The 137,554-nt window shown below is 39.0% G+C and overlaps 3 protein-coding genes, 1 non-coding gene and 1 pseudogene across 14 annotated transcripts in view; 2 read left to right on the forward strand and 3 right to left on the reverse strand.

The window, feature by feature from the left end:
- WASHC4 (WASH complex subunit 4) overlaps positions 1–33,465 on the reverse strand; it is a 52,456-nt gene extending 18,991 nt beyond the window's left edge. For all 5 annotated transcript variants that reach the window (XR_003001386.1, XM_024732117.1, XM_024732116.1 and 2 more), the window contains exons 1-24: positions 33,321–33,465; positions 29,980–30,119; positions 28,988–29,041; positions 28,826–28,891; positions 28,024–28,069; positions 27,489–27,556; positions 24,181–24,263; positions 22,511–22,553; positions 21,961–22,064; positions 21,242–21,362; positions 19,699–19,822; positions 19,467–19,594; positions 18,493–18,653; positions 13,526–13,652; positions 9,460–9,585; positions 7,305–7,412; positions 6,646–6,792; positions 6,442–6,521; positions 4,981–5,086; positions 4,262–4,378; positions 2,945–3,113; positions 2,513–2,667; positions 800–871; positions 365–472 (exon numbers count right to left, since the gene is read on the reverse strand). Coding sequence is in view for 4 of the 5 variants with exons in the window: in XM_024732117.1 (XP_024587885.1) it covers positions 365–472; positions 800–871; positions 2,513–2,667; positions 2,945–3,113; positions 4,262–4,378; positions 4,981–5,086; positions 6,442–6,521; positions 6,646–6,792; positions 7,305–7,412; positions 9,460–9,585; positions 13,526–13,652; positions 18,493–18,653; positions 19,467–19,594; positions 19,699–19,822; positions 21,242–21,362; positions 21,961–22,064; positions 22,511–22,553; positions 24,181–24,263; positions 27,489–27,556; positions 28,024–28,069; positions 28,826–28,891; positions 28,988–29,041; positions 29,980–30,119; positions 33,321–33,381 (2,514 nt within the window). In the remaining variant the exon portion in view is untranslated. The remainder of the gene's footprint in view (positions 1–364; positions 473–799; positions 872–2,512; positions 2,668–2,944; positions 3,114–4,261; positions 4,379–4,980; positions 5,087–6,441; positions 6,522–6,645; positions 6,793–7,304; positions 7,413–9,459; positions 9,586–13,525; positions 13,653–18,492; positions 18,654–19,466; positions 19,595–19,698; positions 19,823–21,241; positions 21,363–21,960; positions 22,065–22,510; positions 22,554–24,180; positions 24,264–27,488; positions 27,557–28,023; positions 28,070–28,825; positions 28,892–28,987; positions 29,042–29,979; positions 30,120–33,320) is intronic.
- A 15,903-nt stretch (positions 33,466–49,368) lies between these two features.
- On the forward strand, positions 49,369–49,914 carry LOC112391002 (60S ribosomal protein L17 pseudogene; annotated as a pseudogene).
- A 3,647-nt stretch (positions 49,915–53,561) lies between these two features.
- ALDH1L2 (aldehyde dehydrogenase 1 family member L2) lies at positions 53,562–109,478 on the forward strand. 7 transcript variants are annotated; one of them, XM_024732095.1, is made up of 23 exons: positions 53,562–53,705; positions 62,453–62,597; positions 67,208–67,442; positions 69,163–69,328; positions 71,026–71,127; positions 71,339–71,428; positions 73,695–73,829; positions 75,176–75,301; positions 75,845–75,936; positions 77,843–77,990; positions 82,174–82,293; positions 82,881–83,008; positions 84,487–84,637; positions 86,836–86,906; positions 86,983–87,088; positions 92,882–92,969; positions 93,447–93,540; positions 94,696–94,795; positions 95,780–95,878; positions 98,671–98,836; positions 100,291–100,396; positions 102,904–103,103; positions 105,104–109,478. In XM_024732095.1, the coding sequence occupies exons 1-23, from the start codon at positions 53,658–53,660 to the stop codon at positions 105,157–105,159; spliced, it is 2,772 nt and encodes a 923-aa protein (XP_024587863.1). In that variant the 5' UTR covers positions 53,562–53,657; the 3' UTR covers positions 105,160–109,478. The 7 variants fall into 7 exon arrangements, with proteins under 7 accessions (XP_024587863.1, XP_024587864.1, XP_024587866.1 ...); XM_024732096.1 differs by lacking the exons at positions 100,291–100,396; positions 102,904–103,103; positions 105,104–109,478 and adding an exon at positions 98,974–100,282; XM_024732098.1 differs by lacking the exons at positions 53,562–53,705; positions 62,453–62,597; positions 67,208–67,442 and adding an exon at positions 70,471–70,890 and having other exon boundaries at positions 69,188–70,377.
- On the reverse strand, positions 66,063–66,134 carry TRNAW-CCA (transfer RNA tryptophan (anticodon CCA)). Its single transcript has one exon. It is a non-coding gene; the product is annotated as a tRNA-Trp (tRNA).
- A 5,449-nt stretch (positions 109,479–114,927) lies between the features above and the next one.
- Positions 114,928–121,572, reverse strand: NOPCHAP1 (NOP protein chaperone 1). The gene is made up of 4 exons (XM_024732180.1): positions 121,394–121,572; positions 119,567–119,653; positions 117,364–117,500; positions 114,928–115,491 (listed from the first exon to the last, which is right to left on the reverse strand). The coding sequence occupies exons 1-4, from the start codon at positions 121,506–121,508 to the stop codon at positions 115,258–115,260; spliced, it is 573 nt and encodes a 190-aa protein (XP_024587948.1). The 5' UTR covers positions 121,509–121,572; the 3' UTR covers positions 114,928–115,257.
- Positions 121,573–137,554: the final 15,982 nt, after the last annotated feature.

Genomic DNA, 137,554 nt, shown 5'->3' on the forward strand with positions numbered 1-137,554 from the left:
ATTTGTTACAATACTGCTTCTGTTTTATGTTTTGGATTTTTTGGCTGCGAGGCATGTGGCATCTTAGCTCCCCGACCAGGGATCAAACCGACACCGCCTGCATTGGAAGAAGAAGTCTTAGCCACTGGCCCGCCAGGGAAGTCCCTAAGGTGCCTTTTGAATTACAAAGCTTCCATGACATCTAATACAATTTCAGTGACAGACATTTTAATTATACCAAACAGAAAAATGGACATTAAGGTATAATATAAACAAGCAATAATGTATATTTACCAGAATATTTGATGAAAAAAACTACTTTTCAAACTACCAAATTCAACAGGGGTCTATTACCCACACAACCTCCCTCCCAGAAGGTTCTTACTGTTGTATTCATGATTCCTGTGCCATGTGTTCGAATTGAATTAGCAATATGCCGAATGTTAATAGTGTTCAAATGTTTGTTATTGCTTGTTCGTTCAATAAAAATCTGTAATGAAACAAACACAATCAGTAGCAAACACTGGCCAGTTAACCCAAGAATTTTACAATTTTATTTTATTAAAGATAATTGAAAAGTCATTCAAAATGATAATACAGTCAAAGCAAAGGAATAAACAAGATGATCTCTAAACAATTATTTTTTGTCTTCTTTATTTTACTAACTTGCACTATTGAGAATCAATTCTTTGCCCCTCAGCCTTTCTACATTAAAAAAATTTTTCTTGCATGCACATTATGGTCACCTTATCCTTGACAAAGGAGGCAAGAATACACAATGGAGAAAAGACAGCCTCTTCAATAAGTGGTGCAGCTACAAATTGTTGAGATTATAGAGGTATCGAGACACAAATATATGAATGTTTCTCATAATTTCCAAGACATCCAGGCCCTACAAAACAATCCACAAAGAAGTTCTATTATTATTAAAGTAATCAGACATATCAACATAGTGACTTACTGCTTATACAAAGTCTCCCAATATTTTAAAATTATTTTAAAGAACAACTATACAAAAAGTACAACCAAAAGTTAAAAAGAGCCTTCAGACATGTACAGTTAGGACTATCTGCTTGGGGAAATCTGACTGCTTGTTATCTTATTCCTTTTGTGTAGAAAAGAACGGTTAAATTTAAAATTTCAAAGATCCATGACTCACAATCATTTTGCCACCACTCTTGAGAATATCTGTCTTCCCAAGGATCTTTTCTATATTTTTTGCAAAGTAAACTAATGGCCAGATTATAAAAATAGATTTTAGAATCTATTTTAGATTTTAGAATTTTAGAATTCTATTTTAGATTCTAAAAGATTCTAAAATAAAAGCCAGATTCTGGCTATTATTCTATATATAATAGCCAGAATATGTGTATTATGTATAAACAGTATACATTTATAAAATATATACTATTTTTCAGGCATTGTGCAAGGTTCTTTATATGGAATTCGCCAAAATGAGGTATTATTCTTCTTAATTCCACAGCTGAAGAAAATGAAGCTAAGGGAGTTCCGCAAGGAAACTAGGAAGAAGCAGAACCCAGGGATTTAAAAAAATCGAATTCCAAATCCTTATGCTTCTTTTAATCATACTAGACCACTTTTAATATACAAGTTACCTAACAAGAATCCTTCTTTCTTCAGTTATTACTCTAATACCTAATGGTATCATACAAACTGTTCCACAGCTTTTCTAATTGGGGCTCAAAGTAATATCACAATACCCCTTTGATTAAGCTTTTATTATAAATTTTCTCATGTTTTAATCTAAAAATTTATTTACTCATTTTTTTTCTCCCACATGAGCTGAGACTGTTTTTATTTATTTTTGTATCCCTAAATGTAGTTCAGTGTCTAGCATGTTTTCAGTAAATATTAAATTTATAAATAAATGAATGAAAGGATATACAGACTGATCCTGCAATTGGTCCCTATATATGCAGTAAGATGAATGAAAAATTATGATCTTTAACTTTTGGAACTGAATTAAGATTTTTTGGTAAACATTATCTGGATTATCTTAGAAAGAATTACATGCACATTAACTGAAAACAAACCTTTGCACTCATGAAATACTGCCATACTGTAAATCAGCTTATTGAATTAGTAAACCTAAATACTTGTTTGCACTCCTCATTTTAAGACAAATACACTTTCATAAATTTAACCAATTTTCTAAGATATTAAAGCTTATATATTGTATTTAGGTTTAAAATCCTTAACTGTCACCTTGATTAAACTTTTTAAAATTCGGCAGAAGTCACCTCACTATCCCGACACGTTTCTGAAAAGCTGTATATAAATCTATGTATATTTCAAATTTTCAACAAAAGGAGAAGTATAAACATTTGGAAGGCTATGGTAAATTCTTTCATAAAGCAATTTAGCACCATCTAATTTTTTATTCTTCTCAAGTATGAGGTTTTTTCTTGGAATATAAACATGTACTATATAAAGTAAAAAGAAAGAATTTTTCTTAGAGAAATACTGTTATCATGCTACAATCAGACTATACCAAGAACAGTTTATACTATACCTGTTCCAAAGTCTGACTAGGAAGATGTGCCTCGGTCATAACCAATCCATAACGCTGAGTAGCTAAATTTCTCATTTCACTGTAAGTGGCCCAGTCGTGAAGAGCTACCGTCGTTAGATTGTAGAAAGTCTTGTCTAGGTAGTGAGTTACATAAGCTTAAAAAAAAAAAACCAATCAAAACTTTTCTGATTCATGAACAGCAGGAAAGGAAGAGAAATGAAATTAAAAAGGAAACAACCTGCCTTTGAACATTAAATTTCTTCCTTTAAAATAAGGTGCTAGGAAAATAAAAATGAAGAAACAAAAAGGAATTCAAGAATAAATGCACTAATACAAAGAAAGATTTTCTCAAGGTTTTGTTTTTGTTATTTGCTCTTTAACAGGGCAAACAGATATAGAATATGACCCTAAGAAGGAAACCAGAACACTCACCTCGAATGTCAATGAAACGATTGAAAAACCGAATTGGATTCAGAGAGAAAAAAAGGGCCAGGTCTTTCATGCCAACTTTGAAAGGGTTTCTGTCATCCAGCTTTAAATGAGTATGCACAGAAAGTCGCAGGTCCTTCTCTATTTCTTTGCACAACTTGTCCAGCAAATGCTATTCACAAAAGAATTGCTATCTTAATTTTTCAAAATAATATTCTAATTGTATTATTCTTCTAGATGTCTATGTTCTCACTGTTAGAGCTTTAATACTGAAAAAATGTGTCAAACTGGTTTAAGAGTCTAAATACTCTACGGTAAAATATTATTTTATTGGGAGAGTGAAATTATTTGCTGTCTATTGAAATCAATAATTATTTTTGACCAGGGAGCAGTTAGATGAGTTCTAATGAATTCATTAGTATTTTAAGTATAACACCCTTGAAAAAGAAATCAAAAGCTAACGTCGGATGGCTTCATTACAAGGAACATGAATATATAATATAAAGCAAAAAATTTATAGAAACTGGCAACAAAGGAGGAAAGGTCCTGAGAATATGCAAGAGAGAAAAATTTTTTAAAGCTTCCTTGTAATAATCATTAAAAAAAAAAAAATCACAAAACTCACTGAGCTAAAGGCAATGAAATTGATCATTTTTTCTGGTGTACCATGGGGTTCTAAGTACTGGCCAGACATGTATCTTATTTTCTAAATACAAGTATTTAATATGAGAAATTATATTTAAAAATTTCACAATTTTATCAAACCTATATAAGGTTTATATTGTGAAGTTTACTCATTTTTAATTCCTCCCTCCATACAAAAATACTGCTAGTTGGAAATTTAATTTTAAAGATATCAGTGTTTATAATACACACTTCATTAAAACAGGGACGGATGTACTATGTTGCACTCAAATTATCTGTTACACAAGTAATAGGCTTTATACTTTTAAATATAAAATATTTCAGTCATTAGCTTTCCAAATGAAATTCAATAAAACATTAATAGTTAAGTTACCTTAACTATATGACCATCAGCTGCAGACAATAGTCAAACCAACTTTTCCATTTGTATTCTTCTAACAAACAGAACTTTAAATTCAAATATACTACTTACTAAAGTAAAAAAAAGTTTTCCAAATTCCTGGATTTCTATATTAAAAATTAGGAATTAAAGACCAATTTAGTACAATAGTGATAGTTCCTTTGTGATTTACAATAATAATCTTAAATTTGTGAAAACCTGCTTCAATCCAAAAAGTTTTTCTAAACATTGCATTCTAGACATGTTTTAAGCTTTTCAATCTCAAAATATGTTACCTCATTTAAAATTTCCATGATTTCCTTGTCATAGCAATCCAGAAGTACTTCATAGGACTCTAAATGCCTTGCATGCATCATAGCAGGTACACAGTCACGTAAAGCACTGAACATGTACTAAGACGAAAAGTAGAATGTACGTGAATTTAGAAAAATTACATTTCTAAATTATATTACAAAAGTTAATCACCTACCTTAAAAGACAAAACCTCAATCTGAAGGCTTTTTTATACATGACTGTCTTACTTTCCTAAGTAAGAGTTGAATTTTATTCTCAGAAGCATATATCTTACTTTCCTAAGTAAGAGTTGAATTTTATTCTCAGAAGCATATACTTTAAGTATACAAAAAATGCACATTAACTTATCCTTTTCCTACCTTGAACATTCAAATACACTCATTTCCATAAAGAAACGGAAAGATCTGAACAACATATAACTTACTGACAAATAAGTCATATTATTTTGACACAAACTAAAACCCAGTGCAATGAGAATGATTAGGAATATGAGAAGAGTGAAATATATATTAATTCATTAGTAGTAATATAAAATTTATCTAAGACTATATAAATTTTATTGAATATGCATAGCACTGTTAAAAAACAGCATCAGCAGTTTTAAAAGTTTATTAAATGATCTATTTTTAAATTAATTAAAGTGGTTTACACAGTGACTAAAAAAATGATGGGTTTATTCTTTACATTATTCTTTACTTACATGTAATCTGGCTGCATCAACAGCATTTTCATATACATCGTCTAAATAAATTGGGAAGACAGCTCGATGCCAGTATAAAAAACAACAGTCACATTGTGTTTGGACTCTACAATGTAAAGTAATAATTAGTGGTACCAAAATTGAAGTAACCCAAAAAAATAATAAAAGGAATGATATTATGTATCATAAGGGTAAAAGCTCTGTCTTACTCTTTTGTATTCCTTACATCATTTAACCCAAAATTAGTATAGAAAAGCCACAAAATAAATATTTTTCAAATTGAACAACAGTAACAAAACACTCCAATACCCGACACTGTCAAAATTCTGCAAATACACTTCAGTGTTAAAGCATACTTAAGAAACAATATAGGGTGGGATAGGGAGAGTGGGAGGGAGGCTAAAGAGGGAGGGAATATGGGGATATATGTGTACTTACAGCTCTTTCACTTTGTTGTGCAGCAGAAACTAACACAACACTGTAAAGCAATTATACTCCAATAAAGGTATTAAAAAATATATACAGATAACTTTGAGTTTAAAATAAATTTATTTTCAATATTATTTGATATGACTAGACTTACAAGACCTGCATCACATGCACCTGTCTCAAAGCTGAAACGGAGACTTTTCAAAAAACTGTGACCAAAACAATGACAACAACAACAAAAACCAGTCGCACTCAACCTGTCTATAATCTGTGCTAAGTGACTATCTCACACATTATCAGGCAACAAAATGATCATTAAGTATCTTAGAGTAAAGAAGGCTCAGTATTTCTACCAAGGGTGGAAAGTTAAATGCCACTAACTACAAAAATCGAGCTTCTCAGAACAACAAAAACATCATGTTACAAATATGAGCATTAAATACAAATTGTGCTGAAACCTTAATTCGGCTGGGAATCAAAATTCAGAAGACCCACTTTCCCATTAAGAAACTTACTGCTTGCTTAATAAAAAGAAAACAATAAAGCCACAGGAGCTATATAAATAAGCCTTCCAAAACCTAATTCGTATTAGTGATTGGCTACCCAACAATGTAATTCAAATTCATGCCCCAAATAAAATTACAGAAGACTATGTGAGATGGCTCTAAGTCTCTCACAAATAGATGAAGTCTTGTTATAAAGCAGCAATTTTAAGTCCATCACAGATACACATCACAACGATCACAATAATGTTCCAGAGTCTGCCAGATGCTCTAAGGGCTATATCATATTTTCTCATGTGAGTTCTTCCAAAAGCTACATCCTTACTGTAGAAGCAAAGTTAAAGAAATATGATCGCTTGTCACAGTCTACTTTTAGTCTAAAGTAGAAGTTATGAACAGGAACTAATGGTCTACCTAAGTTATATTCCTAAGTTATATTCCTTGTCTTGCTATCCTTAAAAAAAAAAAAAAGAGCCCTGATGTTTCCATTACCCCTATCTTTTGAGTATCATTACATATACCTACTTACCTTTCTCTAAGTTCACTGATAAGATCCAGCTTTTTCATGACTACTTGAAGTGGAAAGAGTTCTTCATCTTTAAATGTTTTCTATCAGGGAGGGGAAAAAGGCAGAGAAATTGCACTTGTAAGACAGGTTTCTTAGGTCAATAATAAGGGAAGTGTGAAACCTCAGATCTCACTTTTATTCCATAAATAATAGCAATACACTTACCATTTGTGTGCCAACACTTAGTGCCAAAGAAACAATAAGTCGTCGTTGCTTTGTGCTTGGTCCATTTAGAGTGTTTTCAGCCAAAACTAGAGCAGAGAGCACATCAAGACGCTGTTCACTATATTTTTTGTCAGAAATTACTCTTTTCTTAAAGATAAAAGAAAACAGGAAATATCAGCTTTAAATCTGAGGCAATAACAAAAGATGCAGAAGAAAAATTTCTGTTATCTTTTCCATGATTCAATTTAAGAGCACTTAGACAAATACTTTCCCCATTCAGCTTCTTGTGATAATGTTCGATGCTTTACTGCCATAACATTATCGCTGAGCACTGTCAGGGACAGCAAATTACTAGGCATACTTCAAAATTACTGTATTGATGTAATAAGAAAATCATTTCTTAAAAGAAGATGCATCATATTTTTAAAATGCATAATATGTCATTTTTTAATAGAACTGTGTTAATGCTACAAGTTCAGAGTAAAGATAACCCTGATCACTCTAAGTAAAATCATAAAATACCATGGAGATTATAACCAAGAATATTGTGTTTGAAGAAATGGAGTACACAGGTTTAACTAGAAAACACAAATAAAACAACAGGAAGGGCAAAATAGAAAGATGATATAATTATGCTGAATACATACAAACTTTCATACCTTGGCCACGGAAATAGAATTAAGAGCCTGATGCTGAAGGTGCTGTGTTATATGTGAGACTGAATCAGCCACAACCAGGCTTCTCCTGTAGAACATATGTTCTATTGCCTAAAAAGAATCACAAGTGATTTTATGAAAATCAACTCAAAACGTTTAGGTAAAATTATAGCATATCTTTATGACCTTGAGCTAGGTAAGACATTTGTAAATGAGATGCAAAAAGCACTACCATAAAGGATAAGACTGGTAAATTCAACTATATTAAATTAATGATTTCTATCAAAAGTCACTATAAAGAAAATTAAAAGACAAGCCAACGTATGAGAAAATATCTGCCACACACAAGGGATTAGTACACAGAGTATGTAAAGACACCAAACAAATTAAACACTGTTTTTTAAAAAAGGCAAAAATTTCAATAGATAACTGAACAAAAGACATGAATATATTTTTCACAAAGAAAACACAGTTAACAGTATTAGACAAGATACCATGATTAACAATCAGGGAAATGAATGTTAAGTATAAAATCATTTATAAACACCAATGTGCACGTGCACACACACAAACACACACAAAAGGCCGATGACACCAATGTTGGTCAGTTAGGGAACAATGGGAAGTCTAATATATTGTGGGAGGTGTGTAAACTGATAGAACTACTTTGGAAAACAATCTGGCATAATCTTGAAAAGCTGATTATGTACATATCACAGAACCCAGCAATCCACTCACAGATATACAATACTTCAGAAAAATTTCTGCACAATTACACCAAGAGACATATACAAAAATGGCAACATTATTTATAATAGCAAAAACTGGAAAAAAACCCAAAAGTCCATTGCCAGGAAAGCTACACAGTAATGAAAATTAATGAACTACAGCTATTCATCCCAACATGGTTAAGTTCAAATAAAAAATTTTGAGTAAAATGAACCAAGCCAAAGAATACATGAAGAATACATTAATACAAATTTCAAAAACATAACTAAACAATGAATGGTTGATAGATTCATTCATATGTGGCAAACTAAAAAGAAACAAGGGAATGATAAAATTCAGGGCTGTGGTTCCTCTGAGGAGGTAGGATAGGATGCGATCAGGGAGGGACAACACAGGGGCTTTGAAAATATTGGTAACATTCTATTTCCTAAGTGGGATGATAGGTTTTTAAGTGTTTATTATTTTTAAAATTATGCTTATATATTAGATATAAGATATATATGCATCTATACATACATATACTTCTGTATTTGTATTTCATAAAAAATAAATATAACTGGTAATACCTTAAAGAAAAAAATGCTAAAAATCTAAAGACACAATCTCCAAACTATCTTTATTTCCTAAGCGAATCTAAAGCCACTATTAGCAGAAATTTACTAGCAAATCTTTATTTCAGTTTTTACAAAAGGTTAAAAGTGGGCTCTCCTGCCTGTAAGGAGTTTCTTTTTTTTTATTTATACAGAGTATGCTAAGAAGCATTTTACCACATTTTCAAAAGTATTCAAATCCCAAAATTATAACACTTTCTCTAAATAACAAAATAAACAGCCTCTGCTGACTAGCCTCATATGCATTAGAATACTATAGAATAATATTAACGTCTCATTTTTTTTTTTTTTCTTTGCGGTATGCAGGCCTCTCACTGTTGTGGCCTCTCCCGCTGCGAAGCACAGGCTCCGGACGCGCAGGCTCAGCGGCCATGGCTCAGGGGCCCACCCGCTCCGCGGCATGTGGGATCTTCCCGGACTGGGGCACAAACCTGCGTCCCCTGCATCAGCAGGCGGACTCTCAACCACTGCGCCACCAGGGAAGCCTGTCTCATGTATTTTTAAAACTCATGCAACATGCTTAAAACTTCCGTGAGTAAAACTTTACCAATACTTAGGCTAATACCTTTTCATTTTCCTTCTTTTCTCTTTCACCACAAGTTAACTTTTAATAAAGTTTATTGGCCATTCATAGAAAACTACTCAGAAATTTCTTTCAGTGGCTAGTTCCGTTATCCAACTGAGAGATGAGTACACTTTTCCATAATTTTTTTATTCTCATAATCAAGAAGTCAAACCTTAACCAAAAGAAAAAATCCTGCTTTAAGCTCGGGTCATTTCTCAATTATAATGGCAAGGTAAAATAATCTAAAACCTACCTTGAGAAGTTCAACAAGCCTGCATAATGCCTTAACTGATGTTTTGGTCATTGGCTTTTGCATGGACATGTAGAGATTCATTGTGGTTTTAATAATGGTACTAATACTATATGCATATAAAAAGCCCTATAAAAAATAATATAAAACATTGATTATAATCACAAGAAAAGGTTTCATTTCTTCAAGATTTCATTCTCTATGTAATAATAATTCTTCAACTTGCCAATAACTAGTGTTTTTAAAGTTCATTTTAAAGTCAGCTCTTAAGATTTTGAAATATTCTTTCTTACACAATGTTATACATGGTGGTTAAGTTTCAAAGCAGCCCTTAAAAGTTATGTAACCTATCACTTACCAGAAATTTAGTAAGGTTGACATTACAGCATATAACCACAGTTAAAGAATCTTTCCATTAAAACAAGACTTTCAGAGGAACGATTTGGATGTCAGGAAGATATCTATTCATCCTTATCTTACCTGCCAGGCAAGAAGATAAAGACTCCTATCTGCTGCAGCTTAAGACAAGAGCTGAGGACTCTAAGGAAGTAGGAATTGAAAAATGAGAAGGAGAAAGAGAGCTGCTCTCTGGCCAGTACAGATATCCAACAGTATTTCTCAGTTCCAAGCGAATCCCCGTTTCTTTTTCACCCAGGACAATCCATACTATCCATCTGTTACCATGTCCCCTGCTATGCTGGTGCTATTCAGTCTTTCTCTCTGTCCAGCCCAATAAGAACAGATTCTCTCCTATCCTTCTATTTATGAAGGAAGCCACAGGTCTTGTAAGGTTTAAAAAAAAAATTTAGTGCTAGTAAACCCAGGGAAACAGTATAGAATACAAAACAGGAAAATGGGTATTACCTCTCAAATATATTTTCATTTAGATCCAAAAAGGACACAGAGAAACATAATGATGGAGATTCTTTAGGTTTATAAAGAAGGACCAAAAAAAGATACATGTACAGTTTAGAAATGAACTACGTTATTGTGAATATATCCAACGAGCCAGGGCAGAAGCTATATGCCAGTGATTCTCAACCTTTTTCTCCTGCCCTACCATCAGTAACAATGGCTCACTAAAGGAGTGATACCCAATGGGGGGAGAGGGGATTTTTGTGAACCAGTAATAGCTCTGTGATGAAGAGATGTGATAAAATTAAGAGAACTAAGAAATGAGAGAGAAGGTAGCAGCCTAAGAGGTGACAATAAGACCAAAGCTTGGGGCATACATGCAGGAAAGAGCCACAAGTCTTACCTTGTCAGCTACAGGACTATTACACCAGACTCTGCCCTAGCGCAGCACTGGGAAAAGTTAAAAAGCAGAGACAAGGAACAGCAAAAGTGTAACTCTAAGGCAGGTAAAAAAAAAAAAGGGAGTTTCTTTTTTGTGGGGGAAAGGGGGCAGAGCACTCATGGGCCAATACCACACCATTCCTTGATGGTCATTAATTTGTAAAGGACATTGACAAAAGATGTATTTTAAACATCTAAATGGGGAGGGGGGAGGTCTGGGGTCTGTTTCCGTTAACTGCAGAATAATTTGGACCAACCTTTCCACAGAAAACAGCTAGGAAATCTGGGCAAAACATTTTTAAAATCTCTTGAAAAGCATCAAAGAGCTATCAAGAAAATAAGAAAATACAAGGCCAAGACCTGGAAGAAGACAGAAACCCAAAGACATGAGCCTGGCATTTGTGGCTGCTTTCCCACAGAGGCATCTGCCCATTCCCAAAGAGGGTAGTAAAGACAGAAGCCAAACCCACAAGGGAAGGAGGGTAAAAATATGAGTCCATGGCCCATCAAGGAGGGGAGGAGGTCCTGGCAAATCACCTAGGCTCTGAGTTGGGTTCTTTTTTTTTTTTGAATTGGGTTCTTAAAAACTACCCCCTAGAAAGTAAGCATGAACTAGAAATGACAGCCATCATAGAATTTAGGTCCCACTTTAAGTCATCTCAATCTATGACTGGGCTGAGGCGATCTGGGTGCTGCTTGTCCTAGACTAGCTGTGTATCAGAAGCAAAAATTAAATCCTCTCTGGAGGAAGAAAAACAATACCCAGATCCTCAATTATATCTACAGTTTTTCCATATACAACATGCGTTATTAAAAATAACAAGGCATACAAAGAGATAAGACATATCCAAAAACAAACAACAACAAAAAATAGATAATAGAAAGACCTAGATAATGAAATTATTAGACATGGGCTTCAAAATAGTTATGTTGAATATGCTGAAGAAATAAAACACAAAATTATTTCAGAAAGCAACTGGAAACTATAAAAAAGAAACAAACTGAAAAGTAAAATAATTAAAATTAACTCAGAAAAAAATAAGAAGTCAGCAGATGGGTTTAATAGCAGGTTAGATGTAACTGAAAAAATAATTAGAACAGAAAGAGAACAGAACAGAAATAGTAAATGACTGAGAATTTTCCGGAAATTCCAGAAGCTCTACAAATCCCAAGCAGCACAAACACAAAGAAAACCACACATAGGTTCATCAAAGTAATAATATCGCTAAAAGCCAAAAAGTAAATCTTATAAACAAAGACACATATTGAAAAAGCAACAAAACTGAAAGCTGACTTCTCAACAAAAACAAAATTAAATGAAATACTAACAGGTATTCTGCAAGTAGAAAGATGAGGAGATGCAGGAAGGATAAAAAACAACAGAATGGGTAAATATATGGGTAAATCTAAGTGAATACTATTAAAAACAACAGCAACAATGCCTTATAAGATTTAAAATATATACAGAATCAAAATACACAGCAGCAGCACAGGTGACAGAGGGATAAATAGAATTCAAGTGGCTTAAGATCCTTATACTGTCTGGAAAATGGTGAAACTACTAATTTATATTGGAGTCGAATGTTCAATAATGCATCTTAATATCTCTACATTAACCACTAAAAAAAGAGTAAAATACTGAATTAACAAACCAATAGAAGGAAGAATGAAATAATAAAAATAATTCAAAAGAGCAAGAAAGGAAAAGAATAGGGACACAGAACAAGTGAGACAAATAGCAAGCAACTAATCAGGTGCTAATTTTAAATCTAAATATCAGTATTGACATATACAGAAAACGGTTTTATTGGGGAGAAATACAGGCTGCTTATAGGAGACACACATTAAAAAAAGAAGTCAAACAGGATGCAAGTAAAAGGATGACAACAGATGGACCATACAGACCTTAATTAAAAGAAAACTGGTACAGCTATGTTACTATCACACACAAAAGACCTATGACAAAAAGCATTACTAGAGATAAAAAGGGACATGTCACAATGATAAAAGGTTTGACTCACCAGTAAACTGTAACAATTCTAAATGTTATGCACTTACTTCATCTCAAAATATATAAAACAAAAGCTGACAAAGCTACGAAGGATAAATAGAAAAATCCACGATAATAGTGGGAGATTCTAACCCAGCTGTCTCAGTAACTGATAGAATATTCAGACAAAATCATTAACAAACATGACACTACTTGATATATATAGAACACCACAACCAACAAAAAGCAAATTACATTCTTTTTAAGTATACATGAAATGTTTGCCAAAGCTGTCCATAGGCTGGGCCACAATGGGCCTCAACAACTTCAAAATACTGGAAGTATCTTAGTACTGCTAGAAATCAATAATAAAAAGATAACTAGGAAACCCTCATGCATTTAGAAACTAAGAATTCTATTTCAAAATTACCAAGAGAGCAAAGTAAAAATCACAATAAATGTTTTTTAATATTCTGAACTAAAGAATAATAAAAATACAACACATCAAAACTTATGGGATAAAAAAAAACAAAAACTTATGGGATACAGCAAAAAAGTCATGCCTTGGAGGGAGTGTAGAGATTTAAATGCATATATCAGAAAATCTAAATTAATTAATTAAAGTCAAACAGATCCAAACATACATAACCAAATCAATTTTCAGTTTTAAAAACAAGAACACGTCCTACCCTTTACAGTTTTTTCAAAGTGCACCTTCTGTACACTGGATTAACAAAGAAATGACCCCCCCCCCAAATATTCTAAGTAAGAAGATGCAACTACCTGTATAAAAACATTACATCTATTGGTGAGGTCTTCAGCAAATTTATCCATTCTCTGCTCTTTAGATAAAATAGATTCCATTTTCATCATCCATGAGCTCACAAAGACGTAGTAAGACTGTACATCTCTAACAAAGGAAAATATTGAGGTTATTCAGCATAGGAAAGAAAATTTACTTCCATTTCTTCATACTGGATGGAGTATTTCTCTGCAGCAGCCACTTCATCTTTCTGGTTTTCAATATATCATATATACAAATATAATTTACTTAAGCAGCAAATATTTACTGAATGCCTATACATGCCAGACACTGTTTCTCAGTACTAAAAACAAAGGGCAGTAAACACAATAAACAAAAATCTCTGCCCCCACGAAGCTTACATTCTAGAAAGGAGACTTGTATAATAAAGAAATCAGAAACTGAAATCTGTAAGATGTCAGATATGTGCTATGGAAAAAATATAGCAGGGAAAAGAGCCACTGGGGTGGTAAGTACAATTTTAAACACAGTGATCAAAGTAGGCCTATTGTAAAAGCTGATTTTGAGCCAAGATTTGAAGTTGAATAAGTAATCCATGCAAATATATAGAGGAGAATTTTAGGAAAGTAAATAACAAATGCAATCATCCCAAAACAGCAGTTTGTCTGGCATGTTCAAGTAATAACAAAGAAGTCAGTATGACAGGAGCACAGAGGGCAGAGATGAGAACAGAAAAGATCAGAGAGGTACAGGGGTCGGGGGGTTGGAGGAATAGGAAAGTGCAGAGTGGAAAGGGGATTTGTGTAATGCCTGGTAGGGCAGTAAGGACTTCAGTGGAAAGCCTCTAGAGGATGTGGGCAGAGTGACCTACTCTAACTCTGAAGAGGATCAATATCACTTTGACTGGTATGTTGAAAATAAACTATAAAGGGGACAATGGTAAAAGCAGGAAAACCACTTAGGAAGCTCCTGTGATAATGCAGGAAAAAGGGGATGACAGCTTGAACCAGAAATGAATGGAAGCTGTCAGAAGCTGAATATAAAAGCTAACATTTACTGAATGCTTACTATATGCCCAGCCACTGTTATAAGCACTTTACACAAATTAACTCATTAAATCCTCACATTAACCTTATGAGGTTAAGTATTACGATCTCCATTTTACAGAAGAGGAAACTGACACACAGAGAAGTAATGTGCCCAACATCATATAACTAGTACACAGCCAAGCCAGGACTTCAGCCCAAATCTAGGAAGCTTTCCCATCGTGGAAAAACTATATCAATAATATAATTCTACTATGCAGGCTGCTTACTAACACTAAATCACTATATCAATGCATTTCAAATTACTCAAGATGAGAACTTTTAGCCCACAAGCTATTTAAGCTATACTTCTTTTATTTTAAAAACAATTAAGTTTGGGCTTCCCTGGCGGCGCAGTGGTTGAGAGTCCGCCTGCCGATGCAGGGGACTCGGGTTCATGCCCCCGTCCGGGAGGATCCCACATGCCGCGGAGCAGCTGGGCCCATGGGCCATGGCCGCTGAGCCTGCGTGTCCGGAGCCCGTGCTCCGTGACAGGAGGGGCCACAGCAGTGAGAAGCCCGCATACCGCAAAAAAAAAAAAAAATTAAGTTTAATTTTAATTAATTCAATCAAATCTGAGAAAAATTATTTCTTCTGAGCCAGGATTCCATTATACAAAAGACACCAATAGCTGCACTTCTGGCTTTGCCTCAAATGGCACTAAAATGTATTATTTGACTTGTGGATGATTTGATTTAGAAGTCTGGAACACAGAGTAAGAGCAGAGTCTTAGGGCAATGCCTCCACTTTAAGGAAGAGGCTGTGATCAGGACCCAAGCAGGGATACAATGTACAGAAGGGAACAGTAAAGTCACAAGCAGGGACAGAAGGAAGAGGCCTACAACAGCAATCAAGTTGATGGCAATCCAATCAGTAACATTAAGAAGAAGGCTAATACACAGTCAAGGGCAGTCAAGAATCACTGAGTTTTAGGTCACACTACATGGGATAAAGCAGAGGTCTGTCACTCCACCCATCATTCCTAGATCCAGACACCAGATAATCTTTATCTCCTGTAAATATATAAAAATGAAACTGCTTCAAGTTTTAAAAAGCCAAGTTAATTGACAAAGTGAGTCCAAAAAGGGTCCTGTCAGATTGTCAGCTTCATTTCCAAGTACAAACAGGAGTAACACTAGGGAGAAAGAACAAATCTCCTGTCCTAATATAAAGCACTCAACAGTGTCAACACTTGTACGTCAACTGGGGGTTTGAAACAAAGGTTCATACCTCTACCCTCCAAGGGCAGTATCCCCAGCATCAAAATGGTTGTGAACAAAAAGCAAAATGCAGCAACCTACAAACCTTGGACCCTAGTCAAAGAGGTGGCTGGGGGCACTTGGCCACGTGGGGTCTAATGTATGGTGCGGAGGCAGGAAAACTGTCCCCCACTGTTTCCTCTTCCTCCATAATGAACTCTGGAGCCTGACTGGGACAGCCCTTAGTCACTTCCTCAACTTCTTCTAAAATGTCAGACAAAGCTCATGTTGATCACACCATCTCCTCTCTCCTGGGTTTCACTTTAGTGTTGTGAATTTTAGGTTTCTTTGGCAGTTAATGAGGAGAATGAAAAAGACATTGCCCTCTTCAGCTCAAAGGAGCTCTATAGTGACTGCAGAGAGGTATGTTTTTGAAATTAAAGAATTTAGAAATATTGAAATGTTATCACACGGGGGGGGGGGTGTCTTTGAAAGTCAACTTATTCAATCTTTTACATAATACGACTCAGTTCCTCCAGCACCCTGGACTGATGGTCATCTCTATTCTGCCTGCGTAGCTCTGGTGAAAGGGTACATTACCTCTCAGGGCAGCCTACACAACTCTGTCGCAAAGGCTCTAGAGTAGGACGGGCGTGGGTTTGCGTGCCTTCTCTGATACGTACCCAGCTGTGTGACCTGGCAAAGTTCATTTCTCTAAGCCTCATTTTCCTTACCTGAAAATGGGATAAAAATATAGAGAAACACTATAGGGTAGTGTTAAGAGCTTGTGCTCTAGAGTTAAGACTTCCCAGCTCTGCACATATTAGTTGTTTCGATTTGGGTAAGTTCAATCCCTCTGTGTCTCAATTTTCTCACCTATAAAATGGACATGACAACAGTACCTACCTCATAGGATTTTCTGATGATTAAAAAAGATGATACACATGAAGTTCCTGGAATAGTTATTGGCTTATAGAAAGCATAGGGTAAATACTAGTTGTGACTTTGTTATTTCCCATATGAGAAGACTGTTACAGGGTTTACAAAAGACAATGTGTTTAAAGCCTTTAGCATAATGCCTACTACATAGTTACAAGCTTGATAATGTTGGCAATTATTATTAATATGTGTCACATTCATCTTTTGGTTCTAATTCAACTTCTTGGAGCCACAGAGATCAAATCTGTTCCCTCTTCAACCTGAATGCCCTTCAAATATTTAAAGAAATCTAATACATCATTCCTCAGATTTCTCTTTTAAAGGCCAAACTATATAGACTTTTCAGTGAGTCTTCAAAGGTCATGGTTCTCAGATCTAACATCCTGATCAGGTTCATCTGAAGATGCTACCGTTTGTGGCCCTCTTAAAATGTGGCACCACCAAACACTCATTATAATCTGACCAATAAGAATTTAATGGAACTACCAATTCCCCTAGCCTAGATATTATAACTACTAGCTTCCATAACTTGGGTATAGTTATTAATGTAATCCAAGTACAAACTGACAGTTTTAGCAACTGCATCATACTGTTAAAGAATATGAAGTCTCTGATAACTAAAACATACACATCTTTTTTTAAATTACTGCTACCAAGCCTGGTCCTGTCTCTCCATCCTACTGAGCTCATCTCTCTAATCTAAATCCAAACTTATGTCTTTATCCCTCCTCAACTCTGTTTCAGAGTGTACTGGAGTGCCCTGAAATCTCTGCCATGAGTAGTCCTGCCTGAATTGACTTGTCACTCTCCACTAACTTTAATTATAGGACTTGGGGGTACTAAGAGATGCTTTAGGGGATCTCGTATATTCCAGATATATTCCTCTTTGCCCCACTGTACAGGAGTGACCCAATTTCCCCTCAATAGTCAAGATTAACAGAAAGTAGGTAAATATCCCTATTACCCTTTAACCATGTTACAGTTAAAAACTGTCCAGTACAGGGCCACTGGCAGAGTCCTGTGTCGCTTCACTTAAAATCTTCATCCCAGTCAACGTGAAATTTTAGCAGTATACTCAAGTGACAATGTACAGTAAATTTAATTGTTAAGGCTATGTGATGAGAACATGGGGGCTCATTATACTATTTTCTCTATTTTGTGTATACTTGAAATTTTACACAGTAAGATAAGCTAAAAGATGTAAGTATCAGAAGAAACTAAGAGTTAAAAGTGTTCTTTTAGGAAGCAGGACGAAGGCACAGGGGGGAATGGGGCAGAGGACAATCATTTTTTTCCTCTGAACCTTTAGTACTTCTTAACTTCTTAAATATGTGCATACATTACTTTCATAAAAATTTAAAAAAGGAGTGCATTAAACTAAAGTCAACTCCTGCAAAAATCAACAATGAGTCATGTACACACAATGTTCTAAATGTCATCAACTGGCATCTACTGCAGACTTCACTTTACACACAAAAATATTTAATGCACCTGACAAAAAGTATATGAATGTATGCACACATATCTATATTTCCATAAAGTATAATTTGCCTACATCTTAAATTGAGTTTAAGCCTACAACATTTAAAACAAAAAACACTCCTAGAAAATAAGTCTCCTAGAGATTGCCCAACGTTTTCTCTGGTAATGAGTAACTATGTCTGATCTTATAATTCAAATGCTTTCTGCATATTTAGAATCAGTATAAAATTTGAAAATATAAACTATCTAAATATTTACATTATGGGTACTTATAAAACCTACTTGGTAAGTGACTGAGCTTTCTGCTGTAGGAAAGTATCTCTGTATATTTTAATGGCTTGAAGACTTTTTCTATCCAGAAGTTTGGCAGCTGCTGGTATTTTCTGGATCAAAAAATTGTCGGGAAACCAAATAATATTAGCAGTCAGAGTGATGGCTGGTACCTGAAACAGGAAATGAAAGAGGAGGAAAATCATTAAATGCAGGTTAAGCAACAAACTGTTTAATAATCCTACAACATGCAATGGAAAACAACTTATTTCAAGAAAAATAATGATAAAAAGATACTCATTAATATGAGATAAATTATGTTAATGTGGCACAGAGTAAAGGCATTCCTATATCTGGTGTGGAGCATGACACTAATTTTATTCTGTCTAAATATTAAACAACACACACTCACAGATTTTCAGATGAACAAAAATATGCAAAAATTAAACAGAAACTTGAGTCTTCATGACCTTTACTTTCACTCTATTTTAGTGAAAAAATACAAAATAAATATCCAAGATGGCTGGGTTCTCATGGTCATAGATCACTTGATTATATAAAACATCTAAATTTTCAATTTTGAAAACAGGTGCCACATCATGGAAACAGCAAAGACAGAGAAAAAAATTGTTTTAAATTTTTTCCTACTTCAATAATGAGAATGGGTGGCAAGAAGAGAAAGCGAAGGAAAAGAAAGAGAAAAAAGTAGTAATAGCAAGTTAATGTACAGGAAAAAATGTGGAAAAGCATCCACTAATATGTATTTATACAATGTGGAATTATGGGGTATTTTCATTTACTATGTTACTTATTTCTGGAATGCTTAGACTTTTTAAAATGAATATTATGATATTATTTTTGTAATTATTATTACAAAAATTATTATTTTTGTAAGCAGGAATAAAATACATTTTAAAATACCCAATTTTATCCCAAATCTTTTCCATCTATTCAAACTGAAAAAAATAGAAGTTCCAAGTTCTTACCTTCTTACAAATGTCCAATAAAGACTTATAAAACTTTTTATCAACCGTTCGAAAAATTTGAAAGTGCAATACAAAGAGTCCACAAATTCCTACATACTTGTCTCTCTGGTCAATTTCAGAAGGTTCTCCTTATAAAACAATAACATGAGAGAAAAACAGAATATACTTAAAATTCTGCTTTAAAGGAAATGAAAACTTTTAAATGAAAACCAAAAAATGCATGTTACATTACCAAGTTTGGCTTCTACATTTGCAAAAATTGAGCGAATACTATGTGCAAATTCTTCAGCAAAAGTGCTATTTTTTGACACAGATACTCCTCCATTGAGAGAATCAAACTGCTGTTCTATACAGGCCTAGACAGGAAACATTTAGAGAAATTTATACTCTCATAAGCTATTATGACTTAATATGCTTTAAACAGATTTAAATATAGTGATAACTCCTACATTCATCATTTTGATTTTACTAACACTGAGGCTCAGGTTTTTAACCTTAACCTAATATCTAAATCCTTCTGAATGGGAAATGTATATGTACTTACATATTTGAGTACCCCTTATGTGAAAGTAATAAAACTGAACCAAAATCTCTAATTCTACATGAAGAGATACACACAAGTGATGCTTGCTGACGTATAGAAGGTATATCTGATGAAGCATGGGAAAGCATGCTTTATTATTTTAATTTGCAATTTTAAGAGACTTTTTCTGTTTACAATTACTTTCCTAACACTTTATTACATTATGTGTAGAAATGGCTCCTGGAAAAAGAATCAACAAAAAAATTCTTCTGAAATTAACAGATTAACAGTTAAGTTGGTATAAACAAGAGTTGTGATCATTCTGTAAAAACTGTGATCATCTAAAATATAAAGGTAACCTTGAATCAGATTTTAAATGGAACACACAGTTGACCCTTGAACAAGTGGGGGTTAATCCCCGTATAATTTAGAGCTAGCCCTCTGCATCCACGGTTTCTCCGCACACTTGCATTCAGCCAACCGTGGACTGTGTAATACTATAGCGTTTACTATTGAAAAATATACATATATAAGTGGACCTGTGCAGTTCAAACCCATGTTGTTCAAGGGTACTGTAATGCAATTTCTGGTGGATACTACCCAAAGCTGCGCCATCCAACAGAACTTTCTGTGATGATGAAAATGTTTTATATCTGTGCTGTCTGATATGATCGTTAGCCACAGCTGGCTTTTCTCCCAGCTTTACTGAGATATCACTGGCATGTAACATATGTAAGTTTAAGGTGCACAGTGTGATAATGAGATTACACGCAGCTATTAAGAATTTGACATGTTGCTAGTGTAGCAGAAGAAATGAATTTTTATTTTTTTTAATTAATTTACATTTAAACAGCCACACGTGGTTAGAAGCTACCTGGATTGTGCAGATGCAAATTATATTCCGAGTAGGAAATTAAAACAGACTTATAAAAGGCTGTCTTACAAACCTAAATCTAGAGGTTAACAACAAACAAAATGCTTGACACAACTACTCAGATACTAACCCTTGAACAGTTTTATCCTTTCACATAATTTAAAAAACCCTTATCACAAATACAACCAGTATACTATTAATTTCATTTCCTACTAGATACTGATATAACTATTTTAGTACATTAACCATGTTCTAAGCCTAAGCACTTTTAAAGAAAAATATAGTCACAACAATATGCTATAAAAGTGACCCACTACAATTCTGAGATGGGTCTACTAATATAAGCCCATTTATTATAGCCTGATACAGCACTCATACCTGAAATATCATTCCATCAAGTAACTGTCCTTCTAGCTTCAGCAAGAACTTTTCAAATGGCTTTAGTTTTTCTTCCTGAATTCCAAATTTTGAAGGGTTGTGATGGACAGATTTCAGTAACCTTGTAGAAAAGTAGGAGAAAGACCTTTGATTTGCCTAATAAATTACTGTATTAAAAATATTCCCAGAAATCAAAGTTTTATATTTGTATCACTTGTTTGGCTCTACACATTTGAAAATTTGAACAAAAACAATCCTAACATATTTAATTTTCTAATCATACCTTTTTATATCATTTTAAATTCAGATATCTGGTGCTCTCTAGGTAACAGACATTTAGTGAATGCTTATAGATTGAATAAAACAAAATGCCTTGACTTTTAAAAGTTCTGGAGTATAAAACAAAATAAAACCAAGCGGAGAATAAACAACTATCATTCGTATAGAACAAGGAAAAAATGAATCTGAGTCCTAAGATAGTCAAATTAACAACTACACTTTAAGAATTAGGATGCTTTGTACAAGTATATCATACTGTCAAAAAGCCTACCTGAAATTAAAAGAATGGTTACTGTCTTCAAAGAAAATCTGACATGAGATTCTTCTAAATACAGATCTTCAGATCTCCTAACGGATCTGTACTATTTATATTTATTTATTTTTTACTAATACATTACCTATACAAAGTAAGAGTATTTTAAACATTGTAATTGGCTCACCTTTTGTACATAGTCCAGTGGTCTTTCAGTGTGATATGATTATCAATAATTTCATCCAGGGTAAGCAGAACTGTTAGCAGCTCTCCCAAGTGCTCATACATAGTCTGTCAAAAAACCTTAAATGATTATCATTTAATCACTAGTTAGAAGTTAAGCTTCATGTGGACTTTTTAAGTTAAACACACTTGGGCGAATTACTAAATTAAAGCAGTGGGTAAATTAAACTACAGATGAAACTGTTAATCCTCAGATGGAACCATCAGCCTTAAATTGGGAAACCCTTCACCCAATATTTCATCCTTGATCATGATACTGTAGATTCTCTGAAGAGACCACTTGGAGAGTCTGCATTGAGCCAATACTAGGAAGAGTTACACTGATAGTGGGTCAGTAATGCCTCATCAACTTCACAGATAAAAGAGAACAAATGCAAAAAAAAAGAACTCCTTTAAGAGCCTTGCAATAATTGTTGTACTCCCCAATCATGCAAACTCCAAAGTAAAATATACTAAAAATTACAGTTTTACAGGTCAAGTTAAATTACTTTTACCTGAAAATGAACTCCAGTTGTCTCTATAATTTTGGGTGCAATCCTGTAATAAAATAACACCCAAGTTAAAAAAAAAAAAATCTCCTTTTTTGTCACAGTTCATGTTTAAGGAAAACACATAACAGCAGAAGCTCTTGGAATTTTAATATGTATTTATTTTTATTTAGGCTTTAGTCACTAAAATTTACATGACCCAAAGAATTATTATCGTATTCCACTTTCCCAAGCAGATAACTTGTACATACAGAGTCTGGGCTCTCCTTGCCTACACCCAACTCCTCAGTGGGTAGGTATATGTCAATAGGCAGCCCATGAATAACCCTTAGCCATTCAAACCTAAAGGATCTAACTTGGGATGGAGCTAAAGAAATAACAAAACTGGTATTTATTTCTTTCTAAACTATCAGAATTTCACAATTTTCAACTAGAATCTTTGTTATCCCACCCAAACTGGCATTTGGGAACTAGACCTTGTTCAGCTGGATTTATTGCTAGCATTCTCATTCCTACTGAAAAAACAATGCATACAATTGGGATTATACCAAAGTCAAAAGCCCCAGGAAAATTCAATTTTACTTCCTAGAGAGTCAATCTACTCAACAGTAAATAAATTAATACTTATCAAAGCATATATAAATATCCCACAAGACAGAATATTTAAAAAATTAAACACAAAATTCAGACAAATTTCCTCTTTCAAGGGCAGCAGTGTGGTAGTGGGGAGTCTCTTTGAATTACACACCAAGTACAGCAGGGGTTGGGGGGAGCTGTGCTCTCATTCGCTTCTGCCATGAGGAGAACTTCAGTGAGAGCACAGAACATAAAATAAATAACTGACTGACTGGAAAAACATGAGAATGAGAAACAGTTAACACAGTCTTTCACTTTATAAAGAGAGTTGAGATGCAGCATGGTATAGTAAGAACAACAATGAATGGACTGGTGACCAAAAAAGCAGTACCTAACTTGCTATGGAATCTTGGCAAATAATTCCTTTGGGCTTCAGTTATCTCTCTTCTCATAATTGAGAATCCCTAGTCATATACCTAAACAAAGTTTTGTAACATTATAATTAAGTAGTAAATGGGAAAAATTTTAAATATACAGTTTTAATCAAATGCAAGATATTACTTTGTGGTGGTTAAGAATACTAAGGGCTCTATGAAAATGTGGTCTTTTTCTTGATTTAGGGCAGTGGTCCCCAAACTTGGAAGAGCATTAGAATTACTCACAAAAATTTTTCAGGGTAGATTACCTAGCCCCACTCCCCAAGATTCTGTAGTTTAAGAAAAGTGTCACATGATTCTAATCCAAGGACCCTTCAATGTAAAGGAAAGAGGAAATAAATAGAGAGAACTTGGTACATATACTAATTCTATATTAGCCTTTTCTATACAATCAGATTTCTTTAAGATTATTGTCAACATTCTCGTTCAGACAGATAATGGGCTCATTCACCATGGCAGAAACTGTCTTACTAACCTATGGATTACACACATCAAGTAGTGCTTAAAACATCATGAGTGTTCAAAGAACGCTGAATAAGTGAATGAAGGAATGAGTGAATAAGTGAGTGAACAAATGAAAAACTTTCATATATTTAGCTAGTTTAAGAAAAACATTTCCTGCATCTCTATTAAAAATGTAAAAACATTTCTAAAATCCATTACTTGTTACTGATATAGAGGGCAGCCAACTGATGGACTACATTCATCACCACTTCATAGCACCTCGTAACAAAACAAGACAGTTCCTGAAATGACAAGTTGAGTATATGTTACAAGTTGAGTAAATGTCACTATTTCTGACTGAATTTTTATGGTAACAATGCTAAACAAAACAGTTTTCTACTAAAAATCTCCAGTTAACCTGTAGAAAGACAACTTCAAGCATCCTTCAAGCAATCAGTTCTTAATTCACCTCCCAACGTTATTTCTACCTCTTTGCCCCTACAGCATTTCACTCATCCTTCTATTTTAAGTCTTGTTTTCATTACTCATATAACTCCTAACTGACAGAGACTGGCTTATTCCTTCTTTGAATGGCCACTGCCCAGTATGGTGGCTAACCCTCAACTGCTTCTCAATAAATGTCTGCCTATTAAATGAATAAATGAGTGAACATCTGAATGAATGAAGAAGCTCAGAAGCTGCCAGTTTAGAAAGTATGACAATGAGGGGAAGGGGTCTTCAGAAGTCATTCTGAAATAACTTCAAATGTTTATTACCTTGAACCTTATCTATGAACAGGCTTGGCACACATCAAGTGAAATATTAATTATCCCAGGAATATGTTTGTCATTAAATAGTTAACTCACATCTATCCTAAAATATTTAGAACCTAATTAAACTTATGGCTGCTCTAAACTGTAAGCTCTATGAGGGCAGAAATTTCTGTTGGTTTTGTGCACTGCTGTATCCCAAGCATCAAGAACAGTTTCTAACATATGCTAGGCTCATAAAACATTTGTTGAATGTTTAAAAATGGAATCATATGCAGCTGTTAGATCCACAATTTAAATTTTTTGAAAGTGAAAATAATACATTTCAATTTTATTTAAACAGCTCTAGTTTTACATTTCTTATTAAACTTCTAAAAGTCTAATAAAAGCAGAGGAAAGAACAGAAAATGCAGGACAAATAGAAAGCACAAAACAAAAAGGCAGAAATAAGTCCAGATACATAATACACTATTTATATAAGACAGAAATAGAAATAGAATTAACCAATTAAAACACAGAAATTTTCAGATTATATAAAAAAGCAAAATCCAGATAGATGCAGTTTTAAAGAAACACAACTAAAACATAATGACACTGAAAGGCTGAAAGAATAAAAAGAATTTTTTAAAAAATGCTAACTAAAACAGAGCTGGGGCAATGATATTAATATCAAACAGATTTTATTAGCATTACTATAGCTAATGACCATATATGTAACTATATATTACATACATAATTATTATCACAGCTTAAGAAGATCACCACACAATAAAAGATTCCATTTACTGGAAATTATGAACAATTATAAACTTGTATGCACCAAATAAAACATCCTCAAAATAAGAAATGCAAAATTTGACAAAACTAGAGAAACTGACACATTCACTTCAACCTTGTAAATTAACATTTCTTAGACTCCTGCCCAGCAGGCTTCCTGTTAGGTTCTGCCAACAGGTGGTATTAAAAGCAGACTAGAAGGCAGGAAATGGACATCCTTCCTATTTCTTGCTGTTTTTATCAACATAATCCAGGCAGGAGCAGTTCACCCCAGCAATGGCAGCTTGCCCCAGGCTCCTCCTTCTTTCAGCACTACGGAACCAATCTTCAATTTTAAACTCTACCAGCAGCAACCAGGCAGCACTGCTTCCTCAGAGGTATGATACTAATTTCCTAGGGCTCCTCCTCCTATAGCTCCCAGACTCTGGCAACTCAAACCTTTTCCCTTTTTTACCCTAGATGTTGAGGTGATATCTGCTTCCTCTGGCTTACCTCACTGTTTTTTCTTTCAGCCCTCCAATTCTTATGGGACCAATTCTCTATATTAAACCTCCTTTTTTTTTTTTTCTCTTTCTTTCTTTAATTGAAGTATAGTTGATTTATAATACTGTTAGTTTCAGATGTACAGCAAAGTGATTCAATTATATATATTTTTTTCAGATTCTCTTCCATTATAGGTTATTACAAAAGATTGAGTATAGTTCCCTGTGCTATACAGTAAATCCTTGTTGTTTACCTATTTTATGTATAGTATTGTGTATCTGTTAATCCCAAGCTCCTAATTTATCGCTCCCCACCACCTTTCCCCTTTGGCAACCATAAGTTTGTTTTCTATGTTTGTGAGTTTGTTTCAGTTTTGTAAACAAATTCATTTGTATTATTTTTTAGGTTCCACATATAAGTGATATCATGTAATATTTGTCTGTCTCTGTCTGACTTACTTCACTTAGTATGAAAATCTCTAGGTCCAGCTCTGTTGCTGCAAATGGCATTATTTCACTCTTTTCTATGGATGAGTAATATTCCATTTTTGTATATATGTACCACATCTTCTTTATCCATTCATCTGTTGATGGACACTTAGGTTGCTTTCATAACTTGGCAATTATAAGTAATGCTGTATCACTGGGGTGCATGTATCTTTTTGAATTAGTTTTCATCTTTCAGAATATATGCCCAGGAGTGGCATTGCTGGATCATATGGTAGCTCTATTAAATCTCCCCTTTTGAAATACCTCATGTGATTTGTTTTCTGGACTGAACCCTGACTGACACATACCATCATAGAGGATACTTTCAACAAAATGCTCTGTTAGGTAAGAAGACCAAAAAAAGTAGTAAAGATATAAAAGATCTGAATATAGTAGCATGTGTGATTCAATGAAATATATCAAATCTTATATCCAACAATCAGAAGGTAAGTGAGATTATGAGTACTGTTCCCTTATCTCCAATTTTTGCCTTTGTCATATTATATAAGCATTGCTTTTATAACAGAGAAACAGAAGTTATTTCATTCTTTTGATAAACCAAAAGACCTAGAATAACTAAAACTTTGCAGCGATGAGAAGCATATCTAAACTGAAACATCTGGTTAGAAGCCTCATGTGCTGCTGCTTTTAAACCTCATCATAGCTCACATAACAGCTTAATGATCTCCATTAACAACTTTTTCGAACATGAAGTATCCTTTCCTACCAGGTACAAAATTTAAATTATTTTAAAAGGCATGGTGATAAACTGTCCATAAATGAAACTATACAAAGAAACTTATTTTGATAGCTTATCTTACTAAAAATGCTATGAAAATCTTCCAGGAATTACAATCTCAACTAACAATTTAATCCATCGCCAACTAAGTATCTTACCCTCACAGTACACATTCTTAGCATTTGAAGGTTTCATAACTCTTTTCTGGTTATGTGTGATTTACTCAAACTTTTCAAAGAAAAGGCTCAATAAAAAGTAAAAACCATTTACCTGTAAGAATGAAATAAATCTCCCCATCTGAATTTGGCAATCGCCTTCCACCATGCTGGAATCTGTAGCTTTAAAAGGCAACATGAAGAATATTTCAATTTTTTATTTTAATCAACACCAAAAGAAAAAGTGTGATTTTTATTCATTAGGACATCTTCTAATCTGCATAGTATTGAAAACAGAATTTTTACACTGAAGAGAAAAATGAAACAATCATTAATCACACAATTAAAAGTAACCATCTGTTTCACTATTTAATGAATTCAAGGAAAATCCTCATCTAGCTACAGTGCATTGTAATTTATAAAAATATCAAAATAAACTTCATACAGAATTTGCTGCTGCTTCATCACTGAGGGTTTTTTTACCTGTTTACCAAACAAAAATATAAACCGACAAAAAATCTGAATGTTAATTTTCTCACACTAATACTTCACATGATCATGACAGTCCTAGAATTGCCAGTTAACTTTTTGTTCATTTCAATCGCAAAAAAAAGCATCACAACATTACAATGTGAAATTTTAAAACTTACCTCCTTCTCCATAAAACAAGAGACCATTATAAAATTTAGTTTCAGCCTGTTTAAAAAAAATTAAAATAATTTTATAAGGTTGCTATTTTGTTTTTAAATTCCTAAGCTCTCTTAGTTATCCCTATTTAATACTAAGCAGATGACTACATCACATACATAAATTCACTTAAATTCAAAAACTGCTTGCCATATAGGTAAATGTAATTTATCTTTAGAGTAACAAAGATATTACTGATACTCAACCTTATTTCTTGATTTCTTTAGCCTTTACTTTGTCTTATCTGACCACTCTGTAATTTCCCACATCCTCCCATTAGTTCAGGAGAGAAAAAGCAACCACACAGTATCAAAAAGGTAGAGAAAAAAAAGATGAAGTTTACCATCTTCTACCAGAGTTTTAATGGCTCATGGGTGAGGAAACACAGAACATATTAAAAATGCAAAGCTTTAAAAAAAAATCAGTTATATCCAGAAAGCCATTATATATGACAAGTAACACAGAAGGAATGCAGACCCAGACTCAAACCATTATTACCAGTAAAATGTTAGGTTGAGTGACACTCTTTCAGCTTCGGTTTCCTCATCTATTCCTCACGTACCTCCTGGGTGGTTATCAGCATTAACGGGGTTAGCATGGTGTTTGGTACACAGTAAACACCCAGTGAATGGTACTCATTATTACTACTATTATAAATATACAGTTCATTCAACATTCACTAAATATTTATGCACACTGTACACATATAAGCACATATTTGCTTTTAAATCATGTTTTTAAGGTCTTAAGAGTACAAATAATTACCTCATATTTTAATTTCTTGATTTCACAACAAAGTGCAGCATAAACAGTGATGACTTTGTTTAAGACCTAGTTTCATGAGTAAAAACATAAAAGGAAAAAAGTAAATTATAGCAGATAACTAAAGCATTTTAAAAACAGATTTTTAGGTTTAGGAATCTGTACCTTGTTTTCAGTCTTTATGAGTTCCAAAAGGGAAGACTGTTCATAAGGCAAAAGCTATAGAAACAAAGGAAAATAAAATTTCTTTTTAATTTGAAAAAAATCATGAAAATTCTAAATACACAAACTGAGAGACTATCTCTCTTCTATGGAAACTTGTGTTCGACCCTGTACTCAGCACTAGCACCACACCAGATGGGCAGTGACTGCTAATGGCTATGGGATTTCTTTTTGGGCTGGTGAAAATGTTCTAAAATTGACTCTGGTGATAGTGGCACAATTCTATGAATACAGTAAAAACCAAAGAATTGTACTATATATGAATTACATCTCAGGAAAGCTGTTATTAAAGTAAGTCAACATGCGACTTAGGACAGTTGTCTAGCACATAGTAAGTACTCAATAAATGTTAGCTATGGCTTAAGCGCCAACAGTTTCAAAGATAAAACAGAACTACCTCAAAATGGAACAGAGCAGGAGTGACTTATTTTATATCTTAAAAAAATCACTCCCATATTAAGGTCCCCTAAATAGCATAAGGGAGCTTTTGGGAAATCATGGAAATATTCAGTATCTTGATTGGGATATGAGATACATGGGAATAGGTGCTTGGTAAAATTCACTGAACAGTATTTTAAATCTATGCTTCTCACTGTATGTAAAATAACCTCAATAAAAAAAACAAGTAAAGCTTCAATATGCTATTCCAATCCTCTTCATTTTCTTGATAATGAAAAACAAGTTAGCTCAAAGAGTTGGAGTTCGTGTCATTCTTTGACACTGAAGACTTTGAGTTTGTGTCATTCTTTAAAAAGGAAAACAAAAACACATGCATGGCTTAGAGAAAAGGAAATTAACCATTTTTCTCCAAGTTTATTTTAGTTCTTTTAGATTCCAAATAATAAAAATACATATCCCAATTTTGAAAACTGTTTTCAAGATACAGTATGTCCTTAAAAAGTACACATAAATTAAAAAATAAAACAAAATCAAACCTTTAATGCTATAGGATCAAGATTGAAATCCCAAACATCTCCAATTGAATCATCCAGTGCGTCCTCAATTCTTCTCAATTGAGAGGTATACTCCTCAAGAAATTTCCCATAATTCTTAAGCTGGACTTCAGCATGAATTTCTAAATTTAAATTTTAAAAGTTTGTAAGAAGTACAAGTAATGAATTACAAGACATTTACTTCAAATAATCTCAAAAGTCACAGCAAAGTAGATACTAAGCATTGTTAATGTATCACTTCGGAATGTCTGGAGGTCTTGAAAATAAAGTTTTAAAGTTAAACAACAACTGAACTTTCAATCTTTTCCAAACAGATACGATAATTGTAAAAAACAGTAGATGTTACCACTTAGAGATACCATCTTAAAACTGCAACTTTAAAATACTATGAAAAAGTTACTATACCATTTACTCCAAAATCTAAAATATGTGAATAATGCCTTAGACAACTCAATGTCCTGATTCTATGTTTCAGTCATAAACAACTTTTTTGAGCAAAAAAAAAAAAAAAATCATGACCTGATTTAGGTACAAAAATCTGTGTTGTCATAGAAGCAAAATTTTAAAATGTAATGCTTAATTACACAGTAAACTACGTCTAAAAATACACCTAAATATTGTTTTTTAAATGGTTTTAGACCTGCTTCATCATATTATTCCTGTAATGCCTCAAATTTACCAAGATATTTTGTTTTAATTATTTAACTATCATAACAGAATTGGAAAAGCCACTAAAGGACAGTGAGTACAGAATACTGTGCTGATATTTACAGAATTTACACATTAATAGATGACTCTAGGAACTCACTGGAATAAACTGGACAATAAAAGTTTGCCTACTCAGCAAAGTTAATGACAGTAAATATTCCACCTTATTAAACATAAGAATTCATTACTCATTCCAAAGGCAGCAAATTCAACTCCAACTCAGTTTCTTTTATTGATGTGAATTACTTTATTCAATCGCTGTCTTCTAAAAAAAAGTAAAAATTTTCTCTCCTCAAATTAGCAATGCCAAGCAACTCTAAGATAAGGTATGTTCTAACTCATTAAGGATAAAGACCTAGCTTCACATTCTCCCCTATTTTGCAACTAATGCTCCAAATCAGGTGGATCAATTAGTTCATGAAGGTTCCCATCTCATTATAGTATTAATCTAGGCAATTCTGGAAAGCAATTAGTCTAGATATGATTCATATTCCAAAAATTAATGAAAACCAGGCACAGAGAAGAGACGTTCTCTCTTCCCTACAGCTTAAATTTTTAAAACTGCATTAAGATTCTCGAAATCCCAAGTACATGTCTAATTTTCAGTTACATGGGAAATGACCAAAGCTGCGTTTAAACAGCAAATGAGTTCTTAATGGCAATGCTAGAAAAACATGCCAATGAATTATTCATTTAGTCTGTTTGGAAATTCATAAAGTAGCAGGCAAGAGAAAACCTGTAATAACATTAACGTTCCTTGCTGATAAATTTTTAAGTTGGTAAAAGTTAAAATAAAAAGATTTGAAATAAGAACTCCATAATGATTCTTCAAGAGTAAAAAATGCAAAAACCTATTTACATGCTTATCTCTTCCAACAGACTTAATTCCTTGTTTTATCTTTGTATCCCTAATACCTACCACAGTTCCTGGCACGTGGAAAAAGTCTTTTGAGTGAATCAGATCATTCTGATTGAACCATTTTTCAAACCCAAAACATATTTTCATTCCAATATTTTGCAGATACTAAAGTAGGGAACCTCTGTCCATAAAACTTCATACATGACAAGGTGCAGTTCACTTTAACAGTAAATACAGTTATCTTCTCTGTAAACAAGTTGAAAGATTCAATACCACCAGGATCATTTTTTCATGCTGCATAGGAGCTTATAACTTATGGAATGTTTTGTGAAAAACTGCTAACCATCCTGAATTAAGCTCATGCTTCTTTGAGAGGCTAATAAAACCTAATTACATCTAATGTGCCTGTCTTTTGTAAAATTATGCAAAATTTACACGTAATTTTTTAAAATAAATTTATTTATTTTATTATTATTTTTGGCTGCAATGGGTCTTTGTTGCTGCACACAGGCTTTCTCTAGTTGCAGCAAGCGGGGGGCTACTCTTCTTCGTTGCGGTGTGTGGGCTTCTCACTGCAGTGGCTTCTCTTGCTAGAGAGCACAGGCTCCAGGCACGCGGGCTTCAATAGTTGTGGCGCGCAGGCTTCAGTAGTTGTGGCTCGCGGGCTCTGGAGCGCAGGCTCAGTAGTTGTGGCGCACGGGCTTAGTTGCTCCGCGGCATGTGGGATCTTCCCGGACCAGGGATGGAACCCATGTCCCCTGCATTGGCAGGCAGATTCTTAACTACTGCACCACCAGGGAAGCCCTACCCCTAATTTTTAAAAATTACATTCACCTTTTGAGAAAACTACATTAAAAAAACAAATTCACAAGCAGAATGTTCCAATCTCTCTTATATCACCTACGCAGATTCATATCACCAAAGGTCAGAAACAGATCACCAATTTGCATTCATCTTAGGTAAAGTTTCACTGAAATAGTTTGGCCTCTAAATTTTGCTGCGTGGAACTGAATTTGCTAGGTTAAAATGAGACAATCCAATTTTATCAAGTAAAATCGGAAGCAGATTTGCTGTAATTTCTGAAACCTTTTTAGGTGCGCTGGAAACTACAGGACATCACTTTTGAAAAATACCACTTAACGTAAATAAAAGGCATGGGAGGAGATAAACTTGACATTCACGTGTTTATTTTTTTTACCGCGAAATGAGTTCTTTTTCGCTATCTTCTAGAGAAGATAAGCATATGAATACAAAGGTAAAAACACTCAAAACTTCCAAAAGTTGGTTTGGGAGGAAAACGAAGAAAGACAGGAAACCGAAACAGGAACTCAGCCTCACCTACCACTGCACGCTCTGAAGATCTGGAGAAAGCCCCGGGCGGCCAGAGACAAGGCAGCCTCCGCTCCCCGGGCTGCGGGCCCTCCCCGGGCGCGCCCCGCCCGAGCCCCCGGCTGCACGAAGTGTACGCCGCGCCCCCCGGGCCACAGCGGGCTCCCCAGGACCACAGCGGGCTCCCCAGGACAGTCACCGCCCCGAAGGCCGAGCCGTGGCCGGGCCTGACCCAGCATCGCCGGGGATCCCAACCCGGAAAGTTAGGTTCGCGAGCGCGTCCCTCTCACACCCCGAGGCGCAGAAAATGTCCCGAAGCGGACGGCTGCGCGCCGACAGCGACGCAGAGCCCTCCCGCAGGAGCGCTGCAGGGGCTGAGGCGGGCGGGGGAGCGTCCACCCGCAACCCTTGCCTGCCGCTCCCTTACTCTGTGAGCCGTCGTCAACGCGGTCGAACTCCCAGTCCGGGGACAGAGTCTCCACCGCCATCACTCCGGTGCCTCCCACAGTCACAGCCCCAAACAGCCTTGGCGACGACAGCGGCCTCACCCAGGCGGCTCTAACGGCACGTGACTTCCGGCTTCAGTCCCGCCCCCACTCGCGAGGGCCGGCCGGGCTCGTTTCCCCGGCGGGTCGCGGGGGCCGCTGGGAAAGCGAGTCCTCCGTGGTGGCTCGAGGAGGCTGCCGCGGCGCCGGCGGTGGTCCTCGCGGTGTCCTCCCGTTCCTGTTTGGGCCTCGCCACCGTTCAGTTCACTTTTCACGCCACATCAATACCTTCAATTTCGCTCTGCTATCTTCGGGCCATTTTTAATACTAGGAGAAGTGCTCCCTCAGTCTAGCCTAAAAAGGGCAAAATTGATGGGGTCGGGGCTCAGCAGACGCGGTTCTCTAGGACGTCGCCGTCCAGGCGCTTCTTCCCAGAAGCCCGTTTATCCTACGTCTTCCCGGTAGTCACCGTCCGACCTCTTGTTCTGCACGCCCTATGCAGATTGTTCTTGAGAAAAAAAGCCGTGTGCAAGAGGAGGAGTTTACTTTACGAACACCTTAAGCGAGGAATTTTACTTCTCTGCTAATATTGCGCTCACCGGCTCTCTACTCACCTCTTCTTAAAAAGGGAGTGGGGAGGAAGAAGCGCTGTTTAAGTGGGTTCTAAAAGGTACCTACCCGCTAACTGGCTTTTCGGTGAACAAGGATCCGTGTTACCCGGTAAGGCTACGTGTCTACAAGTATTTGCACAGCAGTGTTCATTGCTGCATGGTTTTTAATAGATACTAGGAAGAATCCAGGTAAACGTCCATGAATAGGGAGTAATTACATAAAGTTTAATATGGCCATACTACGAAATACTAGATAACTGTTAAAAGAAATGAAGTAGGTTTATAGAGACATGAGAAACTGACAGGAGAAAAATGTGTATTTGTGGTTACATTTGTATACTTATATAAACGTGTACTGGCATATGTGCATGTAGATGCATAGAAAGAGAACTCAGATCACACCAAACAGGACAGTTGTCAACTGGAAAAGAGTATGTGTTGGTGATTAGAAAGTGAATTTTCAAGTTTTATTGTGTCTACTTACATGTTTTTAAATCTTTAACAGAATTTATGAAGGTCTTCTGTAGTCTTAAAAAGGACCAAAAATAACTAACTTAATCAAAGCTAGTAAACGGCCTCTTGAAAGAGCATTCCCTGAGGCCCTTGAATCTGCAGTAGGTCAAATATTTGAGTGCCCACTAGGTACCAGGTACCATGCTAGATGCAGAGATTATTATGAAAAAACAGACAAGAAAGGTGGGTCCTACCCCTGTGGTGCTTGCAGTCTTAGTGGGCATTTTAGAAAGGAAAAAAGAAAGGAAACTTGAAAATGACAGGTAACATCAGTGCCTCACGGTTGGCAGACATTTTTCCTTTTACTTATGTGTGATCATGAGTTTGACTTTGCTGTATCCTTCACATTTGTGTTAATCACTGTAATTAATCTCCCAATAGCTCATTATGCTACATTGAAATTACAGGTCAGAGCAATTTGAATCTGCATATCCACTAATCTATTAAATCAGTGCAAGAGGCAGTGTCATGTAATAATCAAAAACACAAGTTTCTACAGTCAAATTGTGTAGATCCAAATCATAACTCTGCCACTTACTAGCCATGGGGTTTTGGGCCAAGTAATTTAACCTCTGCTTCAATTTCCTCATTTGTAAAGCGGGAATAATAATAGTAAACTCCTCATAGGATTGTTATGAGAACTAATTTAGTTCATACATGTAAGAGGCATAGAGCAATGCCAGCCACATACTATAGAAATGTTTGCTGTTCTGACACATCATAGCCTTAATTTTAAAAGAAATCTCAGGGATTGCCTCTATTTTTTTAACTTTTTATTTTATATTGGAGTATAGTTGATAAACAATGTTGTGATAGTTGCAGGTATACAGCAAAGTGACTCAGTTACACATACACAGGTATCTGTTCTTTTTCTAATTTTTTTCCCATCTAGGCCATTACATATTATTGAGCAGAGTCCCCTGTGCTATACAGTAGGTCCTCAGTTGGTTATCCATTTTAAATATAGCAATGTGGACATGTCAAGGATTGCCTGTCTTGAGCTTACATATCTTTAAATCAAATTCCATGCCTTGAATTTACAACTTTATTAGAGAATTACAAGTTAGATACTAAATCTAAAGCACATTCAGGGACTTCCCTGGTGGTCCAGTGGGTAAGACACCGCGGGGGGCCTGGGTTCAATCCCTGGTTGGGGAACTAGATCCCACATGCATGCTTCAACTAAGAATTCGCATGTTGCAACTATAGATCCCACATGCCGCAACGGAGATCCCATGTGCTGCAGCTAAGACCCAGCACAACCTAAATAAATAAATAATAAAAATAAATATTAAAAACGGTCCACATCCTAAATAAATAAATAAAGCACATTCACTATAAACTGAAATGTGCTCTCTGAAAGTTATTTATTACAACAGATGTTCTATATTTCCCAGGCCTAGGCTATCAAAGGCAAATAATCATTTTGAAAACTTAAATAGCCTTCTTTCTACTTTTCTTCATTCTTAACAGTACTTTCTGAAAGGCAAGCTTAGAACTAGAAGGGGAAGTATTTTGCTATTTTGAGAGCTTCAAAGAACTTTAGAAACGTTGCCTTCAGAATGTGCCTGCCCTCTGGCACCTTGCCTTTAACCCTTATACCCACAACTTAAGTACCAGTTTATTCTGTACCAAAACATAGTGAATGTATGTGTGTGTGTGTGTGTGTGTGTGTGTGTGTGTGTGTGTGTGTATAAAACAGTGCTAAGGTCTTGGTGAACTTGTTTCTTAATATACATTTAAAGTATGTTTCCTACAATAGAAAATCTATGGTAATAATTCACTAAAGGCATTTCTCTTAGTAATTTGTCAGAGTCCTATGTGTATCTGTCAAAAAGATACCTAATATGGTAATTCATATATTTCTTTGCAAAATAATCTCTCACCTGGACAGGAGTCTGAGTCTTCCTAAACCTATCATGACAGATCTTTTCTTTGCGTTGTCCACACCACTGAGTGAAGTTTCTCAAAACCTATCTGATCAGGGAATGCCCCACTTTAAGTCCATCAAAGAATTCCATTGTCCTTGGCATGGAGTTTACACTTCATAGGATGGAATACAAGGCTTTTTCCAATCTGCAGCAGAGAACATATGGCCTGCAAAGCCTAGAATGTTTACTGTCTAGTCCTTTACAGAAAAGATTTGCCAACCCCTTGTCTAGAATCATACGGTTATACAAAGTTTATTATGAAAAACAGCAAAGTCTCACCCACCCCCTCCCCCATTTTCCTGTCCCCAAAGGCAACCACTTCTATCTCTATTAGTTGATTATTTTAATACTTACTTCCATTTCTCTAAATAGCATAATGACAATATTCTTTAATTTTCAACTTTGGGAATTATATATTGTCTTCCCACTATGGGAGATGAGGATGTAACTATCTTTATCCCCTCACCCCACCATCCATATCTCTGCCATCCTACCCTTTTTCCAATATAGTTATATAATAATTTTGGTAGGTCAATATTCAGTGTTATGACTCTATTAACACAACTCATAGTTGAGCCATGTAGTAGACTATGATATTTTTTCCAGGCAAAGCTTTTTATTTTTCCTGGCATAATTATTTTGGGGTTTTTTTAATGTTGTTTGCTTAGTTTTGTTTTTACCAATTCAACCTGAAAGTCTTCACCAATTGTCTAAATTTCCTCTCAGGATGTTCAGATGCCTGAGGTGCTCCATTAATTTCATCATCCTACAGATGACTCCTAGAGCTTTCTAGCTCACTACCATCTGGACATTTTTATTAAGTTCAATATTCATTAAATTTTTTTCTTTGACATAGTAATTATTTTTATTGTGCTTTTGACTGTGTTTTTCAATTTCCAAATGCATGGGGATTTTTGATTTATCATTCAAAATTGATATCTAACCCAATTTCATATGGTCAGAGATGATGGTCTGTGTGATATCGATTCTTTCAAATATTATGAGACTTCCTTTATATCCTAATTTGTAGCCTAATAAGTGGTGAAATGAGAAAATGGATGTGAGCCTGAAAAAAAAGAGGTGTTCTTTAAGTATTGAATGCAGAGTACTATGTTCATCAAATCAAACTTCTCAATTAGAGATACAATGAAGTTTTGTTTCAGCCTCCTGATTATTCCAAAAATCTGCCATTCAGCTGGGTTTTTGGATTCCTATACTCATGGATGACCAATGATTATGGGATCATGTAGGTTACCATCATACCTGATTCTGTGAATATCGGATTGCACTGAGCACTCCAGCCCTGTGCCTCCATAGTATTTATTTTGAAATTGTATGTTTGTATAACTGTATCCCCTTTTAGGCTATATACTATTTTCCTATTATGGCTGTAACAAATTGCCACAAACTCAGTGGCTTAAAACAGCACAGATTTATTATCTTACAGCTGGGGAGATCAGAAGTCCGACATGAATCTCACCGTGCTAAAATCAAGGTCTTGGCCGGGCTGGTCCCTCCTGGAGACACTGAGGGGAGAATCCACTTTCCTGCCTTTTTTGGCTTCCATGCATTATTCCAGTCTCTTCTGCCATCACATCTACTAGTGACACTGATTCTCCTGACTTCCTCTTATAAGGACCCTTGCAATTACACTGGGCCCATCCAGACAATCCACGATAATCTCCCTTTCTCAAGAACCTTAACTTAATCACATCCACAGAGTCCCTTTAAACAGGTAAGGTAACATAAACATAGGTTTGGAAATTAGGACATAGACATATTTGGAAGTCTATTTTTCACGTCTGTACATATAGTACATCTTTTCTGATAATTCCAATATCTGGATTTATCTGTATGTCTCTACTCTGTTGTTTGGTATGTGTGGGGGGGGGGTTTTCCCCCTCTTGGTTTTCCACCATTTGGTCTTGTTTCTTGATAAGGCTGATAAATTTTTTAGTGCATCCTTGTCTTTAAGTATGAAAAATTACAGAGATAAGTTGAGGATCTGGAGGGTGTTATCTTCCTCCAGAGCGGATTACTATCTCTTCTGGAAGGTTATTAGAGTAGGGGCAGACTACTTTAACCCAGTCTAGACTGTTCTGATTCCAAGCTGGGTTTTTGTCTTTGTGAGGGCTGGTCTATTTCTGTATCATCTTAATCCTAGGATGTAGCTCTGCAGGGGTGCTGGGCAAGTGCTGCCAAACCCCTGCTCAGCTTTTCAACCTCACAGCTGCTGCTTTCTGATACTTACAAATCAGCAAATGCCTTGAGGTTCACCTCTCTGGACCTTCTCTCCTGAATCTCGATTTCTCAAATCCTCACCTACGTAGGTCTCCAATGCCTTCAAAAAGATTTTTAGCGACAAAAGCAAAAATGGACAGATGAGACTACACCAAACTTAAAAGCCTATGCACGTTAAAGGAAACGATCAACAGAGTTAAAAGGCAACTTATGGAACGGGAGAAAATAATTGCAAATCATCTATCTGATAAGGGGTTAATATCCAGTATATACAAAGAGCTGCTACAATTCTACCATTAAAAAAAAAAAAGTGGTCTTCCCTGGTGGCACAGTGGTTGAGGGTCCGCCTACCGATGCAGGGGACGCTGGTTCGTGCCCCGGTCCAGGAGGATCCCACATGCCGCGGAGTGGCTGGGCCCGTGAGCCATGGCCGCTGAGCCTGTGAGCCATGGCCGCTGAGCCTGCGCGTCCGGAGCCCGTGCTCCGCAATGGGAGAGGCCACGGCTGTGAGAGGCCCGCGTACCGCAGGAAAAAAAAAAAAATTCTAGAGATCTGTTACACAGCAATGCGAATATAGTTAACACTGCTTAACTGTACACTTAAAAACGTAAATTTTATGTTATGTGCTTTTTACCACAATTAAAAATTCTCCCCACGGAAAGATTTTAAAATATATTTTACCAGCCCTTCTAGTTGTTCTCAGCAAGAGGGTTGTTCTGACGTAAGCTAGGCAGTCATAGCCAGAAGCCATGAAGGCTTTTCTATTTTTGTTTTTAATAAAGTTGTTTACTTCCCTGTTTCCATTCTTTTCCCCCTCTAGCTAATTCTTGACTTAGTAGTCAGAGCTTGATTTTTAAAATATAATCAGAGTATTCTACTCCTTTGTTTAAAAAACTATCAGTGGCTTCCAATTGTGCCTACAATAAAATACAGCATCTGTAGGAAAAACCTGTCTACCTCGCCAGCATCCTCTTCAGGCTCTTTCTTTTTCATTCATTATGATCCAGCCACATTGGTCTTTTAGTTCCTCCAACAAACTGAGCTCTTTTTCACATGAAGGGCTGTACACATACTGTGCCCTCTTTTTGCCTGGAAAGTTCTACCCCCCACTGGCTATCTTCCAGTTATCTTTGATATCTCAGATTAAATATCACTTCCTTAGTGAGGACATCCCTGACTACACAAGCCCAAATAGGTACTTCTATTATATGAAATTCACTGTATACTTCTTTCCTTTGTAGCTCTCATCAAAACTTTGGATCATTTATTTAGGGGTTACTTGCTTAATCATTGCTTATCTCTCCCACTAGATTATAAACTCTATAAACATCCATGTCTCTTTGATACAGTTCAATGCCAAGTATAGTGCTTGGTATACTATATATATTTATATATATTTGTTGAAAGAATAAACCAATAATTATTTTTTCAATTGCTCTATAATATTCATTTGACAGGAAAATTATTTCCTCTTAGTCAGGAGGTGGCATTGTTGGTTAAAGAATGTGTAAGTGGAAAAAAAAATCACTTAATAAAGTGGCTTTTTAAATTAGTCACTTCTTCTGCCACTATTTAATCAGGACCTTCTCTGTTTGGTACACCATAGTGACTAAAATCTTCCAAAGAGCCCAGTTGTCTGATAAGATATATTATTAAGATAATTTTAGTTAGGGAGTGGCAAAGTACAGTCAGCAGATCCACTATCTGCTTTTGTAAATAAAGTTGTTTTTGGAACACAGTCACGCCCATTTATTTGCATTTTTGTCTATGGCTGCTTCACAATACAATGGCAGGGTTGAGTGGTTGCAACAGTGACCATACGGCCCACAAGCCTAAAATATCTATCTGGCCCTTTAAGAAAAAGTTTGCCAACCCTTGTTTTAACTCCAAAAGAGCAAAATGAACAATATACATATACACACATACATATATATGTTTTTCTACATAAGTTTTAGTTTACAGAGTGGGTTGAAATAACCTAATTAAAAAAAATAACTACCTTAGAAAAATCTTACAATCAACATATTAAAGTAATCCACAAAGATACTTCTGTGTCCTTCTCAGGAGGCACTGGTGGCAGCCTAAAGCAGTCACGTGAACCCACGTGCAGCTAATAACAAAGAAAAGTAGGCAAAATATAATAAAGATAACTTTTTAAAGATCTGAAAGACAATGAATTTAGGCAGAAACCACAGAATTTACTCAGCAACTGGTGATAATTATGAATCTGTGGCTTTTTACCTGACAGTGTCCCTCACCCCTTCAAATACAGGAGTGAAACACTGCAGTCTTTTTTTTTATATGTATATATGTTTACTTATTTATTTTTGGCTGTGTTGGGTCTTCATTGCTGCGCGCGGGCTTTCTCTAGTTGCAGTGAGCAGGGGCTACTCTTCCTTGTGGTGCGCGGGCTTCTCATTGCGGTGGCTTCTCTTGTTATGGAGCATTGGCTCTAGGTGCGCAGGCTTCAGTAGTTATGGCATGCGGGCTCAGTACTTGTGGCTCACGGGCTCAGTAGTTGTGGCTCGCAGGCTCTAGAGCGCAGGCTCGGTAGTTGTGGTGCATGGGCTTAGCTGCTCTATGGCATGTGGGATCTTCCTGGACCAGGGATCGAACCCATGTCCCCTGCATTGGCAGGAGAATTCTTAACCACTGTACCACCAGGGAAGTCCCAACACTGAAGTCTTATTGGCTCAAGGTGGTAGCAAACTAAGTTCAAGGTTGTTAGAAGAGAACCTGGAAACTTGGGAGGGAGTCCTGAAACAAAGGACCCACAGAAGGGAAAAGATCCAAAATCCAAGTAAAAACTCTATCAAAATCCTTGGCTGCATTCAACTACATGCGCAGGACCTGCTGAAATATAGCAATAGCAGTCAGGAGTCCTTGGAAAACAATAGCATTGGGTGAGAGGTGTGTTTGCTGCCCTCTGACAACATATATTCCCCAACAGATGTGCACCTCAGGCAGCAAAAGCTGAAGCCCTATGGGTTTAAGATAGCAGAGAACAGAGACAGGGCTAGCAGAGAGAGTAGCTTGACATTTAGAAGGGAAAACTGATCATTAGGGGAACAGCGAAGAGGGTGAACCCCATAATCTGAGCAAAAACATTGGCCAAATCTTTGTTTAAATGGAGAACTAAGCAGAAATATAAGCTACTACACTCTACAGGGTTTGAGTCTAGGCAACTTCACTTCTTTCTAAATTAAAGCCACAATAATTTTCTTAAGAATGTAACAGAATTCAGAATGTCAGTGAACTTACTTTTTTTTTTTACAACAAGTGGTAAATTTTAACTGACTAAAATCTGACAGAATTAGAAAGAAGAAATAGATAAAATAATTATAGTTGCAAATTTTAACATGTCCCTCTCAGTATTTGGTATAACAAGTAGACAGAATATAGAACTGAAAGATACTCTTAACCAGCTTGTCTTGATTGATATTTATAAAACATTTCACCCCAAAACAGCAAAATAGACTTTTTTTTCAAGTATACAAGGAATACCCAGCAAGACAGGCCACATGCTAGGCCATAAAGCAAGTCTCAGTACATTTAAATGGATTGAAATGTTACAGTTATATTCTCTGACCACAATGGAAATTTTCTAAATATTAGCATGAATCTCAAGGGCATTATGCTGAATTAAGAAAACTAGTCTAATAACTTACATACTACATGAGTCCATTTATTTGACATTCTTGAAAAGATAAAACAACAGGGATAGAGAGCATGTCAGTGGTTATCAGCGTTCAGGGGTGGTTGGTAGACATGACTACAAAGGGATAGGGCAAGAATTTGGCGGGGGGGTGTTAGGGGAATGGAACTATTCTGTATCCTGATTGTGGTGTTCCTTATACAAAATCTATACATATGCTAAAACTTATAGAACTGTATACCAAAAAGAAAGTCAATTTTACTGTATGTTAATTTTAAAATGTAGTGGTGGGACTGGCCTTCTTGTGCATCTGGTTCTAGGATTCAAATGATGTCAGGTCTTGACTTTTCACTGTTTCTCTTCCAACTCTTGCAGATTTTGCTACATTCTTCAGGTTGCATATGCTAGCCCTTGGCAACTTCAGGCTCATATCAGCACAATGTCACATCTAGCAAAGGAGAGATGAAGAGCATGCTTAACTGATAGCTCAAAGAGAAGTCCCAGAATTGTCTTGTAGGCCTTGATTAGCCTTACTAGGATACTTTGCACATTTTTAACCAATCGTTGTAATTAAGGGGGTGAGAGGGATGCCCTGATTGTCTTAGTGCACATCTCCACCCCTGGCTCCAAGGGGGTTTAGAGGAAGAGGTAACTTCATAGAAAACACATGGCCTAAGACGGGAGGAGAAACAGATCCTCACATGAAAACCAGAGTACTGTTATCCCAAGATGAGGGCTTAGATGGCAGGAGGCAAAAGCATTACATGGCCATTACATTAAACAGCCATTTGGTCATTTGCAGTCAAGCAGACCACACTGTCACTATTTGCCAGGTACTAGAGCAAATAATTATTTGATTATTACAGTAGGATGATTTTTTTAAAAAAGATCACCATTTCAAAATTCCTTTTAGAACAATTTCATTATTTAGATGCTTCTTATGTTTAGGCTCCAGGATAAAAGAGCTTCTAAGATTTTAATAATTTATTACAGGTTCTCAAAGGAATTATGCAATTAACTGTTTTCTCTAATCAAAATGAAGATTATCAAAAGAGAGAAAAAACTGGGGGGGAAATTTGAAAGGTGATCAGTTTGAAGGGTGATGATTTAAACAAGAAATTCTCTTGGCAGGAATATGGTTTGGAGAACCTCAGGAGTGTGAGGGAAAGTTTTCTCTATCACCAAAGTTTGAGATTCACAGTGGTGTTAGGTGTATCCCTCATGATTTTTCCGTAGTCAGCTAGATATCTCCACAGGGACTTCCCACAGGCATCTTATCCAATTCAATTCGCCTACAAGTGAACTCATGAGCTTCCACTCCAAAACCTGCTTCTCATCCTGTATGCAATCCATGCCTTAGTAAATGGTTTCATTTCCCACAGAAGCCCTCATTCTCCCTCCATCCGTCAGTCACAGGGTTCAGCTGACTTTAACAATGTCTTTCAAATTGATCCCTTCTGTCCTTCCCACTGTAATGGGGATTACTTGTTTGGCCTATTACACTTTCTCCTAAACGGCCTCCGGTGTCACTTACCACCTTGCATACTGTTAAGAAAAGCATTTTCCTAAAATACAATGGAATTTCCTCCCTGTATTGCTTAACTATGCTTCAGTGAGGAAAAACACCCAGATGTTGAGTAGTTATCCTTGAACCGTGGGATTGATGATTTGATGTTTTTGTTCTTATACATTTTGGCATTTTACAATATTTAGTAATGAGCGGAAGAAAAAGATTCAATGCTTTCCATCACCTACTTAGCATGGTATACAGGCCCTATGAGACCCCACACCACCTCTCCATCTTGGCCTACTCCCCCTGACTCCAGTGAATACTCTTTGTAGACCAGTGGCTTACAAAATGAGCTTAACAAAGTCTCTTCCTGGAAGTGCCTTGGAGGTCACAGCAGGGGATTAAGGGCTCTCCTTCACTCAGAGGATCCCCTTGCCCCTGTCTTTTATTTCTTAATGTATTGGGCTTTTTCATGATATTTCCTTTAAAAAATGTATTTTGCTTCTAATTAAAGGTTTAAAAGTGGTTATCCCAGTTACCATCAAGAAAGCATTTTCTGATCTTGCCGTGCTCTTTCTCTCCTTCATAACTTTTACTTGCTGTTTCTTGTACCTCTGATGCTGTTTCCACCTTTATCTTTTGGTAAACTCTTCCCCTTCAAAACTTACCTTTTAGGGCTTCCCTGGTGGCGCAGTGGTTGAGAGTCTGCCTGCTGATGCAGGGGAGGCGGGCTCGTGCCCCAGTCCGGGAAGATCCCACATGCGGCGGAGCGGCTGGGCCCGTGAGCCATGGCCGCTGAGCCTGTGCGTCCGGAGCCTGTGTTCCACAACGGGAGAGGCCACAGCAGTGAGAGGCCCGCATACCGCAAAAACAAAAACAAACAAACAAAAAACTTACCTTTTAGAGTGAGGGGGGTCAGAGTGCGCAGGGTGGTAAATCTTTTGTGAAATCCCCCCTTATGATGTGAAACTGAGCTAGTCACTCCTTTCTCTGTTCCTCAGCCTCTATCCAGTCACTAGATTCATTTATTTCTGTGTTCCATAAACATACATTCCATGTGTCAAGAACTATGCTAAGCTCCCCAATGCTAGGTTTTCCAGCTGTGCTGCTGGGGTCTTCAGGGGAGGGTAGGAAGGAAGCCCTGACTCACCATCTCAGGATCTGTTTTATTTCTTTCATGGATTGAGCCTCTGCCTAAGATTTCCATTCAGAAAGGTTTCTGCCACGAATAATAAGCAAATAAATAGTTTGAAAATCGCAACAACAAAAAAAAAGAACTATGCTGAGGACTGGGGTGCAAGGTTGATCAGCACACGGACTAGCCCTGAGTTAGGTCCTCCTGCTTTGTGTTTCCATAAAACTCTGTTTCATCTTTTATAGCACTGATCACGCTTCGCTTCTTTGCCATTCCCTGCTGGACTATAAAACAGCGTGAGGGAAGCGAATCTTCTGTCTCATCATCTCTCCATGCCCACCAACTACCACAGAGCCTAGAACACGGTAGGTGCTCAAAAATTATTTATTGAACCCTTGTCCTTAAAGTCGACACAAATTGGTGGGGGCAGACATGATGGAACAATATATTATTTATTTATTGCACAGAGATTACTGGTGGGAAGATGAAAGCGGTGCTGGTCATTTCTACCCTAGCAGTTCTCCTATGATACAGTTTATTTCTTTGAGCCATTTTTCTTGCTGTCCCTGAAGGCTTTTGATTGAATGCAGGAAAATAAACAATTACAGAGGTTGTAGATGATCTTATCTTTCTACAGAAGAGATTGACCTTATTTTTTGGCAGGCAATTAAAGTAGGGCAGATCAGTTCATTACAGTGAGGGCTGAGCTCATGTGAGGCTGGGCTGCAGTCTTACAGCAGTTGCTCTACCTCTAGATTACACTCGGGGGATGCCTTCCAAGAGTATCAGTTGAGAGGGATGAGTTGTTTCCTGGATTACCTCATTCTGGCAGATGTTCAGCTCCAACTTCTGGGTACGGGAAACTCTGATTTGCTTTTTAGCCACTTTCTGCTTGGTTCTATAGCCTCTAATCCATGTATCTTAAGAATCAGTACATACCTCAAACTGAAATCAAGTGTCAGGGGACTCCCCTGGGGGCACAGTGGTTAAGAATCCACCTGCCAATGCAGGGGACACAGGTTCGATCCCTGGTCCAGAAAGATCCCACATGCCGCGGAGCAACTAAGCCTGTGTGTGCCACAACTACTGAGCCTGTGCTCTAGAGCCTGGAAACCACAACTACTGCACCCACGTGCCACAATTACTGAAGCCCACGTGCCCTAGAGCCTGCACACTGCAACTACTGATCCCATGTGCTCTAGGGCCTGCGTGCCACAACTACTGAGCCCACGTGCCACAACTACTGAGTCCACACACTGCAACTACTGAAGCCCGTGCGCCTAGAGCCCATGCTATGCAAGAAGGAAAGCCGCCACGATGAGAAGCCCGTGCACCACAACGAAGAGTAGCCCCCGCTCACTGCAACTAGAGAAAGCCCTGCACGCAGCAACGAAGACCCAACGCAGCCAAAAAAAAAAGCATAAATCAAGTGAGTGTCAGGAGCTAAGTTCACCTCTGTATCTCCCTTAGTGCCAAGATCTTGGCTCAAGTCCTGGCTGCTCAAACTCCACTTGTTCTCTGTACCGCCATGAGATTGCTGAAATCTGCTGGTTGCTCTGCCTTTTGGCCCCTACTCCAGTTCTTTCTGTTGTAGAATCCTCGGCCAGTGCTCTCAAGTATTTGTTTTATCATGAAGTTATTTTCACTTAAACAATAATCAAACATTAATAATAATACAGGTTCAAGAGTGTGTTAATTAAAATGAGAATGTATAAAGGAAACACCATTCTAAAAATGAATAACATAGAGTATTCAGTAGAACAAATTCAAAATAAATAAATACACGCAGCTCTGTTTCCAAATAGCAAAAATGGCTGCACATCAGTTTGAGTCAAATAAGCAACCAAACAAGAGTATGAAAACTCCTAGAATTTTATTCTAAAATCCTGAAGTTGACTATGAAAGTAAAATTTTTCTATGTTTAAAAAAGTTTATAAATTAGGGCTTCCCTGGTGGCTCACTGGTTAAGAATCCACCTGCCAATGCAGGGGACACGGGTTTGATCCCTGGTCCAGGAAGATCCATGCCGCGGAGCAACTAAGCCCATGCACCACAACTACTGAGCCTGCACTCTAGAGCCTGTGTGCCACAACTGCTGAAGCCCACGCGCCTAGAGCCTGTGTCTTGCAACAAGAGAAGCCATGACAATGAGAAGCCCGCACACCGCAATGAAGAGTAGCTCCAGCTCGCTGCAACTAGAGAAAGCCCATACACAGCAACAAAGACCCAACTCAGCCAAAAATAGAAACAAATAAATAAATTTATATTTTAAAAAAGTTTATAAATTATATGACTTGCAGTTTCATAAAATTCTGAATGAATGTTCTATCCAGGACAAAATAGATCCCTGAGCAACATATCATATTTGAACAAGGCCCCTGAATGTCACAGATATCAGTCACAAAAGTAAACACTTATCCATGGCAGACTGAGTAAAGATTTCAGTGTGATATTCTAGAAGGTCAAGACTATAAATCACTTTTACTATACACAGCTCTACACACAGAGTTTTTTGTGGGAATTCTTGGGTTTCCACTTTACACATCATCTATCACCTAATGTGTGAAGTCAGTTCAGACATATGCAAAAAGTTGTACAAGTTACTGTATTTACAAAAAATGGCACAAAAGTGAATTCAACAGTCTATGCGTGTACATACTTCATTCACCTCTTCAACAAAAACAAAAAGATATTCTAACACTACAGAAGTGAAAAACACTAGGTACCATGGGCTCGCTTACATAAGCATTAGGGTCACACAAGGTTACACCAGAATAGGCAAATATTGCCCAGGAAAAATTCTATTTTTAAAAATGAAACAAGTTTAAGGCAAATCAAGTTCAGCTACAGGGACACAAGTCTTTCATACCTGCTTGAAATATGTGATGTCTTCTAATCTGTGGTCTTAAACTAATGTTTTACAAAATCCAAAAAGAAAAAGACAGAGGAAAGTAACAATAGAGATTATATGAAATAAGAAAAATATTAAAAGTTTAAAATTAAGTGAAGAAACCCAAAACATTAAAATCATAAAATTTGCTTATTATTTGTTAGAACTAGTTCTACACTAGAAAATAGGAAATATATACAGTTGTTTTCAGAAAATTACTTTATACTGCTCTGATGTGTCTTTTTCACTGGTGCATTGTTTAATCCAAAAATTATACACATTCAAATTTTAAGATTATACCCCTTCAAGAAACAGCACATCTCACTGCTACTTATCAAGCTGTCCCAATGACATAGTGTATGAAAGGAAACAAATAGCTGAGAAGTAATATATTAAGAAGAAACAATAAAAATGAGAAGATTCCCAATTCAGTTATTTTACTCAGCCAGACAGTTCACTAGCCACAGCAATGGTCTCTGTTTGGAAGTTCCCGTCGAGTAGGAGACATGGTCCCTAGACACCTATGTCTCATCTGAGGCTGCAGTAGAAGTTGCTTGAGGGGCAAGATAGAGGCAGGGGATTAAGAGGTACAAACTACTGTGTACAAAATAAATAAACTACAAGCATATATTGTACGACATAGGGAATGTAGCCAGTATTTTATAATAACTATAAATGGAGTATAACCTTTAAAAATTGTGAATCACTTTTTTGTACACCTGAAACATATAATATTGTATATCAACTATACCTTGATAATAATAAAAATAAAAGAAATTGCTTGATCTTAATTTTTTCTTTATCCATGTTGTAATTCTCAGAATTTTTTAAAAGGCTTTTTTGCAACTCTTTCCTCAAGAGCTCTGCCCCCAGACTTTCTTCTCAGATGAAGATAGCTCGCTTTCAACTTTGCATCTTCATTTTTCTCTAGACTAGGCACTTTTTCTCTCATTTCCTTCATCTCAGCAAAGATGTCGTGGGAAGGTCTGCAGATCCAGGGCTCCCTCATACACCTGACACTGGGAAAAGCAAAGAACATGCCATCTCTTCCAGTGACTTCCCCCTATCATTATTTAGAAGTGTATTTCATAATTTCCAAAGAAGTGGCGATTACACTAATTATCTTCTTGTTATTGATTTCTAGCTTCATTCCACTATAGCCAGAGTCAAACTCTATGACTTACATTCTTTAAAGGCTAACATACGGTGAATTTTTGAAAATGCTTTGTATGTATTGAAAAAGATTGTGAGGCATCTCTCTCGAATGGTGAATCCTCTGGTTATCGCTGCCATCCTGGCCTTGGCGGTGCTGATTTCGAGACCCTCCGGAGCAGAGTTCCATGCAGCGGGATGTGTCGGAGTCCCTGGCTTGGCGCCCTGTGCTCTCAGGCCTCTGCGGGCCGCAGAGGGGCTCGATGATTGGGAATGGGGCTGGCAGGGGTACAGGCAGCCTGTGGTCGGTGACGACTCTGGAGGTCCAGTGTGTCGCAGTGACCTCTAAAACATGGTTTGCTATTCACTTGACCCAGAAAACCCCACAAACTCATGCAAGTCAAGAGATTCAAATCTTCGTGTTCACTTTCAGAACACTCGTGAAACTGCCCAGGCCAGTAAGGGTATGCATATCCGTAAAGCCACCAAGTATCTGCAAGATGTCACTTTAAAGAAGCAATGTGTGCCATTCCGTCGTTACAATGGTGGAGCTGGTAGGTGTGCCCACGCCAAACAGTGGAGCTGGACTCAGGTCGGTGGCCCAAAAAAAGTGCTGAATTTTTACTGCACATGCTCAAAAATGCAGAGAGTGATGCTGAACTTAAGGGCTTAGCTATAGATTCTCTGGTCATTGAGCACATCCAGGTGAACAAAGCCCCCAAGATGCGGCACAGGACTTAACAGAGCTCATGGTTGGATCAACCCATGCATGAGCTCTCCCTGCCACATTGAGATGATCTTTACTGAAAAAGAAGAGACTGTTCCTAAACCAGAAGAGGAGGTTGCCCAGAAGAAAAAGACATCCCAGAAGAAACAAAAACTTATGGCCTGGGAATAAATGCCGCAAAAAATAAATGCAAATAAAAGTTTAATAAATAAATAAAAAGAATGCGTATTTGGTAGTTGGGTGCTTCTAGATGTTTTAATTAGGCCAAATGCATTAATCATCTCATTTAAATATTCTGTATCATTGCAAATATTTTGCCTGTTTCTATCAGTTATTAAGAGAAGTATGTTAAAAATCTTCAAGTATGAAGTAAGTCAAAGAGAAAGACATACAATATGATATCACTTATATGTGGAATCTAAAATATGACGCAAATGAACTTTTATGAAACAGAAACAGACTCACAGACATAGAGAACAGACTTGTGGCTGCCATGGGGTGGGGGAAGGTGGGAGAGGGACGGAGTGTGAGTTTGGGGTTAGCAGATGCAAACTATTATATAGAGAATGGATAAACAACAAGGTCCTACTGTACAGCACAGGAAACTATATTCAATATTCTGTGATAAACCATAATAGAAAAGAAAATTAAAAAATATATATATAACTGAATCACTTTGCTATACAGCAGAAATTAACATAACATTGTAAATCAACTATAGTTCAATAAAAAATTATTACAATGTTTAAAAAAATCTTCAAGTATGGTTACAGTTTTGTCTATTTTTCCTTGAAGTTCTATAATTTTTGCTTTATAAAATTTGAGGCTGTGTTATTAAGTGTATACAAACTTAGAATTTTTATCTTCCTGTCAGATTAACATTTTCTTTTGGCTAGTGTTTGAGTGTTTTTTTTAAAAATTGGAATCTTTATATTTTATGAGTGCTTTCGGAATCTTTATATTTTATGAGTCTCTCATCAGAGTTTTGTTTTTTAACCAACCTGATGATCTTTGTCTTTTCATTAAAACATTTAGTCCATTTTTGGGCTCCCCTGGTGGCGCAGTGGTTGAGAGTCCGCCTGCCGATGCAGGGGACACGGGTTCGTGCCCCGGTCCGGGAAGATCCCACATGCCATGGAGCGGCTGGGCCCATGAGCCATGGCCGCTGAGCCTGTACGTCCGGAGCCTGTGTTCCACAACGAGAGGGGCCACAACAGTGAGAGGCCCGCATACCGCAAAAAAACAAAACATTTAGTCCATTTTCATTTACCGCAATTACTGGCTTAAATCTAACATCTTACTAATTTCCTTCTATTTTTTACGCATGTTCCTTTTTCTCTCCTTTCTTGCCTTCGTTTGGATTGATTTTTTTATCATTTTATTGTCTTAATAGTTTTACACTCTTTAACTTGGTAGTTATACATTGTATTACTATCCTTTTAGTGGTTGTACTAGAGATTATAATATGCATCCTTAACTTATTAAGTCTAACATAAATTAGTACTTTTATTATTTCCAAGACAATGCTGCAAGCTTAGAACCTTTAACTTAACCTTTTCTCCCTGAAAATCATATGCTATTGTTGTCATGTATTTTAACTATATATATTTTTGAACTCCATAGAACATTATTAGAAGCATTCTAAACAATATTAATTAAAATTTGTCCTTGTATTTACCCTCTCTAAAGCTCTTTATTCCTTCATTTCTGAGCTTCCATCTAGGATTATTATCCTTCTGCCTAAAGAATATTCCATTCCTCCCAGCCCCCCCAACTTATCCAAAACTTTTAAAAAATATTTATTTATTTGGCTGCGCCAGTATCTTCATTGCAGCGTGTGGGATCTTTACTTGCGGCACGTGAACTCTTAGTTGCGGCATGTGGGATCTAGTTCCCTGACCAGGGATTGAACTTGGGTCCCCTGCATTGGGAGCATGGAGCCTTAGCCACTGGGCCACCAGGGAAGTCCCTATCCGACAATTTTTTATTGTTGTTTGTATATTTTCATGGATATATATATATATCTTGTGGATATATATATATCTACAAGATTTTATTATTATTATTGTTCATATGGTCAATGTTTACTTAAATTCACTCACATATTTGCCTTTTTTGTTGGTCTTTATTCCTTCTTGCATTTCCGGGCTTCCAAGTAGGTAATTTTCCTCCTCCTTGAAGGATACTTTAATATTCCCTTTATTGTATGTCTGCTGATGACAAAGTCTCTCAAGTTTTTGTTTCTGAAGTTTATTTCATCTCCATTTTTGCTAGCAAGAGAAGTCTAGGTTGGCAGGCAATTTTTTGTTTGTCAAACTCTCTAGTTGTATCTGGTCTAACCTCCAATTATCAAGAGGACTACATTTTTGGTTCTTAAAGATGAAAATCTTAGACATCATGCATATTTTCTTATATTTGGGCGAACATAAGCTCATTTTCTAAAGTTGGGAGTTGGAGTATATAACTATGGAATCTTCACTCAGGAAAAACCACAGTCCTTGCCCACCCTCCCTGGTTTAGAACAAATAAAATGAATATCAATATTTGGAAGTTTAAGAGAGGCAAGAATTCACAAAAATGCAGTCAGAGAAATGGGGTGAATTGTCAAGGGGCAGTTCCTAAAGCAAAACCTTGGATGTTTGCTGCAATTCTCCAGGCTTTAAGAATGGTTCTTTTTCTAGAATGAATATGTATATATATGTAACTGAGTATAACTGAGTCACTTTGCTGTACAGAAGAAATTAACACAACATTGTAAATCAACTATACTTCAATTAAAAACATTTTTTTAAAGAGTGGTTCTTTTTCTTTCCTTCTTACCTTCTCAACAAGTATTTTCTAAGCTCTGCTTAGTGTTAAGTACTGTAAATCTTGATAACTAAGGCATGGAGTCAGCCTGCAAAGAGCTTCCAGTAGAGAAGATGACTGCTACATAAGTAGTAGTAACAGACTGAGGCTTCATAAGAGCTGCATAGACAAAAATCCTTCCTAGTTCAGAGGAGTGAAAGGTTACTTTGAGGAAGTTAGGAGCTTAGGGAGGAAAGAATCAGGAAAAATACCTGTAGGAGGCAGCATTTGAGCTATACCTTTAAGAAGAGAAGGAATTTGGTCATGCCTAGATGGTGACAAGTGACAGGTGGCAAGCTTTCCTGGGAAACGTTGTCCAGGAAGGAATAGGCAAGTACTACGGTCACACTGAATTACACGTGCAAAAGAGCAGCGAGAAATAAGAGGAAGTGCCAAACTACAGACGGTCTTGAATGCCAGGCTAAGGAGTTCTGTTTGAGACAAGTGCTCAGCTAAAGCATGTCTTGAGCGTTTCTTCAGAGAGGTGAGGGAAAAGGCTGTCGGGTGTCTATCATCTATCAACCCATCTATTTGTCTATCATCTATCGGGACCAACTCTGTGCCAAGCCCTTTGCCAGGTGCTTTATACACAATCTCTCATTAAATCTTCTTGTCAGACTACGAGATAGGAATCAGGATCCTTACGTCGCGAAGGTGCCCTCACCCGTTTATATTTCGCGGCTCCACGCACTTGCCTGTTGTCTTCTCAGGACTGTGTTAAGGACATGACCTGGGGTGTCAGACTGACTTTTAAGGCAGATCCTTATGTACTTCAGAGTGTGTTAGTAACTGGGAGAAGATCCCACAGATAGTGAGACTGCACCGAGGCAGCCGCCAGAAGCTGTCGCTCAGGCTGGGCACCAGCGGGGCTCCGGGAGGCTGGAGCACGCCCCGCCCAGTCGCTCGGGATTGGCTGCGGGAGCCCTGACAGATGAGGGGGCGGGGCCTCGAGCTGCGTCCCGGGACTCGCCCGGGACTCTGAGGCTGCAGGCCGCGCCTAGGCTGAGCCGACCCCGCGTGCCTCCCGCTTGCCTCCCGCGCCGCCCGCACGAGCGCTTCTTTCCAGCATGTTGTGGCAGGGCAACCAGGCGCTCCGGCGCTTCTCCACCGGCCAGGTGAGTCCGGCCCCGGCGAGCGTCCCGGCTCTCACCCGGGGGCTGCTTTCCAGATCCGGAGAGGGCGGGCCGGGCAGCGGGGCGGAGGGAGGGCAGTGTTTACTTTGAGCAAAGTGTTTACTTTGCTAAAGGCCAGGACGACGTTTATAAAACCGGGAGAGTGAAGAGAAGGGTCCGGGGAGGGTCCTGAATGGGGCTTGTCGAGCGAGCCATTGTCTTCTACCGGGACGGGGCTGAGGATGTCTGGCTGGGATTGACAGGGTGGAAACAGTCGCTCGGCAAGAGGGAGAGAGTCGGTTCCCTTACCGTTTTCATTTCAACTGTGAGATCCCTGCCTGGTTACGAGATGGAGCCGAGGTACAGGACCGAGACCACCTCCTGGAGGAGAGTGGTATCAAGTCAACCGGGTCCTCCTCCGCGGCCTGAGAGGTGTGAGCGCTCCCGACTGGCATGCAGGGCCCATTCAGATAACGGCACTCCGAGCCGGTGACCGCAAGCTCATTATTCCTGAGCTGCAGGCGGCAAGATTTCTAGGATCACCAGGCGCTGCAGAAGCAGCCACCCTGGAACATTAGTAAACTATGGTGCAAAAACCTAGCCCTGGCCCAGCCCCGCGCCTTGGAATTGCATCAGCCTCTCCAGAAACGGAATGAGGGAGGACACGTTGCATGGGGCGCTGCCTTCAGCACTTCAGGGGCCTGAGGAGAGATGCCTCCCTGCATCTAGGCAGACTCCAAGCTGTTTAGGGAAGAAAAAGTCCACCCCATGTACATCCTCTCTTTTATAGGAAGTGCATGTTTGCTGTGTTATAAAAGCATTTGCTTTTTGATTCCTCTTCTCTGCCAAAGTCATATGCGCATGTGTACATATCCAGATGTAAAAAACTTGGAGCAGAGAGAAGTCTTGAGTAGCATCAAGAACTGGCCCAAAGTTGCATAAATGGAAAAGCTTTTGTCCCCCAGACAGCCACAAGTAATGAGAATTCACTTTATCCCATGCAGTCAGTTATAGTTATTTTGGGAGTATTCACCTTTTTTTAAATAAGCAAAAAGAAACTTGCTCTGGCAGATATTTTGCTTGCTCTCCTATGCAGAGCTCTGGACTCCTCCTTAGCTTTCGCCTGCCACGTGGCACACGGGAATCTGGGTTGGATGTCACAGAGAACAAGGGGCTCGTGCATGCCTGTTTTATTGGCCTCCTCTGTCAACACCTTTCATTTGTCTTTTTTTTGGAGAGCAGAAGGGGTTCCTGAAGGATGAAAAAATGCCAATAATGGGGTTATATAAGATTTCAGTAATAAAAGATGAACATCCCAGGTGGCAAATGGCATAAACAAAAACACTCTTGTGGGGAAGTGCCAGGTATGGTCAGGGGTCAGGGGCCTGAGTCTATCTCCAGGAATACATGTGGGAGAGCAGTGCCATATGGCTGGGAAGAAGGCAGGTTCTTCAATGGCCAAAGAAAGACATGGAATAATAAGTGAAGAATTTGGGATATTTTACTCCATAGAAAATGGAGATTCATCCTTTGGACTGTGTTCTATAAGAATTGTTCAAAATCAGACATGGCTGGTGGGAGCGTAAAATGGTACAGCTGCTTTGGAAAACTGACTTTTTTAAAAATAAAATTAAACATAAACCCATCAAATGACCCAGCAGTTGCCCTCATAGGTATTTACCCAAGAGAAATTAAAACTTATGTTCACACAGATACCTATTTATGGATGTTTACAAAGGGATTATTCATAATCACCAATTTAAATGTCTTTCAGCTGGTGGCAGGATAAGCAAACTGTGGTATATCCATCCATATAGTGGAATCTTACTCAGAAAAAAAAAAGGAATGGACTTCTGATATATACAACAACATGGATGAAACTCAAATATGTATGCTAAGTGTAAGAAGACAGACTCAAAGGGCTGCATATGTATATGAGTCCATTTGTCTGACACATTGGAAAGAGTAAACCTAAAGTGATGGAAAAAAAGGCCAGGCTGGAGATAGGGGGAGGGATTGACAGCAAAGGGATGGGAGGGGATTTGGGGGGGGGTGATGGAACTGTTCTTTATCTTGATTGTAACAGTGGTTACATGACTGTGTGTTTGTCCAAACTGAAAGAATTTTACATTGAAAATGGTGTGTTCATTTTATGTAAATTGTACCTTCGTATGAAAAAAATTTTTTTAAATCACACAGCGCTTTTGAGTTTGATATTAAAGCAGAATGAAAGAGGAATGAAAAAAAACCTCTCAGAACTTAACAAAATCCAAGGAAGAGATTAGTTCATAACACTTCCTGATATAATTAATTTTTCCATTCTCTGTGGAAAAATTGGACTTAGAAATATTTAATCATCTCAGCTTAATGATATGACTGGATCTTATTAACTAGTGCAACTATATACAGCAATAAGGCCCTTTGTCAATTAGTTATTATTGTCCACTTCCAGTATCTTGCCTGGCTCACTACTTCTTAATTTCTCCCGATGGTGGGAGCTATTTAGCCTTAATATTTATTTGGCACTCTGTTCTTTAGCTGTTATTTCCTCTGCCAGTGTCTGGGACAAGCCTGGCTGTTGCTCTGGATTCATAGCTTGGTTCCAGGACTTACGGTTACTTTATGATCCAATTCAAGAGGCTGGACCCTTCCCTGCTTCTTGAAACCAAGTACTGGCTTTATACCCTAGTTCTAGCAACCAGGTCCTTAACTTGTTTCCTTGTTGCCTGACCCTCTGCACTGGCATCTAATTTGATTTAGGACCTTCAGATTCAACTTCAAACCATATTAAATTGTGTATTATGTACTGAGCACTTCATCTAAATCCTGAAGAAATAATAATAATAATAATAGGTATCATTGATATAAGACTTTGTATGCACCAGGCACTGTTATAAATGCTTTACATATACTCATTTAGTCTTCATAACGTCTCAATGAAGTGGATACTATTATAATGCCCATTCTACAAATCAGGAAACTGAGACCCAGAGAAGTGATATAATTTTTTTAGAGTCTCACAGCCAAAAAGGATAAAACAATAAACAAGAGATAAATAGTCCCTGCTTTCAAGGAGTCCACAGATTAGTGGGACAAATGATTAAACTTGCCTTTAGGTAAAGGATAATAACGGAAGGGAAATACAAGTGGGCAATAAAATATGAAAAGGCACTCAACCAAACTAGGGCAGGGACTACTCTTGTGCCTTCAGCTTAGGGATCCCAAACCCCCCCCCCGCCCCCCGAGGCCAAACAGATAAGACAAAGGTAGCATTTGGGCTGGAAGGAGTGAAAGGCCACGTTCAGAGTTAAAGGGAGCAGCCCCTGCTCAGCTGCAGCCGACCGTTTCCACATGGGAATGTCAACCATGGTTGACAAACCTCCTGATTTTTAAAGAGAAGTCAGAAATTCAGCCTGCTAATGTGAAACCTCCTAAAAATCTTATCACAGTTCTTCTGCAGATGCTCTGTGGGCCAGATAAAATCCTCTTTGCCAGGCCACTGATTGCAACCCCGCCATGCACTGTGTCCAGAGCTTGGCAAATGCTCTAAACATGCTTGGTGAACAGATCTTGCGCACCATCAGGCACGATTTGGGGAACCATGTGCCAAATGGTCCATTAAGAGTTATGGTCCATCTCAGTGTCTCAGAAAATTTTAGTTTGTTTTATTCTTTTGTGGGAAGGTCCTTTCTCCTTTCCAGTTCTCATTGGGAAAACTGCCAGTTCTCACAATTGCTCATGTTGACAGCTTTGACCTTATTTTACAGCCTGCTCTGTTGGTTCTATTAAGGTAACATCTGCTTCACAAAAGGGCTTCGGATCAGCACAGACTCTTAGCACTGTGCCTTTAAGTTCTCCAGAGAAGACTGTGTGTATTTTTCTTTAAACCGTTGGAACATAATCAGAGTCCATATTAACTTGCTTCCTGAAGAATTTCACCAGGATGTGGATAGCTGGGGAATGCAATAGTTGATAGTTTAAGAAACAAAAGCTCTATTCCCTGCAAAAGCCTCTTCTAATGCAGAATGTTATCTCTAGAGAACCCCAAGATAACAGCACTTATCACCCAGATTTAGAAATGCTGTGGGTCATTTTATGCCCGCTTCTTCTTTCTCACCAATATAACAAGGCACTTATAGTGCCTTAAAGTATGTTCTCTGGTCATCAGCCTAACCCTTTAATGAATGGTGCTGTCTCCCATGTCAGGACCACCATGATATTCCCTTAGAAAGTCTGATGGAACTATTTCCCATAATTGACCTGTCAAACTATCGCCAAATTTTCCTTTTAAAAAAGAAGGAAAAAAAAAAAAAAAAGAAGGGGTGGGGGAACCATCAACATAGGAAAGCCATAGAGGCACATCTGCTGAAGCGAAACAGATCTGAGTTTGAATCCTTCCTCTGCCCCTTATTAGCCCTGTCCGTGGACAGGTTACTTAACTTCCCCGAGCCCTATGTTTTCTCATTTGTAAAATGGATCACAGTAAGGCTTAAAGACATATGATAAGGATTTGATACATTTTTTTTAATCAGTGAAAAAGGCTCAATACAGTGCCTGCCTTATGGTACACTCCCAGTAGGAAAGATCCATTATCATCATTTTTATTTACCTGGACATTACTTGTGGTATAATAATGATACCAGTTGACATTTATTGAGCCTTTGTTATTGCCACACACTGCACTAATGCATTACATGCTTTATCCCACTAAATCCTCCTAACAACCTTATGAGATAGGTACTATTATTATTCAGATTTTAATTGATGAGGCTGAGCTCAAGGTAGCACAGCTGGTGTTATAGAAAAACAATGGCACTGGGGTAATAACTAGATTAGAATCTCAGAGCTACCACTGAGTAGTGATTTGACTCCAGGCTGTATCGTTTTTTTTTTTAATACCATCCATTTTTTCTTTCTTTTTTTTTTTATAAATTTATTTATATTTATTTTTGGCTGCGTTGGGTCTTTGCTGCTGCCCGCGGGCTTCTCATTGCGGTGGCTTCTCTCGTTGCGGAGCATGGGCTCTAGGTGCACGGGCTTCAGTAGTTGTGGCGTGCTGGCTTAGTAGTTGTGGTGCATGGGCTTAGTTGCTCTGCGGCATGTGGGATCCTCCCGGACCAGGGATGGAACCCGTGTCCCCTGCACTGGCAGGCGGACTCCCAACCACTGCGCCACCAGGGAAGCCCCAGGCTGTATCTTAACCTCTCTTTGTTTTAGTTTCTTCATCTGTAAAGCCATCTGTAAAATGGCTTATTAATGTCTGCCTCTTGGGAGTCGTTGGGCAATCAAAATGAGGTAACACATATTAAATACCTGACACATACCAGGGTCTCGTTAAACTGTTTGCTACTACTTCCACCACTTTTTGCTTGACCCAGACTCCCCAGGGCAAAATCTCTTTTGTAGGGGGCAGACACACACTCTGTATAGCAGAGATTCGCAGACTTTAGTGTGCCTGTCAATCAATGGAGAGCTTGTTCAAATGCAGCTTCCTGGGCTAATAAAGTGCAGAGGCAGGATCCAAACTTCTTCATATGCTTTTGAGTTAGTGCCAGCTTCCTGACGGTCTGACTCAGTAGATCAGGGGTGGGGCCCAGGAAACCACATTTTTAACATTTCCTCCCAGCTGATTCTGCCAACACGGGCAGTCAGCCCTCAGATCATACTTGGAGAAATAAGACTAAGGTGAAATATCCCAGTCCAGTTCTTTGGAATTATACTAACTCATTAGAAATACTTAAAATCTTAAACTCTGAAATTTTTCTCACTGCTAGAAACTCACCTTTATAGTTTCAGTTTTACCACTAAGCTCAGAAAGTGTTTCAGTGAATGTAGAATTTCCAGAGATACTGACATGGTTTCTTTAAACACTGTCTTTCTGGGGCAGTGTTCACTCTGGAATTGAATTCCCAATAACCAGATGACAGCTGAGAGCACATTACAATTGAGTCAGCTCATCCTCTTGGCTCTTGTATGTTTTAAGACTAATAATTTTAGAAGTCTTAAAATATTTGGTGTTGGTAATGGTATGAGGTAAAGCCAAATTTTGGAAGATAGCCAACACGTCAGGTCAGTTCTATTTCCAGCAACAGCATTAATTATAGGATTTTAAGATAGAATACTTAGAGAACATTTTGATATTTTTGATGGGAGGAAATGAAACAGTCATGCATTATCTGCAGGCAAATTGTGCTGTTCTTACAGAGTTAATCTGTTTGTTTGCAAGAATCTATTAGATGTTGAAGCTCTAGGCTCTTTTGGGATAGAAACTTTGGCTGGCCATGGAAAAGAATTTTTATACCCAAACCTTAATTGTTTAATTATCAGCTCACAGGGAAGATGTGAACCCATATGCTTTTTTTTTTTTTTTTGGCTGCATTGGGTCTTTGTTGCTGCACGCGGGCTTTTTCTAGTTGTGGCGAGCAGGGGCTACTCTTCATTGCATCGCGCGGGCTTCTCATTGCCGTGGCTTCTCTTGTTGCAGAGCACGGGCTCTAGGTGCGCGGGCTTCAGTAGTTGTGGCTCGTGGGCTCTAGAGTGCAGGCTCAGTAGTTGTGGTGCACGGGCTTTGTTGCTCTGCGGCATGTGGGATCTTCCCAGACCAGGGCTTGAACCCATGTCCCCTGCATTGGCAGGCAGATTCTTAACCACTGCGCCACGAGGGAAGTCCCTGAACCTGTAGGCTTTTAAGTTTATGCCTAAAAAGGGATGCCATCTATGCCCTTAAGAAAGTGGGAAATAAGGGAAAATTGTATTCCTCATAGTCAGATTTTAACAGTGAGGCTTTACTAACTTAGAATGACTTTCTGGAACATTAATGGATCCCATTTAGATTGAAGGAAAAATATTCTAAATCCAAATCCTGTGGAGACGTATTCTAACGTGGAGGAATGAAAGTTGGAAAGAACTCTGGGGAGCTGGGGTTGGTTCTTTGCCAAGACGGGAAACTCATAGGAGGTGGTGACCCTCTGATTACCTCTACATGCAAAATCCTGCAACTAGCCTGCTTCACCTGGTGGCTCTTCATCACCATCTTAACAATCATCATGTCAACATGTTACCTTAGGCTTTGTGAAAAGGTTTCATCTTGGGAGAATTTACAGAAGGCATAATTGCTTAAAGACAGTCCTTAAAAACTTTAACTCCTTTAGTGCCGCTCTTATCTATGTGGTGTTTATATTTATTGACAATCACTGCATTTTTGTGCATTAGTGTTAATGTTCTAAAAAAGGAGATGGAAGAGATGGGCAGTAGTGGCTCATTTTATTTTTAAGTACCATCGTGGGTTTTGGAGTCAGATGGCCCTGGATTCAAATCCTACCTCTCCCTTGTTTTGCTAGTATGACCTTGGAGATATACTTGATATTTCTAAGTCTTGGTTTCTTCATTCATAAAATGGTACAAAATGGGGGATAAGAAAACAGGGTAGTTGTGAGGATTAAAATAAATGAAATTATGTGCAGCCCTCAATTCCTTATCTGAAATCTGTGGGGCCAAATGTGGGGTTCAGAATCATTCACATTTGAGAAGGTCAATGTGGTATATAGGACCTTATGCACAATTTACAGCAGGGTCTGGGATAGTATCTGTAATGAAGCACATTGACTTTTTTTTTTTTTTTTGCGTTACGCGGGGCTCTCACTGTTGTGGCCTCTCCCGTTGCGGAGCACAGGCTCCGGACGCGCAGGCTAGCGGCCATGGCTCACGGGCCCAGCCGCTCCGCGGCATGTGGGATCTTCCCAGACTGGGGCACGAAGCCACGTCCCCTGCATCGGCAGGCGGACTCTCAACCACTGCGCCACCAGGGAAGCCCCACATTGACTTTTCTGCAGCAAATTACAATATACTATAAGCAAAGACTGTAAGTGGCATTATCAGTGCAGGTCAAGTTTGAAGCCAAATGACTGCATTAACTTATAAGAAACCTACAAGGACTATAAAGAACATTTCGTTAGTTCAGTCCACGTCTTAAGACCAAATGAGTTTATGCCACTTACCAAGGACTGTAGAATTCTGGACCGTGTGAAAAAACATAGAATTGTCTGGTATATAGGAAAGCCTTTAAAACATTATTAAAGCTTTTACTTAAACAGTGCTTTGTGTCAGACACTGCATTAAGCCTAATGCATATTGTCATCTACCTCAATCAGAATTGTGTGAGTTGGTGTTATTCCAGTTTTACAGATGAGGGGAATAAAAGGCAAATGGAAGTTAGTTACTTGCTAAAGGTCACACAACTAACAAGGGGTGGGTGACCCTAGGTTTGACCTCAGGTAGTCTAGGATCTGCTCTTGACCCCTATGTTATACTAGATGTTAGCTCTTGGCATCTTTTGGAGGTGGGCATAAAAAATTGCAGGACATAAAAGCATTGTCAATATTGAAGTAGATCTTGCTCAGAATTACACCCCTTTTAACTAAGAAACTTATGCTTATTTGTTAACATCTGGCCTCATTTCATCAAGGAGTTGAAATGCCTTGTAAAAATATATGCAATCCCAATGATTATAATGAATAATCAAGGGAGTTAGAGCAAAGGGAAAATGAGGAATACTTAGGTGTGAAATTATTTTCACTACTACCTATATAGCATGTAGTCTGAGTTCCGTGTATGTCAATAACTATTTTACTGTGTAGATCTTTGAGCCTTTTGTAATGCTCAAGTCATCTTGTATGATTAAAAAAAGAGTGTTTATTATCCATATGTCTTCTATCCATACTAATACCTGTCACTGTTTAATTGCTTTGCAGGTTTATTTAAAAAACAAGCTGAAGGTGGCACTTATTGGTCAGAGCCTCTTTGGACAAGAAGTCTACAGCCACCTCTGCAAAGAGGGCCACCGAGTTGTGGGAGTGTTCACAGTTCCAGATAAGGATGGAAAAGCTGACCCACTGGGTGAGTGTATCTTGAAACAACTGGATCAAGGACTGCACTGGTCTCCACTCTGCCTGTTGAAAGCCTTCTTAGGCCAAGTCTATTTGTGTGGCAGATACAGACTCAGAAACTCTCCCTTCTCTGTGGGCCTCAAGACAAAAATGCCGGCCCCTATTTTACTAAGTTTCTCCACTTACCTCCATGGTAATCACCAGGTCCCTCAGAGGAATTTCCAAGCATGTGTTTTTCCTGAATTACACTTGTGACTTTCCAAAGGTGCTATGGGACATCTAGAGTAATGTCTGTTGCAGAGGTGCCGATAGGAATGCAGGGAAGGCCACACCCAACAATAGCAATTGATGTGGGGTCATAAAGAATACATTTATCTCAGAACAAATTATAGCTATGACTGCTTGGTTATTAAGGTAGGTAAAGAAAATAGCCATCCTCAGAGCAAACCTACAGCGTGATTCTGATTTGCATGCTATAGTTATGTTGAGAAAGAGTGCAAGAAACAGTCTACAGGTAGGGAATAAGAACTAGCATCTAGAAATCGTGACTTATGACTTGAATCTTTATAAATCACTGGTATGATGCAATACATTGGTTGGAAAACAATATCTGTGATAATCCTAAAATTTTACTTTCCTTTCTTGGAGGAATCAGCTCTGGGGTTTATTCTAGTTCTTGTTACTGGGGTAGTTGGATGAAGGCAGTCAAAAGATACAAACTTCCCATTATAAGATAACTAAGGGCTAGGGATGTAGTGCATAGCATTGTAAATATAATTCACACCACTGTGCGTTCTATGTGAAAGTTGTTAAGAAAGTAAATTCCTAGAGTTCTCAGCACAGGGAAAAAATTGTTTCTTTTCCTTTAATTTTATATCTATCTGAGAGGATGGATGTTCACTAAACTTATTGTGATAATCATTTCATGATGTATGTAAGTCAAATCATTATGTTGTACACCTTAAACTTACACAGTGTTGTGTATCAATTATATCTCAGTAAAACTGGAAGAAAAAAAAAAGAGTCAAGCTAAAAAAGAGTTGGGCCAAGAGCACATATGCACATGGATTTAACCACTTGCTTTAGAAATTATCCGTATTTCAGAAAAAGATTATCTCAACCTGGGAAATTCTGAGGGAACCTGCCTCCTGAATTCATACCTGGCTCCAAGGGCAGAAGGGGACAGATTCCCGTCACCGGGACTACCTGTCTCATCATTATCTATTCCCACCAGCTTTGTGTGTGGGATGTTTGGAAGGACTTACATTTGAGATATCAGATTGGCTGTTGAATCAGGAGGACCTCAAATAATATTAGCTTAAATAAGAGAGAAGTCCCTTTCTCAAGTTTGGATTGACCGTCACAGCTGTTGTGGCAGCCAGATATTTATCACAATGAAGGCTCCTTCGGTTTGTTGTCTTGCCATTATCAACACTGGGCTTCCATCTCATGGTCCAAGGTGGTGGCTTCAGCCCCCACTATCAACTCTGCATTCCAGCAAGCAGAAAGGGCAAGATGGGAAGCAGAGGGCAAGCCTTTATTAAGGGCATAATCCAGAAGTTTTACATATTACTCCCACTTGTATCCTGTTGGCTAGAACTTAGTCATAGGCCAAATCTATTTGCAGAACAGGCTGAGAAATACAGATTTTATTTGGGGTGGCCATGTGTTCAGCTAAAGTAGAGGAATCCTTGGTAAAGGAGGAAAGGGGGCAACTAAGAGTCTCTACCATGTACAAGCATGCAAGCATGTGACTCTTACACCTCCTTTCAGACTGTTTTCCCTGGTGCCTGGTCCCAGCATATGGTTAACAGTGTATGTTCTAGAATCATGAAACTAGTTCTGACTCTGCCACTTGATAGCCGTGTGACCCTGGACAAGTCACTTAAACTCATTAAGCTTAGTTCAGTGATACCCATCTCACATGGATTAAATGAGATAATGTATGTAAACTGCTCAGCACGGCACCTGATTCATAAAGAGGATCAATAATGACAGCGGCGATTTTTGTTTTCGGTATAGTCAACTAGAGCAACAAAAAATAGTCCTGGGGCAGCCAAAAATCAATATTGGGGAGCAACACCTGAATGGCTCAAGCTTGTCTCAGTGGAGTGGATTTTTCAAATGAAGACTTCTAAGTCTCTTCCACCCCATTTTTCTTTCCCAGTCTAACCTTTCACAATTTTCTCTCAATTTCACCACTTTTTTTTTTTTGCGGTATGCGGGCCTCTCACTGTTGTGGGATCTCCCGTTGCAGAGCACAGGCACTGGATGCGCAGGCTCAGCGGCCATGGCCCATGGGCCCAGCCGCTCCGCGGCATGTGGAATCTTCCGAGACCGGGGCACGAACCCATGTCCCCTGCATTGGCAGGCGGACTCTCAACCACTGTGCCACCAGGGAAGCCCTCACCACATGTCTTTCACCACCATTTACCCATTTTCCTATCATCTGACATTTTGTTTTGTTCACAGCTTTTTGAACATTTTAGGAACATTTACATTTTGTAAACATTATTATACTGGTCTCTCAGATTCTGCCAGTTGGATTGACTAAGGCATCACCTTGAAGGCCAGGGCCATTTTAGGACTTGTTAGGCTTTGGCCTTTAGGCTTCATGGAGGCATCATCCCCTGCAGAGTCTATGAATGTTGGTGATTAGATGGGAATAAAGGAGAGGAAGCGCGAGCATGCAGGTACAATGCCTTAGTTAAGACTTCTGGATATTGCCGAAAATGTGGTTTCTTTGTGTTATTGATGGAGAATAAATATATATATACTTAATATAGGCAAGGTATATAGTTAATAAAAGTGCTATTTTATTATGGAAAAAATGGGCTTGTGCTGTCTGTACTTTGGAGGACCATTCCATTTCGCACAGAGGTAGGAAGGAGTCATTCCTTTCAGAAGGGACAACATTTCCTGAGCAAAGAGCCTGGGATCTGCTTCAGTAGGGCAAACCCTTACGGGGAGCACGGATTCTCCACTCTTGGCCCCTCTCCTCCACTAACTTATGGGCGAGTTTAGGAGAAGGAACTAGACAGATGCAGCTCAACTCAGCTGCTTTTGAAACCACACCCCTCCTCAGATGGGACTCAAACCCAGCCACACCTCGGACTAGGGCCAGAGCCACAATCCCTGACCTAGGATGGGACTTGAACCCACTGTCTTTTCACTGAAACCGCTTACCTAGCGTCAGGACTTACTGAAGCTCAGGTTCTTTTGTCTCAGCACAGAAAGAGTTCAGGGTGAGGCAGTGGCAGGCAAAGACTGAGTTTATTCGCATAGGAGGCTTGAGGGATACAAGCAGGCCGGCCAGGGAGTGCAGCCCCAAGAACAAGAGGGCTACTTTTTTTTTTTAATGTTTATTTATTTATTTGGCGGCACTGCTCGCGGTGCGGGGGATCTTCGATGCCGAGTACGGGACCTTCGTTGCGGCATGCGGGATCTTTAGTCGTGGCATGCGTGCGGGATCTAGTTCCCCCACCAGGGATCGAACCTGGGCCCCCTGCATTGGGAGCACGAGTCTTAACCACTGGACCACCAGGGAAGTCCTCAGAGGTCTACATTTTTATAGTCAAAGAAAAAATGGGAGGGGAGAAGACCACCTTCTTCCTCATTTTGTGTAGATGTCAAGGCTTACATCATTAGTTCCTCCTTTCACCCTACATGGTCTCACCGGGACTGTCATGGCGCTATTTAAATCATATGCATATCAGCAAAAGGGTGGTAACATATACTAAAATATGGTAATTTGTCTCAGGTTTTGGTATAATGTCCCCTTCCACCTAGTTTCTTTCCCCTTTCACCTGTTTACCTGTCTTGGCTACATGCAAGAATGCGGTTTTTCTCAGGGTCTGTTATCTTATAGACCTCCCAAGGCCGAATGCAGGCTTATATCTGTTTTTCTGTGGTATCAGCCTAAGTAAGTCTGTTTAGTTTCAAAATGTTCTGATTGTTGCTTAGCTGCCCGATGGTCTGGGCATTTTCTGGTTGGTGTCTAGCTTATGGTGATCTCCTGAAGTCTCTCTCTATCTGTCTTCCCCTAGTGGGATTTCTAGCTGTGTAACTATCTTATTCTATCCCTATCACTTTCTCCATTTATCTTTTGGGATCTGCCTGTTTGGCGGGGAGAGTATGTTCCAGTCTACAGTTTTCCCTGTGACAAAAGGGACTTCCCCCCAGGAAACAGGTGTGGGAAGGGAATCAAGGTTTTCCATCTGTACCAGAGGCTACGTCTAATTGGGATGGTGATGTTTTGGCACTTGACTCCAAATCTTAAGAAACAAACAAACAAATGTCCTTTAAATGGCTGTATCAGTAATAAAGGTACAAATTTTGATCTATAAAAGAAGCAGCTTCAGTTAAAATCTCAAAACGTTGTCTAGCCACAAACTTCTGAGTTGAATCATTATGCCTTAACTATATAGATAAAAATCACATTAGAAAAATAGATGCATCTTGATAAAATTGTATCATGTCAAATCCTGGTCAGAATCTAAATTGTTCTTTACCATGTTTTATTTGTAAATGTTTCGTGAAATTACAATGTGTGGATCCATAGTAATACAAAATTATGGCTAAAACTTTTTTGATGAAAATAATCTTCTCTTTCATGCTCAGCTTTGGCTGCAGAGAAAAATGGGACCCCTGTGTTCAAGTTCCCTAGATGGAGAGTCAAGGGCAAGACCATAAAGGAGGTGGCGGAGGCCTACAGATCCGTGGGTGCTGAGCTAAACGTGCTTCCCTTCTGCACGCAGTTCATCCCCATGGATGTAATTGACAGCCCTAAGCATGGTTCCATCATTTATCACCCATCTATCCTTCCCAGACACAGAGGAGCCTCTGCTATCAACTGGTGAGATTTTTTTTAAATAACCAACATGGGCCCATTCCCATTGCTTGTAATCTTTCTGTGTTTTACCTAGGTGATCAGGCAACTAGGTATGCTTGAACAATTGTGAGGTCCCGATTGACTGCTACTGTTGCACAAACTCCCCTGAGATCTAGAGGTACTGCATAAGCCAGAACAGCGTTTCCCAAGAATAATCTATGGAGTATTGGCTCTATCAGATATAACTAGGTATTGAGCAGGCAAAGGTCCTGTGGTTAGACAAGTTTGGTTTATGCTGGATTCTTTATCTCAGGACTCAGAAATTTTAATATGTGCTTTAATGTGGGCATCATAATCTCCAAGAGGGAATCTGAGTACAAAGTGTTCCCACGCTTATTTGGCCGTAGAACATTTTTTTGCATAGAATATCTCAAGTACATTTCAGGAAATGCTGAATTACCTGAAATTATCTTTCTCATGGTGTGACTTCCCCCATTCTACTTTAAGCCTCTTGAGGGGAAATAGGACTCTGGTCTAACATTTTTACCGCCATATGTCCCAGTATCAAGAACACTGCCTGGTATACTGTAGGTGCCCAGTCCTATAGGTATACTATACTGTGGGTCAAGGTGGGCCTTTCCCACCTTCTCTACCTTTTCTCCTTTACCTGCACATCTCCCAGCTGTCTCTTAGTGTCAAGTTATCAGATAGGCAGAAAATCTATACTTAGTTTAAATGTGGTAAGAAAAGCATTTCATTGTATTTTAAGACCAATTATATGAATTGATTTCTTTTTTGCTCCTGGAAATAGTACGATAGTGAATATCTTTGTACTTAAATATGTGTTTTTTTTCTCAGTTCACATTGCTTGCACATGCAGAATCACTGGGTCAAAATACATGAATATTTTCAAGGCTCTTAGATAACACAATGCCAATTAATTCCTCAATATTTCTGAAAAGAGTGGTTGATTGACTGGTTGGTTGATTGATTTAGGTCTTGCTTGATTAGTAGCTCAGAGAGGTAAAAATGATTAGATGGAGAGCATGGCTGACCTACCAGTTCATACTCTGTCTATATTAGCCTGCTCTCTGATATTCTTTTATGTATGTATTTCCATATATCTGGTTTATTGTATGTATTATGAGGTCTGCAGGGCCAGCATTTCCTCTTAGGCTAAATTTATAGAATACAAAATACAAATAGTTGAATTAATCAACCATCTTTTACTACAATTTATAGCTAATCTAGAACTAATTCTAGCTCTAAGTGATGCTTGTACCTGAATTACACAACCTAAATTAATTATCAGTTCTCCTTTTCACATTGCACTGATCATCTTCTGTTTTATCTTCCATTATCTTATTCTGCCTAATACAGGGTCAGGTACAATGTAGGAACTGGACATGAGTGGGCAAAATTACTTGATGCTGCAGTAGAAAGCCGACACCTGGGAATCAGTGAGGGGTAGTACTAGTGGTCTCTAATGGCTTTTTGAGTAGACTCTAAGTCATTAGTATGTGTTAACAAGAAAGACTACAGAGATGAGGTTGTATAAAGTAGCAGTACCATTAAGTTCTGCTTTTTTTTGAGTGTTTACATCTCCCAGCTCTGCTGTAATTTTCACAATAGTTTCATTCACTGTCTATTTTCCACTGTAAGCACCTTGTACTTTAATGTCACTAATTTATCACCTTATGATACAGTTAACCAACATTTTATGTTGAAACTCTTCTTTTCCCAGGACTCTAATCATGGGAGATAAGAAAGCTGGGTTTTCTGTTTTCTGGGCTGATGATGGTTTAGACACAGGACCCATCCTCCTCCAGAGGTCGTGTGATGTCGAACCCAATGATACAGTGGATGCACTTTATAATCGGTTTCTCTTTCCTGAAGGAATCAAGGCCATGGTCAGTATATTTATGCTATCAAGGAGAATTTAGTAACGCTTTAAAGTTTTTCTTTTATTGAGAATTTGCTCCTGTGAATTTGTACTAAAAATAAAAAGCCCCAAAATAAAATTAGATTTTATATTTACCAGTAGGATGGTATTTTGAGGGTGGAAATCTGCACTTTAGAATTTCTTAGTCCATGAATCTGACTTGTTCTTCTGAGAACAGTGATCAAGTGGATAAAGCAGTAATCAAACTCCTTCATTCGTTTTACCAAATATTTGAATCTCCAACCCTGTTTATAATGACTAATTGTAAAGAAGCGGCAGAATCTTAAGAAATTTTGATATGTAATTTGGGCTTTCTTCAAAAACATTTAAAATCAGTCTATGTAAAAGGGTGAACTTTAACACTGCTTTATTTGTTCAGATATGCTCTGGATTAAAGGCTCAAAACATGTGCACCACAAAGAAAAAATACATTAACCTGTAAAAACATTGAAAGATAATATCCATGTCATTTAATGTCTTCTGTAGTTTGATATGGTAGAAGTACAACACAGAGATGGACAGTAAGATGATATAAAGAAGCAGCCATTGATTTGGGAGAGAGGAGAGCAGTGCTTCGTATCATTTAACGATTAAGAGAGTAGTTCTCGTTTTACCACTTATTTGCTGTATAATAGGCAGGTCACTTAGCCTCTTTAGCCTTGGTTTCCTCATCTATAAAATGTGGATAATACTGCCTGACTTACAGGGTTGTTGTGAAAATTAAATGACGTTTGTGTAAAGCCTCTGGCACACTTAGGCGCTCAAAATGATCATTAAAATCAAAATAGTATTTTGTGTGTTCAGTAGCATTCGAGCAAGCCTGGATCCTGTACCTGGTGATATTATAGCCAGAAACAGGTGGAACGAATGAGCTGTAAACTTGGCCCTGTTCCCATGTGGCTCCCACCACGTGCTCTTTTGGCGGTTGGAGTACTCAGCTGTGAGTACTTAGAGAGAAAACTGAGAACTTGAGCTCACATAGGTCTCCCAGTGAAGGAGAGAGGCTCTCAACTCAAGGTAAACATAAATATGGCATGGAAGGGGATGTAGGACACATCCCAAAGGCAATCAAACTCATGGACAGTTTTAATTGTTTTTTTTTTATTCCAGGTGTCCTGGAAAGCCAGTTGAATTCCTTAAATATGACTTTCTAGAATCATCGTGATGGGCAGAAATAACCCACAATGACTTATTTTACAATGATATTCCTGAAACTTCCATTGAAACACCAAGGGGAGATTGAAATTTGCTTAAATAAAGGAGTCATTTTAAAAAGTACAGGATGGAGATTGGCAGTAGATAGACCTGGATGCAGATCCTGCTTCTACCACCTACAAGCTATCCCTGTGATCTTGAGCTAGTTGCTTTTTCTCGGGCTAGTAGCTTGAGGCTTTTTGCAGGCCTCAGTTTCCTCCTCTGGAAAACAGGACTAATAATACCCATGTTGTAGGACTGGTATGGTGCTGCAAGGGATATTTTACATAAAGTAGCCACCACACTGCCTGGCATAATTATGGATCCAAAGAAATGGTAGTTATTTTTATCAAAGTCTGACTCTCTGGACAGATTTATATGTAGTAATTCTGTTCAACAGAAACTTCAGTTAAACAGGCCATGCCATTGTTGACCACTGGGCTCTAACACAGTTAATATTTTTGGCTTTAGGTGGAAGCTGTCCAGCTCATAGCCGATGGAAAAGCTGCTCGTATGCCCCAGTCAGAAGCAGCTGCAACATATGAAGGTATCCAGAAAAAGGAAAATGCTGAGGTATTTATATCAACTCAGTAACACATCTCAGAGTTTATTGTCGTCCACCTTTAAGCAGTTCTCAGTTTACCATTTCCTACCAAAAGGTAGATCTCCAAGGGAGGCTGCTACCCCATCCCTACTCATGTCCGCCACTGATGGAGAGAAATGTTTCTATTGCCTTTGAGACTTGCAGCATTAGAAGTTCAACCTGTGCTTTGTGCATTTCTAGATCTCTTGGGATCAGTCTGCTGAAGCTTTACATAACTGGATCCGAGGTCATGATAAAGTCCCTGGAGCTTGGACAGAGATAAATGGACAGGTATGTTCCAGGAACCTTTTTTTTTGCATATAATCTTTGTAAGAGGTATTACACTTAAGTCTAGGCTTCCTCTGGTTCTTCCTTTGGTTGTGAGGAGAGTCTGTGTTCTAGGTACACGTGACCAGCTAAAAGAGCTCTAGGTACACGTGACCACCTCCCTCTTTACTCCCCATGTATTGAGCATTTGGTGTGAAGCAGACACTAGGCACAGCCTCTGCTCTCAGGGTGACTGCAGTTTTATGGAGAAGGCAGAGAAGTGAATAAACACGCACAATGAAGTAAGACAAATGATGTAACTGAGGCCCAGACTCGGGTGTCTTAGGAAAGGCTTTCTAGAAAAGCTGACTGTTTTGCTTGCACTTCGAGAAGAGGTCAACAGGTAGAGAATGAGTCAAAGAGTTAAAGACCCAGAGGTAGGAGAGCATATTACCTGGACAGGGACTCGCAGTAGAGTTCAGTGAAGCTGTAGCTCCAGGTGTGAGGATCAGGTGTGAGAGGCATGGGGAGAGATGCAGCAGGGGCAGTGGGCGGAGGGGGGGCGGGCAGGAAAGGCCTTCTAATCCCTGTGGGATCTCCACTCAACTCAGCTTCTCAGGTTTCACCTCTTGTAGGAAGTCTCCTGACCTCACACGCCCAGCCTGGCGGGATTGGGCGTCCCTTCTCTCTGTTCCCCTAACGCCCTGCCTAGCTCTGACACAGCATGTTATATACTATAAGCATCTCTTTATGTATCTATCCCTCTTACCCCCGTAGACTGTGAACCCCTCAGGGGCAAGAGCATCATGTTATTGTCTTGATACTCTCAGCACTTACACAGGGTTCTTAGTGCATATTAGGTGTCTATAAAAATATGTGGGATCAGCGAAGGACCAAGGGAAGAGGTTTAGTGCAATGCTTAAAGGGTGGGATTGGAGGGCATTATGGTAAGTGAAATAAGTCAGGCAGAGAAAGACAAATACTGTATGATATCACTTATATATGGAATCTAAAAAGTACAACAAACTAGTGAATGTAATATAAAAGAAGCAGACTCACAGATACAGAGAACAAACAAGTGGTTACCAGTGGGGAGAGGGAAAGGGCTGGGGGGCAAGATAGGAGTAGGGGATTAAGAGGTACAAACTATTATTTATAAATTAAGCTACAAGGATATATTGTACAACGCAGGGAATATAGCCAATATTTTATAAGTATAAATGGAGTATAACCTTTAAAAATTGTGAGTCACTCTATTGTACACCTGTAACTTTATATTATACATCAACTATACTTCAATAAAAAAATAAAGAAGGCTACCATGGACATCCTTGCACGTGTACCCTTGATCACATCGTTAGTACTGGGTGTATATCTTAGACTAGAGTGACATCATCATAGCATATGAATATATTTTACCACAACTGATAATACCCAGTTTTTCAAAGCAGATATACTCACACAAAAAAGTGTGGGCTCTGAAGCCAGAATGTTTCCATTAAAATTCTGGCTTTGCAACTATTTGCCGTGTAACCTTTGGCAGGTTATTTAACCATTGGGTGCAGGTTATTTCACCAATGGGTGCCTTGGTTTCCTCATTGTAGAATGAGACTAATAATAGTGCCTCCTTTATAGGTTTGGGGTTGTTGTGAAGATGAAATGAGTTAATACACGTTAATTCATCGAAGTACTTAGTCCCTGGCATAGAATGAGTATTCAATAACTATTAAATATTATAGTGCTCAATAAATGATAGCTAATGGCCATAGAATTATAATAATTATTATAACAACAAATCAATTAGTATCCAGTTCTCTTAGTTACAGTCTGGATCCAGTCCTGTTTCCATAAGCCGACACACAAAGCCCCTGTACCTCCCATCGTACATCCCACTGCAATATAATAGTTTGTTTACCGCTCTGCATCTGCCCTCCCTGATACCCCACCAACACCTCCACTTCCCCCACAAACCCTACCTTCAGGCTGCAAAGTCTGTGAGAGCTTTTATCTCATTCGCCTTTGTGTCAATGTGCATAAATGATAAATGTATACTCGTGTCACCTGGATGTGCGGCATTTCTTAAAACTCTTCAGTCACACATTCACAGACTATCTCTTGCTTTGTGTCATTTCCATAGATGCTTGATATCATTGGGGGTGGGGGGGTCCCAAATTTTGTCATAGATGAGAATTGCAACTTCAGCTTTTTTGCCAGGACTGCTGCTCGCATACACCCTTATAACCAGCCTCCACTTCCCCCTTTCACAACCTGGGTTTGATCTCTTTATTAGGTGGTCACTTTCTACGGCTCATCATTACTGAATAGCTCCATCCCTCCTGGAGAACCACTGGAAATTAAAGGTGCCAGGAAGCCTGGTCTTGTTACCAAAAGCGGCCTTGTTCTTTTTGGTAACGATGGAAAAGCAGTGAGTATTCAACATGGTTACCTCTAAAATAACTTTTTTGGTTTCCTTTGATGATAAACCCAAGCTATTGAGGGACTAGCTTTCACAGGGTAGTCTGGCTTTGCAGTGGGATGTGGGAGCTCAAGGTGTCTGTGCTCCATTTCTCTCTGGGGATGAGCTGGCTCTAGGTACCTTGATGAGAAGAAGGCGTCTCAGGACGGGCCCCGAGGACCCGCACAGCCTGGTTTGTGATACAGTAGAAAGATCTTGGAGTTTAGTCAGGAAACAGGTCGTGAATCCCTGCTCTGCCACTTACTGGTCTTGGGCAGGACGCCTCTCCCCTCGGAGGCTCAGTTTCCACATCTGTAAAACAGAGAGTGATCTTGTCTGTCTGCCTTCCCACTGGCAGAGTCTGGGAGGACCAGATGGTGTGGCCCTCTTCAGAGGCTCCCCGCTCTGCCTCACCAGGCAGGCGCCCACCCACTCTGCCTGTGCTTGGGAGCGTGGACTCTGGGCCTCTCTGGGCTCTTGGGCAGCTGCCCAGTGAAGAAAGCAAAAGGGCATTTGCAGCTCGCAGACACTTTCTGATGGCTTACAGGATAGATCAGTTACTAAGATTGTAGGCTGCAGAGTCCATCTAGTCCTGGGCTGTAACCCCAGTTCTGTTACTTACTGTGTGGCACTGGGCAAAGTACTTAATTTCATTGAGCCTCCATTTCCTCATCAGGAAAATGGGGATAATAAGGACACCTGCCTCCATCAGGATTTATGGGATTGAATAAGATACTTCAGCATATACGTACTTAGCACAGTGCATGCTGCAGAGTAAGTGTTCCAAAGATGGCAGTAGTAGTAGTAGTACTTGTACTAGTAGCAGTGGTAGTTACAGTAGGCTTTAGACCCAATGCCTATATCCGAATGTCAATTTTGGGAGGGCTTATCATCCATTTTGAGATATACCTACCCGTAGACGTAACTTCCTCCTTTCTGCTGCCATGGCTGAAATACCATTTCAGTCCTTTTACACATAACGGTGAGTGCTTTTAATCCTTTTTTTTTTTTTTTTTTGGTACGTGGGCCTCTCACTGCTGTGGCCTCTCCCATTGCGGAGCACAGGCTCAGGGGCCATGGCTCACGGGCCCAGCCGCTCCACGGCATGTGGGATCCTCCCAGACCGGGGCACGAACCCGTGTCCCCTGCATCAGCAGGCGGACTCTCAAGCACTGCGCCACCAGGGAAGCCCTAATCCATATTTTTATATTTGTCAAATAAGCTGCTTCTTATACCCATATGACTCCTCCCACCAGTCTCACTTCTGAATTGTCCTAATCCTCAATTCTTCTGCTTGTTTTGTTGTTATTTTATAGCTGATGGTGAGAAATCTGCAGTTTGAAGATGGAAAAATGATTCCTGCCTCTCAGTACTTTTCAGCGGGTGAGACATCAGTGGTGGAACTTACAGCCGAAGAGGTGAAGGTGGCAGAGACCATCAAGGTGAACACGGGAAGTTCTTAATGTTACTCTTATCTTGGAAAGCGAAACCATTTTTGTTAACTGGTACCATTAATCCTCAAAGTAGTTGGGATGGAACTTTTATTTCCTCTTTTTCGTATTAGCTGCAAAAGGAAATCAGTGCCAAAATGTATACGCACATAAATAATCCAAGGCAGTTCTAGGTTGGCCTGGGGGTTAGGGGTGAAGCTGGAACATGAAGGTTAGGGGTGGAGTCAAGCAGGAACCGAGGCTGGGCTATCTTCAAGGTCCTGCTGGGGGTCATCTCCATCCCAGACAGCCAAGAAGAGCACAAGAACACAGAGAACTGTGTGAAGGAGGTTTTTCATGGGACAAGTCTGGGAGTACAGGTCACTTATATTCATATTCACCGGCTAGAAGTCAGTCACACGGCCGCCTCTAACTTAAGGAGATGCTGAGAATTGTAATCAATCCAGGAAAAGAAGTAGGTTTGGTGAGAAGCTAACTAGTCTCTGCCACAGCGTTCTACATTTCAGCTCCCTCATAAAAGTTTCCCGTGTGCAGGTCATCTGGGCTGGGATTTTAAGCAACGTCCCTGTTATTGAAGATTCAACAGACTTCTTTAAATCTGGAGCAAGCTCAATGGATGTTGTCAGGTAAAACCACCACCTTACTGACTCATACCCCTCCACCAGGGATTTTGACTTTGACTTTGAAAATCAAATCGAAATCCTTTGTACTGGTTGTTATCACTCTATTGTACCCATCTACTGTATTTCTCTTTTCTTCATCTTTTTTGGTTTGTTTGTTTCCATGGTCAAATACATGTATTTGTTCCCTTCTCTTCGTTGCTAACCAGGAGTTATTTTCATATTTACTGTACACCTAGAAAACAACCCTTCTAATTATTTGTTTCATTTAAAAATCTGTCTTCATATTTCTTAGTTGATTCTCCTCCAGTTAGAATTGGGAAGTTCTGAGTGAGAATGTTAAAAGGGACTTCTCTATATAGTCTCACCTAAAAGGATACCTTACACTGATTATGCTTACCCCTAATCTTTTTCTCCTATCTCTCTAAGTTACCTGATATGATATATCTAGAATGAGGATTGCCAGACTTCTTGCAAGAGTAAGGGTAATCACTCGACAGTCAGAATTTCTCTACAGAGGTTTCAAACAAGTAGAAAGGGCTAGAGGACTAGAAAGCCACCCTCTGTGGCATGAAGAGCAGACCAGGATCCTAACAGTGACGAGTCTTGCAGAGGTGCTTTTTCTTTGAGGGCCACACTATGGCCATTTACTAAATAAACAAGGTAAACTCCTCTTGACAATCCTTCATGTCGGCAAAGCAAGTGTTCTTGATGAACATTCTGTCTATTTATTTATTTATTCATTCATGTATTTAACACAATTTATTGAACATTTATGACATCAGGAACAGTTTTTTGCACTGGGGATACAGTCATGAACAAGACAAAGTCCCTTCATTCGTGGATCTTTTTTATTCCAATCATCAAAAACAATCCTCTCAAGAGCAAATATCATTACCAGAAGTTAAAAGTTTTGGTTCCTCAAGTTACAGATTTCTCAGCTACGGTTCATGAGTTCCCAGAACCTTCTCATTTGCTCAGCTAAAGATTTCAACATTGTACTTTTAACACTAGTTTTTTGCTAACAAGATACTGTTGCAGGAGTTACCCATTTCCTGTTTGAGTGTCTGACTTACCATAATCATCTGATATTATTAGCTTGGACTACCAAGGCACCTCATCTCTCTTAGGGAATACATGGCTGAGCAACCCCTGTGGTGAGCTTTCTAGTACACCTCTGTCTGGTACACCTTTGCTACTCAAGAAATGTCAAATTAGAGCTATGATTTGAAAACTTAACAGTGAAAAATCAAAGGGTTGAAAAGGACTTTACAAATTATATTAACCTTCCCGATGGTTCTATTTCGTACCTATCTTAGCCATGTAATACAAACAAATGTTTGTTTTATTGTTTCACAGGATCTAGAGAAAGTATTCTACGGTATGACTTTGGTTTCTTATAATCGTCACAGTTCAGAAGTTTTCCTTATTTCTTATTCCTTGAGTATTTTGAAAGGAAAGAAACTGATTTTATGTGCCCTTTATCATCTTGCTTGCAAGTAATTAAAATGTCTTTGCCTTGATTTCTGGTATTTCTAGTCATGTATTAAAAAAATTGCTGGGACTTCCCTGGCAGTCCAGTGGTTAAGACTCCGCACTTCCAATGCAGGGGTTGCAGGTTCGATCCCTGGTCGGGGAACTAAGATCCCACGTGCCATGCGATACAGCCAAAAATAAATAAAATTTTTAAAACATAAATAAAAAGTTTAATAATTGCCACTGTCCTTCAAGACCGCTTTAAAATTTTTTTTCTCCCAATCTTATCAATTTCTCTGATTATTATCATAGAAGATCTCATGGGATATAAATAGGCATGTGACATACGTCCTACTTCAAAGCACATTAAATGTAATCACAGTCCCTCTAAACTCTTTTAAAAATGTAAGTAACATGAGCTGGTTCTTCCTTTCAGGCTGGTTGAAGAGATAAGACAGAAATGTGGAGGACTTCAGTTACAGAATGAGGATGTTTATATGGCCACCAAGTTTGAAGACTTCATCCAAAAAGTCGTGAGGAAACTGAGAGGAGACGATCAAGAAGCGGAGCTAGTGGTGGATTATGTAAGCCTGTCCATGGTGTCGAAAACCTAAATCGTTAAGACCTTCGTACTATAAAAGAATGCTGTACCTTTCATCCATTTGTTTTTACATTTACAACCTTTTTAAAATGACAGTTTTATTGAGATTATAATTCAGATACCATACATTTCACCCTTTTAAAATGTATAATTCGGGCTTCACTGGTGGCACAGTGGTTGAGTGTCCGCCTGCCAATGCAGGGGACACGGGTTCATGCCCTGGTCCGGGAGGATCCCACGTGCCGCGGAGCGGCTGGGCCCGTGAGCCATGGCCGCTGAGCCTGCGCGTCCGGAGCCTGTGCTCCGCAACGGGAGGGGCCACAGCAGTGAGAGGCCCGCGTACCGCAAAATAAATAAATAAACAAAATAAATAAAATAAAATGTATAATTCATTGTTTTTTAGTATTTCACCGAGTTGTACAACCATCACCACTATCTGGTTATGGAACATTTGTATCACCTCCTAAAAAGAAACCCTGTATCCCTTGGCAGTCATTCTCTGCTCTCCTCTCTAATTTACTTTCTGTTTCTATGGATTTGCCTATTCTAGACATTTCATATAGATGGAATTAGGTAATAAGTGGCCTTTTGCAGCTGCCTTCTTTCACTTAGCATAATGTGCTCAAGGTTCAACCATATTGTAGAGTAGATTATCACTTCATTCCTTTTTCCTAGCCAAGTAATAGTCCATTGTGTGGATAAACTACATTTTGTTTATCCTTTCCTCAGTTGATGTACATTTGGACTGTTTCTACTTTGGGGCTATTATAAATAATGCTGTTATGAAAATTCATGTATAAGTCTTTGTGTGAACATATGTTCTCAGTTCTCTTGGGTAAATATCTAGAAGTGGAATTGATGAGTCATATAGTAACTCTATGTTTAACTTTTTGAGGAACTGCCCATCTGCTTTCCAAAGTGACTACACCATTTTACAATGCCAGTAGCAATGTAGGAAGCTTCTAATTTCTTCATGTCCTCACCAACATATGCTATTGTCTGTCTTTTCTCTTTCAGCTGTTCTAGCAGGTGTGAAGTGACATCTTGTTCTGGTTTTGATTTACATTTCCCTAATGACTAATGATAAACATCTTTTCATGTGCTTATTGGCCACTTGTATGTCTTCTTTGGAGAAATACCTATTCAAATATTTCACCTGTTTGGGGTTTTTTTTTTGTCATTGTTGTTGTTTCTTTTGTTTTGGTTTGGTTTGGTTTTTTTGGCCTCACCAAACAGCTTGTAAGATCTTAGTTCCCTGACCAGGGATGGAACCCAGGCCGCTGGAAGTGAGGACACCCAGTCCTAACCACTGGACCACCAGGGAATTCCCTCAAATCCTTTGCTTCGTTTTTAACTGGGATATTTGTCTTTTTAATTTTTGAGTTGTAGGAGACCTTAGTATATTTTGGATACTAGACCCTAATCAGATTTATTATTTGTAAATATTTTGTCCCTTTCTATGGGTTTTCTTTTCACTTTTTTGTTAGTGTCCTTTAACACACAAAAGTTTTAAAATTTGATTAAGTCCAATTAATCTGTTTGTTCTTTTGCCACTTGGGCTTCTATATGTCTTGTTTTATGCCTTTTTTGCTCCTCTACTCCTTTACTGCCCTCTTTTTTGTTAAATGGATATTGTCTAGTATGCCAGTTTAATCTCTTTTGCTATATATTTTTATTTCCTTAATGGTTGCCTTGAGGATTTCAAGAGACGTTTTTCATAAAACATTCTAGCTCAGATTAATACCAACTTAATACCAATAGTGTAGAAAAAATTTGCTACAGTATAGCTCTGCTCCCTACCCCCTTATTTGTGCTATTACTGTCATACAAATACATCTTTATACATTATAAACCCACCAACATAGTTTTATAATTATTGCTTTATGCAGTTGTCTTTCAAATCAGATAGAAGAAGAAAAGGGTTTAAAAACAAAAATACATTTATACTGACTTATATTTACCTTTGTCAGTGTTCTTTATTTCTCCATGTAGATTTAAATTACTGTCTAGTGTCCTTCCATTTCTGCCAGAAGGACACTTTTTAGTACTTTTTGAAAGGCAGTGTGCTAGCAATGTTCGTGTGCTAGCAATGTGCTAGTTTCATTCATTTGGGAATGACTTAATTTCTCCTTTGTTCTTGGAGGGTGTTTTTGCTGCATGTGGAATTTTCGGTTGACAGTCTCTTTCAGCACTATGAATATATCATCCTATTGCTTTCTGGCCTCCGTGGTTTCTGAGGATAAGTCATCTGTTAATTTTATTGAGGATCCCTTTTATGTGATGAGTTGCTCCTCCCTTGCGGCTTTCAAGATTCCCTCTTTGTCTTTGGCTCTTGACCATTTTTATATGATGTGTTTAAGATGGATCTCTGAGATTTTTCTACTTGGAGTTTATTGAGCTTCTCGGACGTGCAGACTAATGTTTTTCATCAAATTTGGGACATTTTCAGCCATTATTTCTTCAAATATTCTTTCTGCCCCTCTCCCCTTCTCCACTCATTCCTGGGACTCTCATTATGCACGTGTTGGTACATTTGATGGTGTTCTGCAGGCTTCTAAGGCTCTATTCATTTTCTAAAACTATTTATTCATTTTTAAAATTTATTTTGGCTGTGCTGGGTCTTCGTTGCAGCACGTGGGATCTTTAGTTGTGGCATGCAGACTCTTAGTTGTGGCATGCGAACTCTTAGTTGCAGCATGCATGTGGGATCTAGCTCCCCAACCAGGGATTGAACCCGGGCCCCGTCCATTGGCAGTGCAGCATCTTACCCACTGGACCACCAGGGAAGTCCCTCTATTCATTTTTTAAATTCTTTTTCCTTCCTATTTTCAGACTGGATATCTCTATTGACCCATTGTCTGGCTTGCTAATTCTTTCTTCTGCCTGCTTGAATCTACTGTTGAACCTCTCCAGTGACTTGTAAAATTTCAGTTATTGCACATTGCTTTTTTTATGGCTGAGTAGTATTCCATTGTTTATATGTATATGTATATGTATATGTGCTACATCTTCTTTATCCATTCATCTGTTGATGGACATTTAGGTTGTTTCCATGTCTTGGCTATGTAAATAGTGCTGCTATGAACATTGGGGTGCGTGTATCTTCTCAAATTTAGAGTTTTGTCTGGATATATGCCTAGGAGTGGGATTGCTGGATCATATGGCAACTCTATTTTTAGTTTTTTAAGGAACCTCCATACCGTTTTCCATAGTGGCTGCACCAATATAATTCCCACCAACAGTGTAGGAGGGTTCCCTTTTCTCCACATCCTCTCCAGCATTTGTTATTTGTAGACTGTTTAATGATGGCCCTTCTGACCCGTGTGAGGTGGTACCTGATTGTAGTTTTTTTTTTTTTTTTTTTTTTTTATTGTAGTTTTGATTTGTATTTCTCTAATACTTACTGATGATGAGCAGCAAGCTACCCTCTTGCTATTTTTTGTTTCTTTTCTAGGCATCATCAATTTCTCTATGTAAAATAATTTCTGAAATCATTAAATTTCCTTTTTAATGCCTTCATTGATGTGTGACCTTATGCCAATAATGCTCTTTCACGTGTATATTTTTAATTATGTCTCTTAATAACTGTATGAAGCAGGTGTATTATCCCCATTTTATTGTTGGAAAAACTGAGATTTATAGAGGTCAATGGACTAATCTAAATTCACTTGCCAGCTAATAGTAGAGAGTACAATTTAAGCAACACATATGTAAGAGAGGGAAAGTGAAAACGGGGAAGAACACTGGAAAGAAAACTTAAAATGACACCAGCGTAAAAGGAAACCTATTGACAGGCAATTTCAAAACTTTGAATGACAGTAGTTGGTGCACTCCACAGATGTTGCCACTAGATGGTGGTGTTTCCATGATCTTGAGGTCTTCTGAGTCATATTTCACCTCTACGAGGAAGAAAACAGATCTTTGTAAAGCTCCCCCTAGAGTACTTCGGTCATCACAGAAGCCAACCTCCTGTCTCAATGGCCAATCTAAGCATCATAAGGCCTAAATATTACACATGCTTGTCTCTTCTGGACAGTAAGCACTAGAATCCCATTGACTTAACGCCTCCCTCTGCATTAGTGAATAAGCTTCTTTAATTGCTCTTTGGTATCAAATGCATACGCACAGAAATCCATTGAATCTACTAATATAATTCTCTCTCTTAGGTTTCAAAGGAGGTCAACGAAATGACAGTAAAAATGCCATATCAGTGCTTCATAAATGGACAGTTCACAGATGCCGATGATGGAAAGACTTATGACACCATCAACCCAACAGATGGATCTGTGAGTAATTTCTTAGCGTGTGTAGTGACCACTGATCGTGGATTTTTTTCATTTATACACTGTTATAAAACAGTCTTAAAAAGTTACTTATTCTATTACTCTGACCCTGAGCACTTAATATAAATGTACTTCATGCATTTCTTTCAACTATCCATTTCTGGTACTGGCTGCTGTTAACTACAGTAACCAACTTTAAAGAATGAATATTTATGATGAATTTAGATGGATCGCTATACCTACACACATCAGAAGCACAATTCCACATAAAGCTATATGTGTGAAAAAGAAAATCTCAGACTTTGCAAGCTCGTGGTGAGAAATTCAGCTTCCCCAAGGCAAGAGAAGAAATACAGTTTCCTAAATGTGTCTTCTCATAGTGTAGTGTGACATGCGAAGTACTAAATTTTAGGCTCATAATTTTCATGTTAAAAAATTGTTTCTTTTTCTTTACTATATTACTGGAAGTATTGATTTTCCATCATAAAAATTCTTTGAATTTTATAGTATAATAATTAATCCCAAGAAACATAATTGCGTATCTCCATATATAGATAACCTAGAACCTATTTTTTCCTACCTTGAAATAGACGATATGCAAAGTATCCTATGCCTCTTTGGTGGATGTTGATAAAGCAGTGGCAGCAGCCAAAGATGCTTTTGAAAATGGTGAATGGGGAAGAATGAATGCACGAGAAAGAGGAATATTGATGTACAGGTACGATTTTTAAGGACGCAGCCTGTGGCCTTTGGATACTGACCAAATTGCCAAGATTTTAAAAATTTCTTCAAAACATTCTAGCATGCACTTGTTATATAGCACGTCTTTTGTCCCTTGCATCCTATAAAATCCCATATATATGAGTTCCTGGTTTTTGTACTGTTGCTTGTTTCAGTCAGCGTCCCTGTACCGGAAGAAGTTTAGTAAAGGACTATGTATTTGTAAAGATGTGAGCAAAGTCAAGGGAATCCGTCAAAGGATAATGAAGCACCCAGGCAGGGGTAGAACAGGGGGAAGGTGCTCTTACTCCAAGGCCTGAAGGGACAGAGGAAGGAGCTGTTACTAGAATCAGGTAAGATCTATAGCTGTAGGAGAAGACCACACTACAGCGGGTTTGGGTAGAGGGACGCAGCATCTGCTGGTCTACAGCCCATCGCTGAGGCAACCGGAGGATTCAAATCCCAGACCATTTTATCCTCCAGTTCGCCAGTCTCTTGGGGGTGCCTCCCACTGGCCCCTCATTAGCAATGCCCAGTGAGAGAGCACGGGAGCCTGTGATGTAGTCTATAAAGGTCATCCTCCAGGGATCACAGAGCAGGGTGGAGACGAGAGCACATGGAGAACATCCAGCACCCTGCTGTTTCCAAAGGGACATTTTAAGTCTACTTCATGTGTAGGGAGTAGAAGCAAGGAGGAAAAACACTAAGGCCTGGAAAGGGTATTATAAATCGGTAGCTGAGTATGCCAAGAGTAATCAGATTCGATCATAAATTCAGTTTTCTACTTACTAAAAGCCAAATAGCTGACTTTGTCCAAAGATTTCTTGGAACAGGATCTGAAAGAAACATTAGGGAGGAGGATTTCAAGCCTGACTTTGGAATGGTCCAAAAGGAACATCTCAGAATCACTAAAGGAAGGAAGGAAAACAAATGGAAGAGGTGAACACAAAAGATGAACTTGGACTATGAACTTATCTTCCCAAAGAAACTAGACACCAAACAGAAACCTGTTGCAGTGTTTATCATTCATTCCTTGTTTTTCTGTCTTTGTCCTTTTCAGCTAGTGTTGGAAATATTTCTGTCCCAACCAGAAAGCCTCAAGTGTTCCTGGGTTCTCTAGGAGTGTGGTTTGCCCCCTAACATCTCCCAGTATATTCATGAACTATCCACGTTCCCACTGTTTTCTGTCATTGATCTCCTTGGATTACTGTGGCTCAACCACTCTTTTACTGCTTATACATCTATGGTGCAAATGATACAGACTTCCAACACCCTCTGCTTCTTCATTATAACTCTTAAAACAAATTATTAATGACAATTTTTGTTGAATGTCTCTCTTCCCTACTAGACCATGTTCTCCATGAGGACAGAGACCTGGTTCATTTGTGTTCACCTCTAAGTTCTCAGCCCTTAGGATGATGCATTAAATGCAGTAGAGACTCAATATTTGTTGAATGAATTTCTTTATGCATACAGACTAGCAGACCTACTGGAAGAAAACCAAGAAGAGCTGGCGACCATCGAAGCCCTCGATTCAGGGGCTGTCTACACCTTGGCTCTGAAGACTCACATTGGAATGTCTGTGCAAACATTCAGGTATTTTGCTGGCTGGTGTGACAAAATTCAAGTAAGTGCAAATGTTGTTTGTCTCCATGTAGATCATTCCAAGAGGAAAAGGGACGAATGTTTATTAGTCTGTAAAGACACTTTGTCAGAGCCACCCCTTATGTAGGTTTTCTCATCTTATCCTTATAACAATCATCTGAGGGAGGTGGATATCTATTAACTCTTATTACAGGTGAGGAAATTGAGGCTTGAGGACAATGAATGACTTACCTATGGTCACATAGTAAGTAAACCATAGAGCTAGGATTTGAACTCAAGATTTTCTGAACCTAAAATCTAATGCTCTTGAGAGCATCTAACAGTCTTGTTGGCATATAGAGAGAAGCCTGGTATCATGGAGGAATTGAAAACTCAAATACCTATAGAGGTCAGAGAGCTAACATAGATGGGCTATGCAGACTGGTTATAAGAACAAGATTTTAAAGACATGAGTTCAATAAAAATTTCCATTTCCTTTTTTCTACAAGAAAATAAATATTACATGTGTGATGATAAATGGCAACTACACATGGCTTTGGTATTGGGATACAGAAGGGAAATAGGGCTTGCAGCAAACAAAAGAATGCATGCCACTCATAGACTCATGGTAGCCATTGAAGCACCAGCCGTCACAGCCACGTTCCCAGCAGCAAGGAGGAAGTGGCGAAGAGGGAGAAAGGTAAAGGACTTTAAAAAGCATTCCGATCCTCCTACACCTTGTGCTTACATCTCCCACTGGCTGTCTCTGCTAAGGAGACTGGGAAACATAATACTTTATCTGGGCACATTGCCGCCGACACCATTAATATAGAGTCAGAGAGAACTGGTTCCAAGCCTCAGCTTTGACACTTACCAGCTATTGTTGTTAAAGTTATTTACCTCTCTGTGCCTTACTTTCCTCGTCTGTAAAATGGTCACAATAATCCATACCTTGCAAGTTATGTTATGAGGATTAGAAACAAGTGTTTATATACTACAGGATTAAAGTCTGCACCATAGTAGGTCTTGCACATAAATGTCGTTTTTATTATTGTTCAGCCACAAAATCATACATATATAAGTATTTAGTAAGAGCAGTTCAAGTCCATCCTTCATCCTCAATTATGAAATCCAAATTGCCGTGAAACCTGAAAATTGATTTGTTTGATTGGTTCAGACTCTTTTGGCGCCAAAACCTGACCTGAACCAAGATGAGTCTGTAATCTCTATTCATATCACTTAGAGTGAATATTCATATATTTCACTGAATAAATATTAATATGCTTGATTATGGGGGGCTTCCCCAGACCTTATTGGAGGTTATAGATATAATAACATTGTATAAGGTATACACATTATATTATGTTTCTAAAGTCAAAAAATCCTGAATCGCAAAACACACCTGGCCCCAAGGGTTTCAGATAAGAGACTGTACACTTACTTGTATTAGTAACAGCAATAATATTTTATGTGGCAAAACAGATGTATAGCTTCAGTTAAAAGACTACTGTCATGAATCAGTTGGGATCAAATTTGGCTGCGTATAATAGAAAACCCAACTAAGAAGTTTGTTTTTATCTCACTTTCAAGAGTCCAAAGGCAGGCACTCAAGTCCAGTGTGTGAGATAAAGATTCCTGCTCTTTCTTTGCCAGGGCGTCCTTATACCGTATGATCTCTACCCTCATGGCTGCTTCTTGGTCTCATGATAACCACTGCAGTGCCAGCCTTTTTAGCAACATTCTGAGAAGGAAGAAGGAAAGAGTGAGAGTGAGGGGGAGAGTCAAAGAGCATTTTCCAAGCTGAGTCAGCCTACTTTAAAGAGTGTTCCCCTTTCAGTGCTTTGTGCTTACGTCTTCCATTGGCCATCCCTATCTGCTGTGGAAACTGGGGAACATAGTAGTTTATCTGGGCACGTTGCCATTCCCATTATTAATATAGGGTTTCTGTTACTAAGAACCGAGGGGAGAATGGATATTGCTCAGGCAGTTAACATTCTCTGCCATGCCAAGAAATTGGGAATGGAGGCGATTAAATTAGAACTATGTTTTTTTTCTCCTGTGTCTCAGTTCTTTTGAGAAAGACATAGCAGTTCCTTTTTAGGTGTAGATGTATTTCTCATCAATTGAGCACTGCTTTTTTAATATCAGCTAAGAAAAAGCAAGAGAGGCAGACAGAAAATGGCTTCGTTAAGTTTACCCACTGAAATTAGTAAAATAGTATCAACCTTTTTCATTCTTTAGGGTTCTACAATTCCCATCAACCAGGCCCGTCCAAATCGCAATCTGACCTTCACCAGGAAGGAGCCACTTGGGTAAGACAAGGAGAGCGCTTCTGAGTGACTTGTGTTGGTTCGAGAGGACTGAGGATGTCTCTTTCTTCCCCGGCAGTGTCTGTGCTATTATCATCCCCTGGAACTACCCGCTGATGATGCTGGCGTGGAAGAGCGCCGCGTGCTTGGCAGCAGGCAACACCTTAGTGCTCAAGCCAGCGCAGGTAAGACGTGCAGGGCAAGGTACAGCATCTCCTCCCCTCGTGTTTACTTAAAACCAGAGACGTACATTTACAAATAGTATGTCTTTAAGCAAAAATGGGATCATATATCACAACATCATTTCATATATCATGGGCATCTTTTCATATTAGTAAATATTCATTTTTAATAGCTACCCAGTGTATCCTATGGGGATTCCAAAATTTAGAACTTCCATGACAGTGGAAGCAGGCATAGTGTATGTCAGTGAAATCCATTAAATTTCTACAAACCAATTCAATTCTTGCAAAATGCCACATGCCCAGTAGTGATTTAGAGTAGCTACGACATATCAAAAGAAAAAGTTTTTTGCAGACCTTCAAGTTTTCATTATCAAAAATATTGTAAAGTTATGCAAGATGAGGGACAAGCATGCAAAAGAATGTATATAATTGTGGCAGCTGTGTGGAAATATATACATGTGGAAAATGAGGAAATAATTTAAAAAATAATTCAGATGATAGAGTTCTCAAAAACATCTTTTTAATGCTACAGTAGCTTTTCAAGAAAAAAATATGGTAGCCAACTTAACACCTGGCTGTGAGCATTTACTCTGGACAGTGCACAGTGGTAGACATCCTGAGGTACCCAAGTTGTGGAGAAAACTTGGTCTCTGTTCAAGAAGAGTTTACAGTTTGCTACTTATTAACTATTCTTTTATTTCTTCTTTTAGGATTAAAAAAAAATACAATTTCGTTTGTCATAACTACATAGTCATGTGACCACAGCCATCTTGTTTTCCTCATTAGAAACAATTTCAGTAAAAAAAACAGGTATACATTCAAAAATTTTTTTAATTCAAAAGATACCAAGAGGTAGGTAGTGAAAAGTCTCCATCTTATTCCCCCAGCCCACCAATTTGCCTCCCAGAGGCCACCAATGTTATTGTTATTTATTAGTTTCTTAGGTATTCCAGAAATATTCTCTGTGTATACAAACATATTTTTTAAATTAAATAAATAAATAATTAAAAAAATTTTTTTAACCAACTAAAAATCACACAGGAGGAGAAGGGGAAATGGGAAATTGCTAATCAACAGGCATAAAGTTTCAATTATGCAAGATGAGTAAGTTCTAGAAATCTGCTACACATCATTTTGCCTGTAGTTAACTATACTGTATTATACACTTAACAATTTAAGAGGGTAGATGTCATGTTAAGTGTTCTAACCATAATACAATACAAAACTAAAATAAAATAAAATAGCATTCTATACATACTACCAAAGGGGGAAAAATAACTTTTAAAAAAAAATATTTATTGAGCACTTGGTATGTGCCACGTGCTGTGTTAAGCACTTTTTCTTTAATTTTTAAAAATTTTAAAATATGTATTTATTTATTTATACCATGCCAGGTCTTAGTTGCGGCATGCGGGATCTTTTAGTTGCGGCATGTGGACTCTTAGTTGTGGCATGCACGCAGGATCTAGTTCCCCAAATACAGATCGAACCCGGGCCCCCTGCATTGGGAGCTCGGAGTCTGACCCACTGGACCACCAGGGAAGTCCCCCAAACTTCTTTTTTTAAAACAGTTTCCAGTGTGTAGATAAACAATATTTTATTTAACCAATACCTAATTAATAGATATTGAGATTTTCCCATCTTTTTGCTGTTATAGACTATGTTGCAGTTAATAACCTTTTAAATATGGCATCATGCACATGTGCAATTATCTTTATAGGGTGGTATGTTCCTAATAGCAGAATCACTTAGTTAAAAGATACTTGTGTTTGTGTGATAGCTGCTGGCTCATCCTTCCATGGGAATGGAACAGTTCACCAGCATCCTGTATGAGTGCTGTTTCTCCCAAGCAGCAACACTCATTAAACAGCAAGAAGCTAGTAAAGTGAAGAGAGAAGGCAGGTAACCTAGCCCAGTGGTGCTCAATCCTGGCTGCACATTAGAATCATCTGGAGTTCTCTTTTAAAAATACTGATATCTGGGCCCCATTGGCAGAGATTCTAATTTAATTGGTCTGGGTCAGAGGCCAGGCATCGGTATTACTTAAAATCTTCACATTAGTTTCTAAGGTACAGTCAGGGTTGAGAACCACTATATGGCATCCAAAGAGAGTGCTAAGCATTGGAAAACCCTAGTGATTACATAGAATGTTCAAAATTTACAAACATGTATTGAGTGCCCACTGTTTGCCAGGCATATTATCATTGACAAAGACATAAAATTTCTGTTCCTGTGGAAATTACAGTCTAACTCTATCTGCAATTTAAAACTGATAGTTTAATGATTGATGATAATTTTAATCCTGAGAATGAAAGACCCAAAGTTGCCGTTGTTATGTGGGAGATATCTTTTTATTATGATATGAAACCATTGATAGTATTAAGGCCCTGTGCAAATGGCAGGAGGGCTGAATCACTTGGCTTTCCTCCCTTTACCAGTAAGAAGTACAGATTCCCATGGTCTGAACTGGTCCAGGTCTGTCAGGCTCTAACACCTTTTTTAATCTAATATTTAATAATGACCTACTCGTGCCCAGGACACTGCTAAATGCTTTTGCATATATCATTTAAACCTATAATCCTGCCATAATATAAACCTATATTCCTGTTGGTTAGCCGAATGGAAGAAAATCAATAAAATGAAAAGGGATGAGATAAAGATGAAACAATTTGTTTTATTTTATTTATTAATGGCATAAAATCTTTTTATTCTTACTTTAAAAATCTTATCACTAATTTAGGATAGTTTTTTAAAAAGTCTTTCTAATCATGATGACTTCATACTAAGGCATAATAATATACACTTTGGTCTAGGATTGTCTTTAACTATAGTAGGTATAAATCCACTATTTGAAATATCTTCTTGACAATTTCAAATATTTGGGCATTTGAAATTTCTTGTCAAGTCTAACTAGATTGCCATTTTTTTTAAACCTCACAATGTTATTGTCATGGACCTGTTACTAGAAGGAGGAAAAATGTTAACCCTGCTTTTTTCTTGTTGTTTACTTGTATTTGCTCTATTAGTATTATTTATTATGCAGTTTCTATGTAGATTCTTTTTAAGTCACTTGATCATTTTATGAAGTTTGCATTAGTTAAAACAACAACATAGTCTATGAACCCATGCAACCTGGCCTGTAAACGTCAACACACGGCAATATTCTGAAAGCACAGGAGCAAGTGAGGAAACCACTGTTTTTCCCTTGGCCTTGTGAGCTCCTATTCTTTCCTAGGATACCACACGTAACTCTGTGACCAGTGACCATCTGACCTTCATTCAGACAGAGTGAGAGTACCATTATCCAGCCACATAATAAATGTTAGTTATGTTTGATTTATTTCACATCTTCTTCCGTTAAAATATACAAAATAAAATAGCTCTACTATTTTCTAGTCACAGCTCAATTTTTGCCCATTCCATTTTTTGAGACCAAGCTAACCGAGTACTAATTTAAGACTTGATCAGCATTGCTTTTTAAGGGTGTAAAAATATGACTTTCATCTTGCTTCTGAGATATGCATTGCTGTAATAGATCTTTAAAATGAGATCCATAACTATACCAATTTTTTTGTAAAAAGAAAGGGAAAATAAGTATGTTTTCATTTGAGCAAAAAGAAACATACGAGGGATAAAACGGAGACTAATTAGGTTGATTAACTACAAGACTTGGGCAGGATGTGGAGGAAAGGACTGGGGGTGGGAGGTGGTTGGCCAGGAGAAGGACACTTCTCTGAATGTGCTTTTGTATAGTCCTCACTTTGGGAAGCATGTTTCCCATACTCAACAAGACAGCAAATGAACAAAAAAAGAAAAGAAACACAATCAAAGTAGATGAGGCCAAAATCGAATACAAAAAAAATCAGTCAAGCCAAACTTCAAATGAACAACATCACCACGCCGAAGGGAGTGAGGAAGCACTCACCCAAGTAACTTGTGAATGACACTTGCACTCCATGTCCTCAGACTAGAGGCGAAAACACTGAAAATAAGTATTGAAGTTAGTAGGCTTCTTTTTCACAGGGACATGGCTTAATAATTCTCAAATTACTTTCTGTACATTTTAGGATTAAGCAAACAAGTAAATATATTGTGGATATTGGGAGCTCTGCTTTTCACTGTTGAAGAGAGTTACAGATATGAACAGAAAGAAGGATAGAATGAGCCCTCAACCCACTGTTGAGAGGTCTTTATGGAAATTTCATTTCATAGGTACGACTGATTAAATCATTGGCTGTCGGTGATTGAACTCAAACTTCAGTCCCTCTCCCCTGGTTTGGGGCTGAAAGTTCCAACTCTCTAACCATGGCCTGATCTTTCTGGCTACAAAAACCCATCCTGAAGCTACCTAAGGGGCTCTCAGCTACCAACCATTTCATTAACATATGGAAGGCATTTTTCATTTGAGATTCCAAGGTTTTAGGAACTCTGGGCCAGGACCCAGAGACAAAGACCAAATATGTATTTCCCATTATATCACAGTTTTAAAATACTATTCTGCACTAAAAGAAACCTGGGCCTCTTGAAAGAATGGTTGGAACAGGGAAAATACAAGGTGTGCCTGGAACATCTTGTTGGGCCAAAAAGCAAGGAAATGCTCAAAGAATGATCGGGACATGTCAGAAAGGCAGAGGATCCACACAGGATCCATCAGCCAAAGCTGGAACAATTTGAACCTCAAAAAAAGTAACAGTAGTAAAAGATTATAACCATTTGAATAAAGTAAGAATCCATGAGTTCACACTGATGTTAATTGATTAAACAGAAAGGAAAGCTCTTATAGTGGAAAGCCAACTAATGAATATATGTAGAAGGAATGATGGAATTAGAAAATCACCACTTAGCAGCCATCATAATAATGATTGATTCAGGCAGGAATCATCAATGGATACTAAAACTAGTGGAAATTTGAGGAGTAACTGAATATTTAAATAGCCTCAAAGTAGCTCCCTAAAAAATATTTATTAACTACAAAGAGTAAAGTCTCAAAGTAGCTCCCTTTCTTTTTACAGTAACTTACAGTGATAAAACCTGGCAGGTCACCTTTACCAAAGGATCAAAGTTAACCTTTCCAACATTGGGACTATTCAACAGCGTGTTCCTCTTGATATGATGCACTGAGGAGAATTCAGCATCACTCCTGTGGTGTTCTTGCCAAAAGTGCATAACCTGAATCTAATCACATGGAAACAGCAAATCCAGACAAAAGGACATTGTACAAAATAACTGGTCTGTTTTTATCGAAAACGTCAGTGTAATGAAATATAAAAGAAAACTCAGAACCTCTTTCAGAGGAAGGGAAACGATAGACGTGGTAACTAAATGCAATGCATGATCTTGGATTTTCTTTTTCTATAAAGCACATTATTGGGACCATTGGTGAAAACTGAAAAAGGAGTGTAAATTAGGTATTCTAGCGGTTGTTCATTTCCTGATTTTGGTGATTGTATTGTGGTTATGTAAAAGAATCCTTTGTTTTTAAGAAATGTACACAAAGGTATTTAGAGGTAAAGAGACATATCAAATTTTACTTCTTAAACAGTTCAAAAACATTGGGAGAGAGAAAGAGGATAAAGCAAACGTAGTAAAATGTTAACATTTGAGGAATCTGGGTGATGGATACATAGGAATTGTTTGTATTAATTTTTGCAACTTTGCTGTAAGTCAGAAATTAAGTCACAATAAAAGAAAAAATAAAATGAACTCTGGTACGGCCATAGCAGGAAAGCTGGGTGCTGATCTAAAGGACAGGACAGAATCTGAAGTAAGTAATTGCTGTCTGCTTCTGCTCAGGTCACGCCCTTGACTGCTTTGAAGTTTGCAGAGCTCTCTGTTAAAGCAGGCTTTCCAAAGGGGGTAATCAACATCATTCCAGGCTCAGGTAAGCCAACAAGGACCCACTTTGCTGTAACTAATGAATGGTTCAAGGGTAGCTGAGTTTTCCCACTGGTGTTTTGTCCTGACTTATAACTATATTAAAACTAAATACAGTTTACCAAACAGTTAAGTATAAACATACTTACCATGTGCTAAAATCTGAAAGTGGAAATACAGTGGCAGATGAGTAGGGTGGGAGGGGTGGAAATTGTACAACATTGTAAAACCACCCTACGGTGGCCCATTTCAATTTTTAAAATTGGCTTTGGAAGATTAAAAAATCAAGGCATACCCATCTTTGGGGTACTGACAGTTGCATGGAGGATATTATTCAGATTTTTGTCACTTTGTTATTAGTATAGAAAATGTAAAACTGAGATTTAAATGAGAGCTTAGAAATCTACTTCAATGAATTCAAAGCCACCTTTACCATAAGAACTCGATAATGTTTTAATCTGTGTTTTATTCCGTAATTCCACAGGTGGCATAGCAGGACAGCGCCTTTCTGAACATCCTGATATCCGGAAACTCGGTTTCACTGGTTCCACTCTGATTGGCAAACAGATCATGAAGAGGTATTGGTTTTAGTATGTTGATTTGCTAAAAATCCTGTAAAACCAGGTCTTTGGCTTTGTTTTTGCTTTAAATAAGGTGCTTTTGGAGGGAGAAAAATAACATCGAATTTAGAAGAGAAATCTTACCACAGGGTATTGAAATGTTTGAATACAATAAAATACTTTCCAAAGTGTAAAGTCCAGAGTCACCAAAACCAGAGTTGTACTGAAAGTTCTGATAGCTTTAACAATCATTAAGCGCAAAACATTTTCAGTACTAAAGCTGTAGCCCAAATTGGTTTTGGAGCATAAGTAAGAAATTGAAAAGACATATAAAAGACAAATCAAATCTGGATTATGTATAAAATTAATTCCTAAAAAGCAGTAACATTAGTTCAAAAAAATGCAAGCCATCTAAATGTCCAAAATATGGCAGTGGTTAAAGTTTGTTAACATGATGGAATACTGTGCAGTCACGTAGAATTTTTAATAACACTGGAGTGTTAAACGGTAAATAGAAAGAAAAATAAGGTATAAAATTGTATATATTGGGTAATCCTAACTATGTTAAAGAAGACAAAGGCTGTGCTTGGATACAGACCAGAAATAAGTATATCAAAATTGTAAAAAAAAAAAAAAAAAAAAGTTGCCTTTGAGCCATGGAGTGGAATTCTGTGATTTTTTTCCTTCTTTCTGAATTTTTAAGAGTATTTTTAAAACACTTCAAATAACAATACTTTTGCAAACAGGGAGAAATAAACAGTATACTTCTAAAAATTGATTTTTTCCCCCCCATGTGCCAGTAATCTGGTTAAAGGTTAAGTTCTTTGCCAGGCCTTTATGTAACCAAAAGTCTTACACCTAAAGAATCTGAATTTACATATGATAATCTCTAATCATTTGACCACAGAATTTAAAAAGAAACCCGTCTCTATTACAAAAGATCTCTAATATTCACAAAGCTTACAGAATAGTGTAATGAACTCCTGTGTGCTCATCACCCAGCTTCAACTGTTATCACCATTCTACCATTCATGTTTTGTCTTTGAATAAGTTTCTTAATATTTCTGAGGCTCAGTTATATTTCCCATGCTAAGTAGTAATTTATGGTTGAAGAAACAGAGAGAGAAACTGATAGACAAACTAAATGCTCATATTCCCTTTATTTTTCTCTAGCTGTGCTATGAGCAACTTGAAGAAAGTTTCCCTTGAACTTGGTGGCAAATCCCCACTTATAATATTCAGTGACTGTGAACTTGACAAGGCCGTACGAATGGTAAGAGTAGGTCAGGTCCACCTAACTAGGTGCCCACTTCGGAAACACATTCTACCTCCTTCTCATCAGGAACCTTAGAATGACGCTTGGTTGGGGTTTTTTTTTTTTTACTTAATTAGTTAATTGATTTTATTTTTGGCTGCGATGAGTCTTCGTTGCTGCACACGGACTTTCTCTAGTTACGGTGAGCGCTACTTTCGTTGCGGTGCGTGGGCTTCTCATTGTGGTGGCTTCTCTTGTTGCGGAGCACAGGCTCTAGGTGTGTGGGCTTCAGTAGCTGTGGTGTGCGGGCTCAGTAGTTGTGGCTCACGGGCTCTATAGCACAGGCTCAGTAGTTGTGGTGCACAGGCCTAGTTGCTCCACGGCATGTGGGATCTTCCCGGACCAGGGCTCGAACCCATGTCCCCAGCATTGGCAGGCAGATTCTCAACCACTGCGCCACCAGGGAAGCCCAACGCTTGGTTCTATCTAATCATAAACAGAAACCATTCTCTTTATGTTTAGATTTGGGACTGCTCAGGGCACTTAATTTAAAAAAATAATGTCATAATTAAACGTGTTTTTGAAACTTGGAGGCCAGGTTTTTAAAACTGATGTAGAGATTTATAAACATTCATGATTTATTTAAACTGATGTAGAGATTTTTAAAAGCAAAATTTGGTATAGAAATATTACATTTAAATGTATAGAATAATCTAAATTTTCTTGTAACACAAAATCTGTTTTTATCACTATGTCCTTCATGTTATGTACATTTTTTTTAAGTACTCATGGACCAAAAGGGGGAAAGGAGAAGCAAAATTCCTAAAAATATCAAAACCAAGAACCTCCAAGCAACACTACGTTGGCCAAGGGCTTGTGTTTTTCTCTGTCTTCTCTGTGTTGTCTGCTGTCTTCCAATAACATCTAATTCTCAGTGTGTGCAATTTTATGACAATCTTGACTTCCCAAGCAACAACAGTATTTTCTCTTTTGCTGCCGAAGGGCATGGGAGCAGTATTTTTCAACAAAGGAGAGAACTGTATTGCAGCTGGTCGGTTGTTTGTGGAAGAATCCATCCATGATGAATTTGTGACAAGAGTGGTAAGCGTCTTCAAATTTGCTCTGTGATTTGTATAGAAATTGCCTTTACTTTAAAAGTACTTCTGGGATTTTTTTTTTTTTTTTTTTTTTAAGGAGCTTTTATTTTATTATTTTTTAATTAATTTATTTATTTTTGGCTGTGTTGGGTCTTCGTTTCTGTGCGAGGGCTTTCTCTAGTTGTGGCAAGCGGGGACCACTCTTCATCGCGGTGCGCGGGCCTCTCACTATCGCAGCCTCTCTTGTTGCGGAGCACAGGCTCCAGACGCACAGGCTCAGTAGTTGTGGCTCACAGGCTTAGTTGCTCCGCGGCATGTGGGATCTTCCCAGACCAGGGTTCGAACCTGTGTCCCCTGCATTGGCAGGCGGATTCTTAACCACAGCGCCACCAGGGAAGCCCCACTTCTGGGATTATTAATGACAGTTATGATAGTGATGATAGTGCTATGGTTATATTTTTTTAAAAGAACACAATCCTTATCTTTTAGAAGTAGTTTCTGACATATTTACAGATTAGATTATGATATCTGGACTTTGCTTCAAAATAATCCAAAAAGGAAGGAAGTAAGTGGGGGAATAAATTGGTCATGAGTTGGCAGTTGTGGAAGCTGACTGATGGGTACGTGGAGTTTCATTATATTATTTACCTACTTTTATATGTTTATAATTTTTCTTTTTAAAAAAATTTTATTTATTTATTTTTGGCTGCGTTGGGTCTTTGTTGCTGCTCGTGGGCTTTCTCTAGTTGTGGTGCGCGGGCTTCACACTGCGGTGGCTTCTCCTGTTGCGGAGCACAGGCTCTAGGTGCGCAGGCTTCAGTAGTTGTGGCACGCGGGCTCAGTAGTTGTGGCTCACAGGCTCTAGAGTGCAGGCTCAGCAGTTGTGGTGCATGGGCTCAGCTGCTCCGCAGCATGTGGGACCTTCCTGGACCAGGGCTCGGACCCGTGTCCCCTGCATTGGCAGGTGGATTCTTAACCACTGAGCCACCAGGGAAGTCCCTATAATTTTTCATAGTAAAAAGTTATAGGTCTATATTAGAAAACTTGATAAGGTATACTTAAGAGCTATTACTACCTATACCTTGCTCTGCATTTATAGTATATTAGATCCTTGATATTTGTAGAAGATATACTCCTAGATTATTATAAATCCCTAAATTGGCTATGAGAGATATACCACTAGATTCTTACAAATCCTGAATTTACAGTTAAATGATAGTATATAATTTCCTCCACTAAGATAGATAGATAGACAGATATATATACATACATATATACATACTCCCTGTAGTTGGGCATGATTCCATAAATATGAGACTAAACGTCATTCATAGAACTATTAAGATGAATTCTGTGGCTAAAATGAACACTAAACATACTACACAGGGACTTCCACAGTGGCTCAGTGGTTAAGAATCTGCCTACCAATGCAGGGGACACGGGTTTGAGCCCTTGTCCAGGAAGATCCCACATGCTGGGGAACAGCTAAACCCGTGCACCACAACTACTGAGCCTGCGCTCTAGAGCCTGTGAGCCACAACTACTGAGCCCGCGTGCCACAACTACTGAAGCCTGCGCACCTAGAGCCTGTGCTCCGCAACAGGAGAAGCCACCGCAATGAGAAGCCCGCGCACCGCAGCCGAGGGTAGCACCCGCTTGCCGCAACTAGAGAAAGCCCGTGCACAGCAACAAAGACCCAACGCAGCCAAAAATAAAATTAATTAATTAAAAAAAACATACTACACTCTATCATTATTATGGTAATAGTAATCACGAATTTGTTTCTATTTAAAAAACCAGCACCCAGCCTTTTTTCCTTCAGAGCCAATTCCCCCATCCCACCCCGCAAGAAGCAAAGGCATCTTTCCTCATGAGAGTGGAAAACAAGGAAGTCATATGGAGAGGCAGATGGAGGGCAGTGGCTGCCTCATGAACATCCCCATAATTCAGTTTTGTGCCTTAGTAAAATGCAAGGCACAGCACTACACGTCATGGGCTTTCACAACAACTTGTTGAAATTTAAAATGCTGAGACCAGAAATGTCAAGGATTTGCTGTATCAGTCCATCAACAAACATGTCTTGCACACATATGAACAGTACTCATTTGTTCATTCAGCAGGTATTTCTTGAGCACTTACTGAGGGATTATTGCCAGACCTAAATTCAAATTCATGGCCCTGTGGGGTCATGGTAACTCCCTTTCTCTCTCCTTAGTAGAATTGGACTTAACATCAGGAAACGGAGAAATCGATTAAGATAACCAAGGAGCACATATCAGTGATGAACGTTCTTCGATAAAGATGGTTTTTCATTGGAACATTCTAGTATATCCTCTGGTGTGGCTGTACCGTGAGAATTTCACAAGGGCAGTCTGCCGCATTTGGGGAAAGGAAAAAGACAGCAATGTGGCCATTTTAGAAATTAGTTTGCCATGAAGAGTGTAGGTATGCTGTATTAACAAAAATTCCAGAACATCAGGTTTGCTATTTTAATGAATTAACGTTCGGGATAATTTTAAAACTCAGTGGTTACAAGCTTGGACTTTCAAGGCAAGAAAACTCTACAGTATTTAGTGGCTGTGTGCCCTTGGGCGAGTCACTTAGCCTTTCTGATCCTCGGTTTCCTCATATAAGATGGAAATAATAAATATCTACCTCCAGTGCTACTAAAGACTAAATGAGGACACATCTTTGAACAGCTTAGTACAACACCTATCACACAGTAGAAACTCAGTCAAGGGTATCCATTCTTATTATTAACAGTCAATTGTGTTTTGTGAACTGGGTGACATACAGGTGGAAGAAATTAAAAAGATGAAAATTGGTGATCCACTTGACAGATCTACTGATCATGGACCCCAAAATCATAAGGCCCATCTGGAAAAGCTCCTGCAGTACTGTGAAGCCGGAGTGAAAGAGGGGGCCACCTTGGTGTACGGAGGAAGACAAGTCCAAAGGCCAGGTAAGACCGCCTCCATAGGAGGTGTGCTGGGGGCCTGGCTTCTTAAGTTGGAATAAATGGTAACAGTTTCCGTTGCAGCACCATCTTGCCTCAAAAGTAGTGTCATTTACGTTATGATAAGAAGAATTACTTTCTAGATCCTGCTTGGCCACTTATAAGCTGTGACACCTTCAACAACAGTTCTTCTGAGCCTCAGTTGTAAAATGTGATGAAATGTGCATATCCTGCTTTACGAGGCCGTTAAAATCAAATAAAATGGATGTGACAGGCCCTTAGCAGCGTAAGTAAACAAGTGTAATGGATACGGTGTTATTCAGGCACTGGTGATTTTCATTCCTGGCAATGTGAGATTTAATCTTAGCCAGCTTAGCCTGGGAAGGATTCATTCCTGTTGTCTAAGGTAGTACTTGTTACAGAAGTATGTGAATGGCTCAATGTCATGATACCCAAAAGGAGAGAAAAACAAACAAACAGCAACTGGAAAACCTCATGTTTTACTGTTGTAGGTAGATTGGGCACCAGCAGGACAGCTGGTTATGATGTGCCCCCTGTGGGATCCAGTGTGTAACACAGCATTGTCTATGAAGTATTCTTGCCAAAAATGTTTAACCATGAATCTAATCATGCCTTTAGGTCATATTTTCCATTTACAAGAAATACAGGGGATAGAGGAACAAATTAAATATCATCTCAAGGAAGCAATGACATATCTGAAATGCATAAAATATTCTGCAGGACAACTGAACCAGTCTGTTTAACAAGTCAATGGCATGAAAAATAAGGGGTAGGGTAAAGGGGAGAAATATTCTAGAGTTAATGGACCCTTAAGCTATCTAACAACTGAATGCAGTGTGGAACTTGTTTGAATTCCGAATCAAACAAGTCAACTATAAAAAGATATTTTCCAGAAATCAGAAATTGAATACAAGTATCGAATCATTATGGTGTACACCTGAAACTAATATGTTATATGTCATTGCATCTCAATTAAAAAATTGGAACTTAAAAAAAGGAATTGAAATATAAACTATGAATAAGGAATTGGCGTTAATTTTGTTAGGTGTGATAATGTATTGTGGTGTGTAATAAAATGTCCTTGTTTTTCACAGGTTTGTACCGAAATACTTGTGGAGTATAAATTGTAATCTCTGGAATTTGCTCTAAACTATTTCAGCAAGAAAAAAAAGAATCAAATATGGCAAAATATGCATAAAGATTTACTTTACTATTCATTATACTATTTTCTCTACTTTTACATATGTTTGAAAGTTTTATAATAAGGACATTAAAAATATAATAACCTAGGAACGCTAACACGAAATAGGAAAATGAAAGTCTTCTTGGTTTTACTGACCCATAACGGAAGAAAAAAATTTATAATGTAATTAAACGAGAGAACTACTAATTGAAAATTACCCTTTAATTGATGTTATTTTCTTCTGTTTTTCAAATAGGCTTTTTTATGGAACCTACTGTCTTCACAGATGTGGAAGACCACATGTATCTTGCCAAAGAGGAATCCTTCGGGCCTATTATGGTCATTTCTAAATTCCAAAATGGGTATGTTCCTCAGGCATGATTTGACCAGATTGCCTAGATACTTCTCTTTTTTCTGTCATTGTGCTATGTACAGAGCATAAAATCAATGAACATATAATTTTCTACCATAATTGTCTTAATAATTAGAAGAGAATGCTAACCAATGTAGATTGTAATACATTTTTGCTCCTTAGCTTAAATTAATGGCTGACATTATGGGATGTTCGCTAAGTTTTAGTTTTTGTACAGTCAGCATTTGAAATGTCTCTGGAATAAGGTCAGTAACTGAGAATAACAGAACTGGTTTTCGCATTTACATTTCTAGGGAAGGCAGCATCTATGAAATCTGATTTTCCCAAAGAAAGTTTTCTCCATAGGGGATCATGCCCCCAAAAGCCTAATACTCAACTCTTTGTAGAAATGTCCACAATCACCATATATAATCAACCGTGAATGACATACTGGTTTGTTATGGTGCCTGAAACTTTGGTATGCTCGGTGTTTAGCATATCAAAGAGGGCCGTATGGTAACTGAGCTCATATCAGAATATTTAACACAATAGACTCTCATGGTATACTGCACACAATTCTTCAGAATTCTGGCTTTAGTTTTCCTTTAACCAATGAGAAAACAGAATACAGAGTTCAGAAGGACTTCTTGGTCTTGAACAGACATACTGTGAGAGACCTTTGGGGACACTAAGCTGTAGTGAGTAACCTTTTGACATACTGATCCAAGGATGCCCTGTTACCCTCTTTTCCTTATTATAAGTTCCCCCATAGGATGGTCCTTGTGTTAAATATGCAGATATTAGAAGCCAGTTTTAGGGGATGTAAGCCTAGATAAGTCACAGTTCCTGTCCTCAAGGAGGTCACCATCTAATAGGGGAGACAGACAAGCAGATGGGCAATTAACCCCAGAGGGCCTAGGCGGGAAGTGTAGTAGGTAGAGTGTGTACTGACGACCTCTGTGGGCTTGGGCCACTTAATTCCTCTATTAAGTTTCTCTATTTGTGCAGTTTATCTATTTGTGAAGTTGGCTTATTAATAGTATCTACCTTTCTGGGTCATTCTAAGTGTTAAATAAGTCAAGTGTTTGCTGTTGGTGACATTGCAGTCATTACGCTCATTATTCTAAAAGTGGGCAAGGTGTGCTGTGAAGCTATGTCGTCTCAGTAGTCCTCAATGGGCAATGGCATACAGCCGTCTTTCGGCCTTAGTCCAGGCTATACGTATTCGCAGTGCAATCAGGTGCAGTGCATCAAGTGTGAGAGTTTTAGCAGAGCCTCAGTCCTTTCCAAGTTAGATTCCACATTTCTCATGCGAGTTGAAGATTGTGTATAGTCAAGATTACCTTTGAAAATCCCTTGGGAAGACACCACATTGAAGCCTATGCTATCTCTCAAAGAATTCAGCACAACTAATTTTTGCTCCAGTTTTGGAAAAGAAATCGTGTTTCTTTGCCGGAGACCCAGATAAAATCTTGGCTTACATTTGCTGGCCATGTTGTAGTTCGTGCATTTTTTTAACATTAGTAATGACACTCATAAAGATGAGATACTCACACTATGGCAGGCATGTTGGAACTGGACCCAACTGAGAGAATAGCAGGTTCACATCTACACTTACTTGGTGTGTACACATACTGAGTCAAAAGGCAGGGAAGTCACCAGACCCATTTAAGGGATGATTTTACTACCCTTTTATTGGATTGGCATATTAATTGCATTCACTCTCACTTGATGGTGCAACACCCTAGTATACAGAAAAGCAAGATGTTATCCCTGCCCTCGGGGAGGTTCCAGTCTAGTTGGAGGGTGAACACCAAATACACGAAAAGGTAAACCAAAATACTGAATTGGAGGAGTATGTGCTACCCTATTATAGCTAACTTTCATTGAGCATTTCCTGTGCTTCAGACACTATTAGCTCATTTAATCCTCATGACAAGAAGACAGGTGCTATTATTATTATTTCCATTTTTTCACAAGAATAAACAAAAGCAGGGGAGATGAAATGATTCACCCAAGGTCACCCAGGCAGTCTGGCTATGGAGCCTTCTCACCGGGCCACTACACTACCTGCCTAAACAGTGGCACTGGTGGGATCTGGGAAGGCTTCAGGGTGAGGCATCGAGTGAATGAGCCTTGAAATGTGCATGTAAAATCTGAATAGATGGAGGGACACTGCGGGTGTTCTGAGAATATGTCTGTAAATGGAGCTCAAGGGAGCGGAAAACAAATGGGGTAATCATGAAGGAGAAGCAATGAAGAAGGCTGAAAGGATGACTTCAGATTTTAAAAGGTGTTTCATGATATATGTGAAAAATATAATACTAGAGTTGTAATATTTCATTGGGAGTTTCTTTTGGTGTAAGCCTGGAATATTTCATTTATAAAAATGTAAGCGCATTGGCAGTAATGTTTTCCTGTTTCTAGCACGGAGGGGAAAAACATTAGAACAGAAAATGAAAGTGTTTTGCTTTTGCATTTAATGAGGTTTTATGTCTTCCTAAAAACATCTTGCAGGGACATCGATGGAGTATTGCAGCGAGCAAATAATACAGAGTACGGCTTGGCCTCAGGGGTTTTTACGAGAGACATAAATAAAGCTATGTATGTGAGTGAAAAGCTAGAGGCAGGAACTGTTTTTATTAACACCTACAACAAGACGGATGTGGCAGCCCCTTTTGGTGGAGTTAAGCAGTCTGGCTTTGGAAAAGACTTAGGTATGAATATGCCTTACCTTTCTACTGCACATCACAGAACAGTCCGCTTCATGCAACACTCTTGTATTGCTTTAAAGGGCATTTCCTACATGGCAGTTGGATCTGGGCTTTCAAGGGTACTCATTTTTTTCAAAGTTAAACATTTTATTGAACATAACGTAAATATAGAAAAGTACTCAAATTGTGTGGAAAAGTGTTTCCTTTTAAAAAAGAAGATTCGTGTTGAAAAGAAAACCCTGACAATATCTTTTAGCTAAAATATGTTAGGTTTGTTTTTTTTTTAACCTGACATTCAGCATGAACTTGGTTTAGACGTCATGGGACCAAGTGGAACCAAGAAAGGAAAATGGGTAGAAGGCAATAACCAGCTAGCCCCAAGAATAAATCCTGTCTCTGAGCCACCTGGCAGTCTTTCAGAGACAACATTGAAACTGGCAGAGTTTTCTGGGCATCTGGGAGCTCAGATTGAGAGTCTGCAGAGAGCCCAAAATGTAATTCACCGTGGGCAGTAACACTATCACATTTCCAGTTACAGCTTACTTTGAACACTAAATATGTACCAGGCCCTATTCTGATACTCTACCTGTAATAGCACGAGCAGTGCTCACAATAGCCATGGGAGTGTAGGTGCTATTATTATCTTTATTTTACAGACGGGAAAAATGGGGCTCAGAGATTTGGGGTAACTTGCCCAAAGTCAGCCAGACAGCCACTGGCAAAAAGAATGCAAAGCCAGACAGTTGGCTATGCAGCCCATGTTCTCACGCCCCATAGTCAGTCTGGCAGGTTGTTTCAAAAATTGAAATGCTTGTGATTTACTGCAATTACAGTCTGCTAACATAAATTGGGTTAATTTGGGGTATTTTTACATTTTCTCTTTCCTGAAGACTTTTGGCAGTGTATTTGCAACAATAAAAGTGGCTCTCGTTTTAAATTCCATTGAGTTGAAGGTAAAGTCTTTTTTTTTTTTTTTTCATATCTTCAACCTGGCTTTCATCCCTGGATCCAAAACACATGGGGAGATTTTCTTAGGGAAATTATTTTTATAAAGTGAGACAACAGTGTTCCACTTGTCTTTTGATAGAGAATGATCGACACACTTCATGTCTGCTTTATTATAAAACAGTAGACTTTGTCTAACAGTTTCTTCCTCTCCTAATTTGAAACTCCCTCAGCCCAATGGTTCCCAGGTGCACATTGGATTAGAATCACCTGGGAGCTTTAAAAAAAAAGGAAAGAGGCTGATCTAATTGGTCTGGGGTATGACCTGGGATCAGGAATTTTAAAAGCTCCCTAAGGTGATTCTAATTTAACATTAAGAAGCCTGGGTTTAGCTCAACTTCCAGAATCATATACTCACTAATTTCACCTGTGGTATTCATGCCCTTTAACTGTTGTAGAAATCAATGATTGTGGTAGCTCAAAATAGGAACAGAATAGAAGCAGAAAGGCAGACCTATTTATTTTTTCCTGGATATGCCCCTGTGTCTCTAACATACTATGTAAGTCAGGAAAACTGCCTTTCCCTTAACTTTAAAATAAGATGAGACCAAATGATCTCAAACTTTCTTTGCTCTATTCTGCTTCATTTAATGTAATCAGAAGCACAGTATCCTGATCACTTCTGTTCAGCCTGAACGGGCAAGGAATAGACATGGAGATTTGTCATCAAGCTGGGAAATAAAGGAAGGGTTTGGGGTAGAAAGTGATAAGCCAACACTCTCTAAACCCTCGCTCGTCAAACTGCACCACAAGCCTCAGCATCGTCGGGGAGTGGTTAGAAACATATAACCTTGGGGCCTCTGCCGGACTTAATCCAATCAGAATCTGCAGTGTCACAAGATCTGCAGGTGATTCACATGGAATTTAAAGTGTGAGAAGCACTGCCTCAGCCCCATTCTATTCGCTTAGTGACGGATATGCCTGCACCTGTGTCCAAGATCTGGCGACATCACATCCACCTGCGAACGTGGTCCATCAGCTGCTTTTCTCTTCCCTAGGTGAGGAAGCTCTAAACGAATACCTCAAAACCAAGACCGTGACGCTGGAATATTAGAGCAGTGCCATCATCAGGAACCCCTCTCAGACAGCACCGCTCCGCAGCTCTCCACACTGAAGAAGCCGGGCTGTGCTGAGGAAGGAGGTGTCAGCCACCAGCTGAAAAAAACCGCAAGGACCACAAAGAGGGTCGGGCCACGTGTCTAAGCATTTACACATGTTCCTGAGTATTTTCTAATACCCCTTTTATACCTTAAAATGATGTGTAGTTGTTGGGTTTTGACTATGTCATATACCACACATATTTCTAAAATATCAAGCTGCTTTTTTTGTTCCCCACCAAGACTAACCTAGTCATGGTTGTTCATCTTGCAGACATCAATATCATGCAGTTATAATACAGAAAGTGCATTGTTAGCAGCCCTTGTATAATATGTACAGGTTTTAACCTCTGAACCAGGCATATAGGGTTGTTGAAAAGATTTTATGTAATTTTGCTCTCAAGAAACAGTATATCCTCTAAGGAATGTGAAGGAAGTTCTTTTTTTTTTTTTTCCTTTTGGAAATAAGATACATCTTTGTGCCTTTGATGTTCTATTTTTCAACCCACTGTGATGAGTGACCAACCCAGAAACAGTTCTTGAGTACATACCAAGTACGAGGTACTATATTATGTCCTGAGGAGTATACAAAATTTAATGACATGATCTTTGGCCCCAAATAGTTTAAATTCTAGTCAATAGCTTTTAAAGTGGATTTTACAGTATGATGTATTATAAAGCAAATAGCTTTTGGAGGCTTATCTTGGTTCATATCTTACCATCTTACTATCTATGTGACTTTGGGAAACTTATGCAACTTCTCAGAGCCTCAGTCTCCTTATATGTAAAATGGGGACAGTAGTGCCTCCCTCGAAAGCCTTATTATGAGGATTCAATGCAATAATCTTAGTACAGCACCTTGCACTGGGCTTTGTTTGTGGTAAATCCTCAAATACTCAATAAAAGTTAAGTGCTTTCCCCATCACTATTTTAAAAATATAGTGAGATATATTAGTTCAATGAATTAATTTCCCTACAACCCTTTCCAGTAGTCATCAATTCCTATGCTGCTTTTCTCCTCCATTGTCTGACCCAGCATCTGATACAGCAGCACTGGAAAATACCATGTAGTGAAAAATGGTACAAGGAAAAGGGTGCTTTTCTTTCTACAGCTCATTCGTCCTTCTAGGACATTTGGTTTCCCATTCTCCTACCAATTGGTTCTGCCGCCCACTAGCTGGGTGATCTTGGGCAAATTAGTTACCTAATATCTCAAAGCCCAGATTTGGCATCTATAACACAGGGATAAAGTCCCTATCTCATTAGGTGTTGTAAGGATCCGGTGGGATAATATACATAACACACTCAACAAGGTGTCTGGACCATTCTCTGCGCTCAAGAAAGAGGAATTATTACAACCCATGTAGTACTCACGTAATTGCTCATTGTCAGACAAGAGTAGGTGGGTAGATTCTAACCATCCATGTATGACTAGAAGAAGGTGAGATCCTGAATTGAAGAGTCTTTGGCAGGTGGTCAGAGCAATTAATTTCCATGAATCCTCCTTTTAAAAATTTACAGTAAACATCTCTATCTCATTGGCTTTGAAGAAGCCCTTAGGGATTACTTGTTACTTCGGAAACTTGGCAGCTTAACGTCAGAAGAATGTAGGGAATCAGTAATCAATAAACAACAATAACAAAAATCAGGGGCAGAAAACATTCAATAGGAAGAATATCAGGGATGATCCTGGATGATCAACAGAGCAAATTTTGCCTGTAAGCGTTTTTTATTGTACCACAGCTCATTCAGAGCTCGGCACAGGTGAAATTCTAAATGTGGACCCAGCTGGGTTCAAACTGACAGTTCATATTTGAATAAAATGACAATGTTCTTACTAGAAAGGAACCACTTTTTAAATGCAGTGTTTTAACTGATTTCATGTGATTTAAAGTATCACTTTACCAGATATTTTAATGATAGATGAAATGGCAAACAAAAACCTGGCCATTTCTTCTAGAATGACTTTTACCCTCTAATATTACTCTCACTAGCAGTGCTTTTAATAGTTTTTGGGCCATAAACCTCTTTGAGAATCTGATAAAAGCTATAGATCTCCTCTGTCCCAAACTCACACGTACACACCTAGTTCTGCAAATAACTTCAAGAGATTCACAGACCTCCTAAAACCCATGCTTGACCTCCAGATTAAGAACTCCCTTTTCCCATAGCGAGTTCTAAAGTTCTCAGCGGCTTGAGTTTTTATATCCGACTGCTGACCAGAATCAAAGGCTCCATGGAATTTATAAAATTACCAGTGAATTTGAATTGGAACGTAACGATGCACAGCCTACTAGGTGATTTAATTAACACACTGAGTAATTAATTTATCACCATTTCTTCAGATCACTGATTATTTTGCTAATCTGAAGGAGAAAGCTGTGATCTGTCCCCCGAACCGGGGAGTTGGGGAGGTGTAGACACTTTTAAAAGTTCTGTTTTCCTTCCAAGTCCACTTCCTGATGCCTTTGCTAAAGCAGCCCCCAGCACCCACCCACCCCCACCCTAGCCTTTTACTGAAATACACCCTCCCTGGCCTCTCCTATCCTCCAACTTGCTTGTGTCTCTCTATCCTCTCACTTGTCTGGAACATAGTACTTACCACTTGGTGCTGGAATTACTGGTCTTCCTAATTAGATATGAGCACCCCTCCCCCACCCCCAGGATTGGCATGTCAATAACAACAGCTATCATTTATTGAGGGGCTGCTGTGTGCTAGTCACTATGCTAAGCCAACTTAATCTTCACAACATCTGAAAAGATGAATGAATCAAGGTGCTCTTTTTCCTGGCTCCACCACTACCAAGAGGTTATCGCCAGTCTCTTGACTGGCCTTCCCGATTCCTCCCTGTTTGACTCGCTTCAAAGCTTGAGTCAGATGGTGTCATTCCTCTGCTCAAAACCTTCTAATGGCCCCCATTTCACTTAGAATAAAGTCCAGTGTACTTACTGTGCAAAGTCCTATCAATTCTGTTCCCAGCTACCTCTAACTTCATCTCCTATCAACTACCCTCTCATTCTCTTTAGCCACCCTGGCTGCCTTGACGTTCCTCCAACTGATCAAGCACACTCCTACCTCAGGGCCTTTGCACTTACTGCTCTTTCTTCTTAGCGGTGTGCTGGTAGATATTTAACAAGTGGCCCTCTGAGAGGAAAAGAAAACTCTGATTTGTAGCATTTGCTGATTTCTGTGTACAGATGCTCTCACGAAGGCTGATTTCAAGCTACCAACTTGACTTCACTGAATGCAGAGTTGGGATGAGATGCAGGTAATTAGAACAAGTGTGGGCCAGCGCCAGCACACCACTGCCTCTTCCTGAAACTCTTTCCCCACACACCACCCCCAGCCGGTGGCTGCCTTACTTCCTCCAAGTCTCTGCTCAAACATCATCTTAGTAGAGATCCATTTGCTGACCACTCTTCCTAAAATAGCACATAGATCCCCACATTCACACCTCATCTGTCCTCATTCTTTAGTCTCCTTCTCCTGCATTATTGTTGTAGCACTGACCACCACCTTGGCATAGTTATTATCATCGATTTCTTCCCATTAGAATGTAAGCTTCGTGAACAGGTGCTTCCTCGTTCAAGGAGGTATCTCCAGTGTCTAACACGTAGGAGGAGCTCAATAAATATTTGCTTTCAAATGAAAGAGGTTAAGAAACCTGCCCAGATCACACAGCTATTCAGTGGCAGAACAGGCACTCAAGCAATGAAGCTGGTAGTCTTAACCAAGCTAAGATGCTGTTACTGCCGATGCCTGAATCAGGCCCTCAGTAATGAATAGTAGGCAAATGTTAAACATTTGTCAAAGTAAAAAGCTAAGCAGAGTGAACATTAACTGCAAGAGCTTTTGTGGAAATGACTAGAGACAGGGCAAGGAACTAAACTGGTTCCCCCATACCTCCCTTCTAAGACAATAGAAGCTATCAAGGGAAACCTGGGCTATAAGTAGATTATCAGACATGAGACATGATGGATAGGGTGGATTACTATTATTATACCTATTATACAAATAACACCCAAGCTGATTTTTAAAATGATTAATACCTAATTTTGTAAAAATAATAAAATGGGAAGGTAAGATTCAGCCATAAACTCTCCACAAATAACCACAGATATTTGAGATGTTCCAGATTTTTTCTATGAATACACTTTTTTTAGAACTAGTATAATACTGTACATAACTTTACCTGCTTTTTTCAATTAACAATATGTAAGCATCTTTCTATGTCAATAAACATACCTCTGCATATGTTCAGTGGCTTTAATTCAACTTGTTCTCTACTGTTGGACATTTGCATTTGCTTTCTGTTATTTTAAATGTCACAGTCAATCTTAAGATAGAAATTTGTGAACTGTTATTTGCTTAATTAGAATAAATTCCTAGAGGTGGAATCTGATTAAAAGGATATAGCAATCTGTAATCTTACCAACAGTTTCTCCAAATTTTTGCCACCACTGTGCATTATTCTTTTTTTTAAAAAAATTAATTATTTTTGGCTGCATTGGGTCTTCGTTGCTGCACGCGGGCTTTCTCTAGTTGCGGTGAGCTGGGGTTACTCTTTGTTGCGGTGCGCGCGGGCTTCTCGTTGCAGTGGCTTCTCTTGTTGCGGAGCACCGGCTCTACGCACACGGTCTTCAGTAGTTGTGGCACGCAGGCTTCAGTAGTTGTGACTCGCGGGCTCTAGAGCGCAGGCTCAGTATTTTGGCGCACGGGCTTCGTTGCTCTGCGGCATCTTCCCGGACCAGGGCTCAAACCCGTGTCCCCTGCACTGGCAGGCAGATTGTTAACCACTGCGCCACCAGGGAAGCCCTGTGCATTATTCTTACAGCATCATAATACCTCACACTTACCAAGCACTGTTCTAAGAACATGATGAGTATTAACTCATTAATTTCTTACTGAAACCTCATAAGGGAGATACTCTTATCCCCATTTTACAAACGGAAAGTGGCTGTGCTGGGATCGATCCAGCTTCACAGCCCATGCTTGTGGCATAGTGACTGCTAGGCCCACAATGGCAGGATGTGGCTGACTGAACTTAAAAGTTGGCTCCACCAGTTACCTATTGTAAGGCTTTAAAAAAATTTGCTTAGTGTCTCCCTTCCACTTTTTTTTTTTCTTAAATCTGTGAAGTAGGTACAAGAGAATATCTCATAAGATGGTGGTCTTTCTTTTTTTAAACAAAAAGGAAATTTATTGTGTCACAAAACAAGAAATCCAGTGATAGTTTGGTCTACAGTTATTTGATGCAGTAATTCAGTGATGTTCCTTGCTTCTCTTTGCTATCCTTGACGTGCTGACTGTACCCTCAAGAGCTGGCTCCATTTATGGCCACTAGGCCAGAGTTCCAGGAATCATATCCAGTCACAAGATATCCATGTTTCAAAAGAAAGCAGCCATCTTTTCATGTACCTCTTTTTTAGGAATGAGAAATCTTCTTTCCAAAAGCCTACTAACAAGACTTGGCTTGTGCCTCTTTGGGAAGGTTGTTACATGCCCATCCCCAAGCCAATCACTGGCAAGGATCTTCCATGAACATATGGTGAGGAATCAACCACAAAGATTCCACCATTAAACTTCTGGGAAAAGTCTACCAATCAAAAGATAGTAAACCTGTCTTTCTTTCCTCAGGATTGTGAACCACTGATGTTTAACATGTATTACTTTATTGGCATCAAGAGGAAAAAAAAGTTTCACGAACATTTATCGTACATTCTGAGTGAAAGGCACCATGCCAGGCACTGAGGAAATACAAATGAAAGACTCAACCTCTTTACTTGTCTTTCCTACCGTAGTAGTGGACTCAGGCACAGGAATACGAGCTACTTTGCAAGGCAGTTTTTTTTATAAGTACCATATTTGATGCACAGTTAAAGTATTAGGAGGATAGAGGAGACTCATTAAGAATATTTTTGCTTCAAAGACCATTACACCTAATTTTCTGATTTATGACTGTCAAAGAGCCATAGAAAGATAATACACAAGGTTGAAGAGAACATCTCATCAGCCTTAGCAGGAACAGAACTGTTCTCCAAATGGCGGCCATCACCTCACACCAAAGCATCAGGCAGAGAACCCACAGGGTCAGACCAACCAAAGCATGATGGTGATTTAATTTCCAAGAGACTGTAGAGCACACTGCTTACAAACAAAACAGCTTTTTAATTAAGGTATAACATACATAAAGTGCACCGATGTTAAATGTATAACTCGAGAAATTTTTGTGTGTGAGTGGCAGTAACTCTTAAACATAAAACACTCAGAATAGTGGCTGACACATAAAAAGGGCTCAGTTAAGTACTAGCTGTTGTTTGATCTGCCACTTTGAGAGGTAAAAAATACAACATTGGTTTCATTTGCATTTCTTTGAGAAATGGGACCGAACATTTTTTTCCTGTGTGTTACCTGTTCAAGTCCTAAGGCCTTTTCACTATTGAGATACTAGTCTTTTTTTTTTTTTACTAATTTGAAAGAGCCCATTATATAACACTCACTCTTGCCTTACAATGAAATTATTTTTCCCAATTTGTCCCTTGACTTTTAAACTTCTTTGCCACCCACTAGTTTTAAATATTTATGAATTTTATGCTTTCTTTTTTTTTTTTGTAATTCTACATTTTTTTTTTTCAATTTTATTTTTTTTGGCTGCATTGGGTCTTCATTGCTGTGCACGGGCCTTCTCTAGTTAAGCTGAGTGGAGGGCTACTCTTCATCGCAGTGCGCAGGCTTCTCATTGCAGTGGCTTCTCTTGTGGAGCACGGACTCCAGGCATGCAGGTTTTAGTAGCTGCAGCACGTGGGCTCAGTAGTTGTGGCTCGTGGGCTTAGCTGCTCTGCAACATGTGGTAACTTCCTGGACCAGGGATTGAACCTGTGTCCCCTGCATTGGCAGACGGATTCTTAACCACTGTGCCACCAGGGAAGTCCCTACATTTTTTGGTTTGAGGGCCTGCACCATTTTATATTCCCACCAGCAATTCACAAGGATTCCGATTTCTCCACATCCTAGTCAACAGCTGCTATTTTCTGTTTTGTTTATTTTTATAATAGCCATCCCAATGGATGTGGTAGTATCTCATTGTGGTTTTTATTTGCATTTCTCTGATGTTAATGATATAAAAGCACATCTTTTCATGTGCTTATTGGACATTTGTATTTCTTCTCTGGAGAAATGTCTATTCAAGTCCTTTGCCCATTTTTAAACTGGGTTTTTTGATGAGTTGTGGGAGTTCTTTATATATTCTGGATGTTAACCCCTTATCAGAGATATGATTTACATGATATAAACATTCTTAAATGATACACTAATTTTAAAAGGGCTATGGGGGTGGCGGGGTGGGATGAACTGGGAGATTGGGATTGACATATATACACTAATATGTATAAAATGGATAACTAATAAGAACCTGCCGTACAAAAAACAAATAAAATAAAATAAAATTCAACAACAACCAAAAAAGGGCTATAGGAGACTTACTTCCCTGGTGCTCCAGTGGTTAAGACTCTGCGCTCCCAATGCAGGGGGCCTGGGTTCGATCCCTGGTTGGGGAACTAAGATCCCACATGCCACACAGTATAGCCATGTTCCAGACAAAGTCACCAGCCTTGTGGAAATTCCATTCTAGTTCATATTTCAGAGCCCCCAAAACTCCAGGCTTTAGTTTAGTGGTATCATTCACTGGGAGGATGAAAACAGGGGATGATCCTTTTTTTTTTTTTTTTTTTTTTTTAGGGGATGATCTGAAGAGGAAGAAATTGAGTTCCATTCACACAGTCTAGTTCAGATGGCAGCCGAATGAATACTCAGTAATGGAAGACTTTAGGGAAACAGTTTCAAAAGCCAAATTGCAGAGGGCTGAAAAGTTAGGAGTTTAAGCAGATGGTATAGACTACTCTAAAGCAGCTTTGGGACAAATGACAGAAACAGATGGGATGGCTGGGGTGTGACAGAATGAGAGATCTTGGTAGGTTAAGGGAAGTAATATGTTGCCGTGAGAGTGTGGTGGAAGTATTCCTGGGATCCGGTGGGTAAAGTGAAGTCAAGAGGACCTAAGACGTAGACCAGTGATTCTCAAACTTGACTCTATGCTCTTTTCCTTTGTAATTTCAAGCTCTGATGTTCTGCTTTAAAAAAAAAAAAAAAAAACTTTTGCCCAACTATGTTATTAAATATTCATCTATATTTTAGTATGAAACTTGTAATTTTATTTCTTTATATTTAAACCTTTAAGACATACATAATTTATATTAGTATCCAACTTTGTTTAAAAACAGCCATCCCTGACTCTGTATATTAAATAATTCAACCATTTTACACTTACTTAAAATGACATCCCTATCACATATTAAATTTTTATTTTTCCTTTTCCTCCTATGTCATAAGAACGTCCAGAGGAACTGAATTTAGTTGACTTCTTTAACTGTATAGAATACCTAGTTGTATTATATGAGAAGGCCATGGCAGGAGAGAAATATAATTCTACACACTAGTATATATTTCTAGACTGACTAGTCTCTTTCACTGACCATCAGACTATTTCTACTAGGCTTTGTATTTCCGGTGAAGTTACACTTTCATATCCGCATGGATACCATGGCTTAAAATGCCCTGTACATCCTCAATACACCTGTAAACTCATTTATCTACATCATTCGGTGCCTACTGTGTACCATGCACCAAGCTAAGGAGTGAACCAGACAAATGCAACTCTTCCCACAATGTGGCATAAATATTATCTAGTAGAAGACAATCCTTAAATAGTCACACCAATAATTCATCACACCTGTGTTTGGTGCTACAAAGTACAGCATAATACCCTTTGCAGCTGAGAAGTCTCCTTTCCAGATCTGTTCACTTCTGCACACTTTGAGTGCACAGCCAATTTCCAATTCCCAATGAAAAATACCAGAAGGAACTTGGAGAATTATCTTCAGAGTATTTACAAGATGTCATAGGCTAATGAGAGGAGTAGGAAATAACAGTTAAAACAAACCCCTAAGATATTAGGCAACAAAGTCCCATCAGCTCAATGCACTTGGAGACAGTCCTTTAAATTCTCAGGTCTATATCCTGAGCAAAGCCAGTCCCATGGCAGATGAGATCCCAAACAAGTTAAATAAGATCAAGAATGTGGCCGAAAGGCAACTCCAATGCAGGATCATTTTGCCTTTTGAAAGGGAAAACCTGTTACTACCTTTTTATGTACTGTGCTCTATTTTCCTGGGGTGTCCCTATTCTCTACAATTAATAGGTTTCAAAACTGTGGGCAACTGGAAGGAATAATTTTAATAGCTGAAACAAACAAAAAAATTCCTTTATGAGAAAAAAAACAAAACCAAAAAAACCACAAATTTTTCCAACCAGCAAATTCTACATGCATTGAGAGGCTACAGAGTCACTGACAGTGATTAAACCACAGAGCACCAGTTTTCCAGCACAAACTGGAAAGGATTTTTTTTTTAATTAAAGTAGATATGTCTGAGGGCATCTAAATATAAGTAATTCTTTTCTTTGTAAAAAATTTCTCCCTCGGGTGGGATAGGGAGCGTGGAAGGGAGACGCAAGAGGGAGGGGATATGGGTATATATGTATACATATAGCTGATTCACTTTGTTATAGAGCAGAAACTAATACAACATTGTGAAGAAACTATACTCCGGACTCTCAACCACTGCGCCACCAGGGAAGCCCCAAGAGGCCAATTTAAAACAAAAACAAATGGGTAACTTGTATTTTTACTTTAAAATAAGTTTGAGATTTCTGAAGTCTATGCTGATGAAAGAGGATGCCAACAAATTCACTCATCACCATACATAAAGTTAAGCTTTCTAAACTAAATCTCTTTAGCATGAGATCAAAAACAGTCTGCTCTTAGAAGATGCCCAAATGCTATCTCTTCCAACTCTTTAAAAGCCAGCTTCTGTTTCTCCAAGAAGCAAAATACATTCAATATTGCAAAAAAGCACCATAGGTATCTGAAATGCAAAATAACCGGCAAGCCACATTCTTTTTCACAGAATTAGCAGGCATCTATCACCTGTTTCTCAGATTATTTCCCTGTTTCTTTTTTTTCACTGGTAGGATGGTCCAGAACCTCTATTTTGCCTTTTCCATCTTCTGAATGAGGAAGCTTTATGGTATCGATGGTAACTTCACCTTCAGAAGAGGTGCTATCATCTTCATCCTCAAATTCTGAACTGTCCTCTGAACAGTCTTGTGAATTCTCTTCTGAACTGTCCTCTTCTTTTGAATCAGACTGATTCATCTCAAACAAGGCCACATCCTGCAAAACACCACCATGTGGGAAATTTATTTCAGGGCAGTTCCCTAAAAAGTTACAGTAACAACTTTGGGAAGGGACCAACCTTTAGCCCAAGAAGCACGCAGGACAGAAAACATTCTTTTTTTTGGCTGTGCCACGTGGCTAGCAAGATCTTAGTTCCCTGACCAGGGCTCAAACCCAGGCCCTCAGCATTGAAAGCATGGAGCCCCAACCCCTGGACCGCCAGGGAATTCCCCAGGACAAGAAAAGTTCTTAATACAATATGGCACTATTATTCTTTCAGTTGCCAGAGTCCACCATAATGATTTTTTTTTTTTTCACCATAATGATTTATATTTACTGCAAGTCTAAAAAGTCCCCCACAACCGAATTCTATATATCCTGATTATATTCAACACAATTCACTCAACAAATATTAACAAGTATCAACATGAACCAGGTACCACACTAGTGGCTCAACAACAATAAAATCCTGGCCTTTGTGGAACTTATGTTTTTGAGGAGTTGGCAAATCACGGCCTGCAGGGCAGACCCAGCCCACTGCCTGTTTTCGTGCAGCTCTGAGCTAAGAATGGTTTTTACACTTTTCAGTGGTAGAAAAAGCTAATCAAAAGAGTAATATTTCATGAAACATGAAAATTATAAGAAATTCAAATTTCGGTGTCCATAAATAAAGCTTATAAAACTTGCCTATTCATTACATATCACCTGCAGCTGCTCAGACACCGAAATGGCAGAAATGAGTAGTCACAACGGACACAGTAGGGCCCACAAAGCCTAATGTATTCACTATCTGGCCCCCAACAGAAAATGTTTGCTGAATTCTGTTCTAGTTGGGAAAGAAAGACAATAAACAATTACACAGAAAGCATAGTGTAGGGCAGTGAAAATTTTAAAAAATAAAAGCTAATAAGAGAGCCACCGAGAAGGCCTCTCAAGGTGACAAGTGATGAGAGATGGAAGGAGTCAAGACGCAGGAATCTGGGGAGGGGCATTCTGCAAGGAGGGAAAAGGCCCGGAGCAAGGAGATGGAGACTGCAGTGCAGTCATTGAGGGTCCTTGGTGGGAGACAAGGTCAACATAGAGCTGGAGGCAGGATCACACAGGCCCCCGAAGGACTCTGAATTAATTAGAAATGTGATGGCAAGCACCCTGGTTCCCAAACTGCAGGCCACACACACTGGGTGAAGAACAGACTCTGGGAAGAAAGGGTGGAAGCAGGAAGACTGGTTGGGAAATGACCGGGATAATCCAGAGGGGAGACCGTAATCACCTAGAGAAAGGGTGGTGGATGCCGTGTGGAAATGGCTGGATTTGGGATGTGTTCTGGAGGTAGAGCTGCCAGATCTGCTGATGAATCAGATATGATTCTTAACAATGGTGTCAGCGCTGTCCAGACACGAGTGTTATACAGGGAATTCCAGTGTAGAAATAAGGTATGAGCCTAAATTGAGAGACAGTTTTCACGTGTGGCTTACGTGATCAGTTATTCTGTTATACACATCATTTACTTTTGCATTCTCAATGAATCAGACTATGATTACCTCTTTTGGGCCTCAGATGGGAAAGTAAGAAAAAAATCCAGTTAGAACACTTAGTAAATAAATGCTTCAAGATAACAAATGTACTATTTGACTTGAAAAAGGCCTTCCTATGATGTTGAATTACTAAATTCCTAAACTTCACCCAGGGAAGCTTACTGACCTATGAGATCCTTAATCACATGACCGAGTATCTATGCAGTACTGGAAACATGAGCTGACTTTGAAAGAAGGAAAAAAACACGCAGAATTAAAATTTTAAGGTTCTCTTTTTCAGGTGACGAGGCATACTGGTAATTTTACATTATGAAATGAAAAAAAGCATAGTTACCATTTGTATAACTTTTCCGAGAGTCTCGTCAATATTTTCAATATTGAAATGACCAGGTGGTGCAGCTGTCATTTCTTTCCTTAGCTTTTCGTTTGCCTGAGCCATCTGTGGGAGAAAGCTCTGTACTTGGTCCAATACTAAGGAGAGAAAATATAGTTTATCAATATTTATGTTAGTATTTGGCCAAACTTCAAATTTTTAAATCCAGAATTTCCTGTAAAAACACTTCTAAATTTGACAGGAATAACAATAATTATAATAAAATCTTTCAAATTCCTTCCATTTTACAAACTCCCATCCTCTCCTGAATTCTTAAAACGGTAGGACTACACAATTCTGCAATTATTTCTCAATGTTTTGTGTTTCTCATATATGCCCAGGACTGGAAATTCCTAGAAGGCTGGCATTCAACAAACAGTAACTCAATAAGTAGGCAGTAGGACTTAATAATTAAATGCACGAGGCTCCGAGGCTTTGGGGTCACACCGACGATGATAATAGAACCCCAGTACCACCTCTTACTATCTGAGTTATCTTGGGCATGTTAATGAAGCAATGGCTGTTTTTACCTGCCCAACATCTGTTCCCCTTTCTTCTGATAATGTAACAATGACTTTCCTTTTAAGCTCTGTCACTCTTAGTCACTCTTGTCCCTACCCCATTCATGCCGACGTGTTCCACAACCTTGGCCACTATGATTTGGTTTAACGACACTGTGATCTGTCAGGCCAATCAGAGATCACCCTGGGACTCTGGTTGGAACTGATGAGAGAAATATCCCTTCTTTCCGAGTAAATGACTAAGTGAGCTGCTGAATGTAAGCCTGGAGCTGCTGATAAACTGGCCCACCTGCCACCGGTCGTGGAAGAGCTTGTTCTAGATGAAGTCAACACCTAGGAAAGCAGAACTAAGAGACACAGAGCAGAAGATCCCGGATGATGCCAAGCACCTGGATGCAGATGTACCTGAAATCACTGGGGTATTTTTCCCCAACAAAATGAGCCAACATCGTTTGGCTGAAGGCAATGTGAACGGGGTTTCAGTCATTTACAACCACAGAGGTCTAACTAATACGTTTAATTTAACCAATCAAAACCTGTTTACTCACCTGTAAAACAGGGATGATAACTGAAAGGCACTATGGTAAGCACAGGGGAGTCAATAAACAAGGGATTTCTAATTTCTTTAGCTCTAAAAAGAGGCCCGGCACGTAACTATGCACATCATAGGCTCTCAGAACTCCTTAAGTCACTGATACAACCACAGAACAGCTGACTGAAATGTCCAGAGTACGGAAGAAGAGAAGAAAGTCGAGGTGAAGGTCAAGAAATGGCCTTTAATTGTGATACAGGATGGCTGGAAGGATTCCAGATGGCATACCCAACTTGGAAAAGAGTTTGGCAATTTTTTCTTCATTAAAGAATACTTTTCATATGATCCAGAAATTCCACTCAGAGATATGTACCCCCCCCAAAATTAAAACCTATGTCCACACAAAAGCTTGGATTTGAACGGGGAGCCACCATGCAGTCATTTTAGCTGTTGTAGATTTAGTGCATACTATAGTTAAGTTCCCCTCTCGGAATACTCATCATTTCTTAGTTTATAGACATGACAACTTCATGCATCACTTACATTGTTTTTACTACTTCTTGTCTTTCTTCTTTTTTTTTTTAAACATTCAGAGTGATTTACACAGAACCTGAGTATTACATGAATGCTACCTGAACAAAGTATGAGTGGTCTATGAGCATGCAGTACAGCAATATGACAGAGTAATCAATGAAGAGAACTGGCCCTGTTATGAGTAACATTTACTATTTAAGTAATTATGTCCAATTTAATGGGATCTGGTAGTGTTTTCCCACACATGAATATTGAATTCAGGACTCAGTAACCTCTAGAAAAATTTCCCATGGAGATTAACAATAATTGGTTTTGCTTTCTAAAAATCCATCCCACAAGGATTTTTTCTGGGCAAGGTTACCCTCTTAATTCAGGTGAATACTGTATTATCCCTGTGCACTGAATTCACAACGTAATTCCCACGTAAGACTTGCTCGGCTTCACTCTCTGTGGTTTGATATCTGACAACAAAGGCAGATACTGTCCCATCAAATAAGAACTTAATTAGGCAGAATTTCACATCAGAGGGTTCTTGAGAGAGAGAGAAAGGAAGAGAGAGAGAGGGAAGAGTACTTACGGGGACTCCTCTCTATCCGAACTGTTTGAAGAGTGGAATTCTTTCTGGAATTAGGCTTGGAGTTGATGAGCAACCTGTCCCATATACCTGCAAACACACACACTTCATTTACTATAGCATAAAGAAACAGGAGCCCATCAGCAAACTTTCCAAGACCACCCTCAAGCCCTCAGGTTTTGACCATTTGTTCCTCACTTCCCAACACATTTCTTAAAAAAAGAAGCACTCCAAGTTCCATTACAACATTTTAGCTCTGCACACAGATCTCCCCTTTCTTAAATCTGTCTCCTACATCTCTGCGTCACCAATGCCAGGTAATAAATGAACACTGAACTGCACCTTTCTGGGTCAGAAACCCATCAATGACAAATATGGGTCGGCAATGACAGAACACAAGAAGCAATACAAAGTACCATAAGGGTTAAGTGAAGCCAGAAATTGTTTACCAGCTGCATTATATTGGACAAATTACCTAAGCTTTCTGAGCATTAATTTCTTCATTTATAAAACATGCCTGCCAGATTAGTTCCCCCTCAGTAAAGATGTCCAACCTAGACAAAACAGCTCTTTAAACCTCCCCACTCCCAACTCCATCTATTCAGCCTTACATTCACAACTCCTCAAATCAACCCAACTCTCCAGCTCATCAGAGCTCTGAGAACAGGACTTGTCTTTCAAAACCCAAGGCTTTGCGCACCGTGTTTCCAACACCTCGAAAATCTCTTCACTCTGGTGTAAAAATCCCGTTCACCCTCAGAGCAGCAGCTCAACATTCCTTGCTTACTACCTTAGACCTAGCAATTGGATTAGTGCAAAGAGCATGGGCATTGGAGCCACGCTGATTGGATTCAAATCTCAGTTTTGCCACTTCCCAGCCACACGATCTCCAGCAAGTCACTCATTTGTATGATACACCAGGTCTCAGTTTCCTCATCTATAAATGGGGATAACAGAGCCTTCTACACAGGGTGGTTGTGAGGATTAAATTAGTGAATTAATTCCTGGGGCAAAGCAGGCATTAAGAAAGCTTCGGCTATTATTATTATAACTTCTTTGGATGTTCTGGATTCTCACAGAATCTTTTCTTCAAAATAGTATTTAAGAAGGGCTTCCCTGGTGGCACAGTGGTTGAGAGTCCGCCTGCCGATGCAGGGGACGTGGGTTCGTGCCCCAGAACGGGAAGATCCCACATGCCGCGGAGCGGCTAGGCCCGTGAGCCATGGCCGCTGAGCCTGCGCGTCCGGAGCCTGTGCTCCGCAATGCGAGAGGCCACAATAGTGAGAGAATACTACTACTTCCATCTCCCCAATGTAAAAACTGAGCTGTTGGGAATGTAAACAACTCTCCTAAAGTTCCATAGTGAATAACTCGTGGGGCTGGGATTCGAATCCTTGCTTTTTAATTCTCTATTATGGTGTCTGAAATCCTGTGCGGATTTCCTGCACCCGTCTTCCTCTAGAGAGAGGCACTAAGGGTGGCTCTGTGGGCATCTGCCGAGGAAGGGTGGTTAATACTCATCCGCTCCCCTTACCAGTCAACTGCTGGGACCCAGAGCCGACCATAAGGCCGTCCCCTTAGGGGAGGTGTCTTGCTGTGGCGCACATCAGTGGGCGCTCACCGCGGTGCAGGATACAGGAACCACGCCCAGGCCCGAGGCCGGGTGCGCGCCCCCAGCCGCCCGGTCCCACACCGAGTCCTGCGGCCACCCCGGGGGTCCCTCGGTGGGGCCAGGCCTGGGCAGGGAGCCGCCGACCGGTCCCCGGCTGCTCCGGCAGCGCGACCCCTGCCGCACGTGCGCGCCCCACGCCGCCGCCACCCGCCCGTCACCTCCGCGGCCGCCGCTGCCCGCCGTCAGCAGCTCCCTGGACACCGAGACCCCGGAGCCGTCCTGGGAAAACGAGGAACAGCTCGCGTCGGGCTGGGATTCGCCGTGGGCCTCCATGCTGCTCGTCCGTCTTCAGAGCAGCCCCCCTCCCCACGTCCGGATGCCGGAAAAAGGCTGGGGAAGAGGGCGGGGCCAGGACTACACTTAGAGGAAAGTCGGAGGGGCGGGGCGAGGGCGGAGCGAGGGTGGCCTGCGGCGAGGGCGGCCCCTAGCGGAGTGAGTAGGCCATTCCTATCATGGGAAAAGGAAGGAGGAGGGTCTGGGGACCCTGTGATTGGATGAAAGAGCTGGCAAGGCTGGCTTTTTAGCTAAACCTGAAGAGCGCACGGTAGGGCTGCCCTCCTTTCCTTTTTTTTTTGTTTTTAATTGTGGTTAAAAAAAACACATAACACAGAATGTACCATCTTAACTGTTTTTACGGGTACAGTTCAGAAGTGTTAACTCTACATTGTTATGTAACAGACCTGCAGAATTTTTTGCAAAACTGAAACTCTATATCCACTGAGCAACCTCCCCATTTCTCCCTGACAACCACCATTTTTTACTTTATTTTATTTATTTTTTTTTTGCGGTACGCTGGCCTCTCACTGTTGTGGCCTCTTCCCTTGCAGGGCACAGGCTCCCGACGCTCAGACTCAGCGGCCATGGCTCACGGGCCCAGCCGCTCCGTGGCAGGTGGGATCTTCTCGGACCAGGGCACGAACCCGTGTCCCCTGCATCGATAGGCAGACTCTCAACCACTGCGCCACCAGGGAAACACTGACAATCACCATTTTAACTTCTGTTTCTATGAGTTTAACTATTTCAGATATTTCATATAAGTGGAATCATATAATATTTATCTTTTCGCAACTGGCAGATTTCACTTAGTATAATGTTCTCAAAGTTTATCCACGCTGTGGCAAGTAATAGTATTCCCTTCTTTTCAAAGGCTGAATAGGGGCTTCCCGGGGCTTCCCTGGTGGTGCAGTGGTTGAGAGTCCGCCTGCTGATGCAGGGGACACGGGTTCGTGCCCCGGTCCGAGAAGATCCCACATGCCGCGGAGCGGCTGGGCCCGTGAGCCATGGCCGCGGAGCCTGCGCGTCCGGAGGGAGAGGCCACAACAGTAAGAGGCCCACGTACCGCAAAAAAAGATAATAATAATAAAATAAAATAAAGGCTGAATAATATTCCATTCCATGCACATACCACATTTCCTTTACCCATTCGTCCCTTGATAGCTGGGTTGCTTTCTCCCGGATATTGTGAATAATGCTGCAATGAACATAGGTATGCAAATATATCTTTGAGGTACTGCTTTCAATTCTTTTGGATTTATACCCAGAAGTGTGATTACTGACTGTATGGTAATTCTATTTTTAACTTTTTAAGAACTTTTGTACTGGTTTCCATAGTGACTGCACTATCTTATTCCTACCAGTAGGGCATAAGCGTTCCAATTTCTCCACATCCTCACTAATGCTTATTTTCTTTTTCTTTCTTTCTTTCTTTCTTTTTTTAACAGTGGCCATCCTAGTCAGTGTGAGGTGATAACTCATTGTAGTTTTGATTTGCATTTCTCTAATGATGAGTGATGTTGAGCATCTTTTCATGTGTTCACTGATCGTTTGTATATCTACTTTGGAGAGATGTGTATTCACATCCATTGCCCATTTTAACTCAGATCGTATGAGTTATTTACATATTCTTATCAGATATATTATAATGTTTTGGAGACATAGACCATTATGAACATACAAGGACTCAGGAAATATTGTTCCCATACCCCTTTTAAAGAATTTACTAGAGAATACGATTCAGAAAATAATTGGAGAAATTCAACTTAAGTTTTGGTGGTGAGCATTTTACAGTAGAATTGGGGAGAAACAGTGAGAATAAGGTTGAAAGAATAGTATTTAATTTATATAGGTTTTGATAATATGGATATAACACAAATATGAAAAATGGGGAGGAAGCAGAGACTATATATGAAGAGAAAAGCTGACTTTTTAAAAACTGGGACTAAAAGGGTAATACTTTAAGTTAGATGCTGGGGGTAAAGGAGAGAAGAGAAAGAGGAGATGACTTGCAAATTACAATATTGTTCATAGTGGGAAGACAATATAAAAAAGGGGGCGTACTGAATGGTATTGAGTAAAGGTATTAGAACAAAATTAAAATATTCCTAAATACCCAAATTAATGAGATAGAAAGAGAGAGAGAAAGAAATAAAACAGACTTCATAGGAAAGACTTTATATGATTATGACAAAACTGAAGCAAAGCATATCAATTGTATCAATACATGCAATAGGGCTTAACTGACCTATAAAAAGAAAAGAATTTTCAGATTGGATAAAAAGTCAATATCCAACTCTATGCTGGATAGAAGAGACTTACCTAAAATATAAGATTAAAATGGTAAAAATAAAAGGATGGTGTTTTTAAAAATTTAAGTGTACCTGGTATATCTATAACCATTCTAAATAAAACCTAAATTTAAAAAAGGGTGGGAGGGATCAAAGCCACAATGAGCTATCACCTCACACCTGATAGAATGGCTATTATGAAAAAGACAAGAAACAGCAAGTGTTGGAGAGGATGTGGAAAAAAGGGAACACTTGAACACTGTTTATGGAAATATAAATCGGTGCAGCCACTGTGGAAAACAGTATGGAGGTTCCTCAAAAAATTAAAAATAGAACTATCATATAATCCACCAAGTTCACTTCTGGGTGTTTATCTGAAGGAAATGAAATCACTATCTCAAAAACATATCAGCACCTCCATATTTTGCAGCATTATTTCCAATAGCAAAGACATGGAAACAACCTAAGTGTCTATCAACAGGTGAATGGATAAAGAAAATGTGATACTTATATAAATTCAGCAATATTTAGAAGGAAATCTTCCCATTTGTAACAACGTGCATGGACCTCAAGGTTATTATGCTAAGCAAAATAAGTCAGACAGAGAAAGACAAATACTGTGTGTTCTCACTTATATGTGAATCTAAAAAAAAAAACAATAGAACACATAGGTACAGATTGGTGGTTGCCAGAGGATAGGTGTGGCAGTGGGTGAAATGGGTGAACTTCTAGTAAGGTAAATAATTCCTGGAGATGTAATGTACAGCATGGTGACTATAGTTAACTACACTGTCTTGTATATTTGAAAGTTGCTAAGAGAATAGATCTTAAAAGTTCTCATCACAAGAAAAATAATTTTAAGTGTGTGAGGTGATGGATGTTAACTTATTCTGGTAATCATTTTGCAGTACATACATATATCAAATCATTATGTTCTACACCTAAAACTAATACAATGTTATATACCAATTATATCTCAATTTTAAAAAAAGTAAACAGGGTCATGACTTTATTATTAGACAAGCAAGAATTCAGCCTTGTTCCCCCTAAAGGAAACAAAAAGACACTTTATAATGCTAAATACTGCAATTTGCAAGGAGGAAACTATCATTAATATCCATGTGCCCAATAAAACAGCAACGAGTATTATAAAGCAAACTGAAAAGGAATGCAAAGATAAATAAGCAGAAACTCTAATAATTGGAAATTTTAACATACTTTCATAACAGAATAGACCTAACTGGACAAAAAAATGTGTATGGATACAGAAGACCTAAACAAAATTGTAAACAAAGTAGATCTAATAAATGTAAACACTGAATCCTGATAATAGAGATTAAACTTTCTTCTAAATCACATGGAAAATTCACCAAATTGACATATTATAGTCCACCAAGAAAATTTCAATACATTCCAAAAATGTAAATGATATAAGGGGCCTTCTGTGATCACAATTCTATATAACTGGCAAATAATGACATTAAAAAAAATCTCTTCCACCTAAAACTGTAAAAACACGCTGCTAATCAATCCTTGCATCAAGAGGAAATAGTGAAATGAAACTGTGCCCCCCAAAAGCTAAGTATTGAAAAAGTCAAGAAAATGACAAACCACTAGCTAACCTAAACCAAAATAGGGAGTGGAGGAAGGTTTGAAGGTATAAACATATGAAATAAAAGGTAATGGAACAATAACCATAAAATCAGAGGAAATGTATAAAAACTTATAAACACTACTTTGCACAACTCTATGCAAATAAAACTGAAAACCTGTATGAAACCATTTGAAATGGTTGTTATATATTATATATTAGTGTTCCATAAATATATAATTTACACAATTTCCCCAGAATCAATAGCAAGTCTAAAGAGAGCAATTTCTACAGACATTACAGAGAAGGTTTTCAGAGCTCCCACATAAAAACACCATGCCCAGTTGGTTTTACAAGGGGCTTTCTATCAAACTTTTAAAGATCAGATAAATCTAATGCTACTTAAACTATTTCAGAGTATGGGAAATAAAAGGAAATTTCCCAAGTTCTAAGAAATGAATATAGCATTGATACCCAAACTTCACAATGATTGTACAAAAAAGAAAATTAGGGACTTCCCTGGTGGTGCAGTGGTTAAGGATCCGCCTGCCAATGCAGGCGACATGGGTTCTAACCCTGGTCCGGGAAGATCCCACATGCCGTGGAGCAACTAAGCCTGTGCACCACAACTATTGAAGCCCACACACCTAGAGCCCGTGCTCCGCAACAGGAGAAGTCACTGCAATGAGAAGCCCGCGCACCGCAATGAAGACTAGCCCCCTCTCACCGCAACTAGAGAAAGCCCGTGCACAGCAACGAAGACCCAATGCAGCCAAAAATAAATAAATAAAATAAACTTTAAAGAAAAGAAGAAGAAGAAAATTATACACCTGGCTTAATTGGGTTTCCCTAGAAAGCCAATATAGAGACGAGGTTCAAGTGCTAGTAGCTTGGGAGCCAGAGGGGGAAAGAGAAACGAGGAAGGAAGGGAACCAATAATGTGTTACTATCAAGCAAATTGTGGCTAAGGGCAGCTGGAACTTAATCCTGCTGCGGAATTCCCAGAGTTATCCTGGGTGAGCCTTGGTATTTATCCACCAGCTCATGTTAGTCATTGGTTGAGGGCTGCTCCAACGGGGTGCAAATTTCCCAGCATTTCTGGCCGGCTCCTTGCTCTCTAGTTAAGTGGGTTCCACTGGCCAGAGAAAATCTTCAGGCAAAGAGTTGTAAATGCTGGTCATTGAAAACTGGGCAGATGTGTACACAAATAGTAAGTGCCAACGTGGTATGGGTGAGGCACTGACAGCCTTTACTCAAGACCAGTCTTAATTATGAATATTGATGCAACAAATTAAATATTAGCAAACAGAATCCAAGAGCACATTAAAAAATAGATGCCATACAAGAGATGCTGATTCCAGGAGAAATTAGTATATTTATTAAAATAGTATAGTCATTAATATAATACATCAGTTTAACAGAATTAAGAAGAAAAATCACATAATCATCTCTATAGATGTTAAAAAGATATTTGACAAAATTCAACATTCAGTAAGATGAAAATTGATACCCATTATGCATGATAAAATGTGTATACCTCTGCCCCAAAATCAGCATTTAACTTAATGGGGAAATACAGGGCTTTCCTGCTGAAGTCTCTAGACGAAATACAAGGATGCTCAGAGTCTTCACTAGTACCTAAACACTGAATTGGCAATGTTAGCCAAAACAGTTACATAAAAGGAAACAGTGAGAAACAAGAATTCAAAAGCATGAAGTAAGACTATTTCTAGACGCAGATGTTATGATGGCATACCTGGGGGTGGGAGTGGGGGAAGCATCAGAAAAACTGCTACTAACAAGAGAATTTGGTAAAGTAGCAAGAAATAAAATAAACACACAAAAATGCCACCCAGTCTGAAAATATAGTGGAAGGGAAAACCCATTTATAAGAGGAATAAGATAAAATACCTCGTCATAAGCTTAACAAGAAATCTGCAAAAAATGTATGAAGAAAACCATAAGACATTCTGGAAATATATAAAACAGATTTCAGTAAATGGAATGATATAACATAGATAATCCATGGTCTTGGATAGAAAGATTCAACGTCAAGACATGTCAATCACCTAAAGTACACTATGAAATTTTCCCAATCCTAATATAAATACCAAAAGATATTTTTTTCTCTTTGAGAGATTATAAAGTTCATACAAAAAGACGAACAAACAGTAGCAGCAGGGAGACTCTGAAAAGGAAAAGCTATAGTGGGAAGGGGGAGCTACCCCTGGTAGATATTAAAAACATGAAGTCTGCATAATAATTAAAAACAGTATTGGTACACAAAAGAGGGGAGATCCCAGAGCAGTGGGAAATTTGGTGTAGATAAGGGGAGCATCTCAGATCAGTAGGGAGAAGATGGGCTTTTTAATAAGTGGCATTGGAACAAAATAATAGCCATTTGGAAAAAAAAAAGGAAAGTTGCATCCATTCCACACACTATGCATCCAAATAAATTGAAAATGTATTAGAGATTCAAACTTTAAAAATGAAACCTTAAAAGTACTGAGAGAGAGGGAGGGGGAGGGAGGGAGGGAGAAAACATTTTCTTTATAACTGGAATCAATGGGGAAATTTTTCTTAACTATCATTCAAAATACAGAAGCAGTAAGAGAAAAGATCCATGATCTGACTACACAAAAATTCAAAAATAAACTTTAGGGGCTTCCCTGGTGGCGCAGTGGTTGAGAGTCCGCCTGCCGATGCAGGGGACGCGGGTTCGTGCCCCGGTCCGGGAGGATACCACATGCTGCGGAGCGGCTGGGCCCGTGAGCCATGGCCGCTGAGCCTTCGCGTCCGGAGCCTGTGCTCCGCAACGGGAGAGGCCGCAGCGGTGAAAGGCCCGCGTACCGCAAAAAAAAAAAAAAAAAATTTATATAACAAAAATCAGCATAAGCAATGTAAAAAGGCAAATGACAAACTTGAAAACAAGATTTCCAACTTATCTCACTGCCAAGTGTCAATACTCATAACATTAAAAGCTTCTAAAAACTGAGAAGAAAAAGACCAATAACTCCACGGAAAAACGGGTTGGAGAAATGAACCAACAATTCACAGAAATAGAAATACAAATAATGCTCAAGCATATTTTTAAAAAAAGGTGCTCAAACTCATACTAAACAAACACACAAGAGAAAATGACACTGGAGAACCATTTCTCATCTATCAGAAAGGCAAGAATAAAAAATTACAACATACCTACTGGCAAAGTTGTGGGGATATCCAGACATTGTCATACACTAATGTTGGGAATGCAAAATGGTCGAGTTGCTATGGGAAGGAATAGGCATTATCTAGTAAAATTACAGATATGTATTTACCTTTATACCCAGAAATTCCTATCAATACTCTGGGAAAAAATTCAAGATAACATACACACTGTGGCACTATTTGCAACAGTAAAAATTAAAATAACCCAGATGTCTATCATTGGGGATCTAGTTGAATAAACACAAAATGGAATACTATGCGATGCAAAAGATGAGAAACATATGTATATCCTGCTATGGAGTGATTTTCTGGATATATTGATAAGTGAATAACGCAAATTGCAAGAGTGTTTATAATATGCAGCCTTTTGTGTAATAAAATGAGGGAAATACCTATATATGTTTATATACATGCACACACACATACATATGCACATATACTTATGTTTTCAAAAAGAAGCAATGGAGGATAAGCCAAAAAAGAATGAAATAGTTACCTATAGGGGAGAGGAAGAAACAGGGAAGGTATTAGACTTCTCCGAATGAGCTGTTTTATAGTTTTGTCTTCGGAATCATGTAAATACTTTATACTTAAAAAAAAATTAAATACAAAAGGAAATAAAAACCCACCCAAAACTGAAAACAGACTGAAATAACTGAATTTAACTATATATCAAGTTTGTGGCCTAACAACACAGAAAGGAATTATTTTAGGCGACTTTAAACCTCAATATTTGGACGTTACATCCTTAGTAAGATGTATCTTAAGGACAATGACAATAGCTACACACCCTCAGAGAAATCTTAAATTGTATTCAATCATCTTAATTTTTCATACTACTATTGGTATGGTTATTTTGAAACTGCTATGTAAATATTTTAGATAGAACAAATAAGTAATTATATTAACACCATTTGCAGCTTAGATGTTTTGTTCAAGAGAAAAGAAATAAAAGCAAAACCCTCCTGTAATCTTAAATTTGAATTGCCAATATCTGTATAAATTCATGGCTTCCTCTTCTCTTTCTGAAAAACTACTTATTCCCTAGCTTGGTCCACTGGAAAGTCTAGAAACAATAGCAACCCACCATACAAGTATCCCTGAGCCCAGATGGTGCCTGCTAAATACCTTTCCCCACTAAAAGGAATAGAGCTTCTTAGATAAATGACTGATTTCAAGTCTGGGTCAGGAAATATAAACCTGGGACACCTGTGGAGCCAGAAAACAAGGACGCTCTCAAAGACTATTGGGGTCATGTCAAAAGGAATCTGGAACTAACTCCAGAGATTCCCACTAGCCCAAACTGACAAAATCTGGATCTGCCAACCATTCTGACATCACTAAAAGTGTGACCAACCAGTTTGTGCCCTGCTGCCTTAATGCATTAGGAAGTGCACAGTACCACCTAATATGTTTTGTAAAATAATGACAACTTTTCTAAATCAAGCGCCTGGTTCTAACTACCATTTTATAGGAAATATGAGGAACAGAGGAATAAGTGAAACTACTCAAGGAAGCAATCAGCCTAATCTAGAATATGGGAAATTCTACAGGTTAAATTTCTGTTTTCTTCAAAGGGAAAATCATACAAAAAGAAGATGAGCTGTTTTAAATTTTAAGATACTTAAAAGGCGTATAAATATAAGAAACTTGTTGGTTGACCTGCATATAGGTTATAGTTATTATCATGGGCAAAAACTCTAATCATGAGAGAAGGGAAGCAGCCCCCGATTGCTGATTGGGTGTTACCTTAAAACTTTTCCAAGAAATTGGAATTAAGATTGCTATCCAAAAGTTAAAATGTAAAACTAAACAACTTGGGTTGTGGCCCGCCATTGAATTAGCTGAAACAATTAGGATGAGCCTAATTGGTTTAGGCAGATCAGGGCCTACCCCTCCAGCTGGGGGTAGGCGTGTCAATATCACCCAGAAAGCAGAGCTGCTGTTATACGGAGAGGGTGCAAAGGAAATTAGGGAGGCATCCACATGTTTATTGCAGCCAATAATATTTGGGATTTATTATTTTGAGAGTTTTTTCCTAAGAGGTAAATTTTACTCATTTTTTATCTTCAGCAGACTCACCAAACTGATTACTTATGTTGGTAACTTTTCAAGTTGCTCTTACATGACTCTCAGGCCCATAGGAACAATTATCTACTTAATTTAATTACCCAGTTTTGCAAGTCAAAACTAGTTTATCTCTAGAGACATGGATATTTTAATGCTGAAAATTATGGTGTAATTACATTGCAAATAATTTATTTTGGTTAGCCTCATAATTCATCCATTCAATGCTATGGATAAAATCAAACATTTGTGTGAAAGAAATGCTTTATTTTCTAGCAACATAACGTGTTCACGCAGGGGGAGGGAGTAGGGAGGCACGGGGAACAGGATTTTATTTCTAGTTTGGAAGAGTAGCCGCCTTAAATAAACTGGCTTAAACCTTGATTCTCTGCCTCACCTGCTGGAATTCAGAAAAAAATATTTTAAGGGTTGAATTTTGTATACAGTGCAAGGTGTCGTTTCTTTGTCAAAGTTCCATCCATAGTATGGAACAAATGAGATCTGTATTAAATTCTGCTAAATATTAATGAACCAGAACTAACACCCATGAGTTAAATCCTGAGAGAGGACTGGAAGGAAACACTTTTTTTTAAAACATTTAAACATGTAAGATAACACGTTTTGTTTTAAGGCACTAAGTTTGTGGTAATTCGTCACAGCAGCAATGGAAAACAAATATGCATAGTATGTATATTTTTTCTGTCAAGGCTCTCTCTCTTTCAGCATAGTGTCAGTGAGATTCATCCATTTTGTTAAGTATGTCCATAATTTGTTTCACTTCATTGTGGAGTAATTCTATTATTAACTTAGTTTTTCCATTCTCCTGTGATGAACTTTTGATTATTTCTAGTCTTAGACAACTATGACAAAGCTGTTATGAACAGTTTTTTTAAAAATTTATTTTATTGAAGTACAGTTGATTTACAATGTGTGTACAAAGTGTTCATTTCTGCTGTACAGCAAAGTGATTCAGTTATACATATATATTCTTTTTCATATTCTTTTCCATTATGGTTTATCACAGGATATTGAATATAGTTCCCTGCGCTATACAGTAGGATCTTGTTGTTTATCCATCCTATATATAATAGTTTGCATCTGCTAACCCCAAACTCCCACTCCATCCCTCCCTTACCCCACCTCCCCCTTGGCAACCACAAGTCTGTTCTCTAGATCTGTGAGTCTGTTTCTATGAATGGTTTTATACAGTCTTTTGAGGGGGGGGTATATGAGCATCCATTTAAGGGAATGGTCACAAATATTGGGTTTGGACTTCCCTGGTGGTGCAGGGGTTAAGAATCCGCCTGCCAATGCAGGGAACACGGTTCGAGCCCTGGTCTGGGAAGATCCAACATGCCACGGAGCAACTAAGCCCATGCACCACAACTACTGAGCCTGTGTTCTAGAGCCCACAGGCCACAACTACGGAGCCTGCATGCCACAACTACTGAAGCTCGTGCACCTAGAGCCTGTGCTCCACAACAAGAGAAGCAACCACAATGAGAAGCCCGCATACCACAATGAAGAGTAGCCTCCGCTCGCCACAACAAAGAAAGCCCGCGCACAGCAACGAAGACCCAACACAGCTATAAATAAATAAATTAATTAATTAAAAAAGAACAAAACAAATATTGGGTTTGCCAGGTCCTTAAACCAAACAGTATCAGCAAGGTCACATCCTCATCCCCAGAAGAGTAGTCAATACCCAGATGTCCCTGAAAAATATCTCAGCCATCAGCATCCAGTGTTACAGAAAACCTGTCTCCCAACAAAATCCGAAAAGTCAGATTCAAGAAGCCAGAACAACGCCATATATAATTACATTTTTAAATCTATTAAGGGACTTCCCTGGTGGTGCAGTTGTTAAGAATCCGCCTGCCAATGCAGTGTACATGGGTTCAAGCACTGGTCTGGGAAGATCCCACATGCCCGGAGCAGCTAAGGCCATACGTCACAACTACTGAGCCTGCGTGCCACAACTACTGAAGATCACACGCCTAGAGCCCATGCTCTGCAACACGAGAAGCCACTGCAATGAGAAGCCTGCGCACTGCAACGAAGAGTAGCCCCCGCTCGCTGCAACTAGAGAAAGCCCGTGCACAGCAGTGAAGACCCAACACAGCCAAAAATAAATAAATTTATTTTAAAAATTAAAAAAAATAAAATCTATTAATAATTCTGCTGGGAGTGGAACTGGAACAGAAAATCAAAATGCTGGTAGCAGCACCACTAAAAGTAAAGGAAGGTCAATTAAAATGTATTTATTTATTCACTTCAGGGTGAAAATTATTGAGTATCTGTTCAAGGCTAACAACAGTGTGCTAGTCTGAGGTTTAAACGCCCTGCTGACAACCTACTAGAACGATGGACAGACAAGTAAACATTTCCAACGTGGTATTTTAATTAAGTGCCGTGATCATGCCCTTCACTGGCCATCATGGAAGCAAAGGGCGAAGACCCTGAGTTCAGCTGGTGGGCGAAGACCCTGAGTTCAGCTGGTGGGTGCAGACTCGGGAAGGCTTATGGGAGAATGGAGTGTCCTAGTTAACGAGAACACCAAGCCCCGAAGCTGGGAGGCAGGAACCCATGGGCATGGTTGAGGAACGACAGGGCCCTGATGAGTATTCAAGGATAGCCGACTTCTGCTTTCTCAGAGATACGTTCTAAAGACACCAGGAATAGGGAACCCTTGAAACATTACCATGAGTTCTTGGAGGAAAACTCTCAATAGGGACCAATCAACAAGGTGTTCTAAAGGAGATACAAATGTCACACTGAAATTCTTCAATTCCTTAAAATCCCTGTCCCCCCTCTTTTTTGCATAAGTAGTTCCGTCTGCCTGGGATACTCTCCTTCCTTTCCTATCCTACCTCCTAAAATGGCTTTTAGTTTAACTATTGATCCTTTAGATTTCAGCTCACTATCACTTCTTCTTGTAAATCTCCCCTGACTCCTGCCTGTCTTCCCTCCCCACAAACTCTGGAAGATGCTGCTGCTTTGTACAACTGCAGCCCCTCAGACTCTCCCTCACAGCTCCAGATACTCTAATTGTTTATTGAGTTGTCTGTCTTTCCTGACAAACAATGCAGTGGTAAATTCAGAAGTCTCATCATCCCCATTTTACAGCTGTGGAATCTGAGGCACACTGTAATGGCTCAGTTACTCACCCATAAAGTAGAAATAACAGCAGTACTTAACGTAGAGAGTTGTCACGAAGACTGGGTGAGTTCACCCCGACAAGGCGATTAGAACAGCGAGACCTCACCAGGTGACCTCATTCCTGTCTCCTGACTTTCTTCTCAGAGTCTCATTCAGTCCTCCACCGGGGATCCCGTTGAACCCTAAACCGCTTCTCTGCTCAGAGCCCTTCAGTGGCTCCTGTCTCACCCAGAGTGAAAGCCAAAGACCTCACCACGGCCTACAAGCCTCATGACCTGCCTCCAGCCACTGCTCTGCCTGGACCTGCCTCCAGCCACTCCTCTGCCTCCCCTTGATCACATCACTCCAGCCACACAGGACTCTGCTGTCTCTTGAACACAACAAACACACTTCTGTTTCAGGACCTTTGTGCTTGCTGTACTTCCCAGATAGCAGAGCTCTTCCCTCACTCCTTTCTGTTCAGACCTGCAAGACCTCCCTGGATCACCCTATAGACAGAAAGTCTCCCTTTCTGTCTACACATCCCCACAACCTGCCCCCAAACTCTCCAACTCCTTACCATGTTTTCTTTGTCTTCATAGTAGTTACCACCATATGGGATATACATTTGTCTATCTATCAATATACATATACAAGCATATGTCTGTTTGTTTGTTGTCTTTCTCCACTTGAATGTGAACTCTGTAAGGCAGGAATTTGTTCATTTTGGTCACTGCTCTATTCCCAGAGCACAGAACAGAGAGAGCATGGCATTAGGTAAGTGCTCAGTAAATATTTGTAAATGAATGAATGACTACTATTATTATTATTTGGCACATAGTAGGTCTACCATGACTACTTGTTGATTGAATGGACAAATGAATGTTCTAGAGATTCCTGGGAGGAGTGTTAATATTGTAGGATGCGGGGGAGGGGGAAGAAATGGGACATATGTCTGCAAACATGGGCTGCATGGGCTGCATGTCCTCTGAATCATGCTTTCCTCTAATCCTCTTTTCTTTATGAGTGTTTTATATGGTTTGTGGGACCACTTTTAAACAGTCCACAGGGTGGTTCTTGAACCTCAGTGATCATCAAAACTACCCGCAGAGATTCTTATTTAATTGGGAATTTAAGTAATTTTGAGCAAGGATTTAACCCTTAGTTTCCTCATCTGAAAAACGGCATTATAACACCACCCTCATAGGGGGTGAGGATTAAATAAAATAACCTCTGTGAAGCATCTCACAAGTAGTAAATTTAGATTCCCTTTGCTTCTGCTCATCTTCTCTAAACCTTAGAGGTTAAATTCTTACAAACAAGTCATATTCCCTGTTCTCTTAAAATTTAGCTTTATCTTCAGTCCAGATCTCTACTTTGAGTTCCAGATTTATTTTCCAAATATATACTCAGCATCTTCGCTTGGATAGCTCATAGAGGCTGCAAACCCAGCATATCCAAAGCAACTCAAAATGGTCCCCTTTAGCCTTCCTCCTCCAGATTCTTCCTCTCAGGGAGTAGGATAAGCTCAAGCCAGAAACCTGGGAGTCATTTTTGGACACTTTTCTCTCCTTCACCTTCCACACACAGTCAAAGATCAAGCCTTTGCAGTTCTAACCCTGACCTATTTCTTTGACCCACTACCTCCTAATCCCCATTGCCCGCAAATGGGCCTTCACGCCTCCTCCATTGCCCCCTTCCTATTCCTGGTCCACACTATGACCAGCAATGTCTTTCATAAATACAAATCTGATCATGTCCAAATGGACCCTCTCCAACTCTTCAGTGGCTTCCTTTTGTCTTTAGGAATAAATCCAAAGTCCTCAGCGTGGCCCTCAAGGCTCCTGCCGGCCTCTCCTGCAGAACGAGCCATCTCACTCTGGCCACAGTGGCCCTGTCCCAAGGCCTCCACAGGTGAAACCCCTTCCTACAAAAGGGCTTTCAAATCCGCAGTTTCTGTAGCTTCAAGGGCACACTCCCCACCCCACCCCCTTCCCTTTGTTGCCAGGCCTCCTCCTCTTTATTCTTCAAGGCTCAGATTAAATGTCACTTCCTCAAAGAGATCTTTCTTATCCGCCAGAACAGACAGGTTCCTTTGTTACACACTTTCATAACTCCCAGCCTTTTCTCTAGCAATCATCCAACAGTGATTACTACATATCCTCAACTCTAAGTCACTTGCTTCACATTTAGTGTTGCCAGCTGTCAGGTAGAAGATGAACTAGTAATGTGGTGTTGCCTGCACACATCGGGACCTAACTTTTCAGAAGGGGGTAGCTCTTCGCCAGCTTCCACCCTGAGCTATTTTCAGGGTTGAAACTTAAATTTGGATTCCAACTCGAAGCTTAAAATAACTAAAAAAATATACTCTATGTTGTGGCATACAGAACGAAGGGTGCTGTATAAGCAGAAGGTTGCTACATACATGGCGACTAATGAAACTCAGGGCAATGGAAGCCATCAGCTCTCTGAGAAGAAATGTTGGTAGAATTTTCAAAGCCGGTAGAGGGTGGCCTCTCCTATGTGTGCTTTGCGCAGAAATCTTGAAAGACTGCAGGGCCCTTCCAAGGAGGGCCTTTCAAGAGGAGGAACACATCCGTTTGGAACTTTTACTTCTGGCAAACTTTCAACAGCAGCTAATTACCTTTGAGTGATATGCAATTCAAAGCATTAAGAACAGAAACCACTTGAAAAGGCAGTCAAAACACTGTTTTTCCATATTCCTTGCAATTATACTTTCTTTCCTAATAATGATGTTCAGGGGTGAAGAACACTTGCATGGGCCATTATCAAAAGCATTACCCCAGATGGCCAAGACTGATACAGAAGCACCCTGAAGGTGAAGGTCAAAACTCTGATGGCAAAGCAAAAGAAATAAACGGGATAAATGTACTCTCTGATATCCTTTAGCACCTGAAAATCTGCTACTAAATCATTGGAGTGACTTAGAGTTGGTGGAAGCTTTGATTTGAGGAAGTGTCATTTGCTGTGTAATTTTTTAAATGACAGTCTCTCTTTTAGAAGAAGAGCCCGAGGACGGAAACCTTTGTTTGGGTCACTGGAATACCTCCGCGGTGTTGCCCATTACCTGCAAAAGATGCTCAAAAGATAGTTGTTAAATAAAATACACGAGTTCTCGGCTTTACGTTGCAAACTGTGGCTCACTTTTATATAGACTACAAAACAAACACGGGCAAGCTTGAAAAGTGTGGCATTCCAGACACGTCCATAGGGCCCATGCACTTTGCCTGTACACCTCTCTCCCACTGCTGGGAGCTGCCCTAAATCTCATTCTCCTGGGGGTCGCTCCCCTTCTCTCCTACCTCGGATCAAGCATGGCCCATTCTGCACTGCTCTTAAGAAAGGCTTACACAGTTTTAACCCCGGTCTGTGAGAAGGAAATACGAAGACGGCCAGCAGGAGGTCCCTGGTCTGAGAACAGAAATCATGAGTCATAGATTTGGGGGCTCGGACCGAGGAGCAGCCAGCGATGTGGATGTGCGTGGGTCGGTGGGGATGGAGGGGGCTGACGAACAAGGAAGTCCACAGCCCTTCTCTGCTGAGTAGCATCCCTTGAAATATTCCCCTTTTGCTCTGCCCTATCGGGTTCTCGGCCCGCGTTCGTCAGGTTGCGGCCAAAGGTCCAGGAGAAGGCGGCGCTCGCGCTCCCGATCGCCAACCCAGCGGCCACATCACCAGGCTCTCGCTTCCCCCGGGGCGGCGGCGCGGCTGCGCCTGCGCAGTGCGGC

Source organism: Neophocaena asiaeorientalis, unplaced genomic scaffold (genome assembly GCF_003031525.2).
Source record: "Neophocaena asiaeorientalis asiaeorientalis breed wild unplaced genomic scaffold, Neophocaena_asiaeorientalis_V1.1 scaffold418, whole genome shotgun sequence".
In the NCBI taxonomy this organism is placed as follows: domain Eukaryota; kingdom Metazoa; phylum Chordata; class Mammalia; order Artiodactyla; family Phocoenidae; genus Neophocaena; species Neophocaena asiaeorientalis.

Coding starts and splice junctions, on each gene's coding strand:
- ALDH1L2 (XM_024732095.1), top strand. CDS start 53,658: ATGTTGTGGCAGGGCAACCAGGCGCTCCGGCGCTTCTCCACCGGCCAG. Junction 71,128..71,338: donor AGAAAAAGGAAAATGCTGAG/GTATTTATATCA, acceptor GTGCATTTCTAG/ATCTCTTGGGATCAGTCTGC. Junction 95,879..98,670: donor ATGAATTTGTGACAAGAGTG/GTAAGCGTCTTC, acceptor GGTGACATACAG/GTGGAAGAAATTAAAAAGAT.
- NOPCHAP1 (XM_024732180.1), bottom strand. CDS start 121,508: ATGGAGGCCCACGGCGAATCCCAGCCCGACGCGAGCTGTTCCTCGTTT. Junction 119,654..121,393: donor GGGCAGCGGCGGCCGCGGAG/GTGACGGGCGGG, acceptor GTGTGTTTGCAG/GTATATGGGACAGGTTGCTC. Junction 117,501..119,566: donor TCGGATAGAGAGGAGTCCCC/GTAAGTACTCTT, acceptor TTCTCTCCTTAG/TATTGGACCAAGTACAGAGC.